The sequence below is a fragment of the Canis lupus genome, chromosome 16 (genome assembly GCF_003254725.2).
Source record: "Canis lupus dingo isolate Sandy chromosome 16, ASM325472v2, whole genome shotgun sequence".
Lineage (NCBI taxonomy): Eukaryota > Metazoa > Chordata > Mammalia > Carnivora > Canidae > Canis > Canis lupus.
Genome location: NC_064258.1, coordinates 37,018,973 through 37,130,085, shown reverse-complemented (window position 1 = coordinate 37,130,085; position 111,113 = coordinate 37,018,973). Strand labels below are relative to the sequence as shown.

Genomic DNA, 111,113 nt, shown 5'->3' with positions numbered 1-111,113 from the left:
CGCAATACAGTCAGATATTAAAAAATATTATTTCCTCTGACCTGCAAATAGAGAGTGACTTTGCTCTGCTGGTGCACGGTGACAATGAAAACATTTTCAGCTGAGCGAGGCCTGGCCAACTAGTGCTCCTCTGCCTTCCTGAACCTTCTCTGTTCCATTCCTCCATCCTCAACAGCCATTTCCAAAGCTCTCCTCTGGTTTGTAACTTCACAGCGATGCTTTTTGGAATTTTGCAGCTCTTTATGTGGCTCTATAAAGCCCTTGGAGAAAAGCTGTTCTAAAGAGAGAGAGAGGGAGAGAGATTTCTTTTCACTCCTTTTATCTTTATTACTGTCTCTCTCCTTGCCTGTTTCTCTATCTTTGCTATCTCTTTGAAATTATTAAAGCAATCAAGTCTAAATAGACAAGAAAAGCACATATTATGATTCACTGCTTAGGTCAAAGTATTTATTTATTAACCAGCTGGTGGGACTGAGAGCTACTACCCTACATATTTTTTTCCCTCTGGCCTGGAAATTTCTATCTCCATTTGGCTTACAGCACAAGGTAACGCAACGAGCACAGGAGTCAGCTTTGGAAGACCAAAGTCTGAATTCCTGTCGAGTTACTAATTCCCCACTTCATTTCTGCCGTGCAGATTAAAGATGTTTGCAGATACATGTATGCGCACATACGTAGATGATACACATATTTTTATGTGATTATATAGTCAGTATAAACTTCATTCTCTTCTTTTGCTTTATTCAGTATAAATTGACAGATGTGTTTTGGCTCCCAAATTTTCCACAACCAGTAGAGCTTTTTTTGAGGGTGAAATAATATTATTCTTCATTTTGTTTTCAAGTAAACAACCAACATTAAGAAATTGAGGTGTATCGTATGTATAAACCTGTGCTCCCTGAGCAGGAGGTGTCAGCTGCACGCTAACTCTCTGTTGTGTAAAGAGATCATCTAAATCCCTTGAGTGGCTGTTCAGCTAAAATTTAGAGTCTCTTAATCTTATATTTGATGCTAAACCAAATAGGCCCTTAGGGAAGAATTAAGAACAAGCCAGACAGTATAAAATCCTTATTTTGTTAAAGTTGAATAGTATTTGTTGCATTAGGCATAACCGGAGTGATCACTCTGAGGGTTAGTCATATATACTATGTACCCTTGAAAATAAAGTGCTCTAGGATCCAGACGGACTAGAGATTCAACACTTTCATCTCACTATTTGCTATTCAGAGTATTGCCCTTTCAGAACCCAGAATGTCATTGAGATTAATAGATAAGGTCATGCCTCCAAGACCACAATGAATCAAAATCCAGGGTGCCCAGGGGTAGGGAGGGGAGAGGTGCGCAGCAAACCTTGACCTAAATGCCATGAGCTTTCTTTCCGTACTCTGGAGTGTTGGATTTTGTTCACAGAAACACTAATATTATCCAAACAATCAGAAATAGAAAAAAGATTCATCAGTAATTAGCAAAGCTTTAAGGAAACAAAAATGAACACGGATTTCTAAGAAACTAATTTTTTAAACACTAACTCTCCTTTGTGTTGATACTGTAATAACTTAAAATATGTTTTCTTGTCTCAGAAAAAAATCTTTTTTTGTGAGCATGTTTGTCTTTTAAAATACAGATTTTTGCCTAAAGTCTAAGTTGAAATGAAAGCAACTCAAATATTTCTCTGTAAGGCTAGTTGAATTTTATTGTTAAGGTCACATGATCCCAAATATAATAATCACTTGTATTTATTGCTCTTGCCACAATTTTTCCCCAAGGGTTCTTCGCGGTTTGTTCTTACATTATATTTGTGCATAATATTATTTCTCTCTTTCTTTTCTTTCTTTCTTTTCTTCCTTCTTTTCTTTCTTTCTTTTCTTTCTTCTTTTCTTCCTTTTCTTTTCTATTCTTTTTTTCTTTTCTTTTCTTTCTTTTCTTTCACTGTTTTCCTGTTTGGATATAGCTCTAGACGCTTCAATAACCACCAGGTCCCTTCATTGCTTCTAAATTCTACAGCAGCTATTTTTGGGTACCAGGGTTCTGGTGGGGACTTGCTCTGTCTTTTGGATGCCACGCTGCATGCACTGGGTGCCAGGCTACACTCCTGCTGGGCACTGCCAGGCTGCTGGGAGCTAAATCTCTGCCCTCCTGTTGACTTTCACCCAGACACCCTGGAGCCCACACAGAAGGAACGGAGACATTGAAACCTCAGGGTTGAGTTATAGGGAGGTTTCTGAGTTATAGGCCGTTCCTTGGAAAAGTGGGAAGGAATTCTTAACTTCCTTTTAGTGCTAAACACCTATAAAGTGGTCCAGAAGATACACACCCCAGTGGTTTGTGAAACAGCTACCTATTTACTTACCATTATTCTACTCATCATCTGTTCAAAATGAGATTCAGGCATGAATGAGTCCCTGGGGCTGCAGCAGAAGATGGATCTGGAAGCTGAACACAACCATTCACTCAATCTCTAGTCTGCTAAGAAGGAGATCTGCCTGCTGTCTCTCTCTCGGGACCACTTTTCTGTACAGATAGGCTTTTCTTTTCCAGGACTCACTTTGGCTTTCATGTAAAAAGACTGCTATTTACCCAGGCCATGTCCGAGCCCCAGACGTGGACTTCAGTGGCATGATGCTCCGTGTAATGCAACCCTCTCTGGCCAGAACACGAAGAGCACGAGGCAGGAGTTCTCCCAAACCCCTCAAGGAAACTTCTTTGTGAACTTCTGTTATGACACAGGCAGGGCTACTAATTCCTATTCATGCATACTAGCCATTCTTCACTTCTTTACTTCCCTTGCCTCTCTGTGCCTCAGTCTCCCCATCTGTAAAGCGGGGACAGTAGGGTTCAACAAGTAGGGTTCCCATGAGGCTTAATATATTTTGGGCTTAGAAAAGGCTGAGATTGGAGGCACCTGGGTGGCTCAGTGGTTGAGCGTCTGCCTGTGGTTCACGCTGTGATCCTGGGGTCGTGGGATCCAGGGCTCCCTGCATGGAGCCTGCTTCTCCCTCTGCCTATGTCTCTGCCTCTCTCTGTGTCTCTCATGAATGAATAAATAAAATCTTTTTTTAAAAAAGAAGAGGCTTAGTCTGTGTTAGCTATGATTCTTTCCCTAGCTTTTTCTGATTCATTTTGTCATATCCTGTACTTCTTTAGTTTAGTGGTCTTCACAGGTGACCTCAGTTTGTTTGCTTTTCCCTTTCTCTTTTTTATTTTTGTCTCCCTACTTCCTGCGTGAGGCTTTTTCCTTTAAAACGTCCTTCCTGCTTTTGTTTAACTTGTTTGCTAGGATCCCTGATAGGGTGGCTTTCTCATTCATGTAGTTGCTGAGCTCACTCGGTTTTTCCTTCCCACCCTCAGCAAAATGGGAAGGCAGGTGGTGCTGGAGAGTCCATGCAAGGCCAAGCCAGACTGGTGCTTGGTGCTCGGTGCTCGGTGAGGCCTGGTGCCCGGTGAGGCCTCCTGAGGCCGCATCTGGGAGGGAGGGACGTGATCCCAGAGGAGGAGGTGGCTGAGGGGGAAGTGTGCAGTCCTTCCCCGAATTCAGGGGCTGCGTGAGCCTTGCACGACCTGATCGATGTAGGGTCTTCAGGTGCACGTTCCAGCCCCACACCTGGCACCTCGAGTCCCTTACCTTCAGCAGAGCCAGGTCCCCCCATCTGCGGGCTTCCTGCCAATCTGCGTGCTTCTCAGCCCCCGTGTGTTCCTTCCTTCCTCCGGGAATGAGTGCCACCTGTCTTTGGGGAAACTGAGCTCCACCTTTCAGCTGCCACCTCTCGGTCCAGAGGCCTGGCCGCCCCGGCTCCCTGGCGTGCACTGTTTGTCCTGCTGCCCTTCCCCCTGGCCACCAGTCACAGAACTTACCAGGGGTCCTCGTGATGCCACGAGCTTTTCCCCTGATGCCAATAGGAGGCCCTGGCCAGCTGGGACTCGGTGTCCCGGGGCCTCTAGAGGGGTTGGCACACAGCGCCCACTGCACCTGGTGGTGGCCTAGCAGGCCCGATGATGGAAGAGGAAGGATGATAAAAGAGACGAAAGCAAAACTCGGGTCAGTCTAGGCTAGTAGGGGTAGCCCGGGTGGCTCAGCACCTGCCTTCGGCCCAAGGTGATCCTGGAGACCTGGGATCGAGTCCCACCTCAGGCTCTCTGAATGGGGCCTGCTTCTCCCTCTGCCTGTGTCTCTGCCTCTCTCTCTCTGTGTCATAAATAAATAAATAAATAAATAAATAAATAAATAAATAAAATCTTAAAAAAAAATCTAGGCTAGTAGACTGTCTCCGTGTTGTAAGAAGCAAGTGAGAAGGGTGGGCGGGTGGAGGAGACTGTAAGGAAAAAGTCAGAGCCCTCCTCCCGGGAGACAGGCTCTTGGGGCCTCACCTGAGAGCCTACACCTACCCCGCTGCACCCAGCTGGGGCTCCCCATCTAACCTGCCTGGTGCTGGGTGGCTGAGGGCCCAGGTCAGGTTCCCAGGTCTCCTTTAACCCATCTCTCAGCCTCCAGCCCAGGCCCTGGTCCCATCTCAGGGAGGCCTGTGGCACCTCTGTGGGAACCACTGTGAAAGAACAAAAATTCAGCCGAGCCAATGTGAAGATTTGACTTGCTCCATTTAAAAAATGACTTATCAGTAGGCAGCGCCCCATGTAGCAAGTAGCGGGGAGCTCTGAGGAGCTGTGCAAAATGGAAGGTGTTTCTAGGAAGGAGATGGAGCAAGAAAGTTATTAGCTAAAGAAAACACAAGACTATCCCAGGCGAGGTCTACTTTCCTTAGAGGGAGGGGCAGAGGGGCCTATTAGGTGGGTCGCCTCATCCTCCTTCCCGGGGTGGAGGGGGGCCTACCTGACAGATCACCTCATTGATGCTCATCAGAAATTCCCAAACTAACCAGTTACGACTGCATTTCTCGGGGAGGTTGACATTGCAGTTTGGTTAGGTGTTAAGCCCCAGCTTGGTGATTTGGCCCAAGGGATGCCATTTTGGGCGTATGGTTTTCTTTACTAACTACTTTTTTTTTTTTTTTTGTCATAGGCTGTGTCCCACAATTAGGCCACTGTAGTCAGTCCCCAGCTGCCGGATCTCATCTGTGAAAGTGCTGAGCTCATCAGTGCCATTTCTTTCCTTTTTTAAAGGATTTTATTTATTCATCTGAGAGAGAGAGTGTGTGTGTGAGCATGAGTGGGAACAGCAGAGTGGGAGAGAGAAGCAGACTCCCAGATGAGCCCGACATGAGGCTTGATCCCAGGACCCTGAGATCATAACCTGAGCCAAAGGCAGACACTCAACCAACTAAGCCACCCAGGCATCCCCATCAGTGCCATTTCTGAGTCCATGCATTGTTTTGAGTTTCAGTCCATCCTGTTGAGAAAATGTGATTGCAGGGATAAGAGGGAGAGACCTAGGGAAAGTGGGGCAAGTGCAGCCCTCCCATTCCTCAGTTTAGTGAGTCTATATTTGCTGACTGCCTATCACGTGCCAGGAGCGAGGCACCCCCTGACCTTGACCTGCCACCGAGCAAACTCTCCCTTCTTCACAGAAGTTGCTGCTGGAGACAAGTGGCTTCCTCCTACTGGCTCCCAAGAAGCTTGGAAGAACAAACTCATCCAAGAAGCAAACGCAAGTTTCCATGGGTTAGAAAAAAAGATGGCGCAGACTCAATGAGTGAAACGTAGTGGAGTCCCTGCCTGGCTCCCTAGGAGAGCAAAGGGGTGACTGACCTGCTGCTCATTGTTGTGGGGGAGGGTCAGCCCAGCTTTTCCCCTTTTCGCGCTCTTGGGGTGCAGTTTTGCTCACAGCTAGGTGGGGCTGCTCTTGTACCCTCTGACTCACTGCCCTGACAAGGGAGGGTGTGTCACCTAGGAGCATTCCATCAGGCTGACCTCACAGTCAGCCCTGATCTCACCCACATCTGCAAGGGCACTGCGCTCAGGGCACTAGTTCATGACCACTGCCGCTTCCTGCCTCCCCTCACCCCCTCTCTCTGACAGTGGGCAACTTTCCTGTGAATTGGCAAGTAACACCTTCTCAGACACTTTCACACCAAGGGAGACCTGTGCAGAGCAGGGCTTGGGGGGTTCTGTCCCACAGTTGGGGTCACTTGTGGAGCAGGACATGTTCTTTGTCACAGCACCTGTGTGGCAAAAGAGGCTGCTGAGACCCTCCCCTTCATAGGCCGGGGTGTGGGGGGAAACACCAGGAAGGCAAAAAGAGGCAGAGAGGGGGTGGTGTGTGGACTTGGGGGGATTATTCCACATCTCCATGAGTCCATGCACAGAATATCAGTATAGGTATGAAAACAGAACCCTCTGAGGGGAAATGGAAAAGGTTCGACTGGTTCAAAGGGTCTAATCAGGTCTACTGATTCAGAGGAAACCTTGAAAGAAAGCTGAAAATTTAGGCCTCCCCTGGCCGCTGAGTCATTGTGTAACCAGGTGATGTGGTGACTTTGATGGAGTCCTGTTTCCATCTTTATCTAAATGGAGCTGGTGTTGTCTCCTGCCATCAACCCAAAGGAGGCAGAAGGCACATAAGCACTTAGATGGTAGTGGCATTATAGTCAAAACCCTTGTGAGTTCAGTTATGCCAAAGTGGGACTTGGCATTGACCTGGTAAATCATCAGGAAAGAACGAGTGTGGTGGAGAAATTCTTTGGTGGGTTTTAGCTGCTGGGTTAGGATTTCAGGTCTGCAGCTCTGTCTGGGAAGGTGGGCAGATTCAGGGGAAAAAATGCACAGCCTCTCTGAAGGGCTGGCCGCCTAGACAGGGTGGATGGATGGGTCAGAGGGAGAATTCCTATGGGTTGAGGAATGGTCAGGGAAGGATTTTAACCTGTAGAAATGTCTCCCTACTAATGGAAAGTGGAAATCAAGAGAAAGCCGAAGAGGGTAAGAGAGAAAGACAAGGTGAGAAGAGGAAAGAAAAAAAAAAAAAAAAAAAAAAAACAATGTCTAGTATAGGGGGATTCATCGTCAGGTGAAAGCTAATGTTAATATCTGAGGCAGCCTCTCCTACAGTAACCCATTCAGCCTACCTGGAGAGGAAGGGTGGTGACAGAGAATAGGATCGAGACTCTTAACTGCTAATAGTGGCTGGAGAGGATCTTAATCATTCAGGTATTTAAATAACTTTAACCTATATTGAAAGAATAGTTGCATCCAGCCCTTAGGCCCAGGACAAGGCCCTCAGAACACCTATGACTCAGATGTCTCCCCAGGACCTCTAACCACATGGAGGGCTCAAACAAAGGGGTAGACTCATCCATTCATGAGAAACACAGAGAGAAAGAAAGAAACATAGGCTGAGGGAGAAGTAGGCTCCCGGTGGGGAGCTCAATACCAGACTCGATCCCAGGACCCCAGATCACAAGCTGAGCCAAAGGCACATACTCATCATTGAGCCACCCAGGTGCCTCCAAAGGGGCAGATTCTAATTTTAATTCTAATCCATGTCTCTCTGATTAGGGTCCCCCTGTGAGCCAGGAAGGCTTCATCCCTTGCACATGGCCCTCAGCTGGGTCTGCCAGCGTTGAAAAAGAACCGTCATGTATACTCCCTTTTTGGCTGGAATGAGCCATTTGTCTAAGGAGATAAACTTCAAAATACTGTCACACTGTCCACTAGGAAGAATCATAGTGGGTTAAAACTTGACAGGAAAGATAAATCCCTGAATTCTCATGCTAAACATTAAGGCAAGGCACTGGGGTCGCATTAACGACAAAGTTCCCTAACATCTGTGAAAGGCAGAGACATTCACTGCTGAAAAGCAGAAGCAGTAGTGTTCTGTTTTGTTTTTTAAGGGGAAATAGTGTCCAGAGAGCCACAAAGCTGGAAAAGACATTACAGATTATCTTCTACTATAAACTCCAGGCTAAATTCTTCCCAAAAAGATTTTAGATGGACTGATTATTTAAAAATATATACTTATAAATATTACTACTAGCGAGGCAGTGCTTGAGAGGCAGAAAAATAAAAGCTATTGTCTTAATAAGGCTATAAGAATACCAACTTTTATAATTGGGCAAAAGACCAGCTTATAGTATGGAAGTCAGCCCCGGATGCTCATAACTATACCTTCCTGCTGCCACCATGGTCTGTGTTTCTGGGTCTCTACCAGACCAAATTCCTGCTACCTGGTATAGTGGAGTCCTTCCCCTGGGAGAGATATGTGATAGAGTAGGGCCACAGTGAAGGCCCATGCTAGTAATTAGGAACCCCTCAAAGACACTTTACACACCCGTCCCAGGAAGGATGGACCTGGGGACTTTCAGTACAGGAATTCTCAGAGTTATTAAGGGAGGATTTTAAAATGGGAAGGCCGGGGGGCCTGGGTGGCTCAGTTGGTTTAGGCTTTCTGACTCTTGGTTTCAGGTCAGGTCATGATCTCAGGGTCATAAGATTGAGCCACAAGTTGGGCTCTGCGTGCAACACAGAGTCTGCTTGGACTTCTCTCCCTCTCCCTCTACTCCGTCCCCCCCCCACACACATACTTTTCATGCTCTCTCTCTCTCTCTCTCTCTCTCTCAAAAAAAAAATGTGACAGTCAATAAGATTTTTTAAAAAAGAAAGTCAATAAGATAAACTCTTTGTTAGGAGGAATGAATGAAGAATTTTATGCAAAACAATTTCCCATGTGAAGCAAGAGATTTAAAATGCTTATATATTCTTCAGTGACTCTCTCCCAAGAGAATCTTCAGAAATGTTCCCTCCCACCACAAAACAAAAATGTAATTTTAAAATTAGAATTAAAAAGACTGGCCACGCCAGGTCACGTGGAAGAACTGGACCTCTCATACACTGCAGGTGAGTATGTAGAATGGCATCCCCACTCTGGAAAACCATTTGGTAGAGGTTCTAAAATGTTAAACTAACATCTGCCCTATTACCCAGTCATTCCACAACTAGGTATGTACCAAGAGAAAAGAAAGTAAGACTCGTACATGTGTGTTCTCAGCAGCAATTTGATAAAACTAGAAACAAATTCAAATGTCCATCAAAAGGTGATGAACACCTTGTGGTAAACTCATACAGTAGAAAGTTGGTCAACAATAAAAATGAATAAACTACCAATACACGTAACAACACAGGTTAGTCTCAAAACGATTAAAGTGGAATGAAAAGGGTACACGTTGTATGATTCTATGTATACACAAGTCTAGAAAAATACAAGCTAATGGAGAGTGAGAAAAAGCCTATCGATGGCTATATGGGTGGTGGGATGAGTGTAGGATGGGTAGAGCAAGGCAGGAGGGAGGGATTACGTGGGCCACTGTTCTGTGTGGGAGTGGTGACATGTTCAATATCTTGATTGTGGCATGATTTCATGGCTGTATATCCATGTCAAAACTTACAAAATTTGAGGATGCCTGAGTGGCTCAGGTGGGTTGTGCATATGACTCTTGATTTTGTCTCAGGTCATGATCTCAGGGTCCTGGGATCAAGCGCCACATGGGGCTCCTTCACGATCCAGAGTCTGCTTGAGATTCTCTCTCTCACTCTCCTTCTGCCCTTCCTACTGCTTGCACTGCTCTATAAATAAATAAATAAATAATAAATAAATAAATAAATAAATAAATAAATAAAGTCTTTGTAAAAATGACAAAATCTGAAATGTAAATATGCACAGCTTAGTTGCCTATCAAATAAATATACAAAATAGCTATTAAAAAGTCCTTTTCACCCTTGTCTGTCTTACATTGTTTTGATTTATCCTTCAAAACTCACCTCCATATGTCCTCCTCTGGGATCTTTCCTAGTTCTTCCCCTCCGTCACCTCAGAAGGCAAAATTAGATTTCCCTCTTTTGCACTCCCCTTGTACCTTAGCTCACATATCCACAATAGGTCATTTTTATGTTTATAGTTCATATTTATGGCACTTTAATAATTTCTTTATTGCCTCTTAGCTATACTGGGAACCATTCCTGTTGATTGTCTAGTCAACATAAGAATCCTTAGAAATTTTGTGATTAAAATAACATCCTAAAGATTATATGACCAGTGCCATGGGCTCCTAGGTGGAAAGATACTACAGAAACCTAGTAAATAAATCACAAATAATGCATCAAGCTGTTGTTTAACTAAAGACAAGCAACTCCTTGTGACATAAATTCATAATGCCTGGTGGAAACAGAGGGAACAATGCAGTTTACTTAGTGTAACACTGAAGGAAAAGGGGACACCTGGGTGGCTCAGTGTTGGGCGTGTCTGCCTTTGGCTCAGGTCGTGATCCTGGGATTGAGTCCCACATCCGGCTTCCTCCAGGGAGCCACCTTCTCCCTCTGCCTATGTCTCTGTCTCTCTCTGTGTGTCTCTCATGAATAAATAAATAAAATATTTTAAAAAATAGTGAAGGAAAAGCTAGGGATAGAGAACTCATCTTCGATTTGGCTTTTGCGTCATTAACTTTAAAAATATCTCTTCTTTAGACTGCCTTCAATTTCTAATCATTGTTTTCATCCATCAATTAGAAATTAAAAGTTAAAAAACATTGTATTTTTAAAATTTGAGTGCAGTCTAAAAGCTAGAAACACTGTACCAGGCTCCCAGTCACTAATCTAGGACTCTAGGACTTGGAGGAGTAAAATGATAAATTCAAGACTACAGTTTTCTTATTAAATTAAATCTTTTGGCTGAGCTTGGAAAAAACAATTAACCTACTCTTTTTTAATTATACCCTGTACCAAGACAGAGCCAGATAACTTTCCCTTCCACAAGCAAGTCAACCACTTAGACTTCTGTCTCCTTATCCTTTATGTGGGAACAGCAGCACTTGTACTCTGCTAATCACAACGTGAAAACACTTAATAACACAAAGTATGACCCAGTGATTCCACCCCGAGGTATATACCCCAAAGAGATAAAGACATATGTCCACACAAAACTTGTACAGGATGTCTACGGAAGCTTTATTTCAGATAGCCAGAGTGGAAACAATCCAAATGTCCATCCACAGTGCCCATGGACACATCAAATGTGGTATAGCCATGCAATGGCATATTATTTGCAATAAAAAGAAATGAAAGTACCAATATATGTTATGGCATGGGTGGAACCCAAAAATATTATGCTGAGTGAAAGGAGACAGTCACAAAAGAGCTTATATTGTATGGTCCCATTTGTGGGAAATCCAGAATAGGCAAGCCTAAAGGAGATTAGGAGTTGTGCAGGCCTGGGGTGGATGGGAGTTGGGATGTGGTGGCTAGCATATGGGTGGTTCTTTTGGGAGTAATACAAATGTTCTAAAATTGGTTTTGGTAAAGAAATAAAATAAAATAAAATAAAATCTAAAAGAAAAGTAAAATAAAATAAACTGTGATGATGAATACAAAACTGAATTTACTAAAAGCCATTAAATTGTAAACTATACATGGGTAATTACCATTATATGGTATGTGAATCAAAACTCAGTAAAGTATTTTTAAAAGAAAGCATTTATATGATAATAGGCTTAAAGATTGGTGATGTAGAGATATGAAAGGCACTCAGCAGCACTTCCTACACTTGAATATGCACACAAATCACCTGACGATCCTGTTAAAATGAAGATTCTGATTCAGTAGGTCCAAGGTGGGCCTGAGATTCTCAAGTTTTAGTAAGTTCTTGGGGAAGCAGAGGCCACTGCCTCATGGATCATGTTCCGAAGGATGGAAAAGATGTAGAGAATAGTCTTTTTTTCTTCAAGAATTTAACAAGAATTGGCAAGACAAGTCACCCAGAAACTATTGATTAAATAGTTCTGACTCAGTACTGACTTATTTTGGCCACTGTTTCCTGACTATCGTTATCTTAAGCCAATAATCTTTTCCTTGCATCTATCAATCTCATGTGTAGAAGTCACAGGACATGGGCATGCCTTTGACCCCCAGTTTTTTCCCCTTAGGGCCACCCTCCTCTTTTTGTCCAGGATGCTGAATAGGCAGTTCAGAGCTGAGAGTTAGAGTCTTACCTGTGTGTAAAAATGACTTAGGGAAACCTTAGATTTTCATAGCCCTTAGTAAGTGAACATTGCTACAAATTTCTATGAATCAACCAACCAATGACTGAGGAAATTGCTTGGGGCTCAGGACATCTAGGAGTGATCACATTACACAGCTCAGTGATTGACGGAGAGAAACTTCTCACCCCAGGATTGTGGAACGCCACATGTTTCACTGACTTGAATGAAAACAAATTTCCTGAGGAAGTCTATGGATGCAAGAATGAGTTAAACAGGAAGATTTGTATATTTTTCCCTCTTATGTATTATTTTAAAAATCTAGACTTAGCATCTCTCAAGGTCCCAGATTTTCCCAAGAACTGAATAGTGCCAACTCAGAAGCTTTAAAAGAGGTTTTATGAAGTCTAGGCACAGCCAGCAGCCTCTGCACACTTTGGAGATATTCAGCTCTTTTCAAGACCCTTGTATTGTCTTAGTTTCCTCCGACCTTTCTAGATGATGGGAGAGAGGCACGGCACCTGCAAATCTACCCTGCCGCAGCCAGGAAGGGTCCACTGCAGTCAGCCCCTGGCTCCGGATGCAGAGAATATAGTTGTTCTCGGCCAAAGTAAACACTTCCCCATCTGGGAGGCCCACTGAGTGACAAGCAGCTTTGATGTAGACATCACTCCCCCAGAGAGCTATTCCTTTGGAGGCTGGGGTAGGAGAGGGAAGACGTTTGTCTGCTAAGATGTCCTGCTATCATATTTTGCTTCCTGCAATGCGATCCTCATGAGTTTGGGTGGAAGCGATGACCCTGGCACTTTAAAAGGAAAGTTGCTTCTGAAACCGGATTCTTCTTGGCAGCATCCTGACATGCCTTTATTAGGGCTGATGAACTAATCTGCTGAGGATTTAGCTCACTTTCACAGACCTTTCTTACCAGAAATGGAGAGAAATCAGAGGACTGAACTCCACCCGGCTGTAGCTGTCAGAGATACTGGGATAGGTTCATGAGGTCTGTGGATCCCTTTATCCCAGGATAAAGGACATTATTTTGGAAAATTGAATTCCTGTTGCAAAAACATAATGCTGAGAAGTAGCTCAAAAACACAGCACCCTTGGGCCATGGCCAAGAAATAAGAGTGTGTCTTAAAGCTCATCCAAATCTGGGGAAACCCAGAGTGAAGGACCCTGTATAATGAAATTGTTCATTCAAACAACAGTCCTTTAAAATCACTGACAAACATTTCAATAATTCATAAGGTTATGTACATTTACAGTTTTAGGTGGTTCTCATAAAATTTCATCTTAATTTGTGCCTAAGCGTTAAAGAAAAATGTGCTTCCTGTAGAGAGAGTCCCACATATAGGGACTTCCGGTATAGGGAGTTCTCTATGGCAAGTAACTTTGTAAATGCACTGCCTATAGGTCTGAGATCACAGTGTGTTCACCATGCCATTCAGCACTGAGCCCCACTATCCAGAGTCCCGTGGAAGAGATTCTGGGGATCTCTCCTGGGAATGTTGGGACAGCCTCATTATAAACCAGAAATGTCCCACCTAGCTGGTATTATACTAACATTCAGACTGTGCTTTAAGAAAAAAAATCTCATAGTGCAGAGTGAAAAATCAGCACCTTGGAAAATTTGAAGATTCTTACTCTTTTTCTGCCCAGGTAGCCTCAGTTTGTTGCGGAAAATGAAATTTGGTATTTTATAGTGGTCTGGCAAAAAACAAACAAAAAATAAAAAAACTAAAAAAAAAAAAAAAAAAACTGCACTGCTTTCTCTGTCCAGGCTGACCAGCCTGAGGTAGGGAGGACACCTTAGGAAGGTGACCATGCAGTCACAGCTAATTCAATGTAGGCATGCTGCTTGAGGACCCAGAAGCAGAACCTGGTGCAGGGTTTGGCAGGGGCTCAACTGGGCAGTCACCTCAGACATGCCCTTGGGCCCGGCTCCATGAAGCCTCAGTGAAGTAGGGGCCAGCGTTTTGGCAGAGCCAGTGGCCTGAGGAAGAGCAGATGGTCCAAAAGAGAATGTGCTCCCTTAGGGGACGGGTACTGCAGGGGGCATCAGTAGTCTGGGAGTGCATCTAGGGTAAAGCTGAAAATAACTCTAATAAAACTTATGTGCATCTGTTACTACCCACCTCATCACTACACATTTCAGAGAGATGGATACTGTTTGCATCACATGCCTAAAAAAATATTAAAATGTTCCTTTGAATTTAACTTTTGAAATTAATAATAGAGCACTATGTAGTCACTACTGCAGTGGAAGCTGCCCAACATAGGACTGCCAGAGCAGTCCTATGGTGTAGAAGACAGAGACTGTGGGGGTCCCAGTGCAAAGGCAAGTGCATAGGCCTTCAGAAACCATGGTGCAGTTGTGTTGTGGGGGGAGAAGGCTGGGCGGACGACTGATGACCTGGTACCAGTCTGGGTCCCATCACTCACCATTCATAAGCACTCTCTGGCAAGTCACTTAGTCTCTCTGAAGCTTATTGTCATGCTCTGTGCTTGGGGAGACATTCTATGACCCTGGAGGGGTTGTGTAAGGTAAGCTGTGTGAAAGCGCTTTCTCAACTGTAGAGCCCTGTGTGGTTTGTGAGGCGCCGTCTTTCCAAAGCAGTGGCCCTAGTCCTCAACTGTAAACCACGCATCATCAAAAATGCCATTGACACAGTTATTAAGCATCTACTGTATACAACATAAGGGGCTAACGAATGGAGGAACAAAGTAGTTTCAGACATGGTCACTACCCTAAGAGGCTCATAGTCAACTTAGAAAGAATATACTACATTGCCACTCTCATCATAACAAGAAAAATATATAGTACCCATCTGCCCAAAAGTGATCAGTAGTGCATCAAGAGCACGGAGTCGGGATCCCTGGGTGGCGCAGCGGTTTGGCGCCTGCCTTTGGCCCAGGGTGCGATCCTGGAGACCCGGGATTGAATCCCACGTCGGGCTCCCGGTGCGTGGAGCCTGCTTCTCCCTCTGCCTGTCTCTGCCTCTCTCTCTCTCTCTGTGACTATCGTAAATAAATAAATTAAAAAAAAAAAAAAAGAGCACGGAGTCATGAATGATCCAAGAGTGAGTGAGCACAAAGGAGAAAGGGACACTAACTTTCATGGGCAGGGTAAGACTTGAGTTGAGCGCCTAAGGACAGCCAGGATGCTGATGAATCTCCAGGGAACACCTGACCACATGGTACAGTGGTACTTGGTGGAGAATGGAAGGCATGCAGCTGAGACACTAGTCCTGGGTTTATACTTCATCTATTAACTCATCTTTCCAGACCTCAATTTTCTCTTAAAATGTAGGTCACCTGTCTGGATTCCTACATATATCAGAGAAATGTTGTAAAAAGGTAAATATTTCAAGTACCAGGACTTTAAGTCTTTTGGAACAGAGAAGTCAGGCAAACACAAAGACTGTTATTATGTCATTCATTGTTTTCCAATGTTTTCATTAGATGCCAAGCAAAAAACTTCTGTTTATGCAATCCAGGGAGTCTATGAATGAAAGGTTGCCCATTATATCAAAAGAAAGCCAGAGTAGCAATACCTGTATCAGACAAACCAGATTTTAAACCAAAGACTGTAACAGGAGATGAAGAAGGGTACTATATCATAATAAAGGGGACTGTCCAACAAGAAGATATATAACAATTGTAGAGATTTATGTGCCCTATTTGGGAGCACCCAAATATATAAAACAATAACACACATAAAGGAACTAATCAACAGTAATGCAATAACTGTAGGTGACTTTCACACCCACTTACATCAATGAACAGATCATCTAAGCAGAAAATATACAAGGAATCAATGGCTTTGAATGATAAACTGGACCAAATGGACTTAACATATGTATTCAGGACATCCCATCCTAAAGGGGCAGAATACACATTCTTTTCAAGCACATGTAAGACATTCTCCAGAATAGATCACACACTGGGTCACAAATCAGTCCTCATCAAGTACAAAAAGACAGATCACACCATGCACATCTTTTCTGACCACAATGCTGCAAAACTTAAAGTGACCACAAGAAAAAATTTGGAAAGACCGCAAATACATGGAACTTAAAGAACATCCTACTAAAACATGAATGAGTCAACCAGGAATTTAAAGAAATTTAAAAATACATGGAAACAAATGAAAATGAAAACATCATGGTCTAAAACTTTTGGGGGGGCACCTGGATGGCTCAGTTGGTTAAACATCTGCCTTCAGCTCAGGTCATGATCTCGCAGGGCTGGGATAGAGCCCCTCATTGGGCTCCCTGCTTAGCAGAGAGTCTGCTTCTCCTTCTGACCCTTGCTCCCCACTCTATGCTCTCTAGCTCTCAAATAAATAAAATCTTTAAAAAGACAAAAAAACAAACAAACAAAACCTTTGGGATGCAGTAAAAGCCATCCTAAGAGGGAAGTCTATAGCAACACAAGCCTACCTCAGGAAGCAAGAAAAACCTCAAATAAACAACTTAACCTTATCCTAAAGGAACTAGAAAAAGAGCAACAAATAAAGCCTAAAGCCAACTGAAGAAGGGAAGTAATAAAGATTAGAGCAGAAACAACTGATAAAAAAACAAACAAACAAAAATCAGTAGAAAAGATCAATGAAAGTAGGAGCTGGTTCTTTGAAAAAATAAAATTGATAAACCCTTCGCCAGGCTTATCAAAAAGAAAACAGAAAGGACCCATAAATAAAATCACAAATGAGAGAAGTAAGAGTCAACACCACAGAAATACAAACAGTTATAGGAGAACATTATGAAAAATTATAAGCTAACAAATTGGACAATCTGGAAGAAATGGATAAATTCCTAGAAACATAGAAACCACCAAAACTAAAACAGGAAGAAATAGAAAACTTGAACAGTCCCATAACCAGCAAAGAAATTGAGTCAGTAATAAAAAAAAAAAAAATCTCCCAACAAACAAAAGTCCAGGGCCAGATGGCTTCCCAGGGAAATTCTACCAAACATTTAAGGAAGTGTTAGTACCTATTCTTCTCAAACTATTCCAAAAAAAACAGAAATGGAAGGAAAACTTCCAAACTCATTCTATGAGGCCAGCATTACCCTGATTCCAAAACTGGACAATGACTCCACTAGAAAAGAGGACTACAGGCCAATATCCCTGATGAACATGGATGCAAAAATTCCAACAAAATACTAGCAAATTGAATCCAGTAGCACTTTAAAAGAATCACTCACCACAATCAAGTGGGATTTATTCCTGGGCTACGAGGGTCATTCAAATTCACAAATCAATCAACACGATACATAATTTTAATAAAAGAAAGGATAAGAACCATATGATCTTTTCAATAGATGCAGAAAAAGCATTTGATTTGTACAACATCCATTCTTGATAAAACTCCTCAACAGAGTAGGGATAAAGTGAACATACTACACATCATAAAGGCTATCTACAGAAGACCAACATCTTTTTTTTTTTAAGGTTTTATCATTTATTCATGAGAGACACACACAGGGAGAAGCAGGCTCCATGCAGGGAGCCCGAGTGGGACTTGATCCCGGGACCCCAGGATCATGCCCTGGGCCAAAGCAGGCGCTAAACCACTGAGCCACCCAGGGATCCCGAAGACCAACATCTAATATCCTCAACAGGGAAAAACTGAGAAGTTTTCCTTTCTAGTCAGGAACAAGACAGGGATGTCACTCTCACCACTATTATTTAACATGGTGCCAGAAGTACTGGCCACGCAATCAGACAACAACAACAACAACAAAATGAAAAGCATTCAAATCAGCAAGAAATAAGTCAAACTTTCACTCTTTGCAGATGACATGATACTCTATATAGAAAACCCAACAGATTCCACCACAGAGTTGCTAGAACTGATACATTAAATCAGTAAAGTCTCAAGATACAAAATCAACATAGAGAAATCTGTTGCATTTTTATATATCCCTAATGAAGCAGCAGAAAGAGAAATCAAGGAAGCAATCCCATTTATAATTGTCCCCAAAATCATAAGATACCTAGGAATAAACCTAACCAAAGAGGTAAAGGACCTGTACTCTGAAAACTATAAAACACTGATGAAAGAAATTGAAATGACACAAAGAAATGGAAAGAATTTCATGCTTATGTATTGGAAGAACAAATATTGTTAAACATTTTTTACTACCCAAAGCAATCTACACATTTAATGCAATCTCTATCAAAATACCGCCAGCATTTTTCACAGAACTAGAACAGATAATCTTAAAATTTGTTTGGAACCACAAAAGACCCTAAACAGCCAAAGCAATCCTGAAAAAGGAAAATTATGATGACAAAGGCATCATAATTCTACACTTCAAGTTCTATTGTTAAAAAGCTGTAGTGATCAAAACAGTATGGTACTGGCACAAAAATAGACACACAGATCAATGGAACAGGATAAAAAACGTCAAAATGAACCCCCAACCATATGGTCAACTAATCTTCAACAAAGCAAGAAAGAATATCCAATTGAAAAAAGTCTCTTCAACAAATGGTGTTGGGACAACCAGACAGCAACATGCAAAAGAATGAAACTGGATCACTCTATTACACCATACACCAAAATAAGTTCAAAATGGATGAAAGACCTAAGGGTGAGACAGGAAACCATCAAAATCCTAAAGGAGAACACAGGCAGTAACCTCTGACATCAGCCATAGCAACTTCTTACTAGATATGTCTCCTGAGGGAAGGGAAACAGAAGCAAAAATAAACTATTGGGACTTCATCAAGATAAAAAGCTTCTGCACAGTGAAGGAAACAATAAAACTAAAAGGCAGCCAATGGAATGGGAGAAGATATTTGTAAATGGCACATCTGATAAAGGGTTAATATTCAAAAGAACTTATCAAACTCAACACCCAAAAAACAAATAATCCAGTTAAGAAATGGGCAGAAGATACCAATAGACATTTTTCCAAAGAACACATAGATGGCCAACAGACAGACACCTGAAAAGATGCTCAACATCACTCATCATCAGGGAAATACAAAACAAAACTACAATGAGATAGCACCTCAGCCTGTCAGAATGGCTAAAACTAACAAGGGACACAACAGTCATTAGCGAAGACTGTTGGTGGGCATGCAAAGTGGTGCAGCCACTCTGGAAAACAATGTGGAGCCTCCTCAAAAAGTTAAAACTAGAACTACCCTATGATCCAGCAATTGCGCTACTAGATGTTTACCCAAAGGATACAGAAATACTGATTTGAGGAGATACGTGCAGCATGGTCAACCATAGACAAATTATGGAAACCTCAAAGTCCATTGACTGATGAATGGATAAAGAAGATGTGGGAGATATACATATATAACAGAATACTTCTCAGCCATAAACAAGAATGAAATCTTGCCATTTTCAATGACGTGGATGGAGCTCAAGAGTATTATGCTAAGTGAAATGAGTCAGTCAGCGAAACACAAATACCATGATTTCATGCATATGTGGAACTTAAGAAACAAAACAAATGAACATAGAGGGGAAAAGAGAGAGGCAAACCAGAAAACAGACTCTTAACGATAGAGAACAAACTGAGGGGTGCTGGAGGGCGGATGGGTGGGGGCATGGGCTAGATGGGTGATGGGGATTGAGGGACCTTGTGATGAGCACCGGGTATTATATGTAAGTGCCGAATCACTAAATTCTACATCTCAAACTAAAGGTTTGCCCATTAAGGCATTCCTTTCTTGGTGCTCAGACCTCAGGGGTAGGGAGCCAAAACTAGACAAAGGACCTGGATTACACAGCCAGGTTTTGTTCTCTAACCATCGTGGTGTCCACTTACAGACACAGCAGAGCCGAGCCTAGCCATTCTCCGGGCTTGTGACATGCTCTTAATGACATCGCTCCAGGAATATTAAGTGTCTCTCTCCCACATCCTTTCTTTCCCTACAAGGTAACTTTAGAGGTACCACAAAGGAGAAATTCCAGACCTTACAAAGCTTATCCCCTGGAAGGTGATAATCCCAGCCCGGTGGCAAACTGCTCCCGTTAGCTGCTCTCAGAGGCCTGCGTGTCCACGCCCTTGTGAGAGTCCTTTTCAGGAGCACTCATGGGCTGGGTGTTGTTGAGAAATGGTCATCCTACCAGAGCTGTCATCCCCACGTAACAACGCTCTTGGTTTTCTTCATTCCAGTGCTGTCTCCGGTGGGCCGTTGCCTTTTCAGAGTTGAAACAAAGGGGGCTGTCGGGTGACGAGCCAGGGCATAGCAGCTGGCACAGACCGAGCCTGTGTGCAGGATGAGGGCTGCTATCAAATGTGTGATTCATGACTGGAGGAGCCTGCCCATTCCAGCTGCAGGGGTGCAGTTGGCACTGGCCAGGAAGGCGCCCTCTGCTCTGCACAGTGTGTGCCCTCTGCACCGGGGAGGCAGTGCAGCTTGCACCCCCACTCCCCTCCCCCAACCCTTGCCTTCACAAGAAACCTTTCCATGGGACGAAACACCCAGTAAGTTCCTTCATTCTACCCATGATTAATCAGCTACTTGAAACAGCACATGACTCATGTTGGACTCTGCCAAGACAAACAGCATCAGGCTCCTTTTGTGTAAGAGTTAACTCCAAGTTCCAGAAACGATTTCAATGAGTGGAGTCCTTGTTGCTTACATTGCAGCGCTCTGAAGTCAGGGAAAGAGATGACCACACTGGAGCCACAGAAAAGCCAAGCCACAGAGAGCCACACAATCTCTTTCTTCTTTAAACACTTTCTGGGAGATTATCCCCAAAGTATTTTCCTCGAAGACCTGGCCATATTCTCTAGGTTGAGTTTGCCATAAGGGATCAATGAAGAGTTTATCAAAGAAATGTTAGGTTCCGAGGGCAAGGACTAGCAGAGTCACTCCAGAGAGGAGTAAGCGCCTGAGGATGAATTTCATCATTTAACTCAGGAGTCTGTTGATGATGCTGACTGCAGTTTGGGACAAATTTCAGGGTTTCCATCTGGGAGGAAAAACAGTCCATATCTCCCAGAGAAAATAAGATGGGTTATCGTAAGGACAAAGGGGCGATACCAGTAAGGGATCATTCAAAGTTTGGTGAATTAATGTTCTCCAAGCAGGGAAAATGATGCTTTTACCACCTTGGTGGATGATGAAACTGTGTTAATTGTCTGAATCAAGTAAGAGGTCAAGTCGCCTCATTGCTTTAAGAAAGTTTTTGTTGACGGGTGCCTGGGTGGCTCAGTCAGCGCAGCAGCTGGCTCTTGATTTCAGCTCAGGTCATGATCTCAGGGTCCTGAGATCGAACCCCAAGTCAGGCTCCATGCTCAGTGTGGAGTCCGCTTGAGATTCTCTGACTCCCTATGCCCCTCCCCCAACTCTCTAAGATGAATCAATAAATCTTAAACAAAAAGTTTTTGTTGACACACTAAGAGAGAAAAGAAAAATGCTCCCGCATCTCTCCTGTACTAACATTTGTGTAAGAAAGAAGACATAGTCTTATAGCTGCTCATTTGTGCAAAGGAAACACAAGAAAGATAAAGAAGAAATTAGTATGTTTGGTTATTACAACGGATAGGTGGAAGCCAGGTGGAAAGGATGGAAGAATGGGACAGGGTTTGGGGGAGGGAACTTTCTCTGAATGTATCTTTTTGAGTAGCTTTGGCTTTTAGTGCTGTGCGATGTTGTACATACTCCAAATAAATACAACCAGGAAGACTGAGGGATAGAGGAGAGGAAATCTCTGTTACTACTTTAGGAAATCAGAAAATTGTCTCCATCATGATGGTGATGGGAATGGTCAATAAGGAAAGGACAGAAATAAAAGGCACAGTTCTTAAAATCTTTCTGACTTTGTAAGGAATCTGTTACCAACTGACGTTGAACTTTACACCACCTAGGGTTCTGTTGAGCCTCCACATCCCTGGAGATCTTTAAGAAAAGACTAGACATACACATGTCTGCCATGATTCCAGGAAAGGGCTGATAAGAGTGATATATTAGACTGAACGTTCGTTTCCCCAAAATTCACATGTTGAAATCTAATTCTCAAGGTGATGGCTTAGGTGGTGGGGACTTTGGGAGTTGCTTAGGTCATGAGGGTGAAAACCTCATCAGTGGGATTAGTGCCCTTAATAAAAGAGACCCCTGAGAGCTCCTTTGCCCTCTCCACCATGTGAGGACACAACAATAATCTGGCCATCTATGACTGGGAAGTGGGTCCTCACTAGAACCAAATCTATTGGCACCTTAATCTTGGCCTTTGCAGCTTCCAGACTGTGAGAAATAAATTTCTGTTGTTTATAAGCTACCCAACCTATGGTATTTTTTGGAGCAGCCTGAGCAGACTAAGACTCATGAATCTCCTTCTGGGGTTGTGGGAAGTTATCGGGGCTGGTTCCAGGCAAATAGTAAAGCAGGTGGTTTGTCTCTGAATCTTGCTTTCTCATTTTCTGTCTTCTCTTCCCTCCTTAAACCTCCATACTTACTTCCGTCAAACTGTCTCCATGCCTGATTATCCCTGATAAGGCAATGAGTCAGAAGTCCGAAGAATCATTTTTAAGAAGTCCTAATATAGAATGTAAAAGTTTTCGTGGCCTAAATGCATCTCAAGTTCTGGGCAGTGGTTTTTGTTGTTGTTGTCGATTGTTCATTTTTGAAGTAGCTATAATCATTTCTGGTAAAGGATCTATAAAGACTGGAACCCAGCATGTAGAACATACTATAAAAGTGTTATGTTCAAATTCCCACTGGTATAATTCAATACCACGCTGGTTTGTTGGTCTGCAAAAAACTCCTGAGTAAGCTTGACTTCGCTGTTCCCCCCCTCCAGAAAGCTGGAACAGATGGAGCCCTGGAAGGAAAGCTAAGGAGCAGAGAAGAGAGTAGCCAGGACTCAGTAAGGTTCCAGGTTGATCATGGAAGTTCTGGCCAAACCCAAGTTCTCCCTAAATAAATGAATGATACCATTTTGGGGCCAATTTGGACTCTTTTCTTGAACCGATCTGGCTACCTCCTAAACAACTTTCCAGAGTGCAAGTGCTTCCAGAACATCTTTAGTATGGACTAGGTGTCTTTGGCTGTCCCTAACTTGCATTAATTAGCATCGGAAAAGAGAAGAGTAATTTGTTAAGATAGTCACCCCATGGAACTTGTCTCAATCATTTTATTCTTGTCTTCTATTTTTAGCAATGACATCAGTTGGTTTAAATTTTGGTTTCTAATGAATCAATTCCTTTCACACCGCCCTCTATTAAATATGCCAAGCAGATTTTACATGACAAAGCTTCTACTTTAATGAGATTAATAAGCTTATCCTTAGATCTTCAAAGATTTATAGATACTCACCAGAGTGGGAAAGGCCTGCCTCATTTATTAGCTGTATATTTAAAGAATGGATTTCAGAAAAGTCATTAAAGTAACATGTGTCTTCCCTCTTCAAATTATAATTGTTTGTGTGCAAGTGCACATCACAAAAGAGCTTTCTCCAGCCCGGAGCTCTTGCAGACCAGGAAGTGTTACACAGAGTGGTAACTACAGCTCCCCAGAGCCCTGTCTTTTTAGATCTGAGCCATGTGTTATGATAAATAAATAATCCCCTTGAAGTGCATATCTTGCTTCTGGCAAGGATATAACAATTTAGATGTACGGCTTCATAACGCCTACAGGAAAGAACTTAGGAGAAGAAAAAAGATTCCACATCTTGGCATGTGAAAGGGAAAGGCCCTGTTAACAACCAAGATTACAAATGGGAAAAGGATATGGGGGCGACCTGACTCAGAGCTGGAGAGAAAAAAAATCTGGAGATTTCAATACTAGTAGTTGGGTCTAAAGCCAAGCAAAAGGAGATGAGTCCACAGATGCCAGGAGTATTGAAGAGCCAAGGGTTAGGAGCCCATCATCAAACAGAAGTCCCTGATGGTTTCTGAACCTCAGCTCTGTGGAACAAAATATTGTTTCTGGACTTCATCTGTTTAGTGCTTAAGCTTTCTGTGAGATAAAGCTGTGCATTGCAGCTGTATTTTGAGGTTAAAAAAAAAAAAACCACCTAACTTGAGCCCCTAAATTTAGAGTGGCTAAAGCTATTTCTCCAACCTAATCCATGTAGTCATCTGACTAACCATTTATGGAAAAGGCCAACAACTTACCAAGATGAATGGGTGGCAAGTACCCTGTAGAACCACCTTGATGGAAATAGGCTCGAATGTTATCCACTTGGATTTCACCAATAGTGAATATAAGGAATTGCTCTATCTAGGAAAATGTCTTTTAAGAAAACAATAAACACTGCTCTTGGGGATATCAACCACTGTCTTCAAGAAAAAAAAAAAAATCCTTGGGGCACCTGGGTGGCTCAGTTGGTTAGGCACCTGCCTTCAGCAAGGGTCATGATCTCAGGGTCCTGGGATCGAGTCAGGCTCCCTGCTCCACAGGGAAGTCTGCTTCTCCTTCTGCCTCTCCCTCCACTTCTCTCTCTCTCTCTCACTCTCTCTCTCTCCCTCTCTCTCTCTCTAATAAATAAATACAATCTTAAAAAAAAATAAAGGAAATCCTTGACAAATTCCCTTCAAAACCACACACTGGGAAAAGGCCTGTTCCTTACCAAGACCTGAACTGTCCCCTAAAACTCCACAAAGAATTCTGCAGGCAACTGTTTTCTACTTTTTCTAGGTTGGTGGACAGCTCAGAAGTAAGTTAGATGTTTGTAATCATTCTTCTCAATTGGACTTTACTGCTATAATTTCTTCTCACCTTTACTTTTGAATTAATTTTGGTTTTAAGACCTTTTCTACAATTTCAATTTTTTTCCCCCTGAGGTGGGTGGCATATACAAAAAGTGTCATTCATTCAGAGATTTAAAATGTGCCTCTTGAGACATGTGTTTCCAAGTGGCGCTGCATTCCCTTGGCAGAAGGTTTGTCTCCTCCCTCCCCATTGCTTTTTTTTTTTTTTTAAGATTTTATTTATTTATTCATGAGAGACATAGGCAGAGATATAGGCAGAGGGAGAAGCAGGTTCACTGCCGGGAACTGATTTGGGACTTGCTCCCAGGATCCCAAGGATCGTCCTCTCCTTACATTTTCTACTTTGCAGTCTTTTACCAGTATTCCCAAACTAGGCTGACACAGCTCCAGTCCACACCAGCATAATAGGCTTCCTCCCCAGGCAGCTTAGAGGAAGCTCCTTCCGGGCATGGTCAGGTGGTCCTTCTTCCCTCTCTCCATCCCCTTCATCCCCTGGCCTCAACTAATTGGCTGAGGGGGGGTATGGAGGGTCCTTAGGCTTCCCCTCCAGCCCCTACAACTAGCACCCATAACAGGAAGCTTGTGGAAGGCTCAGTGTCCCCACCACATCACTTCTCTCTCCTGTCTATCAGAGGGCTACTAGGGTTCCCAAGGTTGATCCTGGATCTCTAATAAAAAAATTTTTTTTTTTAAAAGGCAAAGGCAGACGCTCAATCACTGAGCCACCCAGGTGCTCCCCCACTGTTTATTTACTTGAAATGAGAAAAGAGGAGAGAGCAAAGGGCAGCAAATCGAGGGTGGAGGGTGTGTCCAGAAAATTCCCAGGAATAAACCACTGACAAAATACTGCCCCAAAACAGATAGGTCCTATGAAGAATTATGATTTCTACATTTGAAGGCTCTTTCTCTTGCACAGCTAGAGCTGGAAGCTGGCTTCTTCCGTTCTTTCCTCAATGCTCAAGCAACAATTGACATGACAAATGTGTGGCACAGGCGCTGTCTTCACAGCTGATGCAGCGAAATGGGGACGTATTTACCTGTAGTCCGAGAGGAGTGAAATTAATATGCAGAAGGGGACCTGCGAGATTTCCCTGTCCTGGTTGCTAACCGCATTCCCAGATTTCTAGGACATCCATTAAGAAGATCTTTGCATTTGTTTTACAATCGTCCATAGTTATTAACAAGGTTTTAGAAATTAATTAGCTCACACGTTGGAAGATTACCCTTTAGGTAGAAATACAAGGGTCTTGGGGCTGTCTCCCTTCAAATGAGTAATTAGTAACATTTTGTGTGTCTAGTTTGTGGAGGAAAGATCTGGTGCTTCCTAAATCTCTCCATGTGCTTTAAAGGCATAGTGACAAATATTGACTGCAGTGCATAGTAGGCGCAGTGCGCGAGTTGAATACGTGAGCTTTACAAATGGTAACTGGAAGGAGCTTAGGCCCGTAGGGAGACTACCGGTCTGGGAGCGGAACACCTGTTTTACTCTGGCGCTGCCCTTCTCTAGCATAGTGGAGGCAAAGGGCAGCATCCTTTCCCCCTCCCTGCCCTGCAAGGCTGAGCCTCCTGCCTCCATCACCCCAGTGCCCCTTGGGCTTGGCCCGCGGATGGCAGGTGGGAAACGGAGGGTGAAGAGCTGGCTCTCCCACCTCAGCCCCTGCTTTTGCCTCACCATCTTTCCTTTATGCTCTTAACCCTGCCCACACCTAAGTGGCCCCGTTAAAATCATTTCATGTGAACCATCTGGGGTGGATTCCGCTTCAGCCGGGCCTCTGACCATACATATGGCAACTGGCTTTAGCAAACTGGAAATGGATTTGGAGCAGTGGGGTTGATTCTGAAACTCTGCTGGGTTCATGGTTGAGTCTGGATTCCTCCTAAGAGACTGCTGGGTTGGGAGGAGGGCAGGGGAAGTTGAGAGGGACGAGTGGACTGCCGCTCTAGCTCAGAAGTGAGATCCGGACGCCTCAAGTGGTCTTGAAGCCACTGCTCGGAGGCTTAGATACAATTTAACCCACCAAGATATTAAGGCATCAGGCACTTTGGGGATAAGAGCTTTGCTAATGACTCAACCACCAGAGGGTAAACTGATCCCATGACAAGGTAGCAAAGCCAGAGTCCAGGCTTTGCTCTGTTGGCAGAACTGTCCCCAGCCTCGGCGCTGAGCCAGAAGGGTACATAATTGGGCAGCCCCAGTGGCCCAGTGGTTTTGTGCTGCCTTCAGCCCAGGGTGTGATTCTGGAGACCCGGGATCGAGTCCCATGTCAGGCTCCCTGCATGGAACCTGCTTCTCCCTCTGCCTGTGTCTCTGCTTCTCTCTGTGTGTGTCTGTCATGAATAAATAAAATCTTTAAAAAAAGAAAAAAAGAAGGGTACATAATTGCAGGAGGAAACTGGGGAGTCTTGGGGACCGGGGGGTGGGGGAAGCAGAGTAGGCAATGACAGCCACAGTCTTTCATATTTAGATATTTTATATATATATTACATCCAAGTATGAGAGTCGTTTGTACCATTTCCCAGGGGAGGCAGAGGTTTCCAAGGCAAGGTCGGGCATGGGGGTGGGGCCGGGGTCAGGCGGGGGAAGGGGCGGCTAGGTGCGGGGCGGGTGGGAGTGGGCTGCGCTCACAGAAGCTGCAGGAGCTTCAGGGACTGCAAGAGGGCCCCCGGCTCTGCGGCCGCCAGGTACTGGCAGCACAGCCAGTCCTCCAGCTCCACCCCGCGCCTGCGGTCCACCGCCCTCTCCGCAAACTTCATCATCATCAGGGCCCGCTTCATGTCGATCCAGTTGTGCAGGGTGCCGCACAGCACCTCCTCCGACGAGCCGGGCTGCTCCAGCAGCTCGCGCCGCGGCCCCCACAGCAGGCACTGCAGCACCCGCTTGGCCTCCCCGATGCGGATGCGCTTGATGGGGTCGGCCTCGAGCAGCAGGTGCGCGAGCTGCTGCAGGCCCGGCGAGTAGAGGGACAGGGCGGGCAGCGCGGGCAGGTCTTCCTGCCGGTAGTCCTGCTCCCGCAGCTGTGCGCGCACCTCGAACGGGTTGGGCTGGTGCAGCAGCTCGTAGATGAGGATGCCCGTTTGGAACTCATCGAACTTGCGGTACTGGGAGGCCGACACGATCTCCGGGGCCAGCCGGGCCTGGCTCTTCTTCTGCTGCAGGTTGGCGGTGCCGCCTGGCTTCTGCTTGGCCTTCAGGAAGTTGCTGATGATGAGCCGGGGCAGGTACTTCTCCCCGGGCGCTGCCTGGCAGGCGGGGGCGGCCGAGGGGCTGGGAGAGACGCCGGCTGGGAGGGTGGCAGGGGGGCAAGGAGACGGAGCGGCAGCGGGGGAAGGGGACGTGGCCGCGGCGGGTGCACTGGGGATGGCAGAGGAGACAGGGGGAGCCGGGGTGACAGAGGAGGGGCCAGGGGGGGCCTGGGGGAAGCAATGCACCAGCAGCAGGTTCTCCAGGCACAGGTCTCGATGGATGATCCCGTGCTCCTTCAGATGCTCTAGCCCGTTGCAGAGCTGCAGCAGCAGGAAGCACACGCGCCGCTCATAAACCTCAGGTTCAGACTGGTGGCTGGCGGCTGAGTCCCGCACAAAGTCTGAGGCGGTCTGGTGGGGCACCTCCGGGGTGATGACCACCACGCAGTCCTGCTCCTGGGCAGGGGGCTGTGAGGGCGGTGCAGGGAGAGGGTCCTTGGGTGCGTCAGGAGAGGTGAGCATGCTGGAGGGCACGGAGGCCACAAAGTGGCCGCAGTCCTGCTGGATGTTGAAGTGCACCGGCACAGAGGGGCTGCAGTACGAGGCTGCTCTGGGCTCAGGGGTCTTGCAGATCTGTGGGGAGAGGGCAAAGTCAGGCCAAAAGTGGAATCCATCATCCTGGGCAGCAAATAGTGTTGGGACATTTGGGTATCCGTTTGCAAAAAAGGTGAACGTAAACCCTTACACCCACCATACTCACAAATCACCTCAAAATGCATCACACAGACTTAGGCGTATGAGCCAAAAATGCGCATCTTAAAAGACAACGCAGGAATCTTTGAGACCGTGGGTCGGGCAAAGAGTTGTCAGATGCCACACCAAAGGCACGGTCCAGAGAAGAAAAAAGTAGATAATGATCAAAGTTCCAAACTTTTGTGCTTCCAAAGATATCACGAAGGAAGGGAACAGATAAGTCATAGGCTGGAGAAAATATTTACAAAACACACACCTGACAAGTGGATTTTTTAAACACAACTGAACAAAAAACTCTTACAACTCAATACTTTGGTGATAAACTACCCAATCAAAAGTGAGCAAAATATATTAATAGGCATTTCACCAAAAGAAAAAAAAAAGCAAATGGCCACAGACACCTGAAGAGAGCCCCACTATCAGGAGTCTTTAGGGAGATACAAATCCAGACCACGGTGGGGTTCTAGTTGCCACTTGCTAGAATTCTATAATAAGAATGACAGACAATAACAGGTGTCTGTAAAGATGTAGAGAATTGGGAACCCTTACAGTTGCTGGTGGAGTGTAAAATGGTGCCATCATCTGGAACACAGTTTGGCAATTTCTTTAAAAGTTAAACATAGGGGCACCTGGGTGACTCAATCGGTTAAGTGGCCGACTCTTGATTTTGGCTCAGGACATGATCTCAGGATCCTGGGACAGAGCCCTGGGTTGGGCTCCCTGCTTAGCTGGGAGTCTGCTTGAGAGTCTTTCTCTCCCTCTGCCCCCTACTCCCCTGGCTCGCTCACTTGCTCTAAAATAAATAATAAATCTTAAAAAAAAAAGTTACACATAAAATTACACAATCCAGACAGAAGGAGTGGGGTCCCTGCAGAAAAACGTGCAGGGTGGCACCCTGGTATCAGTAGGAAGACATCATCAGCCCAAGGTGTGGCCTGGACAAACTCTGAGGAGGCCAGACAGGAGTTCACACAGGCAGCCAGCCTGACTCCCCAACCCTTGCACCCGACGGTCACTACCTGACAGCAGATATGTTTGACCACTGGGGAACTCCCTTCTTGGGGAGTCTCAGGGACAGAAGCAGGCCCCCCTAGGATGTGGCCACGTCCCCTCAGGCTGCCGCAGTTTCTAGATCCAGGGAAAAATGCGATGCCTGCTAGCTGGCATGGCCTGCAGGGCCAGCCAATTTTATTGGCGCTGCTAGATGGCCACACACTATCCTCCGAGGGTGAGTCATGGAGCTGAAAGGAAACAGAAAGCTCTCCAGGGCTGGGGATGCCCAAGTGCCCAAGGCACTCTCCGAACTGGAGGCAGGAATAAACAAGCAGGTGATCTCAAGCTCTGCTGGGGAATCCCCGCAACCATCTCTCTCCTGCCTCTTCAACATCTTCTTGTTCTAATGACAGCGCCAGCCGCCTGAGGATCCTCAGCAGCGCTAATCCTCCTCTGGCTGCCACACAACTGGAGTCTCGAGCCAGAGATCGTGGCCTTCTGGCAGGCCTCAATTTCCCCGTAATTCCACTGAAAGGGACAGAAGACAGTCTGTGGTCTCTTCTCCCAAAAGGATACAGCGCAGCCTCAGCCATGCTCTACGGAAAGGTAGGGACTGGTACCCGACCCTGCGGAGAAAGGCCCCTCGCATCTACCTGTCACATCGTCCTGCACACAGCCCACGATCACCCCTCAGGCTGCTGCGCTGCCGCACACGAGGGGTCACGGCAGTGCTTATGAAGCGCCACGTGCTAACAGGGGACATTTTCAGGAGTTCTGTTGCAAGCACCTTTCCAAAGAGATTTATTTAGATTGCAGCTATACAAACCTCCTCAGCATAAATGCCCAGCCTCCGAGGAAATATTTAAAAATAACTTGGGGGGCGTGCAGGAGGGCATGGGGAGGGAGGTAACACATTTAGTAATTTCTCTATTATAGAAGTAAAACAGAAATAAAATGGCAGCACATCTTCTTCCAGACATTGCTTCCTATTACACTAAGAGAAATGATTCGGGAACACTTATCTGAGGGACGTTGTTGCAGACTGCATTCCAGCCCACCCAACTATATTTGGTTTTTATTTTTTCAAAGATCTTATTTATTTATTCATGATACACACACAGAGAGAGAGAGAGAGGGGCAGAGACACAGGCAGAGGGAGAAGCAGGCTCCATGCAGGGAGCCTGATGTGGGACTCAGTCCCGGGACTCCAGGATCACACCCTGGGCCAAAGGCAGGTGCTAAACTGCTGAGCCACCCAGGGATCCTTATATTTGGTTTTTAAAGGCAGTCTTCAGAAACACTATTAAATGAAAGCGGGGTGAGCCTGGGTGGCTCGGTTGGTTGAGCATCTGCCTTTGGCTCAGGTTATGATCCCAGGGTCCTCGGATAGAGCCTGGAGTTGGGCTCCCTGCTCGGTGGGGAGTCTGCTTCTCCCTCTCCTTCTGCTCCTCCCCATTGTATGCTTTCTCTGTCTCTCAAATAAATAAATAAAATTAAAAAACAAACCCCAAAAATGAAAGGGAATTTGCAGTCTTCCAAAAGTGGCCTCACATATAGATCCCAACCACCGTGTACAGACTCATCTGCCGTGCCATCTGTGGATATGTGGGCAAAGTGCTGCTGAGGTTGGGGTCATTCTCCTCCTGTGAGAGCCTCTCGGCCACCAGACACCAGCCCACCTCTTCCATGTGTGAGGCACTGGCCTACTAAGCATTTTTTACAGTCTCACTAAATCCCAGACAACCTAACAAGGTAGGAGGAGGTAGATGCTGCTACAAAAAAGGAGACAGAGGCTCCAAGGGGATAAATTATTTGTCCAAGATTGTCTAAGTGAGATGTGTTCCAGGGATCAAAAATATGGGCTTGGGAGTGAAAAGGACCTTGGCTTAACTACGAACTCCGCAAACACTGGCAAGTTACAGTGGATTCTTGCTATCTGCAGGATCTGTGTGCCACAGACATGAATGAGTGAATACTGACCCATTGCTCCTTAAGGGAAATCGAAGGCAAAGCTCTTACGAGCGTCTGGTCACAAAATTTTTACCAAGTGGCCAGCACAGAGCCTTGTTTTGTGTGTGCTTCTGTCTAAAACTGCCTTAGCAGTAGCTACTGTTGATTCGTTAACCCAGAACTCACGGCAGACAGCGCCGGAACTCGTGCCTGAACGAAGCCTACCTGACATTCTCCCAGAGGCACATCACAACCTTTTTGAACTCGGGAACACTAGGCAGGACTTCAGTGCTCACTTTGGTCCTTCTCGACAGTGAAATCATCACCACAAAGCATGAAAATGTGAAGAACGAGGCAATAAATAGACCACAACAAGACACCTGTTTATAGATGAGTGCTGAAACAAGGAGCCAGAGCCTTGCCGGGTTCCACCTGGGCTGGGGATTCCCACATCGGGTGATTCACGTTTTCCCCAACTCTGTGCATGTGGGGAAAAAATGATCTGGGGTTACACATAAATTTTAATGAGTGAATTCAAAATTACGGAATCCACAAATGATGAGGATCAAGCTTATTGGTCTCGGACTGTTTTCTCCTCTGCAGTGGGGGCAGCAATAGGTCCCTTCTCCCGGGCCATGGTGAGCAGTCAATGACACAGGGCAGGTGCGGCTCTCAGCACTGTGACTACCCCAGGGTGAGCTCTCACTGGAAAAGGTTGCTATGGTGATTGCGCCGCAGGTCTGGCTGGAGCCACGTGGTGAGGCAATCCAGAGCTGGCTTGCAGGTTATTGTACAAACCTGGGAAGTGCAGCTGTCCAGGGCCTGGGAACTGTTTCCAAGGGTCCCATTTCTCAAGGGTTATCAAACACCACTGACAGTCTGCCCAGAGAGCAAATGAAGGAGCAGAGTGAAATGGCAACTGATCTGGATGCATTTCAAAATCAGTGACTAGTCCTTAGCCAGGACCCCCAGCTTCCTCATTGTCCCGCATCTGAGAAGTCAGCACAGTGCACAGGCTGGGGAGTGGGGGGATCCCAGGCAGGTGCCCCTGAGACCTATTTTTTTTTTTTTTTTTTTTTACAGTGCTGGATGGTTGGGGTGGGTAGAGGAAGGGGAGTGGGGGTGGGGAGGCTTCTTTACCCTCACCCCCTCTTCATCTTCAGGGAGTCTGTGCTTGGGTTTTGGTGCAAGACCACACAAACCTTTGGTTCAGCTCACATTTCAAACATTTTGCTGAGCCAAGTCCTTACTTGAAACTTTGGAGTTACAGCCTCATTCGTGGCTAAAAATCTGGGCTAAGTCACGTTTGTTAAATAAAGAAGGCCCAGCTGGCTTAACACAGGTCCCTAATTACCGAACTGGAGTTCTGGTTGAGGAATAAAGCAGCTCTGAAAACTCACACACAGCTGACGAGCCCCCCCAGCCCCCCACCCGCCCCCCCATATTCACGGAGCAGGGCTACAAGAGCTGACTTTAATCTCCCGGCTGCTGCAGGGCGCTGAGCCCACGAACGGAGGGCCCGGCGTTTAGTGGGAGCAGGTGTGAGCTGCTTTGGTTACAGGGGACTTGCATGCAAGCCCCTGCCTGGCACCAGGCACAGATGAGGTGGGCTCTGCGACAGAGCGGCGGCGCAGGGCGGGCGGGGGGAACCGCTGGGTCCCGCGGCTTCCAGATGACTGCGTTCGTCTAGACTGCAGCGCTAATGAAGTGGAACAGCTGCACGTGGGAAATGATGTTCCAAAAGCCCCCACCCCACAATCACCAGGCTGGGCACGCTTGCAAATTGGTACCGGTGTTCTCTAGACTCTAGATATTTGAGGCTCTTCTCCAAATTTCCATTTCCTGCGTCGCAGAGATGGTCTTTGAGCTGCCACGTCTCTGGCAAAGTCAGATAGGACACCCCGGGACTCTCTCCCTTAGAGGGCTATCCTCTCCTTTCCTTATGGTTTACATTTCTGATGAAATGAGGAGGAACGCTTGTTTTCAACCTCCTCGGGGAAAGCTGGATTTTCTGCATTGTTCTTCAGAGAACGTGACTGATTCTGCGTGATTGTAGGAGGTCCTGGATCCAAGCTGCACCTGACAAGCACTTAGAACTATAAAAACCAGACCCCTTTGCCCCGAGATTCTGATCGGGGCAGAAGTTGTGACAGGCAGCGCCTTAGGTCTTGCGGCAGGGTCACGTCACTTTCTACCCCATGGCAAGAGGGAGGAAGACTCTTCCACCGGGTTCTCTCCTCCTCCAAATGGAGAGGCCCTGCATGAGCCTAGGTCCAGCCTCAGGAGCGGGGTGGCTGCGGCTGATGTCCTTGACCCCAGGGAAGGGGAGGAGGGCTGGTGCACAGATCACCTCCTCAGGTTCCCTGGGGCTAGCAGGAACCCCAGGCACCTCCTGGCCTCAGTCTTCCAGCAGCTCATATTTGCATCCCTTTCACGGGCTGGGGTCTGAGCCCACCCTGATAATCGGGCTCCTTTTCAGCTCACTGGCAAGTCCACTACTTCCCCTCTACAGAATCCAGCGCCATCCTAATAGGAAGGGAAACACTGGGATTGTTTCTTTTTTGCTTTTAACTGTGGCTGGAGAGTGGAAGGGTGTAATCACTTACCAAGAAAGTTTAGATACAAAGAGGCCATGAGATTCAAGAAATCCACAGACTCTCACACAGGTCTCCTTAATGTTTTCCTCCATCTGGTGCCTGTCATCTTAGCCATACCTGCCTTGATTTCTGGACCCTCAGCTGGATCCTCCCTGGAGCCATACTGCTCCCACCACCCTGTTTTTTTTTTTCCTAGTAAGGTTGCAAATAATTATATGTAGCCCCCCAGAACATACAAATCGGGGTTTACCCGTCTATCTTTTATCTTTTTACCCGTCTATCTAAAACTAGATATCAAGTTTTATCTAACTTGGTATCACCAAGTTCTTCAGAAAAAAAGCTCACAGTAAAAGTCACTACCATTTTCCTTGGCCAATAATCGTAATAGCTTTAAAAACCCCACTAGTAAGCAGGAAGCTACCCTCCCTCCCGAGACCATTTCATGTTCATTCACTATTTGTATTTCTTTCTAACTGGAAATAAAAGAATATCTGGGGACAGGTGATCGCAGGAAAAAGAGCTCCTTTCTCGCTCTCCACAAAAGCTTGCATTTATAGGAGAACTACAGAACTACCAGGTAACCAAGGGACAGCAAAGAAGATGAGAAAGGGGGCCACATGGAAGGACCAGCATGTGTGGCACAGACCACAGTGGCCACATGGGTGCCAACAGTTTGGCCCACTTGCTGAGAGCTGCACCCTGAGAGAGAAATGGAGCGGGGGGAAGGAGGGGGGGTGGTTTGCAACAGCCCTGATCTGGTGGCAAAGATTAAAGAGCTGTGTTACCTTGGGCTAGTCACTTAACTTCTCTGAACTTCGTTTCTTAACTGACAGGATGGTAGCAGAAGTGTTGAGGGTAAGACAAAGCAGCACTCCCATCCATCTCAGCTACCAGCTAGCTGTAGGCAGATTACTTAATCATGTTGAGCCTCAGATCCCCCATCTGAAAAACCTCTGTGTCCTGTGACGATACGAGGTCATGGAGTGAATCCACCTGAGACACTTGTTGCATAGTGAATGCTTTATCAATGCAATTACTCTTAGTGCTCAAGATGATGCCTAGGTCTGGCTCTCTCCAGCTCTAATATTTGAAGAACAATTATCTTCATTGGTTATCTCCCATCTTAGGTTACAAGCTCCATAGGAGACTTAAGTTCACCTCTATCTACTCAGATCTTTACAAAATGTCTGGTATGTAGTAGGCACTCTGTAAAAATCTGCCGAATAAATGAACAAACTCTCTGCTGCCTTCAAAGACAACTTGTTTCCCTAATCCAACTAGATCACACAGGTTCACTCCTGGAAGCAGAGGATGAATGTGGCATTGACACTACAAATCTCACTGCACCGTGTCCTGGGCCGGGCTGAGAGTGCTGAGTGTTAGTGGGAAGCTCAGGCATCAGGCCTGCACCTGCAGCCCAGACAGTAAGAGGACCTGCTGGAGCTGTGGCCTCGTCACAGCCGGGGCCAGCTGTCTGCGGTGCAGAATGGAAGCAGGGGACAGGGTGGTACCTACTTTCACAGCATAGGTGCTGCCGGGGTCCTCGGAGCAGGTGGCGCAGTAATAAATGGCATCCCCCGAGTCACAGCAAGGCTTGTTACAGGTCAGTTTGAAGAGCGACCAGTTATTCTCATTGAAGCGCAGCTCCTTTTTCTGGCCGCCCATGAAGAGGTCCTCACACTTGGCCGAGAGGCGGACCAGGGACTGGGCATAGAGCCCCCCGAGCTTGGTGTAGGTGCCCTCCTTGCTGCTGATGCTGCTCAGGAGGCTGTGGAGATGGAGCTGGGTGCTGCCGGTGGACGCCTGGCTGGACACGCTCAGTTGGGAGGCCGAGGCCGAGGGGACCCCTTTGCATTGGAGACCGGGGCTCCCACAGCCGCTCTTGCTGCCCACCAGCCCTGGGGCTGGCACCCAGTGGCCGCTGCCTTTGAAAGTTTTCTCCAGGGGCTCGGAAGAGGAGAAGATGTGATGGTGGCGGCTCCCCGGGCTCGAGGAGTAGCTGAAGTGGGACTCTTCGTGGGCACACACATTGCTTTCTGAGTGGCTGAGGTTCAGCTTGGGACTCGCCGTTCTTGGCTTAGGAGAGCCTTGGGTCCAGAAGAAGCCGTCGGGTGAGGAGGCTGCCCGGCTCACTAACTTCTTCTGGGGGAGTGGTGGGGGCTGGAGGGGGCCACCGGGGGACACATCCTCAGTGAAGCCCGAAGGGAATGGAACAGGAGCAAAGAGCTTCTTCCCACTGTTGGTGGGGGAGTGCGCTGGCTCGGACGAAGGCCCTGAAATTGAGAAGCAGCGACAATCAGGCTAGAGGCCAATGCCATTCAGTTCTGGGGTCCTGTGGTCAAAGGAATTTATTTTATTTGTATCTACCTCTTAGGGACAGCAAATGCACAAGGAACAAAATTCGAAATGCAAAAAAAAGGTATAACGGTGTCCATGAAGTCTTCCTCCAACCCTATCCTTCCACACCCAGTCGCCCTTATGGAGGGAACCACTGCTGGCAATTTCCAGGGATCCTACCAGAGATGTGCCAAACCAGTCAATTACACAAAGGAGATATTTCACATCAGATGTACGGATCTATTCACTTCTTTTTAACAGCAATCCCATATCATCATAGGCAAGTATCATCATTTATTTAACTGATCCCCTTGTGATGGACACTTAGGTTGTTTCTAACATCTTGCAAGCCATGCCTTCAACGGCAACAGCAAACCTGAATGTGTGCTTTGAATGGATCTTTTAAAAAGTTTACAGAGGGTACAATTTACCTATAGTAAAACTCCCCTTCTTTTTTAGTGTGTACTTCTTTGAGTTTTGACAAACACCCTGGTGCCTTTTGGGGGGCAGGGATGACCCAGAAATATCTCAGAAGGCAGAAGTACATGACTATAAATGAGGAAATAAATCTCAAGGGACCCCCAATTCCCAGAGTGGGGCATGTAGATGCTGACCTGTCAGAGGGGGGAGGCTCCATTGCAGCCTCAGCTGTCCCCTCACCCCCACCTCGCCCCCACCCCGAGAACATGGGTTCAGAATGTTCAGAAGCGTCACAGTGAGCTACAGGGCCAGTCTAGACAGGATGAAGAGAGGACTTCACTCTTTCTATCAGCATAGAAAATGGAGGTTTCACAATGAAACAAGCTCAGGTAAAACTATGCGGCAGAGGGGCGGGGGGGGGGGTGCCTGGGTGGCTCAGTGGTTGATTGTCTGCCTTCCGCTCAGGGCGTGATCCTAAAATCCTGGGATCGAGTCCCGTGTCTGGCTCCCTGCTCATTGGAGAGCCTGCTTCTCCCTCTCCCTCTGCCTCTCTCCCTGCTCATGCTCTCTCTCAAATAAATACAATCTTTAAAAAAAAAAAATGTGGTGGGGTGGGGGGTAGGAAGAAGCATGGCCACTGGGCACAGAAAAGGGCAAAGTGAAATAGCCCTCATTTCTTTCTGACGGGAGGATGTCCCCACTATTTTGACAGCAGCTTTTAGGGCGGTAACAGAAGCACTAAATGTAGTTGTAGGTCGTAAAATGCATCCTAGTACCCTAAAGGTGAAAATGTGAGAGAAATGCGGGTCTCCGACTCAAGGGCACAGTGACATGCGCCCCTTGTGGAGTGCCCCAAGCTGTGTCATCTTAAGGGCAGGCCATGGGTGTCTCTGTGCCTCTCCCCACCTTGGCAGGATGCCCGGATGCATGAGGTGCCACAAACACCGGGGGCCCAAGCACATACCGAAAAGCCCCAAAGGAAGCAAACTGTTCATTTTGTGTCGATGCACGTGATCTTTCTCAGGCTGCTCCTGAAGAGTTAACAACTTTCTCTGCTCACACTGAGTCCCCCCTCTGCTTTCTCCAACCAAAGTTGGGACATATTCTGGGGACAGAATGACCCCTCCAAGGAACAAGCACTGACTCCAGGCCTCCCCGAGGTCAACCCTGGGTCTCCTTACTCAGGATACTCCGTGAGGAGGGGGGGGGTCCCCTCGCCCTGGGCAGAGTGGGCACTGACCTCTGTGCCACAGCTTGAATGACGCAAGCTGTGTCAGTGAGGTGACAGCAGGGGCCTCCCGTCCAGGACAAGCCCAAATGCAAAGCTTACAGCAGGACAATCCCAAGTGCAAAGCATGCATGCAGCCTGCAGGACGCAGGAGCTGGGAACCCAGCCCCACAGTCTGGTGCAGCACAGAGAGGCTGTCGGGCCCACACCAGCACCTTCCCTGGCTCTGCTGTCTCTCTTCCCAGACCCCAGAGAAAGCCCAAGGCCTCTCACACTCCCACATCTGCAGCAGGCAAGCGCTCTTGCTGCCCAGTAGCTTATCAAGATCACAGTTACGTTTTCCTTCCCACCTCACCCTGCGTTGCTAATGACAGGCAGGGCGCCTGCCAGCAAGGCTGAATGAGTGATTTATACCCACCCAGGGAGGCCAGGGTGATTATAAACTAAGCAGCAGTGGCACAGTCAGGCCAGGCAACCTTACACACCCTTGTATTGTCCTCATCGGGGGGGGGGGGGGGGGGCAAGCGATAGCCAGCCATCCAGCCAGCCAGAGAATGGAGACTCTGATTGCAGCTGATCTTGGCAGGTTCTGGAACCCTGCGGTCTGTGGGACCCCTGGCCCACACTCTCCAGGAAGAGACTTTTCCCCTCTCAAGGGTGCAGGCAGCAATGGGAGCAGATGCAGGCTAGGGCCGTATAGTCACTTCCTCTCTGTCCTCCCTCTAGCAGAGGCTGAGAGAGCAGAGGGGGGATCACTCACTGGCCCCTGGGCTGAAAATGGAAAAGCAAAACCCTTATGTGTGGGGTTCTCACAGGATACTCAGCTTCAGCCACCAAGTACCCAGGTGATGAGCAAGAGGGCAGCCAGATGGAAACAGGTCCGTTTCCCGGCCTTTCTGCATTCTGGACAGCAGAACGTGTCGCAAGAGTCTGATCTCCATTTATTATCAACAGACAGAAGTGGGGGACAAGGAGGGGCAGGGGAGTGTGAGCAGAGTCTGGTCAATGCTTTAATCTGTGTCTCCAGTGACAGGGACAGCCTGGGTATGGTGAGGACTCCTTCTGGTCCCCAGTCCCGCTGGCCAGGGTGTTTCTGACAAATCAGTTTCTGGACTAGTTGCCTCTTTAAGCCTTGTGCTAGTTCCTCATCCTTAGTGGTTTGCCTTCCTTGCCCTCCCTGGACAGGTCTCCGGAACACCCCCATCACAGCCTTTTCTGCCTCGTCTGTGGTCTGAGGACAGACAGCAGGACCAGCCCCGAGCTCGTGCTATCCTCACCCAGCTGAGTTCCCTCATTTAAAAACTGACTGAATCACAGCACAGCCAAGGCCCCTTCCAGCATGAATAGTCTATAATTTTAGCCACTCTCTCCATTTTCAATCTCTCCCAATGTGCATTTTGTCTCAAAGCTGTCCCCAAAATAAAACACCTCTAAGGCAGAGGGCTCTCTTGCTTCCACGGATTCTCTACCCTAGTTCCCTCAGCTGCCTCTGGGGTCAACTTTTCAAACTGTAAGGATAGCAGGAATCTTAAAAAAAAAAAAAAAAAAAAAAAAAAATCTGTAACACTTCTTATTCCCTAGATTACCAAAGAGAATCAAGAGGTTCTGCTTTCACACCAAAAATAACTTGTGTGTTCAGGCAGTTGGAAGGAAGTGATTTTTCTCCCTTGCCCTATGGGTGTTCTCTCGATTTCCTGTGGGAACTGTGTTAGTCAGCGGCTTTGATCAGATCTACAGGTAAATCTGGCAAGGAGTACTGGGTATTAGGGGGAAAATGGTTCATTTTCCTTTATTTCTGAGATGCTAGGTGTTGGTCACCCAACAAAGCCCGTACTGATCAGAGGAGGTCACTGCCTAAGAGTGCTCCCCAACCACACACGTCCCCAGCAGGGCAGGGCTGTAGTTACCGGAACCTCATCCAGGGAAGTGAGGCTCACCCGAAATGTGCACGTTACCCGTATCATTAGGAGTTATGTACACATACTGTGATTTTGAAGTTAAAAAAAACATTGCTTAGTTCTGTAACAGGCATGACCATCTTCTGACCTGAGGCATTCTTCTTAACTTATGGTTTCTCCCTCTCTCCTCTCTCTCTCTCTTTCTTTCTTTCTTTCTTTCTTTCTCTTACAGTTTCTTAAAGTTTTTCTCCAGATTTGGAACCATAGCTAGTGAGAAGAACACACTTCACTCTGAGATCCCCTGGGGCACCTCAGGACCACATAACAGCTCAGCTGGTAGTATTCCCAGGGCTACTTGGAAAGAGATGTCAACATGTGGCCCTTCTCGATGAAACTGATTTCTCTACCATGAAAAAAGCAGTACCTATTTGCTATGGGACCAGAGGGCTCCCGTGAAGACCCACTCTGATTCTTCTAGTTGCTTCACTCTTACATGGGGAGCCTCCTCATGAACACGGCCATAGGCAACACAGCAGCTTGATTCCTACTACAGTTGACTCTTGAACGAATGGGGTCAGAATGAATGAGTCCACTTACACGTGGTTTTTTTTTTTCTTTTAAATAAATACAGTACAGTACTGCAAATACATTTTCTCTTCCTTATGATTTTCCTTTCTCTAGCTTACTTTATTATAAGAACATAGTATAGGGCAGCCTGGGTGGCTCAGCGGTTTAGTGCCACCTTTGGCCCAGGGCCTGATCCTGGAGACCCAGGATCAAGTCCCACATCGGGCTCCCTGCATGGAGCCTGCTTCTCCCTCTGCCTGTGTCCCTGCCTCTCTCTCTCTCTCTCTCTCTCTCTCTGGGTGTGTGTGTGTCTCTCATGAATGAATAAATAAAATCTTAAAAAAGAACATAGTATATAATACATACAACGTACAAAATATGTGTTGTTTATGTTATGAGGCTTCTGGTCAATAGTAGGCTATTAGTAGTTATATTTCTGGGGAGTCAAAAAGTTATATTTGGATTTTTGACTGTGCGGGGGGTTGGTGCTGCAACCCCTATGTTTTGTCAGGGTCAAATGTATTTGCAACAGCTGACACACTCTGCATTTAGAAAAGCCAGAAAGAAGAGGGGACGAATATGCCTTGACACCTAAAATAGTTGCAAAAGTCACAGGCAAACCACTGGTTCAGGAAAATGTGCCTAAAAAAGTCCTGAAAAATGTTGGCCAACAGCCTGTATTCTCAGGACTCAGATTCAACAGCAATGAGAAGAATTCAAATATGTCCTGGTTTTATGCTGGTGTTAGATCACCCCGTTTCCAAATTCTGGCTTATAGCTAAGAGTATAAAAAAGGTGAGAAGAATGGAAAATACTTTTCTGGGAAGTTTGCCTCCATTACAGTTACATCATTGGTAGGTTTTTAAATGGCTTTTTTAGACTAATTGGGCCAGAGAACTCCAAACCCCAGCTCCTACATTTTTCTTCCAATTTCCTATTCTGCATATAAAGCCAGTAGCCAACCACAGAGTAGAACACCTCTGCATCTCTACAGTGCGTGTGTTTCAGAGAAGAAAAAGTGTTTCTAGTGGGGAAGTGACACATCACATATGGTGTGCTGGCTGGGATCTTACAAAGACCAAGGGGAAGGTACACTAGCTTGGGACCATTATATTTAGAAAGCAGAGAAGAAATCAGGATTTCAGTGGCTGGGATAAAACAGCTTAAAGCCAAGCAGAAAAACAGGCCAGAAGTTCAAACGTAGTACTGTGATGTTTTCTTTATTATAGAGTCCTCTCCTTTGCTGGGTTTTAATAGCTACTTTCATTGTTCTCTTCAGCCAAAATGAGAGGTAAGCTTATGCAGGAAGTGGTCAGTCCAGTTTTGAGCTGTGTGAATGAGCCTGTCTGGCTCCCTTGGTGCACAGCTCTGCCTTCTGACAGCAGCTGGCTAGAGCAAACAGAGGCCAAGGGTAGAGTCATGGTAAGGGGTACCTAAGCTCCAAATCCTTAGCTTTTGGGTCTAGCTATTCTCCAACTGCAGGTAACATGAAAGCAAATTGACTTTTCTTTTGTTTGAAAAACTTGGAGTGTTCTATGGACCATTTTTCAAAATGAGAATACAGATTGTATAGCTGGAAATGGCTATATAGATTTATCTATTCATTCATCTACTGTTTCCTGAGCACCTACTAAATGCAAGGCCTAAGGAAAAAAGCAGATGGATAAAAACTCTCCTATGGCCTGTGGCCTCACTCAGTGAAAGCCACCTAGGTGGGCACCTTGCCAATGGTGCACACAAGTGGCACTCTTGCGGGTTTCTGCCAAAACCCTCTTCCCACCCCAATGAGACGTGAAGCGGGTGGCAGAGGGAATGTTCTACCCTCCTATGTAGCTTTTTCCTCCAAAGAAAAATAGTGCAAACTCTTGTTTGGTCACACAATCAGAAAGGCTCAACAATTTTCAAAAGCTAAAAAAATAAAAGGCAGCCAAGTATCCCTTCAAAAGGATCCCTTGCTTTCTCAAGAAGGTAAATGCGGCCTGAAAATGGAAGCATATTATTAACATTTTACAACTGGAAGGAAAATGTGGCATTTGCGAGGAGTCTCTCTGGAACACTTAATCATCCCAAGAGACAACAATCAAGATGTGAATGCAATTTACATGCAAAAGAGGAGAAGCCCTGGCTCAGGAAAACTGGCTCATGGAAAGCAGTCCATGCCCACTGCCTCAGTGTGGCTCCAGAACCCTGCACTTTCAGTCTCCTGTGAGAGCACAATCATTTACAGTCTTCTCCCAAATTAACAGCAAAATTAAAAGTTAGTTCAAAGTATTTTCACATGCTGTTGATGGAAGCGTACAGTGACATTTTGCAGGATAATTTGGGAACTTCTATTTAAAATGCCTATACGTTTTGACATATCGGTTCCACTTCTCTTAAGAACTTATCTTACAGATATGTCCACCAAATTATCTCAAAGTGTGCCACAGGGCCTTACTGGAGACTGATAATGAAAATCACCTAAACATGCATTGTTAAGATAGGGGTTTACCAATTTGCACCATGACAAAATATGCAGCATTAAAAAAAATGAGATAAATTTAGAGGTTCTGATTTGAAAGACTTCATGATAAACTAAGTATAAAAATGTGTCAAATTGAGGTTTATGATATTTTAAATATGGATAAAAATTTCTGAGAAAATACAGAAAAGTATGCTCAAATATGTCAAAAGTGGGAGTTGGCTTAGAGGGTATCTAATGACTTTGATTTTTCAACTCATGTCTTTCCCCATCATGTGAATTGTTATCATGTACTGACCCTACTGAAGTAAAAATAGGTATTTTAAAAATTCAGTTTAAAGGGAATTGTTTAAACTAAGGTAAAGCTTCACTTTTGTGATTCTGTAAGGGTTCAGGCCACAGACAATATTAAAAATGAGTATCTTCTCCTTGGGATAGCTTCTTCATCCTTCACTAATAAATCACTAATAATGGGGCACCTGGGTGGCTCAGTGGTTGAGCGTCTGCCTTTGGCTCAGGGCATGATCCCAGGGTCCTGGGATTGAGTCCTGCATTGGGATCTCCGTGAGGAGACCGCTTCTCCCTCTGCCTATGTCTCTGCCTCTCTCTCTCTGCATCTCTCATGAATAAATAAATAAAATCTTTTAAAAATAAATAAATCAGGGGATCCCTGGGTGGCGCAGCGGTTTGGCGCCTGCCTTTGGCCCAGGGCGCGATCCTGAGACCTGGGATCGAATCCCACGTCGGGCTCCCGGTGCATGGAGCCTGCTTCTCCCTCTGCCTATGTCGCTGCCTCTCTCTCTCTCTCTCTGTGACTATCATAAATAAATTAAAAAAAAACAAAATTAAAATAAATAAATAAATAAATAAATCACTAATAAATCTAATAAATCTCCCAGAACAGGACTCACGACTCAGCCTCTCTCCATAGGGGTGGGGGATGAGGGAGGGCCTAACCATCCACATTAGAGCAAAACACCAAATGTAATGTGTTAGACCAAACCTGCCAATTTGGGATCCAGTGCTCTGATGGCCCATTTGATAGAATACACTAATTTCAGCTGGCGGGTTTTAGATGCCTTTTTCAGGGCCGTTTTTTTCTTCCTACAGTGTCCCAGGTAACAGCCTGAGCAGAGGAGCAAATGCTCATAAGGTCAGGCTGTCACTGCTCACTGATGTCTGATCTTTATGGACTTCTGGTCTCTCCTCCTCACAGCACCCTCCACCCCTCCCTGCCCACTTCCTGGCTTGATTTTGTTCCCCTTGGCACTTACTGCTGTCTGACATGCTAGCTTTATCGTTTTCCTTGTTCCATCTCCATCCACTGCAATGTGAAAGAAGAGACTGGGCATTTTTTTGTCATTGTTGTATGTTCAACATCTAAAACTGTACCCAGCACAAGGATTCAACAAATCTCTATCGAATCAATGACTGCATTAATGCATATATTTAAAACAATCCTCTGGGCCTTAATACTGAAAAGGAAGTTGGCTACTGTTAAGATATTTCATTAACTCGGTTGTATCCCTGGTTTGTTAGCTATAAAAATACTAACACTGACCTGGTACATACCTTCATGTGAATTCATACCTATATTCACTGTGTGGTTAGATCTCTTATCTATTGCTTGTGCCAACAGTTTCAGTTCAACAGAGCACTTTCTAATCCTCCTGTACTGTGGGAACCTGGCATCTGTGATGTTTGTTAAACTGTGGAACTGAAGTTTAACATTACCCTAAATCAAAAAAGGAAAATGATCCTAATGTGACATTAGGTTTACCTATTTAAAAGGAACCATTTAAAGCATGAGAGTCTTCTGATGACCATTTGTTTCTTGCTTTGTTTTCTGATGAGCATTTGGGATGGCCATTTAGCTGACCACTTTGCCTCACATCCATTCACTACAGATAACTTCTTGGCAGCATTTGTGGATCTGTCCTGACACATGCAGTTTGTCCCTCCCAAACCAAGCATAAACCAAACAACTGCTTAGGCAGATTTTTCCTTCCACTGAGTTGATACACTGTTCAATGGAATTGCCCGCACAGACAAATGGGAAAACAGATGTGCTCTGAGGAGTAGGACATGCATACAAGCATAAAGCAGTGAAATTAATATTGATATAAAATGATACTTTGTAAACAGAAAATTTAGACACCCTAGTTTTTTAAATGCAACAAAGTTATAGATTTCAATTCTGTTTGTTTTTTTCATAAAATTTTTTTAAGGATTTATTTATTTATTTGAGTGAGAGAGAAAAAGAGTGCATGTGCATGCACACATGGAGGAGATGGGCAGCAGAGGGAGAAAGAAACATTAGCAGACTGCACTGAATGTGGAGCCTGATGCGGAGCTCAATCTCACCGAGATCAGGATCTGAGCCAAAACCAAGAGTTGGCTGCTTAACCGATTGCACCACCCAGGCGCCCCATTTCTTATAAAATTTAAAACTTTTGGGGGGGTTTGCCACAAAACCCAAATAGTAGAAAACTAACTTTAACCACTAACCCTGATAAGCTTCCAAGAAGTTTACACAAACTATTATTATGATATACTCTGGAATGACTTTGGCCTCAACTCACTCAGGTCAGCCTTTACCATAGATACAAAAACTCTGCGAAATGCATCTCTTTTCATTACTGGATTCTTACCAACAAAGCAAATAGTCTAATAGTATCCTTTGACTTAATATTTATTAGAGAAGTAGATACTACATTCTGGTCTCCAGGAACTTCAGCGTGAACCAACTCTACCTCTCTTATTCAGATCCATTCTCTCAGCTTCGGTATTAGATATCAAATAGTCACAAAAGGCGTGATAGATAAATATTTCAATATTATTTTTATGAGGTAAAAAGCAAGTAAGAATTCATGGGATTGAAAGATAATTGTTCAGGACTAGATCTAAAGCAAGCCGCCTTGGTTAACGTTGAGAAGCAGACTGAAGGGTTTCTCACATTCATGACCAGTGGTTCTGGATAGTCTCCAGATTAATGTTTAACAGATGTTACAAAAGGAGGGTGGAGAAAGAAAGCATGGTCCGGGTTACAGAGCCATAAGCAGGAGCAGCAGCTAGAAATGGTTCACTCTAAGGACCCAGAGTCTGGTAACAAGGTAGATATTTTTTGTTGATCTAGCAATCTAAATTTGGAAGTGCATTTCCATTGAATGACAGGCTCATGATAAAAGGAGAACCATAAAATAGATTTTTTAAAATTAGAAAACATCTGAGTAAGCCATCACCATTGTATCTATAAATCCCCAGTGGCTCCGTATTTCCCACTTCCACACATTGGTTTTCAGAGCTTTGTATAATCATCTAGCCTCTATCTTATACCAACTTCTAGTCCCATCTTCCCCCTGCCTGCTTCCACAAAAGTGCGTCAAGTGGTCCTACCTTTCCCCCAGAATGTACTGCTAACCCTGTGCCTTTGTTCCTCCTTTGTCATTTCTGTAACCTGCAAAGCCCTTTCCTCCCTCGAACTCCTTAATTCTAACCACACTTGCGAAGAGCTGAAGTGCCATCTTCTGTAAACGTCTTCCCTCTACCTTTCCACAGCCCTCATTGGCTCCTCTCTCTTCCGGAAGCCTTGATAAACACTCATGTTCTGGGAAGCCCAATCTCCTAGATTAGACCAGCCACCCAGAGGGCACGTGTTTCAGTCCTATCTTCCTAGCTAGACCTGAAGAGTCCTGAGAGCAAACATCATTATTTGCTGGTACTGACTAGTCAAGTGCCCAGACAATTAAGTAGAGTTCCCATTGACATGAGCTAGCTGGTGGCCATGGGACTCCACTCTACACTGCTCCCTCAGCATTGGTCATAATCCCCAAGATAGCAGGTCAGGGCATAGGGTCCAACGGTTTATGCACCTAGCCCAACCCCCTGTGGAATAATCCACCTCACAGAATTTTTGCACAATTGGATGGCAAAAGAAGGAAGCCCAAAGATGTAGCCTCTTTGGCTACATCCCCCCCCCGCCAAATCAAGACTAAGAGATTTCCTGTTTTTAAGTCTGAGCTATCAGAAATTTCCCATAAGAACAGACCACAGACTCACAGAACATATGCTCTAGACTTAGCAGTACTCATATTTCCAATGGAAATATGTCAGTGATTGTGATTTTATGATGGAAGCCTCGATGCCAAAACTACCTACTGGGAAGAAATATTTCCACAGGAGTGAGAAAGGGCGTCACGTTAGCACATGTTGAAACCTAACATGCTAAAGCGAGTATAAGAGACACACAGGAGAGGACACACAAGCACACAAAGAATGTTGAAATGGTGAGAGGTTTTAATACTACCCATTACAACTGCAGAAACACAAGAGCGTGCTCAGAAATGTGCTCTGTCAAGACGTACCCACCTATAACGCCTTAGAGCTTCATCCAGGGAGTGGGATGGATGGTAACCTAATGAAAACTCCATGCTTTAATCCAACAAACATTTATGTAAGCACCTGCTGTGTCTAAGGAAGTGTGTACGTGTACGCACATGTATGTGCACTCATGCACACGAAGGAGCGAAGGAGATGAGGGAGAAGCAGAGAGAAAGAAACACGGAGGCTGAGAACTTGTGGTTGGCATGCACCTAATCCCCCAAGAACCAATCCCGAGGACAGAAATGCAGACCAGACCTACACATAAATGGCTCATCAGCCCAGGAATCAGTGAATGCATGGTGTGTAAGTGGAAAGAGCAGCACAGCATGAGGTACCTTGTCACCTATCCAACAGGGAATTAACGCCAACTGCTCCTGGGTGGAGTCTACCTTATGGGGAAAGCAGAACCAAGATAGTAGGTCTAGCTCGGCCATTCCAAATCTGGGCAGTGTGGCCAGGACTGGCCTTCCAGACTCAGGAGAATCTAAGCCTCCCCGTCAAGGTCAAGTCTGTTACCTCCATCACTGCAGGTCCTGGAGTCTGAGGCCAGACTGTCCGTGGAACCCGTGGTGAAGTTGACGTGGACGCCCCTGCAGGGAGGGCTGAGGCTCTCTGCAGAGCCCTGGCTCACTTTTTCCAAATCAGAGCTGCTCTTGTTCATCTTCAAAAGGTGCCTGGGAAAGATAAGAACAAACAATAAAAGCAATTAATTTGGTTTCTATTCAAAAACCAGGTGATGGGTCATGAATCCACTATGCTCCTGCAGCTGAACAGTGCCAGGAAGTTTTGAAAAAAAAGGATTTTGGGACGAGAGAACGGGCACTCCTTTGAAACCTTATGCACATGAATAGTGGGAGATTTCTCAAATGTGGTTAGGAGGAGTGAGTCTTCGTAAATGTAGACAAATGTCAAAATCCGGATTTGGGATGAACTGCCTTCATATTCTGACCCTGTTGGCCAAAACATTTATGTCGCCTATTATATTATCTCTACAAAGAAAAACTCGAACATTATCATACAAGTCAATGCAGAGAGATATACAGAGCTTGGGTAGCTTTTTTAAGATCACAGGACACAGGAAGTGCAAATTAGGACTAAAAAGGTGGGATTTCTTTTTGTCTGGTACTCTCTTGACAGAGCTTCAAAGGGTATAGGTTGTTCCTTGGAATTAAGGAAAACTTTATATCAATTTAACCAGATTTTAGTGCAATACTCAGAAACATGTTAACATAACTCTTCTTCCTCAAGTACAGAATCTGCCCTTAGGCTTTCTATGAAACCTTTTGTTGCATCTCTGAGACACCATTCCCAACATATCAGGGACCGGAATACCAAGTTCAAGAGAAAAATAACTTGCCTTGGCGAAAACAATGCCATTATCAGATAGAGCGGTTAGCTTATTGATTTCTCCTTCCCTTTTTCCAAGGACTACATGAATATTCACTCTGACCTGACATTTTCACCACACAGTGAGGCAGACCACAATCAATCTAGCTCTCTCCCTGCTGGTGGTAACCCAGATTTGTCTGAACTGATGCTTCCTTGATGACATTCCTGTTCCCACTACAGCAGATCTATACCTCAATATCTGTTGTAGGAAATACACAATGCAGTATTGATTTGGCATCAGAACCGCCTTATTTAATGCACATGACCTTACAGTCAAGAATTTATCGATTGTTCTTTGTGTTCAATATTGCCAGGTCCCGTATCGGTCTTCAGTCATGGGGATCCCTTGCTTATTGCCAGAAAAGTTTCCAGAAAGTTTGTTAGCTACCATGAAGACACTCTTCAGGAACACGTACTTCTCCTCACCCCCAATTCTTAGAACCACATTAAAGACTATGTTACAGCTGCCAAATGGAAGTTGTGACAGTGATGGCAAGGTTACGATTAATACTCTTCCTCACTTTTTAATGTCACTGTAGAGCTCTGGGAAACATCAGATCCGTAGGAAGTGCCATGGTAGTAGATTATCTTTATTTTACCCTCGGGCAAAGTAAAATCATAGAAAGTTTTGTAAAACTATTTTTAGTCTCATCAGATCCATCAATCATGGCTTTCACAGGTGAAGCCTAGATATACAGTTGTGAGTAATGGACAACTCCTTGGTCCAGAGAGAAGCCAGCTCTGTGGCAGTGCAACTCCCCAAACCCCTCCAAAGTGGCCTCCGGTGTCTCTTGGTCCTCAGACCTGGAAAACTGCCATGGGAGAAATTCCAGCACCCGAGCTGCTAAGCTGGCAAAGCTCCCACTCTACAACCTAGAAAAACACTGAAAGAAGTGTATACAAATATATTAAACTAAAAAATACATAAATATGTATATGTGTCAGTATACACACGCGTGCGCGCGCACACACACACACACACACACAGACACCTTGGATACATGTCCTTGAGCAATATTCAAATCACTAGTAGTGAATGAATGGCTAAGTCAATTTAGTGAGGCACGGCAGTTTACCAGTAGTTTATTTTAACAAAACATAGTGCTAGGTGACCAGAAAATATGCAAATATTATAGTAAGGATTTTTGAAACATTATTTTGTGAAACTTTTGTTTCAGCTGTGTGCTTGTTGGATCAGGATAGTAAATATATTCCTTATTGTGGATCATTGTTTAAAAACAAGGCTAAAAATCATTGCTCAAGAATAGAGGTCAGCAAACATTTCCTTAAAGGGGTCAGATGGGTAGATATTTTCAATTTTAGGCTTGTGGATCACATGGTCTCTTTACAGTTATTCAACTCTGCTGTTGGAGCAGGAAAGCAGTAACAGACTACATGTAAATGAATGGGCATGTTTTCTAACAAAACTGTACTTACAAAGATGACCACACTGCATAGATGGTAGATTACTGACCCCTGATCTAAATCAGCTTTGTCCAATAAAAGTCACATATGAATGCATAGTTTAAACTTTTGTAGCCAAATTATAGGTGAAATTATTGTAATATATTTTATTTAACAAAATATATAAAAATATTGTCATCTCAATAGGCAATGAGTATAAAAATCATTAATGAGATCTTTTACATTTTTTTTCATTCTAAGTCTTTAAAGTCTGGTGTGTATTTTACACTTACAGCACAATGCAATTTAGACTAGCCACATTTTAAGCTACTGGCTACTCTACTATACAGTGAAGATCTAAAAAAACTCATACATGTACAAGGCTCTTCATGATGTTACTAATAGCAAAAACAGAATCAGAAACAGTCCGGTGTCCATCAATAAAATAATGGATACATTGTAGTATAGTCTTATAATGGAATGATATAGAATTAAAAAATAAATGAACTTGATTTTAATGTACCAATATTGAAATGATTCTTAAATGTTGAATGTTAAAAGTAACTTGCTGCAAATTAAAAATTGCAATGAGCTCCCACCAGTCAGGATAAAAAAGATAAGAAATAATAAATGTTAGAGAGGATATGGAGAAAAAGGAACCCTCATGCACTGCTGGTGGAAACTAGTGCAGCCATTGTGGAAAAGAGTATGGAGGTTCCTCAAAAAATTAAAAATAGAAATACCATATGATCCAGTAATTCTACTTCTGGGTATTTACCTGAAAACAAAAACAGCAACAACAACAACACTCTGAAAAGATACATGCACCCCTATGTTTATTGCAGTATTATTTACAATGGCCAAGATAAGGAAGCAACCAAAGTGTCCACAGGAGGATAAACAGATAAAGGAGAGGTGGTACATATATTCAATGGAATATTACTCAATCTTAAAAAAGAATGAGAACTTGCCTTTTGTAACAACATAGATGTACTCAGAGGGCATCAGGCTAAATGAAATTAGAGAAAGACAAAAATACATGATGATCCCACTTATATGTGGAATCTAAAAAAAAAAAAAATGAACAAACAAAAACCAGGGAAAAATGGACTCGTAAAAACAAAGAACAAAAAGAACAAACTAGTGGTTGTCAGAGGGGAAGAAAGCAAGGGGACAGATGAAATAGGTGAAGGGGATTAAGACGTACAAATTTCCAGTTATAAAATAAATAAATCACAGGGATGAAAAGTACAGTAGAGGGAATACAGTCAATCATATTGTAATAACTTTGTATGGTGACAGATGGTAACTACACCTCATGGTGAGCATTCATAATGTATGTAATTGCCAAATCACTATATTGGTACACCTGAAACTAATATAATATTGTATGGCACCTATACTTCAATTTAAGAAAAAGGAACGGGATCCCTGGGTGGGTCAGTAGTTTAGCACCTGCCTTCGGCCCAGGGCCTGATCCTGGAGTCCCAGAATCAAGTTCCGCATCGGGCTCCCTGCATGGAGCCTGCTTCTCCCTCTGCCTGTGTCTCTGCCTCTCTCTCTCTCTCTCTGTGTCTCTCATGAATAAATAAATAAAATCTTTAAAAAGATAAAAATAAAATAAAATAAAAGGAACATGCAAAAGTCTCAAGTGCAGTGTGATACCATTTAAATAATATTTAAAAATATATAACGATGCTATAATTTTTTGTTTATCATGTATATGTAGTAAAATAGGAATAAGACTCATCAACTTCAAGATAGTGAATACTCTGGGTAGCAATGGGAAACTGAAACACAAACTAGATAAGATGTGATCTGCCACAGTACCTATAATGTTTTCTTTTTAAAAATCTAAAAGGGCAAAATGTGAATAATACTTGAAAAATCTTTGTGGAGGACACGTGATTTAAATTATCCTTTGAACTTCACTGTATGCTTGAAATATATGATACATTGAAAATGAACATTTCTAGAAGGAAAGAAAATCACTAGGGCCTACATGATCTCAGAGATGGACACAGTCGTTGACCTGCCGCCAAGCCTCTGAAAGGCAAGGGATGGGATGACCCAGCAGGATTTCCAGCAGGCCCCACAGCAGGACAGGCAGATACATTCAGTGAAGGTTAGTAATACCAGAGACTAGCCTTATATATGGAAAAAGTTATTTCTCAGACCTAACGTCTCTTCTGAGACTTCAGAAATTGGTTCTTCCAAATCTAGTCACTATGAGGGAGAAGTCACAAGTTTTGAACTCACCAAGTGAATGCAGACAAAATTAGATTATTCTTGTGGTTGCAGGATAAGCTTTCTATAGCGAGCATGTGCGTGTGTTATGTATAGGGGAGTGGGGAGCCTCCAAAAGTAGACCTCGGTAAATCTCAGTATTCAAGTACAGGTAGAATTTTTATGTTTTCCTGACTTCTGGGAATATTACTGTTTCTCTACTAAAAAGGCTCAAGAAGCCCAGGCTCCCACCAGGTAACAAAAGCCTGATAGGCATTTGGAATGTTCTGGTGTAAATGGGAGGGAAGGGGTAACCCTTTCTGGTAACAGTGAAATCTTGGGCGTGATGACTCCTTTATATGAATTGCATCAAAGATGCAATTGAAAAGCCTGTGTAACGCGCACTCTTAGAGAATTGCCATTTTAAGTAAGGAATGAGCAAAACTACCTCAGATTTCAAAATGAAAGGGGAAGCCTGCCATCAAAGCAGAGACTGACAATCAAGTTGTTTTTGTGGGCTCCATCTAGACATGTGATAGATTTCTTAAGCAACCCCAGAAAAGGCTCAGGATTCCAAAGGTGACTTTTCTGAGCCCTGTTGGGATTGTTTTGTCAGACCTGGCCAAATGACCATCCAAGTGCACCCCAACGATGCACAGCAAGACGCTACTGATTGTTTTTCAAGGCACTTTCCCCTCATTAAGGATAGTTTGCTCTGTCTCTTTCATAAAACTGGAGCAAACCATCTAGAAGATGCAATCTGATGTCCTGTAATTTAAGGAAGTGGCTTCAACAGGCCGAAACCACACACTCCCCTCTTTCCTCTCTGGGTGGTGAATATTCTTATCAGCTGCAGGGAGAGCATGGCCTGCACAGATGTCTTTGCTCATGCAGCGTGATAAACGACTTGTTCTTCCTCAGACTTCCTTCCCTGCCTCCCCTTGATTAGACATAGTCACAGGAGAGGAGGATGAAATACATGGCCAGTGGCTCCTCTCTTTTGAGACTGGGCCCTGCAGCTGCCGCCCGGTGTTTTGCAGAATGGCTTTTCCCCCTATTGTCCCGAGAGAAAGCAGCCCTGCCAGAGTTTATTCCACACTGTATTGGTAGAAAGCTGGAAAAAATAATCCAGGCGGAAGAACCATCTGCCAGACTTCCTCATTCATAGGAACAAGACTCATCTAAAAATACCCCCGAGCTCTCAGAATGTCCGAAATTCTTAACGGATGCCCAGCCCCAGCGTGCGGCCCGAGCCTCACGGGGCTGCCAGCAGCCTCCTGGGACCACACAGCTTGGACAGGGTGACGGAGGCAAAGGCTCATTGCCACTGCCCTCACTGGTGTCTAGTTCACAATGCATTTGGCCGAGAGCTTTGCACCTCCGGAGCAGAAGCTAGGAAAACCCAAAGCAACACCAGTGCGCAATTTCAGACGCGGACTCACGACCCTAGTATGCAGGCGTGCCAGACCTTCGGGTCGGCCAAGTTCACCGCTAAGCTGGGTGATGACTTGGAGAAGACCTCCCAGCTAGTGCTGAAAGCACAAACAGGTTAGAAGAGCCTATGCACTTTTTTTTTTTTTTTTTTAGATTGCCCAGAAGAGAAAACAGACTAGTTTGGGATGCAAATAAGTCAAGTCATGCCTAAATCAAAGAATGAGAACCTCTTACCATCCTAGACTCTGGCCGGGCTGCCGTCCTCATGGGCATGGCCTCCCAGAGCCTGGGGACCCGCTGGGCCCGTGGCTGCGGGGTCCCATGGAGCAGCCCTGAGGAGGGTGGCCAGCTTCGGTGGCGGTGGCGGTGGCGGTGGCAGGAGTGCCTTGTCAGCCAGCTGTGAATTCACCGCTCAGAGCTCTCCCCTCAGTTCCTCTCTGACTTTTCTATAAAATGCACTTCCTGCAAAAGCGCACGAAAACAGGGACGGCTCTGCCTCTGACCTGTAGCCTTCAGTCTCCAATTGTCTTGGGCTCCAAGGTTAGCAGCGATTCAAACACACTCTAGGACACAGTCGGTCTCACCCCACTCATTCTCTACTGTGTAGCCACGTTCTAAGGTCAAAATCATTAAATGATTCAAACTGAAATACTGAACTTGCTGGGTGCATAAAACCACCTCATTTTTTTTTTCTTAATCTTATGCTTCTTTACCTGCAGTGTGTCCCCTGTCCTGTCTATCCTCGATACCATTCCCAGGTTTTTCAAGAAATAAATCTGGACTGCCTACTCTGTGGCGAGCACTGTGTTAGGTGTTGGGGACACAAAAGAGTGAGGAGAGATGATGCCATCCTTGCTTCAACAAACCTACAACCCAGGAGACAAACACTTATCAAGCTCCTCCAAGAAAGTAGATAGAGGGTTCAATCTATACCTTCAGAATAGATTGGCAGCCTTGGGATCGAGCATCCTGACTCCAGATCTTTCTAAAATAGTGATCTCATTATGATGGTTGACCCTGACAAGCCCTATACAGAACTCTTGTTAAGTATTCTGAACCTCGGCCACCATATCGAATCCTGGGTCCTCCATGGGGACACAAACACACACCTCAGATATTCTTTTGCCAATCTCAATTTCAAACATTTTCCCCCACTGTTTGCATATTAGAACACATGGCTAGACTTCTTGTTTGGGAGAAATAAATTATCACCATTTTGGTTAATAGACTTCTCCTCATAAATCCTTTGCTCCAATTGGGCTCATCTCTCATTGTCCCCAAAAGATTCTGCATTATTGTCCCCTCCTCGTTCTGGCTCTGAGGAAACAACAATCTCTCCCTTTCAAACCTTTATATCCTCAAGACCCAGGGTCAGTATCACTTACCTACAAATCCCTCCCAAACTACTGCAGTCTTTTCTGACTGGCCTGTCTCCTCTAGGACGCACACCGAACCGAGTCTGATTCACATCACTGGGCATTAGGTTATAATCCTGGTTAGATTATTCTAATTGTTTCATGTGAAATAGGCTTGTTACCACGCCCCAATTATAAACTGTTTGAGGAGCTGTGTCATACTCAGAATATACTGGAACACATAGTAATTATTAAATACTTCTTGATTAAGTTTATCTGCTTCTGTTTCAATAATTCAGTGGCATCTGGGAGGATAAATGTTTCCTTTCAGTAAAGAATTACATTCGCCTGGCAAAACTTGCAAAAGACAGGAACACTGAGCAAACACTCCTCAATAAAGCTGGATTCAAAAGCTGAACCTTTATCATATTTACAAAATACAATGGCCCCAAAATATCCTAAATTTGCATAAATCTTGTAGTTAATAAAAAATATTTTAAGAGATGGGTAGAGAAAGGCAGATAACTATGCTGGAAAGGTTTTTATTGTTTTTATCTTTGCTTCTCTTTGATGAAAATGCTAAGGGAGTTACTTTCCGAGTATCTTAGGCTAATAAGTCCAGTCTACTCTGGGGGCATGTTTCCCCACTGATTTATTAGCATGTATAAAGATAGGAAATCAGTTTCATTTTCGGTCAGATGACCACAATGTTCCCCACGGTGCAGGCTTATTAATTTGCATTTGCAGTTAATGCACTAGTGACTTTCACAGCTCTACAAGCTGAAAAACCCTTTGGTTCAACCTGATGATGAATGCAGTCTGCATTCAGTGGAAACCATTTAAAAATAGGAATAAAGCCATACTTACTTTTAAAGATAGGGACGTGCACATGCATGCATTCAGGTCAGTTGTGAGTTTTAGGGAAGGTAAAAATGCTTGAATTGGTCAAATGGAAATTTAAAGGCATTTGCCCGGACTATATACAGATATACTTTGGCACTGAGAGAAACACATGTTTTGACAGGATCGCCTTTCAGGTCTCAAAAATTAATGTTCCTTAATCTGTGGTTCCAGTTGGCATGGTACTTTTTTGTGTACTTTCCTAGAGAAGCTCTGGGCTGCCTGGTGCTGGAGGAAGGCAGACAGAGGTTTGGAGTTACCTGGAGTGAGGAGCTTTGAGCTGAGGCTGAGGACAGGCCAGGAGTTGTTAAGGAGCAGGTAAGAGAGACTCCATCACCAGTGTGCTACACTTTCATATCCAAAATGCTCACCTAAGAACGGAGGCCCCAAGTCCTGGCCTGGAAAGTCAAGGAGGAAGCTCTTTCAGGTGTTCACACGCAGGCAGAAAGTAAGATGAAAAGGAGATGAGGAACAAGTGGACGACCAAGCAACTGCAATCAGCAGAGGGGCACCCCACCACCAGCCCACCCACAGGCCAGCACAGTGCAGGAGGACTTGCAGGAGCCTTTGGGAAGAACAGCCACACAAGCATTTGCAGAACTTCCCAGATGGATTTCAGAGTCCTCTAGGAAGCTTCTTGATGGGGTGGTTAAGGCCATGAACACAGGGGCTCTGCTGCCTGGTTCGGAGCCTGGCTCCACTGCCTATTGGTTGTGTGCCTTGGAAAAGGTACTTCATCTCTGTGCTTCAGCTGCCCATCCAGCTCTTTCCTTTCCTTTCCTTTCCCTTTTTCCTTTCCTTTCTTTCCTTTCCTTTCCTTTCCTTTCCTTTCCTTTCCTTTCCTTTCCTTTCTTTTTTTAAATTTATTTATTCATGAGAGACACAGAGAGAGGCAGAGACATAGGCAGAGGGAGAAGCAAGCTCCCTGTGGGGAGCCCAATGCTGGACTCAATCCCAGGACCTGGGGACCATGACCTGAGCCAAAGGCAGACGCTTGACCACTGAGCCACCCACGTGCCCCTAGCCCATTTCTCCTAATGGGGATACCAACAATACTTTTCTCATGGGGCTATTGGCAAGGTTCATTGAGTTAAAATTTGCTACGTACCAAAAAATGCATCAGGTGTACAGAAAGTGTTACTTATACAGAAAGATGGATGGATGGATGGATGAATGGTGGATGGGTGGATGGATGGATGGAGAGAAGAGACAGAGGGAGGACTTCAGGAGCCTCCAGTAAACTGAGTAATTCTACTACCAGGACAGAAACAGAAAACACTACATGGGTTACAGATTCCACTCTGACACCTCTACTTTTATAATAGAACTTAAAAGAGACTCAAAGGGGCATCTGGGTGGTTCAGTCGGTTGGGTGTCTGACTTCTGCTCAGGTTATGTTCCTGGGGTCCTGGGCTTGGGCTCTGCACTCAAGGAGTAGTCTACTTCTCCCTCCCCGTCTCCCTTTGCCCCACCTTCTGCTTGTGCACTCTCATGTACACTCTCTCTAATAAATAAAATATTTAACAAAAAAAAAGAGAGAGAGAGAGACTCAAAGAAGAAAGTTCATCTGGATAATGCTTTGAAGAAACGTATTATAATAACTAGAACTGATCTGTCCATCAACCAGACCTCAGTGTGAATCTATGATTTGAAACATTGCTAATGTGTAGCATCGCCCCACACTCAGGGCTCACATACTCCACAGCTGACCAGGTTGCTTAGCTCCATCATACACAAATTAAAACACAAAAGAACCTCTTTTATTATATTAGCCTGCCTCCCCCTGTAAGAAAGAACCTCCCACAATTCCTTCCCCCTTCATACCACCTCTCCACCCCCAGTGGAGGACTCTGGTGATTGAGGAAACCAAAGCAATAGCAAATTCGTACTCACCAACTTGGGAATTACTCTCTTCAACTCCTGACCTAGCCTTCTTGGAACTCGTCCACCAATACAATCTGTGCCTGACCAGAATCTTTCTGTTTCTAGACTACTGGTTTTGGCAACGACACTTGCAGAATTATCTTTCCCTCTTTCTCTTGATTCAGCAAATGCTCCCAGTCCACTTTGTGACCCAGTTTCTCAGCCCAACTATTGGCTTAAGAAATCTGTGTGTAATTTATATTAGACGTTGTTCCTATCCTCCTGGCTTGGGAGAGTTGGGATATTTGTAACAAAACCATTAGAAGATCTCTTTCTCCACTCTCTACTCTGGCCCAGTCTGTTGCCTAAAATGGATGTTTTTTTTTTCCCACTCCCAGGTCACCTCGTCAGCCCTCCATTAACTGCTCCTTGACAGCTCCATTTCCCTGGACTCAGCCCCGGCTGAAACCTCCCCCAACCTAGGTAAGGGTTCTTTTCACCCAACTCCAATGTGGCAAAGGTGGGGGGAGGGGTGCTTCCCTACACCACTCATTTCCATCAGCTGGGTGTCCTACCATTCAACTCAGTTCTGATCCTAGTACCCGGAGACAGCATCAGATCCTGCAGGTTAAGGGCTCGGAACCACTAAACTGCCTGCCCTCTGTTGCAGATGACAACTGCAGGTCCACGTCATCACCTGTGCTCCTGACCAACAGGCTATATAGATCCGAGGTTCCAATGACCTCTTCCTCGGGTCTGATTCATTCGTTAGAGCAGTTCAAAGAACCCAGAGAAACACTGCATTAGCAGAATATAACCCAGGAGCAGCCAGATGATAGAGATGCATCGTGCAAGGTGCAGGGAAAGGGTGCCGAGCCTCCATGATCTTGGCAGGGGCACCACTCTGCCCGCATCTCCACAGGTTCACCAACCTCGTAGCTCTCCAAACGCCATCCTTCGGGGTTTTATGGACGCTTCCTGACTGAGGCACAGTTGATTAAATCATTGGCCACTGAAGACTGATTCAACCTCCAACCCCTCACTCCTCCCCAGAGGCTGGGGGGGTGGGGCTGAAAGTTCCAACCCTCTAATCACAGGGTTGATTTCCTGGCAACCAGCCCCCATCCTTAGGTAGGTCCAAAAGTCACCTCATTAACATAATAAAACACACCTTTATGGCTCCTAGGAAATTCTTCACTCAGGAAGCTCCATGGGTTTTAGGAGCTCTGTGCCAGAAACAGGGAGGAAGATCAAACGTTGATTTCTTATTATAAATCACACTGTATCGTACTAGTTAATTCCAAACATTTTCCATCTCCACTCCTGCACCAGGTAGCTCACTGCTTCTTTAGGAAAGTGCATAACCATGCAGCCTGGGGCCACTATTAATTCATGCTTCCTGCCTTCAGCTAGCTTTTTGGGGCTCCCTGGCAATCCTTGCACTTGATCTCCCATCTCAAAGCAGCTATTCCAAACATTCCTCATTCTTCTTGATATTTTTAGTTGCCATCCTTATTTCTTGCACATAAGTCCTCTTTCTCCACGATTCAGTCTTTATGTTCATAGTTACTTCAAGTGCAAGAGGTGAGATCACCTTATGCCTCAATCAATGAAACACCTTCACACTGATCTTCATTATTTTAGCTTTTCCTACATCCCCATCTCTACACTAATTCTCTACTTTCCCGATTGATTTCCCATTTTGGGGTACTCCCTGTATTTCCTTTGATATTTATCTTTGGATTTATCTTTTAAAAAGATAAGGTGTTACTTTATGTGTTTTCAATTTATATCATTACATTGTGTTATAGATCTTGTTCTGTTTCTTAATTATTTGCCTCAATACTAGTTTAAGGTTCATCCATGTTTCTGTATATCCAGCCTATGTCTGACTACTATTAAGTATTTCATTTGATCCTCATGACTTTTTACTTTTCTGTTTTCCTAGACACGAATAGCTGGGCTTGCGCCAACTACCTGCTACTGTGAACAACGTTGTGATGATTTTCGTTGTATATGTTCTCTTACTGAATTCTGTGTTTCTCTGAGGCACACACTGAGGAATGGAGATTGCAGGGGCAAAATGTATTCTTATATTTAATTTTACCCAATAACTCATATTAGCTCCACCTACACCAAGTCCTCAGGATTTAGTGATTAAACAACTGTCAAGACCAAGAAACTTCAGCCTCTGAAATGCAAGAAGAGTCTCTTTCATTACATTTCTCTGTTTTTATAGGAAACATGGACAGGCATTGAAAGTAGAATAAGGAGCAGGATCAAGGGGCTAGATTTAGGATTCGCTGGTCTCTGAATCAGAGACTATTTCTGATTCAAGTTTTGGAGAGGACATGAATATAGAGAAGGCATTTTGAGAAATTTGAAGGGAGGTCACGAAGTAAATGTAACAGATCAGTGAATATTTCTTGTTCTAGTTTTCTTAAACTTGCTCCTTGGGAAACACGCTCTTTCCCCAACTTGCACATCTCTGAAACAGACAGCCTAACTAACTCATCGCCAGTCAGGAAGACTCAGAAAAATTTTGTGTTCTATGTATCATGAAAACAATAGTTTAATTTTTATCTCCTAAATTTAAATTAATAATATTGAATTTTCATTTTTCATTTTCATTTTCAAACTACCTCTCTAAAAAGATTAAGACATACTTCCTGCCCTGACTCCCTCTCTCTCTCCCCCATCGGGGGCATAGAAAACAAATGATATATATCAAAGAGAGTAGGGCTAAGTGAACATACATTATTTAATGGGTAATAGACTTACTGGTAACTCCTACTTATTCAAATACGTATCTCCAAAAAGGTTAGAATTCATAGAATATTCATAATCACTCATTAAGAGAAAATAAAACATGTTGGCATTACAGTCTGAACTTTGAGCCTATAATCAAAGAGAGAACCATAGTCTGCCGAAGATTGCTTAGGACGGCCCGGGCTGTACAGAACGCAGATCCTCTCCCAGTGTACGGAATAGTTCTTGATCATCAATGATTTTGCATTATAGGTGGTAAAGTTTAGATTCCAAACCTGGATTGACAGATAGCTGGCACACGTGCCTACACTCTCCGCTGGCATAACCTGTGGACAGCATTAACTAATCATGGTGAACTTCCCTACAGGAAGGGCACATGGTCTCCCAGTTTTCTACATAGAGCTCCAGGCTGCTACTCCAGCTGATTAGAACTGGTGTGGAGGATGCAACCGAATTGCCCTCATGGTTCAAGACTATGCTGTCACAGGATCTTCCTTTTGGGCTACGCATATTAATAAGAATTATTTTAAGTGACATCCCCATTATGACTAGTTTTAAAATTCCAAGGAATTCTCCCCTTTTTTTCCCTGATCTTCAAGGTCATATTACTTATTAATATATCAATTTATCCCAACTCTTCTTGTATTTATCCAACGTAGTTGTATTTTTTTCATTCACTTTGACTGCCATATGGAGCTCCTCAAAAAGCAGGAGCCATTCTGAAGGGCTTTCTATACTTCAGGAACATACTCCAGGGGTAACACTGCCAATTATTTGCCTAGGTTTTAGACTTCAGATAAGTTTTTATAGCACATGCATAAATGAGCACAAAGTGGCCGAAAACCAAACTCCCAGGAAGTCAGGGGATCATCTGACAGTGATAGGTACTGGACATTAAAATGAGTAAAAAGGGAAGGGTTTTTTAAAGCAGGCTTCAATCTGGAGGTTCCTCTTTTCCCCCAGTGAAGAACAGTTGTTTCTGTGAGTCAGCCTGTTAGAGAAGCACAGAGAGTAACCTAAGGCATTAAGCAAAAGCTCATCGAAGCAGGGAGTTTTACAAACCTGTATGGAAATAGTGTGAACACCCTTCACAACCAACAGTTTTAGGACTGTGCCCAAGAGTCCACATAAAGAAACAGCCTGCACTTCTAGTACAGATGAAGACGGATCTTAAACTCTGAAAGTTACCAGCTGCAGAAAGGGCCACTGACTATTTCTCTGCAGTTGGTCTATCAACCCTGATAAAAGGAAGTCCTTCCCTGAGCACACTGACGATCCTGACATAGTAACAAATTACTTGTACCACAAATAGAGATAATTTTTCACCAGATGGTGAGTTCCACACCCAAAAAGTAGGCTGGCCATTTTAGGAAAAAGTCCCTCTGATTGCTTGATGGGCAGAGAGGGGGCTCGATCATGTGGCCCGCCCTTGTGTTTTCCAACCCACCTGAGAAAGCACGAAAAATCCATTCCCAAGAGAAGTGAAACCACAGCTGGAATTCCTTGTGACTCACTGGTGGGGAGAAAAGTCCTTAGGTGATGACTACCTGAAAGGAGCATTCTTGTGACAAGAGAGGGCTGGCTCCACACTCCTGCTCAGCTTGAAAAATAAAAAAGGGCCAAGTATGAACCTAGTTGCAGAACTTGAAATGTACAATCATTGGAGAGAAATTAATCCATGAAAGGATGCATTGTGTCTATATGCTGTTTGCCCACCTTGAAACATTAGTAATGATTAACTTCAGCTTCTTTTCCTGAAGGTGACAACGTTCTGTTGAGCAAGGCACAGAATTATAATGGGATGTCCAGTGAAAAATCAGGCCAGTATCTGTAGTTCCCCTCTGGGCTTTTCTCCCTCCTAATTCAATAATCCTTTATTGAATACTTACTATGTCCCAGGTACCATGCTAAGGCATCCTGTGGGAAAGTCAAAAAAATATATGAAATGTGGTTCCTGTACTCCTAGGAATTTACAATTTCCTGAGGAGAAACAAATATGGATCCAATTTAACGCAGTGCAAGACATACTGTGTAAACTGCCAAAACAGAGTACGGGGGCGATCCAGAAACCTGGGCTTCAGAAAGATACTGGAAACAAGAATTTAAAACGACTTGTTCCTTTCTCCATGTTTCCTGATGTGCAAAGCATAGTGCTTTTTGGAGGAAGTGAAATAAGCAGGGCATGGTCTCTACCTACAACTTAAACAAGTATTTCTTGAGCATCTATTATGTACCAAATAGGCACCAAACAGGATACTATGCTATTACAGATGACTAAGCTTGCTCCTGACCTTCAAGGAGCACCTGCCTCCCTCCCACCCATCCTGCCTTTTGAAAAATAAATGGTTATCTATATACCTGTATTAAGCTTGATCGTGGATCGGGTCAAAAGACACTTAACGGAAGGACTATTCTTTCACTCCTCCTGGATGCCAAGCTGAACTTACCTCTGTGTTACCCAACAGAATGAGAATGTGCTGAGAATCCTGTTGCTATGATAACCAGTCTCATCAAAAGGAATCAAAACAAGGGGAGAGCCCTTGGTGGTCATATTACACACCTGCTGATTTAATTTATATCCACTCTACCCTCTACCCTTGGAGGCCTTAAGGGGCCTTAAGGGGCCTTAGTCACTGACTTTTTAGCACCTTCTACAGAGCATAATGGAAAGCAGGCAGTTAGTAGACATCTGATGAATTAAAGAAAGTGTCTCTAATCCCTAGCCTTAGCCATGGATGTATGCTCAAAAATGGAGAGAAGTTCCAAAATTGTGGTATAGAATACTGTTCAACTCAGTGATTTTTTTTAAATTACAGAATAGAAATAGAGGAATCAATTTTAATTCTCCCTGGTCCAGACAGCATCATTAGATGTCCAGTGTTTTCAAGTTCTATCCACAAACTCATGAGAAGAGCCAACTATAAATTTGCCCCTGGCAGGGAGCAGAACATAAACTTGCATTGCTGATGTGCTTTGTTTTGTTTGCCAAACTCCTGTGTGTCTATGCGGGAGTGATTTCTCTCCCTGAAGTATCCCCAATATTCATTCTTCCATGGATCAATTCGACCTCTGGCCAACTTATTTCAGCTTTGTCAAAAAGGTTAAACATGGTCAAAGAAGATTCTCGAAGCACACATAGTGCTTTCTAATACAAACTGTGATTTTCAAAATGCCACACAGAAAAGCCCATTATGTGTCAGAACTATGGGATTTCCCAGTAAATTGTTGCCATTGTGCCATAATCCACTGTTGCAGAAATCACCTCAAGAATAAAGCATCTGGAGATTTACTCAGATTGGATATGGAGGCTGGAGATAAATACCAATCTCAATTGCTCTTTTCCCATCCTTGGGGCTCACGCTGAGAGACCATGTTACCAAGAGACCACACAATGAAGTCATTTTGAGTCCTCTGGTTCGCCAAGTGGCCACTTCTGTGGACACAAAAGTGCTCCATCTGTGACTCTGCCACCACCTGTCTGCCGAGAAGCAGTGTGGGAGGGGGAGCAGGAAATCAAGAATGAGCAAAAGCCCAAGGATAGACTCAGCCTCTGCTCCTCAGAATCCCCACAGAAGAGAGGGAGAATTAGTTAAGTAGTGGGTTAAAATTACAATCAGCATGAGTGACAACTTCAAAAGTAAAACATCTCTCACTATCTTGGGGGAAACTCTTTTCTTTTGATAAGTCTCCCCTGAGGCCAGACCTTTGGACACTAAAATCATATAAACCTGTCTTAGTTCTTATTCACCTGCCGTGCTCTAACTCCTCCTCTGAGTGCAGGCCTCTCATTCTAATTTGGGGTTTCTCTGTGAAATTCCTGTCTGCACTAATCAGAGGATTCTCCCTCAACTGACCTTGTCACTCAAAAGCCATAAGTCTTTTAAAACCAGGTTTGCATCTGCAAAGAAATAAAAGGCAGAAATAAATTTGATTCTTCTGCATCTTAATTATTTCCCCAGGCACTGCCGCTCTCATTAAACTGCCTTAAGTCTTGAACGTGACATTTAAACTAAGAAGTCCATGCTCATTCCCCCATAGTTTGAGTCTCCTAGCTAGTGGGACCTGTCAACCCTCACCTTCGAAGTCTGCTCTCATTTGGGGCACTAAATTGACCCAAGGAGTCGGTGAGGTCCATCAAATCAGAGAGCCGGAACGTGCAGGTGGCTGCCTTGGCAGAAGAAGGTGCCAAGAGACCCAGACTGTGCCTCATCTGCTGGGAGCCACAGTGGGTGCACTTAAACACCTCTGAAGGGTACAAAATGGGCATTGAGAACCTCTCTCCTACATGGCATTAAAGCAAGAATTTTTCCCTAATGGCAGCTTACAGAGGGCAGTATCTCAAATGGATAGAGAAGCTACTGCCAAACATCCAAAACAAGATCACAGGAAAGTCAAGTCATTCTCAACATCTTAAAAAAAAAAAAAAAACTCTGAGCCACAGTCAGTTTTTTTAAAGCAGGACCACAGGCAAATCAGAAAATGATTCTTTGTTCTTCCATGATAGTCCAAGAAAGCAGAAGGATCTAAGCAAATGTAAGTGAAAAGTAACATTGTCCTGCATGAAACCACCCCTTTCTTGAGAGTATTAAGTGTATGTAATATACGTCATGAGATTCATTATTTTGGTTTGTAGGTGAGGTTGATTCTTAGGAATAGGACCCATTAACAGATGGGCCATGCAAAGAAATTTAGTTTTGAATATCATTCAAAGACTCCAACATTCTCCATCTTGGAAAATGGACATCAGTTTGCCATAGTTATAGTGTGGTACTGGTATTGGTCCTGGATCAACTGTGGGCTGTATTCTCATTAAGAGTCCAATGTGCCATCACCCTGACCTGACAGATTTGAAGACCGTGGGTTTCTGGCATTCTCTTCAGAGGGATTCGGTAAGTACTATGTTCCAGAATTAAAGTCAGCTCATAGTCCCAAGCCTGCCCTCTTATCTCTTCATGAGGGAGATGTGATGATGCAAGAGATGTCAGTAATGCTTAAAAAATCTTCCTCAAATGAAAATATATATGTTTTATTTTAAGTAGTACCAGGTGCTCCTTCCTCTTTTCTGAGTTCCCTTAAGCTAATTTTATTTCCCAGATTTTTTCCCCAAAAGTCCTGAAAATAAGAACTTTGTTTTTTGTTTTTAAGAGCTGGAACCCAGAAATTCTGAGATTCCCACCTGGTTTGAGCTTTATACAATCCAATGGTTTTATCATAACAAACTGGCCCCCAAAAATTCTGATCTCAACCCAGATGCTAATGCAAACCCTACCTGAGTCATGTTGCTGTGGTGACTGGGGTTTCTCGAAGCCCTTAACTCTTAAAGGAGAAGGGGATAGTCTCTTCTCCAAGGAACCAGGTGGTATTCAGGTGGCATGCCTAGGATTGGGCCAGGAGGTTCCGATAGGGTGTGGGTGTCCCTGCCAAAGCCAATAGCTCCAGGTGGCTCTTGCCTACATTATAACTAACCTCTCTACTGGATTCTGTTCATCTCATTTGACTCTTTCAACAACAGGGTGTTATAAAAGTATTGTTACTACCATCCAGTTGTAGGGAGGCTCAGTCACGGCAAGTGGCTTGCTCAAGATCACTCAGCCCACAGATAAGACAGATGTAGTATAAACTTGATTTTCTGATCAAGTTCAAAGTCTGTGCTTCCCACCAACCTACCCAGGCCTGAGGCAGCCAGATCCAATACCCATCTTTCCTCTCACATCCTATGCCTGCTAAAGTGCCCTATGAGTTTAGGAGCAGAGCTGGCCAGTACAACTGTGTAACCTTGGGAGGTGACTTCAGCTCCCTTCATCTCTTTGGCCATCTGTAAATTGGGGATGGTAATTCCTACCTCCTGTGGTTGTTCTGAGGATGAAATGAATTAATAGGTCCAATTCCCTTAGATCCGTGCCCGGCCCATAGTAAGCGCCATATAAATGGGAGCTATTCTTAGCTGCTGGATCCCTCATTCACTTGGGAAGTTGAAACTGTAGCCAAAAGGAGTCTGCAATCACCTGAGGATCTGGAGGATGTCTATGCCGCATGGCAGGTGGCCAATGCAATACCAGAACAAAGCAGTGGTCACAGAAAAAGCCCATGTTAAAGAGAATCACAGCCTGAGACGCCTTGATGTTCAAAGTCAAGTGTCACAGCTGCATCTCTGTGGTCAGTTCCCTGCTTCCAACATCAACCCGGAGGTGAATGAGCTGAAACAGAATCACTGGAAATGACACCACTAGAAAAAGTCTGTTTGGAAAGGCTGTCACTTAAACACATACACACACACACACACACACACACACACACAAACCCAGTAGGTTTCTCCTTTCCCTGATAGAAAATCAGTTTTGCTCGAATAAGGGGGAAATTTTTTTTCCAGAATTTAAATTCCATGCACAATGCAATAATACCTTTAAAAAAGGTATTTATTTTCCTTGGGCCTTTGAAAGGTCCTTTAAACTGGCAGGAGATAGCAGTGAAGCAAGGAGAAAGCTGTGAGTTTCGGCATGCTAAAACGAACCACCTTTTTCTCCCCCCTGTAAAAACCCACATCTGAAGGTTACTGACCACGTGCAGAGCCTCCTACTATTCTGTTCTTGGCTCCAGGGCCTAACTGTTTCTGGAGCACACATTTGGCAGTGCCCATGAGCCTCCCCATCTCTTTGCCTTTCCAAATTGTGCAGCACAGCCTCCTTTGGCCTTCTTTTGCGTGTTTAAATAAATGGAGAATCTGAGTGTTTCCCTGAAAAAGCCTGCTAGAGATACTTGAGAGAGCTGGGGAGGAAAAGAGGACCAGTTTATAAAACTATGAGCACCAGGAAGGGAGGAAGGGCTTGGCAGTGCTTCTTGGAAAGATGCATTTCAAAAAGCCAATCCCAGGCAGGGCACCGCTTGTAGGGCTTGTATGTTTGTTTGCTCAGCACAAACACCAGCAACTCAGAAGCGCATATAAAAGGCACAAGGGCCTTTGGGCAGATGCTGGTGCCCCAAGTGCAGGACTCAGAGCTTGGGCCTGAGGGCTTTCAGTAAAGGGGCACCAGCAAAGGTTTCTGGAAGAGCCCCTGGTCCTCCTGGACAAGCCCCGAGTTACACACAATCACACTCACCTCGACTTTGGAGGCGGTGGAGGAGGTGAGAACACCTCAATCCCACTTCTGTCCTTGGGGAACTCAAAGGCAAAAGAGGCCGACTTGCTCATCCCAGTCCCGACTTTGCTGCTCTGCCCAGAGGAGCCGTCCGTGGGGCGGAGCCGGTGCCAGGTGGAGGAGGTGGAGGGGTCTGTGGTGCCATTCTCTAGCTCTCTCCCCCAGCTTTGACTCAGCAACTCTTGCTCCACCTCCTCCTCTTCCTCTATCCGGCACTGACGACTCCAGGCCCCAGTCTGGTAGCGGGGCCTCCTCTGGTCCAAGGCCGAGGAGGTGGCAGCAGGCAGGTGGCACCGGACAGAGTCACTGGCGGCAATGCCGTTGGCCCGGCAGGAAGAAGCAGAGTCGGTGGGGCCCCTGGACGAAGCCTGGGGCCCAGTGCCACCAGAGGAGCTCCCCTCGCTGAGGTCAGACAGTGGGGAGGCCGACGGTGACACTGGGGACCCTCCGGGGCTACTCTTGGACAGCTTGGGCGGAATGGCAGGCTTCCCCTTGAGGCTGTTCTCACTCGCGTCGGGGCGGTGGCTTTCTCTGGAGCTCAGCGCCTGCCCGGCCGACACCTCCTCTTCGCCTGCCTCAGAGTCCTGGCTCACAGGCCTGCGTGGCCACTGTACCCCCACCGCAGAGTCGGGGCTGCTCAGGTAGATTGTCCGGTGGTCCTCCTCTGGATGGGCTGCCATGACTGTGATGGTGGCTGCCACCTGGGGAGCCATATCTGGGCCTTCCCTGTCCCGGCCCCAGCCAGACGCCGCTTTCTGAGCCCAGGTGGTAGCTGTCCGTACCTGGCCCTGACCTTGGCCCTGGCCCCGAGCAGCCGCTGCCTGTTCCGCTGTGGCCTGTGGCTTGGAAGGTGCTGGAACCGCCTTCTTCCTCTTGGTGCTCTCGGCATAGATGGGTTCAGGCTGTGCAGCCTCGCTGGGGTGGGCTGCAGGCTGGGGCTCCCCAGGCAGTCCGAGGCACCTGCTGGAGGTCACCGCGTGGCAGCCGGAGTCCTGCTGCTTCCCTGGCACGGGCTCCTTCATGAGGGAGCAGTAATCGCTGTCAAGATGGGGGGCGAAGGGGCTGCTGGCCCCGCTGCTGGCACTCCCGCAGGAGAGGCCGTCCGAGGAACTGGCAGCCTCGGAGGTGAGGGACAGCTTCTTGGGGCCCAGGCGGGGAGGCTTCTCCGCTGGGCCCTGGCTGCAGCACTCCCTGGGGAAGCTCAAGCCCCGCGTCTCCTCGTCGGGGGGCCCCGCACACAGTCCCTGCTCCCAGCACAGCGGCGGGCAGTCCCCTCTGCCGGGCCCGCACCCAGAGCCCTCAGCCTGCGGGGTGTCCGCCGCCACGGGGCTCGCGGGGCAACAGTCCAGGATGGAGCAATATTCTCCCCCTTCGCTGTCCCCTGAGGGTGAGCACCGCTGATCGCTGTCGTCCAACGAGGGCAGGGACTCCCGCAGGGGCTGCGCCGCCGGGCAGGGCCCGGGGCCCTTGTGGCAGCCGGACGTCGTCCCAGCAAAGGCGGCCACTTTCTGGCGGAAGCTCTCCTGGGTGGAGGTCAGCTCTTGGTAGGAAAACATGGGTTTATCTTCTCGCCCGACCTTGTCACTGGAGAAGCTCACGGGGTGGAAGGCAGTGCTCCGCTCGCCTCGGGCCTCCAGGCTGTGCAGGCCGAGCATGGCATAGGCGGGGGGGCCGCGGGAGTGGCCCTCGCTGGAGGCGGCGGGCCCGGGAGCCTTCTGGACGCCGCGGAAGCTGCCCAGGTAAACTATCGGCACGTCGTCCTGCTTCGGGAGGGGCAGCTTGCCGGGGGCTCGTCTCCAGATGACCTACACAGCCCCAAGGTGAAAAGACTTACATTAGACCTTGTCAGAGAAAAAAGGAAGAGAGAGAAAGTGAGAGGGAAGTGCCATGACATTGTCAACGGTCTTCTGTGCTGCCGCGAGGAAGCTCTGCAGCACGCCTACCTTCTGATCTCCCCACAGACTCTCTTCATTCGGGGGCACCCCTGCAGCCAGTGGGCTTCCCAGACACTGAGCTGCGCTTCCCACCCGGGGGCTGTGATTCTTTTGGCTTAAATCTGAGAGGTGGGGGCAGGGGGAAACAGAACTCTAAAAAAGAACATTCGGCATCTCCCTCAAAATTGCCCGATGAGATAGATTTTCCTAAGAGCTCTGAAAATGGAGTTTTGAGTGTGGTTGGATTTTTGTTTTACGTTTGTTAGTTTTTGGACAACGGAGTCGCGGTACAGTCCTAAAGAAACCAAAGTCACGGGGCTTTTTAAGACAGCTTGGGTGGGTGTTGGGGTGGGAGAGTGAGGGGCGGTTTCTGAGCTGGGTCCCAGCTCCCTTGTTGGTCTCTGGGCCACGCCAAAGAGCTACTCCCCCTCCCAGTTACAGCCAGTGACCTCAGCCTGAGCCTGCTTAAGTGGCTGGACTAGTTGAGCCATGAGACAAAGATGTGGACTGGCCATGGGGCGCCTGGGTAGCTGGCTCAGTCGGTTAAGCATCTGACTCTTGATTTCAGCTCAGGTCATGGTCTCAGGATCCTAAGCCCGCATCAGGATCCATGCTGAGCACCAAGTCTGCTTGAGATTCCCCTCTCTCTCTCTCCCTCTCCCTCTGCCCCTCCCCTCATTGCGCACATGTGGGCACTTGCTATCTCTCAAAGAAAGAAATCTTAAAAAAAAAAAAAAAAAAAAAGATGTGGACTGGTCCTTCCTATCCCTAAAGTCATAGTCTCCTTGTCCTTCCTTTCTCAAGTCTTCCCCTACCCCAAAACTTTTAGAAGCAGCCTCGAAGTAGGGCTGGCATCTGCTTCCTGTCAAAGATGACTCCAAACTGAAGGAGTCCCTGGCTTATGTCTGTGAAGACTAACAGTAGTGAGCACAGCCTAGTGAATGGGTGTAACCAGCTGGTGACAAACAGAGCAGTTCTGAAGGGACATGGAACTAAGTGCAACCACAGGAAATGCCTCTCTCCACTTAAGCCTCCTCCAAATTAAAACTGACCTCTGATTTCACATAGGCTCAAACACCCTTCCTGATCCACACAGCATGATGGTTTAGGAAAACCAGAATAGGCAAAAGGGTCAAACAAGTCCCAAGCAGTTCTTGGATGTCCTAGACTTACAGCTTCCTAGACCCTTCTAGAGGCAGCAGGCTCTACATGCCCTCTAAGTAATCATACCTTTGGAAGGGTGACCTGTGGGATGAGCAGAATGGTCTAATCTCTAAGGGATACAATTGTCTCTAGTGATCCCAGGTCAAAGCTGCTAATATCCAACTGGAAATATGAACCCTGGCTGGGAACTGGATATGGAGGAGTTACTGCTAACATTTTAAGTGTGATCATGGTCTTGTGGTTACATGTCTTAGGAAGACTTTATTTTTTTAAAGACGTGCACAAATGATGTGATGTCTGGGGTCCGCTTTAAAATCACAGGGAGGGGGGACGCCTGGGTGACTCAGCAGCTGAGTGCCTGCCTTCGGCCCAGGGCATGATCCTGGAGTCCTGAGATCGAGTCCCATATCGGGCTCCCTGCATGGAGCCTGTTTCTCCCTCTGCCTATGTCTCTGTCCCTCTGTGTGTGTGTGTGTGTGTGTGTGTGTGTGTGTGTGTCTCATGAATAAATAAATAAAATCTTTAAAAAATAAATAAATAAAATCACAGTGAGGGGAAGGTGGGGCTGGGGGCAGAGAGGAAGCAAGACCAGGTCATGAGTTGATTGGTTGACCCTCATAGTGGAAGGCAGCGGATGCAGGCCGTTTGTTAAGCAATCGCTGCTACTGCTGTATGTATTCTAAATTATCAATGAAAAAAGCTTTAAAAACTTGTTTTTTTTTAAAGCTACATTTTTGTGTGCCTCTGCATAAATAATTAATGCACTCTCCAGTTACACTTGAGGGACTGGTGAGGGGTCTTAGCCTGAAGGGACAGATGGAAAGGAGGGCAGATATGAAAGGAGGGCAAGAGTCAAAAAGGCGCGGTGGTGGGGCCAGCTGACGGGAGCCCAGTGGGAGTCCTGCCCTAACAGCCCTCCCTGGCTGCCCGCCAGCCCTCAAACGCTACAAGAGCAGCCCCTGTACCAGTGCCACAGGGGTTAGTCAGCCTCACCTGCGAGACGTCGGCGGTGCTCAGGTTCGCCTCTGTCCACACATCAGAGGCATCTGAGCTCATCATGGTGGGCTTCACAGCGATCGTGGGCTTGGAGTAGGGCGAGCTGTTCACCCCTTCATCGTCCGGGCGGCAGTTCTCGGGCCTGGGGGGCAGGCGAGGCGGAGGGGGCGGGTTGCCTGCTCTGGGCTGGGGATGGCCGGCCGCCAGCTGGTGGTCACTCCTCAGGCAGAAGCAGTTCTTGCAGGACCCAGGCTTCCAGATGTGCTCCACAAAGTCGCTGCACGCGGACATTTTGGGGCTCTCGGGGTTCAGTCGGAGGGCCTGGTGCATCTTGAGGCGACAGTGTGCTGGTTCATCTTGCACTCAGCTCTCGGCCGTGGTCGTGGGGGAGGCAGATGTGGGTCACAGAGCGGCTGCCTGGAACAGCAGAACACTGACCTGATCAGAGATCTCCCGGACCCGAGGCTGGCTGCATCACCAGCTAGAGTCTAATCATTGTAATGGGGAGTAGAACCAGGGTGGGGGGGGGGGAGGAGAGAAAAAGGTAAAGGTTAGCATATTCGATGTATTCTGAGGCCTTCACCTATTTGTCATAGGGCTCTTAGTCACTCTCGGGTGGTGGTGTGGCCTTATCAGAACCTATAAAAAACTAAACACAACTCTATTACATTTCAGGCCCGAGAGCTGAGGTTTGGGGGCTGTGACAGGAAGAAATCACACAGGGTTTTAGATGAGAAACCTGCACAGGGTTTTAGATGAGGATCCATGGTACTGCAGAGTGGTGCACCAAATAAAAACGATGGCTTCCGGAGGCTAAGCCACGACTTTTCACCAAGGGCTGTGTGAGTGGGCAGGGAGGCCTGGACCCTGAGACCAGCACTGGAATCCATACTTCTGGCCAGGTGGCCACTCAATGGATGAGAAAGGGGAGAGGTGTGGTGCGGGCCTGCCCCCAGGGGAACTGTGTCAGGAGGTTTGGCATCTTGGGAATCTGCCCTCCTCCTCTTACTTAATGTACGTTATTTAGCCCAGCGCTCAGTGAGGTCAACAGAGCTGGGGCTGCAGGCCAAGGGGGAAAACAGAAAGAGAAATGCCTGATTACCACAGCCCTGTGATCTATAGCAGAGGGAAGAGATTATCACACAATTATTTTTTCCCTACAATAGCCCTAGGGGTAAGGCAGTCTGCTTGTTGCAAGAGTTGTCTCTGACAGTCCAGCCAGGAGCAGAGTTTGCCCAAAGAAACTAATAAATCCAGCTGTTGGAGATGAGCTCAAAGGGTTGCAGGTATTAACCAATTAGCCTGAGTAACACCCCGGCAGCTGGCCATTATCCCCATTTTACAGATGGAGAAACAGTGGCAATGACATAAATGAAGACTTGTGCACAGACACAGGGAGTTTGCTGGTGCTGGAAGGCGAGGCCAAATGTGCTGGCAGCCTTGACTCCTCACGTCATCATCCGTTATGCAGAGTGGCTGGCCATCACCTGTTTGCTGCTCATTGTTCTTTCCTCATTTAAGTGAACCGACCTCCCCATAAGGAAACTGCTCTTGAGAAAATCATCTTTACAAACCTCAAGCGATCAGATTCTCATCAAAAAGGGAATTCTGCCCTGGGGCTTGCTGTCCACTTTCCTCCAGCAAGAACTTGCTCTGAGGCTGATGCTGTCTAAACACTCAACAGGGCTAAGCAGGTGGAATGAGCCAGGAGCCCATTCCAGCATCTTTGTGGGGAGTGCTCTCTTTCCAGTGTCACACACAGAGACAGAGGTGCTTGTTCACCGAGCACCAGGAATAAATTTGTCTCTTTTCCCTCCGAAGTTCGCCAGGAAGCCACTGCATGGTGAAGCTAACCGAGCACTCTGAAATCAAGTCAAGTGTTTGCCCTTCGGCAGCCATCCGTAGGGTCTTATGCATCCCTGCCCTTAAGAGGACTGTGGGTTGGGTTCTTCTTCTCCCTGAAACACACCCAAGTAGTAGGTTCATGGCTCACCAAGTTCCCCAGAAGAGGTCACTAAGCCTCAACAAGCAGAGGAGGAGAGCATGGATTTTTCTTCCTTCCCACAGCCTTGAGCCACAGACAGCTTGAGGCTCTGCTGCTAAATTTTGGAAGGGGGTTGGGGGGAATGGAGGAAGCTCACTGGTATTCAGAGAGCAAGTGTCCACATCCCTGCCCCAAGGTAGGGAGTTGGTCCTTCCTCAGAATGCTGTTGGCTTCCTGACCACAGGGAAAGAGAGGCTCCCCTTTACTGCAGGCAAAGGCTCTGGAGCCCCCTTGATGGGATGGGGAAAGAAAGCTTAAAACCCCCATACTGTGTGGGCCTTTCAGGTTCCTGCATCTCCTTATAAGGCTGAGCTATCCATAGGGGTGGGCGTCCAACCACTTCCTCAAGGCTACCACAGATTCACAAAGAAGCAGTCTGGGGTGGCCACAGTTCATTTCCTCCCTAGCCGGCACGGAGAGCGCAAACTTGTCATATTTGCTTGCTACCAGAGGTCCCCATCCTTTGTCGCACGTGGCCCACAACAGCCCTGGGACTTTTGAAGTGGGCTCCGGGTTACAGAGCTGTGGGAAGCTTCCCTGCAGAACCCTCACCAGCTTGTGTACACTCTCAGCGCTCCCGTGCCCAGCTCTGAAATTCTCTGACGTGGGCACAACTCTCGGTACGACTGACTGCTCAGAGGTGCAAAGGTTTTTAGGGGAAGTCTTTGAATAAGACAACAGAATGAAGCGCTAGCCTTCCACCATCATTGACTCACTGCATCCTGTTCAAACTGGTTTCTCAGTCACAGCAAACAGAATTTGCCATCATGTCAAGCCAGAAAAGATTCATTTCCAGTTCTGTCTAGAGAGCTCTAGGCCTGGAATTATCTCCTATTTGTTTTCAGTGAAAGATGGTGAAAAACTCAAGTGGCGCTCACAGAGAGCAGCGCTGTGCTTCGCCTACCAGTGCCAACTCTCCACAGCCTGGGAATGGTACCTTCCTGCCCACATTCCTTACCTCGGAGGGGAGGCAGCCCTCAGATTTATGCAAATTCCCCCATTTCAGTGGGAGGCAGCAGGGTAAGATTAGACAAAGATCCTGGCATTCTTTATGATCCAAGTCCTGATAAAATATCTTTGCCTCTGCAAACTTCTGCACTAGATTTGTGGCCACAATTTGCAAGACTGAAGTTGTCAGACACACTCCCATCCCATTTCAAAAACAATCTGAAGACTGATGGCCAGGTCCGTAAAATTAAATCTTTTTGGCTCAAAATTCCCCCTCACACTTGCGTCAAAGGTTGTTCATGCCTTGCCCAGAAGTGACCGAATTCCAGAAAATACTCATCCAATAAATATATACGCATATTAATTTAATTGTTTTATATATAAATATACATTGTACACACAATATGTAATACAGAAATTAATACATATAAAAATTAAAGTAATGCAACACTGGAAAAGAAAAGTACGTATGGGAAGTGTCTGGATTTCAATACTCCACTGGCAGGGGTTGCCCAGGAGAAAGAACAAAGTGACAGCCTTAACACACCTCCCCAACACTCCCCTCCTCCTCACACACACAGACGATGTCATGATATTCGCCCAACTTTTCATTTTTTCCTTCTCCAATGCTGTGCAATCCAATCTCAGCGGTAGGAATGTGTTTCCAAGGGTGAGACCTACTACAGTCTAAAGGAGCAAGGAGAGTAGCCGAATTCCACGGGAGCCCATGATAGCAAAGCAGAAGCAGGATTTCCCAGGGCTTCCTGTCAACTCTCCCTCTCCAAAAAGGGAAAAGCTTGCTACCATAGCCCAGGCCAGGGATCCAGGAGGTCCGCGCAACCCGACTCTGCCCTGATCCCATTGCAAAACTCCCGGCCCCTAAGTGCTTAGGGCTTTCCCATCCAGCTCTGCAAAGCCATGCCCTCCGCGGCTGAGATTTACCTGGGAAAAATAAACACAGTAAGCCGGGCCTGCCTCCATCCCCATTTACGGGACCTGAGAGTGGGGAGAGGTGCAGGGGCTCTATTTTCCCAGCGCGTGTGCGTGTGTGTGTGTGTGTGTGTCCGGCTGGGGACACAAGCAGCACCGGCAAAGGCGAAGAACGTGCCCCCAGTACGCCTTCCAGGGGGCTCAGCCCGGGCTCCGAGGCCGGCCTCTCACCGGGGCAGCCCAGGGGCGCCCACCGCACCCCGGGACCCGGGTCCGAGCAGCCCGGGCGCCCCGCCGCCCGCCCCGCGGCTCCCGCGACCGTCCTCCCGCCGCGGCAGCGGAGCCGTCCCCGTGAGCGACCCGCGGGGCGCTGCAGCCTCGCGCCCCAAACGCACGAGCCAGACCAAGGGGACCGGCTGAACCCGCGGCTCTCCCTCCCCGAACGCGAGGCGTCAAGTTTCCCCGTCTTAAGAAGCGCGACCCCGAGTGAATCGAAAGCACCCGCGGGCGCCCGCTGCACCCCCGAGCCCGCCCCGGGGCGCACGCGGTCCGGACGCTCCACCCTCCGCGGGCGGGCGCCTGTCACCCCGGGGGGCGCCGCCAGGGGGTCGCCCTCCCCGCGCCGCCGCGCTCGCCTCCCCGGGCGCCCCTCTGCGGCCACGTCTGCCAGACAAAAAGGGACGGGGTCTGGCGGCAGCGTGGCGGGCTCACCTCGGGGCCGCGCTCCCCCGGCCTCGCCGTCGGTCGCCGAGCCGCCAGCCGCCAGCCGCCCCGCCGGGCGCCTCGGAGCATTGTTTGCAGAGGGAGCGCGCGCGGTGCGTGCCCGGCCGCGGGCGGGTGTCCTCTGCCGGGCCCGGAGGCCGCCAGGCCGGCCGGCAGCTGCGAGCGCGGCTCCGCCCCCTCCGCCTCCGGTTACGCCGCCCGCCCCGCGCCCGCCCCTGCCCCGCGCCCGCCCCGCGCCCGCCGCACCTCCGCAGCGCCCGCCCCCGCCCCGGCCCCGGCCCGCGCGCCCCGGCTCCCGCCGCCCCGCCCCGCCCGCTCGCTCCGGCCGCCAGGCCCCGCCCCCGCCCCGCCCCCGCCCCCGGCCCCGGTCCCGAGGGCCGTTAGAGGGGTCCTGCCTCCCCTCGCCCCCGCGCCCCGGCGAGACCCCGGCGCGGGAACCCGCAAGCGCGGGGCGGGGCGGGGCAGCCCCGCGGGGCAATCCCGACCCCTCGGTCCCGGGACGGAGCCTCAGGCAGGTTCCTGAAGCCCCGCGAACTTTACTTTTCTGTTTGTGGAATGACGGGCTGGGCCGGAGGGAGCAGCAATTCAGGGCTTCGTCCGCCGGCCGGGATTACGGACACCTGCGTCTGCAGTGTCCCGGCTCCACCGAGATACCCCGAACGCGACGTAGGCCCGGGGCTAAAGGAATCTTCTAACAGGGCAGCCTACCGCGGACTCAGCCCCCCCCCCCCCCCAGCACCCCGACCTGGGCGCCTGCCTGGGTGGCGGCGATGCGGTGACACGGAATAGGAAGGAGAGCCCAGGAGGACACCCGGGGCCCCCCTCTCTGCCCCTCCGGCTCCCCGGAGACGTAGTGTATTGTAGCCCCAGCCAGGTCCTCCGGCCTTCATGCTCAGGGATGAGCCTGCGGGCCTCCACCCCGCTAGACCACGAACACTGGGCCCCCCTGGAGATTCTTGTGCTTTCCCTGAGACCCGGCAGTGACCGCTGAACTGAGAGGATGGGGAGGCGGGTGGAGGGGAGACAGGGAGAAGACCTGCTTTTGAGGTTTGGCGTGGGTGGGAGGAAAGGAGGAAGGTAAAGAGATAGAAGGAACGCTTCCTCGTGCCCCGACGTCCGGATTTCTCCTTAGTATAATCGAATTGAGGGGAGACAGTATAGAGGGATGGAAGGGGAACTAATATTGGTTAAGTACCTAGGCTGCACCAAGCCACCCCATGAGAGGGAAGGCATCCCCATTTTAATTTTTTTTATTATTATTTATTTATGATAGTCAGAGAGAGAGAGAGAGAGAGAGAGAGAGGCAGAGACACAGGCAGAGGGAGAAGCAGGCTCCGTGCACCGGGAGCCCGACGTGGGATTCGATCCCGGGGCTCCAGGATCGCGCCCTGGGCCAAAGGCAGGCGCCAAACCGCTGCGCCACCCAGGGATCCCCGGCATCCCCATTTTATAGGGAAGAAGAAACCTGACGCTCAGGGGACCACAGAACTTGCCGGGCGCCCATCAGCGCCACCGCGCTAGTGCTGGGATGGGAAGCCACAGCTGCGCGGCGCCACTGAGGGACAGTTCCACCTCTGCGTGTGCCCTCTCCACCTAGAGGCAGTCCGGCCCTATTTTTCTTTCTTCTCAACGTGAGAGGAAACCACGTGAACAAATATGGAAGGAAAACTCCGGTCAGCCTCCCTGAGCGTCAAAACCAAAGTGGCAGGCCTTTCTTTACTAAGACCCAGCAGGGAGGGGGATGCTGATGAGCAAATAGGTATGAAGTGGTCGGCGCTGGAGAAAGACAAAAATGACATAAGAACATGCATGCCATTCAGTCACAGTGGGAGATGGCCTACAGTGGGAGATGGCCTGGGGTTCGAGAAGTTCCTGGTTCCCATGACTAGGGCTAGATGTGTCAGTCCTTCCTCTGTAAGGGCTGGGTGCCGACACCCACCTCACAGGATGGAGCGTACAGAAGCCATCCACTTTCCCACTTGATTTTCCTTTCTCTACGTAATTTATCCGTGATCCATAAACAGGCCGAAGAACGTAATTATAAGAAGCAAAGGCACCAGCGTGACAAGATTGGCAGTTTGGTGGCATGGGACAGCAATTGAAGGGTTAATTTAGTCTTTCTGCAAAATAAACTGTGTTCCCAAGTGTTTTGCTGCGCTCACACAAAATAAATGCATTATACTGTAGCTGCTGACATACAACGTGCATCTTTTTATGCCAGCGACATGGCCTTAAAGATGGCTTCATCTTGCCTAACGAAAAGAATCAAAAAATACTTCAAAAGACCCACTTAGAGCCACATAAAATACCCATTCTCTTAGGCGGTGCTCCACCAGTGACTGTTAAGCATGTTATCTCCTCAGTAAAGCTGCACTAAGCTCATGCATTTTAATAAACAATTCTTGCTCGAACTTCCAAACTGCATCCTGCAATGCAGTGCCATTTGTGTGTGCACAGCATTCTGCTTCTAGCTACTTATCAGTCCATTTCATGACACTTTTAACTGCAGGGCTTGGGTTCCCTGATAGAGATCAGACCTCTACGAAGGACAGCGATTCCCTTCGGGGTTTAGTCTCTGAGCACCAGTCTGTATAAGAGAGCCGTTAAATTGGGGGAAATTAGGACAAAGGCCGGGACGGGTTGTGCTTTGGGGTAGGTAAGCTGGAGTCATCTGAAATTAGAAAGGCAAAAGGCAGAGTGAGGAAGAGTATACATTAAAATATACTGAGAAGATGTGAACTGGGGTGTTTGAGGGGTTAGACGGTGGGAAGATTGGACCAAAGTAATCCCACAGAGAGGCGTCTCTCCCCTTAAAGGGAGAAAGGCGTTCAGTTCTAGTCAACAAACGTTTATTGAGCTCTTTCTACTTAGGAAGTGCTGGATGAGGTCCCATGGGGAAGATATAAGGTCTGTGAGCGGGAGATAATGCCGGGGCAGTGGGGGCTCAAAGAAGGAAGAGAATAAACACAAAAAGTGGCTAGGGGCTTAGGAGGATGAGAAGGATTTCAATGTGTGGACAGTGGAAACTTTCCAGACTGAGAGAATGGTATCCACAAGGGAATGGTCATGGGAGAGGGGGGAGACTTTGCAGAGATTTCCCGTCCAGTCTGGCTGGAGCGTGGTTATAGAAGATGAGGCTGGCACTGTGGTGTGGGACTGGCAGGAAGGGCCTGGCTGCCCAGGGAGCCAACGGGCCAGCATGGACTTTTCTGAGCCAGAATGACGTCATCCAAGTTAGCTTTGCATTAGCCCTACCTGGATCTTCTATCCCAGATAGATTAGGAAGTGGAAGAAGAGGTGGGAGACAGGAGACTGGCTTGGAGTTTCCATCTCTGGTCCAGAAGGGAGGCAAAGCCTCCCCAGGGGCTTTGATGAAGGAGGCAGCAGTGGGAATGGAAGGCAGGGATGTGCGATGGAGGGTTTTGAAAGATGTGAACAGGTACATCTGGAGACTAGGGACTTATTAATTCACTGAGGGTAATAAGATACTTACAAATAATAGCCTACATTGTGGAGCATTCACTCTCAAGCCCTGTGTGCCAGAGGATTTGCATGCCTTCTCTCACATAAACCTCACCGAAATGCCCAGGTAGGTGCTGCCATGAGGCAGAGGAAGGAAGCAAAGATACGCACCAGCATTTGAGCCTCTAGGGACCAGTAGTCTAATGGTACCACTAGTACAAGTAGGGAAATCAGGGCGTTTAATTTGTGGTCTCTGGAGTCTGGTGTGTATGGTCAACTGGTGAAGGAAGTCATCCTGACAGCTGTGGTATGTGGAGCCATAGAAAAAAAAAAATGAAGGAGGTTGGAGAAGAGATGAGATGAAGAGGTCGAGGGTTGGCCAACACAGCAATCTAAAAGAGGCCGTGGAGACAAGGAGCATGGAGCCTCTCTTTGAGACCTTCTTTAACCCGGAGTGGTGTAAAGAGGGAGAATAACCAGGGAGGAGGTGATAGGAAGGGAATCCCGGTGGCAGTTAATTGAGTGAGGTGGAGAGTGTCTGAGACCAGCTTAAACTCTTAGTTACTCTCTTTAGAGCAGCAAGAATTTCCAGTGGACCCCATGGAAAAAGGAAATCAGGGGAGAGGAAAATGAGATGGGAAACACGGTCAGGGCTGTCATTTGGGAAAGGGGCATTTAACAGGGGAAGGTGGATGGGCCACAGATGAAGTAGGATGGAATCCTGGGAAGCCATGGGCAGGTGCCCAAAACCACCATGAAGAGGATGGGGCAGGGAAGAAGGGAAGGAAGAGGGTCTTCCGAAAATTTGCCATGGGGAGCTCATCTGAGTTCTGTGCTGCGGGAATCTGGTAGTGTCAGCGAGGCAGCCAGAGGTCGGTCTAGTGAGCACACACAGCCCTACTCCCCGCCTTATTTCTCCCCGAGTGATAATCAGCTCTTTGGGTTGCCAACCCAACTTATGTCTTTCTCCTCTGAGCTGTGGAAATCTAAGTAACCTTATCGGTTAACCCCTGTCCTGTGATTATGGCACCACATCCTGGGAGCCCATCTTTTAAAAAAACCTTTTTTCAACCTCCCATCCTCCCCCCTGCTTTAGTCCCAGGCAATTCTCCACAGGATAAAGCATTCACAATAATTTACAGTATCATATTCCAAGCACTGAATAGATTTTTCCCCCAAAACTGAAAGCTATTATTTAAATAACTGCTGGATGTCAGAATCTCAAACCGCATGGGACTAAGAGCCAAGGGTTCAAGATTGTTATGATCTTCCTTTGTGCCCAAGTGCCACAGAGCTCAGATGTCAAGTGTTGAAGAAGGAAAACACTTTCTTTTTTCCCTTTTATAGCATAAACACAGTTGGATGTGCATTCGGTGATGGATATCTTATTACAAACCTCATTTTTATCAAAATGCTACTGTGATAGGTTGAATTATGTTCTCTCACACCCCCTCCCAAAGATATATTGAAGTCCTGACCCCAGTTTCTCAGAATGTGACCTTATTTGGAAGGAGCGTATATAAAGAGGTAACCAGGTTAAAATAAGGTCATTAGGGTAGTCCCTAACCCAGTGTTATTATAAGAAGGAGAAAAGAGACAGGACCCCCCAAAAAGGAAGAGGGTGTGAAAACAGAATGGGAGAAGAGGCCATGTGACTATATCGATGCATCTAGGAGCCCAGAAGGTCAAGAATTGCCAGCAAACACCAGAAGCTAGAAGAAACAAGGGGTTTTACCCCAGAGCTGTAAGAGAGAACGTGGCTCTTGCCTCCACCTTGATCGCAGACATCTAGCTTCCAGAACCTTGAGACAATAAATTTCTGTTGGTTTAAACTGCTGACTTTTTGGAGTATTTTGTCATAGCAGCCCTAGGAAAATAATACAGTTACTAAAATGAAAACGTGCCAAAGAGTGATATACCTACTGCTTCTAGACAGAAGATAAAGGTTTTCAAAAATCAACATGACATCCAGGAGACATGTTAATTAATGTCCAGTAAGGATATAAGGCCAGACAGTTTTCCGTAATGAGGTCAGCGTGCCCCTTTGTTTAACTTGCCCGAGGAAGAAAATAGTCATTCTTTCACTGAGAGCTTCCTCCTTCTTCAGTTTCAGGGCCCACGGTTAGGGGATAGTCTTGGTTCCTTACTCGTGTTGGCATTTGCATGGTTGAGAGACTCTACCTCCGCAGCCAGGCAGTATGAATAAAGATGTACCTCAAAACCCATCAGTGAATTGTTCTGATACCACACAAACTTCCAAAGATGTTGTTCGTGGACAGGATAGATCATCCAGGTCTGATACTTCAGGAACCAATGGAGATACTGAGGTCCTCAATCACTGACATGACTTGCCCAAGGTCTCCTGAGACATTTCATAACCTTGTTCTTCTGAGCTTTCAAGCTGTTTGGTTTTAACGTGGCCTCACGGTGAGTTAAGGGTGTGAAAATGAGAACTATTTGAGGAATTAATCATGACTCCCACTGCTTGGCTTTCTGACTAAGCTGGAGCCAGGGCTGGAAAGAAGCAAAGTATTTTACGTTAGGAAGAGTCACAAAGAAACAAACAAACCCATTTGAAAGATCTGCTTGGTACCCTAAGGAAAACCTCCGAATGGTACAGCCACTTTGGAAAAACAGTTTAACAATTTCCTAAAAAGTTAACCATAAATGTGTCTTATGACCTAACAATTCCACTCCTAGAAGCCCACCAAAGAGGAATGAAACTCGGCACATGCAAAAGCCGGCACACAAATGTTCACACAGCATTATTCATAAGAGCTAAAGAGAACCAACAACCCAAAGGTCCCTCAACTGGAATGGACAAGTAACATGGTCTGTCCATACAGTGAAATACAGGATCCAGTAATGAAACAATAAAAGCCTGATACACGTGACAACACACATGAACCTCAAGAAGGATATGCCAACTGAAAGAAGCCAGACGCAAAAGATTACCTAGCGTATGATTCCATTTATATGAAATATCCAGAAGAAATAACTGGATAGAGATAGCAGAGGAGTGGCTGCCTGGGGTAGGGAGGAGGAACAGGGTATGGGAGTGGGGAGTAACTGTCAATGGGAACGGGGGATCTTACTCCAATGATGAAAGTGCCCCACAGCTGCATTGCGCATCATGATCGTACAACTTGAAAAACGGAGTAAAATTTGTTGAATCAGGATGCCAGGGTGGCCCAGTGGTTGAGCATCTGCCTTTGACTCAGGGCGAGATCCTGAGGTCCTGGGATTGAGTTCCGCATCAGGCTCCCTGTGGGGAGCCTGCTCCTCCCTCTGCCTGTGTCTCTGCCTGTCATGAATAAATAAATAAATAATAATAAAAATAAAAATTATTGAATTGTATAGTTAAAAGAGTTGAACTTTATGGTATGCAAATTATACCTCAATGAAGTTGTTTATGAATAACAGAAAGAGTGGAATATGGCTCAGCCTTAAAAAGGATGGAAACGAACACCTGGGGATGCCTGGGTGGCTCAGCGGTTTGGTGCCTGCCTTTGGCCCAGGGTATGATCCTGGAGTCCCGGGATCGAGTCCCGTGTTGGGTTCCCGGCATGGAGCCTGCTTCTCCCTCTGCCTGTGTCTCTGCCTATCTCTCTCTGTGTCTATCACGAATAAATAAATAATCTTAAAAAAAAAAAAAGAAACAAACACCTGCTACACATACATGCATGAACCTCACAGACATTAAGCCAAGTGGAATAAGCCAGTCACAAAAGGAAAATTGCTGTATGATTTCACTTTATTTGAGGTCCCTAGAGTACTCAAGTTCATGGACACAGCAAACAGAATGGTGGTTACTGGGGGCAGGGGAGGAGTGTGAGTGGGAAATCATTGTTTAATGAGTACAGTTTCTGGTTGGGAAGATGAAAAAGTTCTGGAGATGGATGGGAATGATGGATGGACAGCAATGTCAGTGTGCTTCATGCCAGAGACTTGAACATTTAAAAAAGTTAAAATGGCATATTTTATGTCATGTATACTAGATAATTGGGAGAGAGATTGAGAGAAATACCTGTTTCTGTGAGCAGCCTATTTCTGAAAGATGACACAGGTCTAAGAAATCTCATCTTTTTTTTCTCTTCTGTTTTCTTTTCTTTTCCTTCCCTTCCCTTCCCTTCCCTTCCCTTCCCTTCCCTTTCCTTTCCTCTCCTTTCCTTTCCCTTCTTTTTTTTTTTAAGTAAGCTCCATGCCCAGCACAGAGCCCAATGCAGGGCTTGAACTCATGACCCTGAGATCAACCCAGGAGCTGAGATCAAGAGCTTGATGCCTAATCAACTGGGTCACCAAGCACCCCAAATCTCATCTTTAAGTCAATAAGCCTTAGTCATTCAAAAAAACAGTTTTTAAACTCCAGTAGGAAATAGATCGATCCGCAATTCTATAAAGTTGCAGAAACTCCAGGCCTATTGCTACCTGATAAATCATGGATGAGAAGACATCACATCCTTTACAGTTCAACCATTCCACTGCTGAACGTCCTTCTCCCCTCGTCACCCCTCAAGGCAGCTTCAGTTTTGCATCTTACTAGGCCAGTAGGCTTCTGAGTGTCCTGACCTCTGCGTTGTTTTTGTTGACTTCTACTGGAAGGCTTCTGTGTAACATTATTACCTCTGAGACCTAGTTATCATTTGCCAAAACCCAGCCACATGAATGTCATTACATGGACTGTATCTTAGGGGCTTTTACTTAACAAAGGTAAGCCAGTGTTCTGAATCGAGTTTGTCTGAGAAATGTTCGATGGTGGAAGAAAAGAAAGGTTTTTATTTTATTTATCTGAAAAGAACTCATCATTTACTATCTGCTGTAAAGTTTTGTAAGCCGGCTGAGAAACAAACTGTTTCCTTTGTTAAAGTGAGGTGGTCTCTTCTCTTTTCCTTCTTTTATTCTTATGGTTCTCATAGGAGATATCCCACAAAAGGATTGAAAGACAATCTTTTGGACACTTAGAGCATTTTACTAATAACCAGCATTGGCCCTTCCTAGGAGTAAAATCCCATTTTGGTACAGCACAAGTAACTCTGGGGACATCTCCTTTCTCTCCATGGTCCACACATGGTGAAACCAAAGAGAATCTTACCCGCTTCCTCCTTTCACGTTTCTTGAGAGCGTGGAGTGAAGGGACAGATGGGGCCTGGTTTCTGTGCTGGATGGGGTAAGGTGACAGCCTAGCAAATAAACCTTCCTATCTAGGACCTGTAGGTACCTGCAACCTTCTTTCAATTTCAGGCCTATGTAATTGCCATAGATTATCTATAACCTGACAATCCAACCCCAGAGCCTTCTCCAGACACTGACCCTTACTAGCAATTATTTCTCCTCAAGTCATAATGTTCTAGAACTAGAATTCTCGTGTGGGGAGGGCTTGCATAGTCAGAACAGTCAATCATCAAGTAGAGAAGACTAGGAGGCAGAAGCAAGTGGTTTACTTATTTGCCAGATCCTCTGTTTCAACTCCCAGACAGCACTGCCCACCCTTATCACCCGTGCTGTACTTGGAATCTCAGGATAATCTGCTTGTGGATTTACATCCCTAACTGGTTCTGACCTATGCAGAGGGTAGCTGAGAGGCTTCAGGAGGGCCCCTCTATAGAATGCCCAGTGGTCACAGAAGGTAGCAGAGTCACTAACCTTTGCATGTGACCAATGAATGGGGGAAGGGGACCACCATGTCTAGAAAGGGGGAGGGGATGAAAACCTTCAACTAATTTACTGGAAAGCCCCAGGCCTTGTTAAGGAGGCTTTAGGATAATAGCTCTTTTGACTGACTGTTCAGTTTTTTCCCCTTTTAGAAGTGGCAGTGGTGGCTGGCAGGGAGACACATGTAGAGAGCAGGGCAAGAAAGGGGTCAAAAGACACGTGATGGGGCTGATTAACAAGTAGGCTTTTTAAGCAGTGGCCAGGGGACACCTGCAGCTCTTCCAGACTTGCTGGCCCAGTAGGGGTTGTTTGAATGAGAAAACAGCTTCCAAAAAGATGTAACACAAGAGCATAAAAGGAAAAAGAAAAATGTGCATTTGTGAGATGAGGGAATTGTAGAGTTTTATCTCTGATTCTTCTCAAAAGAAACCTTTTATTATCTAATATTCCCATCCGTAGGTCAAGGCTCACAAGATGAGGAGAGGACTCATCACCAGGGCACGTTGCTGGTGTTTTGCTCAAAAAGGAATTTGCTTTCAAACAGACATGCATTCACTAATCTCTTTTCTTAAAAAAAAAAAAAAGAAAAAAAAAGAAAAAGAAAGAAAGAAAGAGAGAAAAGAAAAAGAAAACCACAAACATAAAATCTCTTCCAACTCAGCTGACTGAGTCCAAGCGGGGATGACAGCAACGTTCACTTGCATGATCCCATAGAGCTAGTATCCAGAATGAAAATAAATGTGACTTTTCAAATCCGGGCATAGTGTTGCTTTGTTTGTAATCCAATTAAAGAATAAGCACTACAATGTTATTGTAGGACAGAGGAGATAATACAGAGTTCCACATTTTGGGGGCTGTAATACAGCAAAACTTGTGCTTGACAGATTGGCACCAGTATTTTGAGAAGCCAGAAGGGGACAGTTCCTGATTTCCAAGGGGCTGCACTGAGTGTGGTGGCAGGTGGCAGGGAGCAAAAGGACAAAATCCCCATACCTTCCATAGTTAACTAGCCCAGATCTATACCAGATGCTTATGTCTCATATTTACTGATATTTCCTATAGCTAGTAGAGTCTTCCTTAATAAATATCAATTGTGTGATCATATACATAAGATACCTATCTGCCTATCTATCTGTCTCTCCCTATTGGGATGCTAACTTGCTGAAGAAGGCCAGCCACTTAAATTTGGTTTTAGCCAGACCTGGAAGTAATTAAATTATCATTGGCTTTATCATTGCCACTTTGGGAAGCTTTTGCTGACTCTGGAAGCAGAGTTGGATGTTCCTTCCTGGGGCTTACACGGGCCTCAATTTCCTTGTCTGTAAAACACAGTGATACCTTCCTCAAGAGGTTGTTTTGAAAATTAAGTAAGCTATGTGAAATACCTACTGCAGAACCTCGTGTCTTAGTACATTTGGGCCACTATAAGAAAGTGCCATAAACAACAAACATTTATTTCTCACAGTTCTGGAGGCTAGGAAGTCTAAGATCAAGGCACCAACAGATTCAATGTCTGGCAAGAGTCTACTTCCTGGTTCACAAAAGACTTCTTTTTGCTGTGTCCGCATATGGTGGAAAGGGTGAAGGAAGTCTCTGGGGTCTACTTTATAAAGACACTAATCCCATTCAGGAGTGTTCCACTCTCATGACCCAGTCACCTCCCAAAGACCCCACCTCCAAATACGATCACCTTGGGGGGTAGGTTTCAATATATAAATTTTGGGGTGAACCAAACAATTAGTTTAGAGTATCTGGACTATATTACACTCAATAAATGATGGGTGTTGTTAGAACATCCATCAGAAAATTGAATCCATTCATTCAGCATATTTTTATTGAGGACATACCCTATGCCAGGCTTTAAGCAAGACCCTGATGATACAGTGATGAGCTAAACAGATGCTTCCTGATTTTCTGAACTGGGCAGTATAGTAGGGAGTGGGGGGAGTGGGAAGATGGGCAATGACTTGGCCAAACAGGACCATGCGTTCCTTTTATATTATATTCCCCCTTTAAATTTTTTTTATGGAAGTATAATTAACTAAGTATAACTAACTGTATTAGTTTCAAATGTAGGGATCATGCATTTTTGAGGGCAAATTGTGATAGATGTTTTGAAGGGACAATTCTCTATAAGATCACAGAGCAGGGGAGCTCTGCTGCCCAGAGATTTAAAGAGGTCTTCCCTGTGATTGATGTTGTGGTTGAGGTTGCAAGGATGGCAAGTGACCACTTGGAGGGTGAAGCATGACATGGAAGCAGGATGTGGGAAAGAGTATCTGTTCTGTTGTGGTTCAATTTCATACTCTTAAAAGATTATGGTATTTATTGGAATGAATTTGGAAGAACTAAATTCCAGCATCTTTTCTGGCATATGAGTTGTTATCCTGCAGCATCGCAGGAAATGCAGGCAAAGCAAAGGACAGTAGTTAAGGAGTCTGCAGGGAAGACACCTGCGGGAGGATTATGGAAGCAAATAGAAGGCACCAGTAGGATCCTGAGGTAAACCCATGGAGCATTGGGCTGAGGGGCAGGAGAGCTGAATCCTGTCCCTGACTACAAGCTCTGGTTTACAAATAAGAAAATTGGGATTCAAAAAGACTGTACTCACCAGGATATACACCTAGTAGGTGGTGAAACTTTGACCACAATCCCGGCTTTTTTATTCCAGGTCTTTTGAGTACACCACAAATGGAAGATTTGAGGAAATAATTGCTAAGATTCCTTAGTAAAGGAATCTTTTATGAGAGGAATATTATGAGAGATCCCCATGGTGCTTCCTTAACACTGTAACAAAAAAGAAGAGAAAGAAGAAGGAGGAGGAGAGGAGGGGGAGGAAGTAAGATAAGGTAAGCAAGGAGAGGAAAGGAGGAAAAAGAGAAAGAAAGAAAAAAAGAGAAACAAGGGATAAATGAAAGGAAAAAATCATAGATTTTATTTATGACTTTTCAACTTTGGAATATGTCCAATTTAATCATTTATAGAACCATTAAAATCCACATCAGAGCGATCACCAATTGAGGGTTTTGTCTCCATCTCGTCATGAGGGCAATCAGTAGGAAAGACACGGGACTTCTCCACCATATTATCATAATGGTTATTTCAGCCAAAGCTTGGTTATCTGTGCCAAATGCAGGGCAAGCTGTGGAGACATGAACCCCGCGGAGAGTTCAAAACCGTTCTGAGTCATTAGCTCCAATAAACTCACAGCTCCCAAAGCAGCCAAGCTGGAGGTCTCTGCTGAGCTTCGTTCCCTTAACCTTTTCCATGCCCTTGTTCTGAGCCTATAGGTTAAAAAATTGAGGACAGCACACCCAGCAAAGGAATGGTTTGCTTTGTTCTCAGGGTAGACAGCAAGTTAAATCACCACACTGACATTGGCATCTGGAGTCTAGGCAATTCCGTGTCCTTTCATTGCTTGCACCAAACCTTCTTTTGGCTGCTCCCAGTGTAAGGCAAATATGCTTCTCCCAAAGGCCTTTTTGGCATTCCCTGTTCCCTTAGCCACAGTGACTGAAGACACTGTTCTTTGTGCCAGGGTCTGCTTCAACCACCTTCCCATGCCAGGCACACTGTTTTTCTGTTTACACTTTAGGAAAAATATAAATGTGTTGTCATTTAAACATAATATCGAAGCCTCCAGAATGTTTGCTTCTTGTTTCTCTATTAGAAGAAAGGAATCATGATAAAAATTGTGCTTTGTGTTTCTCATGGAATTTAAATATTTTAAAAATATAATATTGGTAAGAGACTCATAGCTCCTGCTCACCAAAAAACATTCATTTGATAAAATGAATGTTTAGAAAAGTAGAATCTGGGGCTTCTGGTGGTTTGACTCTTGATCTTGGGGTTGTAAGTTTGAGCCCCACATTGGGTGTAGAGATTACTTAAACAAACAAACAAACTTAAAAAAATTAAAAAGCAGAATTTGCTTTTGTGTGTGGAGTAGGGACTCAGGAATGACTTTGGAACTTGTTATTAGTATTATGTAGCAACAGTTCTTGGGCTTTCTGTGGTGTAGAAAAAGAAAGTAACGAAAACTGAGATACTCTGAGGTGACACTACATACAAAAATAAATCATCTATAAAAACAGCATATTAATAGTACACTTATTTTTAACCAGTGTTACAGTAAAGCAGAAAGATCTTCTCAATATTTATCCCCAATTCCAATATTTAAGACTTTTCAAGAGGAATATCTAGAAATGTACAGACCAGAAAGTGCAATGGCTTTCCAAGACCATGGAAAAAGACAGTAAGTCCAGTTCCTGTGAGTATACAAACCATTTAAAAGAAAACCAGACCCCCCCCTATAAATAAATTTAAAATTTTTTAAATTAAAAAAGAAAAAAAAAGAAAACCAGACCCCTTTTAAGCACCAAATGATCCTATTTTGGGGATGAGGTCACCAGGAAATGTTTGTGTTCAGAAATGCCATCTGTGTGTCATGGGATCCCCAGTATAAAAGACGGGCCCCACTGGGTTTTATCATTAGAGAGAAATCTCATGTAATTCAGAAAAGAAAAGATATTGTTACCCTCTGTAATGCTAACATCAGATTAGGATACAGACACATCCCTAGTTTCTCTTAAAAACCTATTGAGTGTGTATAAACTATGAGGTTATATTCACACTTTTGAAATAAATATATATATTTAGTCTGTATCTCCTAAGGTTAACAAGTTCTAGAAGATTTCCAATTACTTTGCAAAGTGATGCTTATTTTACTTCCTCCAAATGCTGTCATTTCCTACCTTCAAAGGGTGATTTGACTTCCCCCATGGGCTCCAGGGAAGCAGTTCATATTCTTTCATCACTTTGATTCCCTCAAATCTCTCTGGGTCTTCTCAGCTTCCATACCTAGTTCACCGTCGACATGCCTCTTTAAATCTGTCCTCAGTGACAGGTGCATTCACCCTACTGATAAATTTTTCTTCCATATTATGTTACTTCTATGCCTCCTCTCATTGTTCTTAACCATTTTACAGGTTTCTTTTTTGCTCTTGCCTTGACAGTCACAGCCCAAGTCAGAAACTTTGATTTACACTCATTTTACATCCATCGTAACCTCTAGGAGTGAGCTTTGTGTAGACGAGCCATATGTGTGTTTTAGAGTCTTTGATGGTTTCCCTGCCAATTTTTGTTGTGAAAATATTTAGTCCGGGTCTGTCCTCTTTCCAAGTTTGCTCCCCACCTGGATTGTTACGTTGCTGTGTCTGCACACAGGATATCTGTGTGAGAGAACGGCAGAAACTCATTATTTCAATATGAAAAAGCAGAAAAGGGTTATCAGTGGATTATCATGCTGTAGATGAAGCCCACACAGTATATAGAGCATCTGTACACCTCAAGGAGGCATTCAACGAAGAATTCCATGATACCTCTGTGTGAAAGAAGGGAAAATAAATCGTGTTGAGTCCAAGTCATTTCGGGATCCTTACACAGTTTATCATTCATTCTAAATGAATCCACTGGCCTTCTGGATTTTATATAGCATGTCAGCCAGCCCCAATCATATGTCCTGCATATTTTTGAAAGATAGAAGGCAATGTTGAGAGATGCTCCTTACTTCTGAGAGGAACGGCCTGGCTTTACAAGGATAGAGCAGTCTTTGCTTAGTGGGTAGGAACTCAGGCTTTGGCACTGGTGTGGGTTTGACTATCAGCTCTACCCTCTAAATAGCTGAGTGCCCTTCAGCAAGTTCATTAATTTCTCTCAGTCTCTGCATCCTTGTTTGAAAAATGGGAGTGCTCATAGTATCTTCCTCATAGGGCTGTTTTTAGTAGTAAATAAAATAATACACTGAGGGCACCTGGGTGGCGCAGTCAAGTAAGCATCTGCCTTCATCTCAGGTCGTGAACCTAGAGTCCCTAGATGGAGCTACTCATCCGGTTCCCTGCTCAGAGGTGGAATCCACTTCTCCCTCTCCCCTTACTCATGCTCTCTCTCTCTGAAATAAAAAAAGAAATCGAGACCCCTGGGTGGCTCAGCAGTTAAGAGCCTGATTCTCCCTCTGCCTGTCTCTCTGCCTCTCTCTGTAAGTCTCTAATGAATAAATAAATAAAATCTTTAAAAATAAAAAAATAAAAATTAAATCTTAAAAGGGGGGGGAGGATAACACACAGAAAGCACTGAGCCCAGTGTGAACACAGAAAGTAAGTCCCAGACATTGTAAGCGACATATATTCTTCTTTACCTTATATGTCCCTACTCAGAAGGGAGCTGGTGGGGGTCAAAAAGACATCAGTGAGGAGCTAGGTCTTAGGGAAACACCACAGAGCAGAGAGACAGCACAAGCAGATTGTTCCTTAGAAGTTAGATTGACTGGAACACCTGGGTGGCTCAGTTGGTTAAGCGTCTGCCTTTGGCTTGAGTCATGATCCTAGAGTCCTGAGATGGAGCCCCGCATGGGGGGGGGGGTCCCTGCTCAGCGGGGTGTCTTTCTTTCTCTCTCTTTCTCATAAATAAATAAATAAATAAATAAATAAATAAATAAATAAATAAAATCTTAAAAAAAAAAAAAAAGTTAGCCTACCAACAGTAGTGCTCTTACTGGCCCTAATGGATTCCTTTGTAAAAGGTGGTCTTTTGCCCATGGTTCATAGGCTTCGCACCTTCCCCTGCAGAGCCTGGCACCTGCTCGCAGGTGCACTGCCTGACTCTCCCCGAGAATGGTCTTGTGGGAAGAAAAGAGCCATTTGGCAGAGAAGAAAGCAGATACTAAACCCCAGCAAACGGGGGGGCACGCTCGGCCCCGGGAAAGGAAATCTTTAAATTATGTTCTGGAGGGAGTTCAGTGGCTGGAGCAATTTGAGGCGATCCTTCCCATTTTAAAAGACCTAGATGCTCCCATCTCTCCATCGACTCCCCATTCCCACCCCTGTCAAGCCTCTTACTTCACCTCCCCTCCCGGGCCCTACAGCAACGGGGATTTAATCATAGTGTCACTGCAACAGTATCTGCCTTTGAATCCAGTCGCAGCTCTGGCTGGCACTGAAGCTGCTTTGCTAACTTCTTCTGGCAGCGGCCCCCACTTTTGTAGCCCTTCGAGGCAAATGAAAAACATGTCTTTTTTTTTTTTTTTTCCTCCTTGCTATGTCTTCCTGGGGTGCAGTCCAGACACAGAAAGAGGGGAACTGGACTCACCGGACTGGTGTCCTTTTCCTGTCCTTAGGAAGGCAGAGTGGGTAGGAGGCCCGTCTTGGGGGGGCTCATGCCTGCCGTCTCTTTATACACCAAGGAGGTTAATGCTGACTTGATGTTTTCAACTTTCAAATAGATAGTGAGAGTGTTTGATAAATAAACCAAAGCACTGGCAAATCTTGGCAGAAGCACGTAGAATTGCGCGGAGAGGAGGCTTTGCCTTCTGCTGTCTCTCTCCCTCCTGCGCTCCCTGCTCACCCGACGTCTGGGCCAGCATGAAGGGTTAGTAAAAGGCTTTCCCAGGCGCCCTTCTGCATTTGCCAGGAAGCCTGGCCTTTCCCTCTCCCCAGACGTGTGCATTATCCTACATCCTCTTCTTCGACCTCACGTTTATGGAGGCATAATTTATATATAGTAAATTCGCCCTTTTGAGGTGTTGCGGCTCTATGAATTTTGACAAACTAACGCAGTCCTGTGACCACCATGACAATCAAGATACAGAATAGTTTCATCAACCCAAATAGTTCACTCATGCCCCTTTGGGGGTCAACCCCATCCTCCCATCTTTGCCCCTGGCAATGACTCATTTGATTTCTGTCCCTGCGATTTTGCCTTTTCCAGGAGAGTCATACACTATGTGGTATTTGGTATCTGGCTTCTTTCACTTAGAGTAAAGCTTTGGAGAGTTATCCATGCTGCCCCATCCATTACATGGATATACTACAATTTCTTTATCCATTCTCCAGTGGGTAGACATTTGATTTATTAGTGCGTTTTGGTGGCTTTGAATAAAAATTTATTTTATATTTAAAGATTTTATTTATTTATTCATGAGAGACACAGAGAGAGAGGCAGAGACACAAGCGGAGGGAGAAGCAGGCTCTGTGCAGGAGCGCGGGGCTCAATCCCGGGTCTCCAGGATCACGCCCTGGGCCGAAGGCAGCGCTAAACTGCTGAGCCACCCGGGCTGCCCTAAAAATTTATTTTAAAAGGGGTGGGGGTTTTTGTAAGTTAAGTCAATACTGTTTTTTCAGTAACTTACCATAACTCACTCATATAGCAAGTAGCAACCATACTTTTAATCTGAGTTGATATTAAGAAATTATCTTTTGCTTCTTTAGCTGAAGCATTTGTTCTGGAACAAGATGAGAACCAGGGCAGGCTGGCCACGGGAACTTGTCACAGACGTTCCAATAAGCAGCCTTCTTTCTATACTTGTCATTCCAGGCCCTCGACTCTCCACAGGGAGAGCACACGGCTTCTTCTCCACAGGCAAATGTACTGCTGGCTGAAGGGGCTGAGAAGGTGGTGGCTGTGGCTGCCTGAGATCCCCTAGTCCCTTTTGCAGTAAAGCAATGAGGTCAATAATCGTATGTGAGTGGGTTTTCACCGTCACCCAGAGAAAACTAGGGGCTCAACTTTAATGCTTCAAACTCTGCTACATATTGACAATTGCATACCTGAGAAAGAAGAGAAAAGTACCTATAAAGACATCAAAGTAGCAAGAAACTTTAGGTGCTGAATTATGTATGTATGCACTTAAAATGGAATTTGTCTTTTGGATACATTTGCCTCAGGCATCATAATGTTGCAACATGCTGTGGTATCCTGTTGCAAAACTCTCCCTGTTGAAACTTCTCTCTCCAACCTCCTTCTTTTCCCAGAAGAAGGGGAGAGAAAGAGAGAAAAGGGGGTAGGGAGTGGAGAAGGAAGTAGAAAACTTCAGTAATTTTACAACACTTTTATTGTAGAATCTTAAAAGTTGTTTTCAGAATGAACTCACTTGCTATATTACCTGATCTCCAGGACATGGAAAACTGGAGAGGAACTAGAGTGGATTTTTGTGGAGAACCACAATGTGGTGGTTAATTTTATGTGTCAACTTGGTGGGACCGTGGGTTGCCCAGATAATTGGTCAAACATTATTCTGGATATTTCTGTGAAAATATTTTTTGGATGAGATTAACAGTTAAATCTGTGGACTTTTGAGTACAGTTGGATTACATCTGTAATGTGGGTGGGCCTTGTCTAGTCAGTTGAAGGCCTGAAGGTTGCAAAAACTTGACCTTGGAAACAAGGAGAAATCTGTCAGCCGACCACCTTTAGACTGAACTGCAACCTTTCCCTGGGTTTCCAGCTCGTCCTGAGATTTTGAATTTACCCCACCTTCACAATCACATGAGCCAATTCCTTAAAATCTCTCTCTTCCCCCCACCCCTCTCTCCTCGAACACACACACACATGCACACAAACACACATATTCATGTGTTCTGTTGGTTCTCTGGAGAACCTTGACTAATACACACCACAAATCAGTGGCAGATGGAGTGCAGTGGTACTGTAGCCAATTATCTGACTTCAAATGAAGGCCCTGCCAAATCATCCGCTGTGTGTTCAGTCTCCGTGTCTGGGTGACAGTTCTGTCCACCTTATGGGAATGTGAAGGAGCAAGGGCTCTGGGAACCTTGCTGCAATTACCAGTATAATTAATAGCTGAGTCCAAGTGACACATCTCTAAAAATTGGCTCACATTATCAAAGAAGTATGCTGCTTCTAGAAACCCTGAAAATAGCGGTATTCAAAAGTTTTGGGAGGACTAAAGAGTTCTATCTAGGTAAGCATTTCTATCAAGATTTATCTGCTTGTGATCAAGTATTCAAAATGCATTGATCACCCTGCAAAGAGTTTTACCTAATTTAATCCTCCAAACGAATACACAAGAAGTATTGTTATCCCAATTTGATAGGTGAGGAAATAAGCAGAGGGGTGAAGGACCTTATCTGAGGTCACACAACAAGATAACAGTACGCCTCTTAGGGATTTGTCACTACAGTATCAAATCAAAAGCAGACACACACACATACACCTGTACACATGCACACACATTCACATAAAGAATCACAAAACTTCCATAGTTGGGAAAATGTTAAAGACAATTTATTCCAAATCTCCCCAAGCTGTGAATATCTTATCTACTATCCTTTTGAACTTAAAGCATTGAGCTTCTGCTAAATATTTACTATCCAGGAACCCAATGGCTGTATTTGTGGATTGTTCTAAATGCACGTTTTGTTGCTTTGTTTATTTTCTATACAAGCCAATCTATTTACAAATGCCTTCCCTGCTTTGTCCCAATCCTGTACCTGGGAGCCAGGCAGGCTCTTTGCACACGGGTATGTATTCCCCTTGTCCAATTCATCTTAATTTGAACAATCTATGTGGCAGAGTAATTTCGAAATATTAACTAGTTTTGATGGTGTGTTTGGTTCCACCACATTTCTATGTACCTGCCTCGTCTTTCCTTCATAAATCACCAAGGACATTCCTGCCTACTGCCTTGAGGAAGGAAAACAGCAGAACACTGAGGAAAGAGTCAATTCTGGGACACAGCATAAAGAGCGCTGTGTTGGAAGGAACTGCCCCTGGAGCAATGAGGGATGGGACAGCAGTGCCTGAAGACCAGGGCCAGCCAGGACAACAGTCCTCTTGGGGATGCCTTCCTGGATGGGCAGTGTCCAAGCACTAGATGAATCCCAGACTCCACCATGCCCTAGACTCAATGATGGGGCAGGAAAGGGCAACTGGAATTGACTGGGTTTAAGTTCCTACCACTGATTAAAGATATAAAATAACATTTTAGTTGGGTTATAGAAAAACCCAGTTACATTCCTTGCTCAAATGAGTGTACAGAATGAGATCGACATCGGCTTTTATCTGTCACTGAAAAAAAACTAGAGAAAATGATGCTTCACTTTGAGACTAGTTCTGTGCCTGGAATGGTCTTAGAAATAAGGATGGGAAATCATGGTCCCAAGGAAATATCCCAAAAGTCATGGGCATGTACTTTTATCTTCTGTTGATTCCTCAACTCATTCTATCTGGTTGTCAATATTCCTTCAAAAAACGTTTAGTAAGTGCTTGATATGTATGCTAGCCAATGTGCTAATCACTGGAAAATTAAAGACAAGGGACCCCTTGTTACCAGGATGAAAACTAAAATGTGAGCTAGTACAATTCAATGACAATATTAAATTGGTATAAAACACGTAAGAAGGTCTGTTTCCCTTTCTCTGCAGACCTGCTTATAGGCAATTACCTGAATTTTTATCCTTCAAGGTGATGATTAGGTAACTGAGGCGCTACTGAATCTATCTCTTGAAGCTTCTGAGATCCTGAGAGTCAGTCAGTAGGATAGAAATTTTAAAAAGCTGAACTTTATAGTTGTTGGGCTCACCCTGTGGAGTAAATCTACTCATGGTTCGCAGGAAGGCAGGCAGGCAGGTGAGGCAGTGTTGGGCTTTTTGTTGATGATGATTGTGACCTTTTCCAGGACAACATAAATGCATGAGATAGATAACATTATTAACCAGTAGTACTTGAAGGTTGACACATATTATTTGATTTAATCCTCACAAACAATGAAATAAGTATCATTGTTGACTTGTATAATGGATAAGGAAATAAAGGCTTACGAGGTAAAGTAACATGCCTAGTGGCACACAGGTAATTAGGGGCAGAGCAAAAATTCAAATCCAGGCCTGCCCCAGCACAAAATCATTAACGTGCTATATATTATTGCACCTTTAAAAAAATTTTAGAACAGGCATTTTAAAAGCCAAAGAGTTATAAATCTTTTCTTATATTTCTGCTATATCATCAACTATAGTACGAATCAGCAAACCCTTCACCTGTTTTTGTAAATAAAGTTTTATTGTAACACAGCCATGAGCATGAACACATGCCCATTTGTTTACATATGTCCTATGACTGTTTTCATGCTACAATGGCAGGGTTGAGTAGTTGTGCCAGAAACAGGATAGCCTGTAGTCCTGAAAATATTTATCATCTGGCTCATTCTAGAAAATGTTTGCTGATCTCTAAACTATGATATGAAGAACTATGACTGTAATATCACTTGTAATTTGACCAGATCATGTTATCTATAATCAGGAAGCCCTATCTTCCATATCTATCTTGAAATTAGTCTCCTTGTATTAGATTTAAAGGATTTGGGGGACATCAGACAATCTTGCTAGGTCTCTCTGACCCAACTTATATGTTTGAGCAGAAGTTAGTCTCCCTGTATAGTATCCTTCTGGATCTATTACGAGTGCCATTATTGTGAGTAACAGACTTCTCAAGAATCTCATTTTTTATTAGTTTGGGAATTGGTAATATGGCCCAACCACCTTTGAGAGAAGGACAAAAATAATTACTTTAAAACTTGGAACACTATCTGGGTTTGGGAGTGACAAAGTAAGTGATTCTTCTGGGATTATCTCTTTTGAATTAGCACAAGTCATGGCATGCCAAGAAAATTACTCTCAAAAGCAAAGGAAACGTGTCTAGGGTGGCTGTTACCCTTGTTTACAAAACAGTGTTTATGCCATATGCACAGATATGTCTCCACACATATGCATACACACACACACACACACACACACACACACACACACACTTCAAGCACACGAGTTGAGATTTATTTATTTATTATTTCATTCCTGTGTTGCTTCCAAGAGACCCAAGTTAGCCCTGTCTTCATTCTATGGCTCTTCTGTTCTAATTCAAGGCTGACTATATTTGCCTTGGCCTTTCCCTCTTGTGCTGAATCCATGCTGATGATCTCAGAGCGGGATGCATTCAGCCTTGTGACTGATTCTCCTCCCCAATAATTTCTTGTCACTCTTCATCATCAACGTTCTCACTGCTCTTTAGATTTGTTTCCTGGACACAGGTCCAGGCAGTGACTGGGATAGTCACGCACTGCTGGAGTAATGACACCATAAAGAAGATCCAGGGGGTGCCCATCTGCCCAGAGGGTGGTGCCAGCTGGAGGGTGTGATAGGAACATGGGGGATGGGGATGGGAACAGCTAGTGATCCTGGCATAAGGGATATTTCCTGGCAGATGTGGTGTCTGATTAGGATCTTAAAGAATGAGTAATAGCTGTTCCCAAGAAAGTGAAGAGAAGCGATATAGAAGGGCAGGGAAGGGTTTGGGCAGAGGGATGTGAGGGGTCACTTGTTTGCAAGAGCCTTACCTTGGATTGAACTCCTGGCTCCGCCCTACTGCCTGCTGCCACAGGTGCGGCCACTGCCAGGGGAAGATCAAGGAAGCCATCCCTGAGATTGAGCAAGTGCCTTCTGACCTCCGACTTCTGTTAAGTTCCAACTTCTATCTGTGTCTTCTTCCGATAACAATGTCTTATGGTGGGAAACACACAGTCAGCTTTTTCCTCCATGTAGCTTGCAGGTGGGGCTCACCCTGGGTGGTGCAGATTGTCCCTAAACCCATAGAATTCCCTTTATCTGGACTAGATGAGAGGCAAGATCCACCAGTGGAACATTTAATCAAAGAACTGCCCTCCAGACGTTCCTCATTTAGTGAAACCATTGTTGACAAACCAAAACTGAGTGCAGGCTCACACCCACAGTTTATTCAAGCCAGGTAATATACTAAGCGCATTGTATAAGCAATAGCTTCTTTCTTTCCAGAAATCTTTGGCTCCGGAAAAAAGAGTACAGATGTCAGTCTGGTGGTTTCATAAACATCTTCGATTAAGACTCATGTGGGCAAAGTTTCTGTGGGTTCTGATGTAAACGTGAGACAGCGCCCAGTGGGGCATGTATAATTCACGTGTAAATACTGTTTCCCTCTCATATCCACAAGCTTAGAAATGTCTCTCTCCTGAATATTTAATAAAACACTTCCTGAATAGAAACTTTAGAAAGTTGACTGCTAAGTTTCATCTTTGGAAGAGGGAGCTGGTTAATAGTTTCAGAGCTCACATGTCAGTGTTAATATTTGCTGGTGGCCCTTGTCAGGCCTACATAATATGGTTTTGTGTGGTGACATGGGCGCTGCCTTACACAGCAATGTGACATGAGTCCATGATATTCAGCACATTTTGGAGCAAAAGCATGACATTGAGACCCTTCTGACAGGCTCCCATTTTGCCCCTTGTGGCATTACAATGGGGACGTTGTTTTTCCAAGACTGTCATGAGACCAACACTATCAGATTATGGCTTGATAGCTATTTATCACTTTGGGTTGATGTAAAAACCAGGCATTTCTAATCACTCACAGCTTAAAAAGACCACAGTGTTATCAGAGAAGAAAGTTTTAAAAGAAATATTTAAAAAAATTATTTCACAAACTTTTTAAATCGTTAAGAAATCTGGCTTTCCACTCAAATACTTGGCTAAATAATACACAAAGCAGTTAAATGTGATCACCTTTCTAAACCCCTTCGGTTTTACATATTTAATGTGGGGAGGGCCAGAGGACAGAAAGAATTTCACTGTTCCTTCACTGTTCCCTCCAGGATTAATCATGAACACCTTGTTTTTTTGTTTTTTTACCTCTAGGAGAGTTTACAAAGAAAAGTCTGGAGAGGATAAGAAGGAAGGCTTGGCTGATTCTATTACATCTGATGCATTTGTAAATTAATTGAAATGATCAGATTTCAGATGTACCTCAGGGGAAAGGAAGCAGCCAAGTGTTGGGTGAGGGAGGGGATGGCTCCCCTGCCCGATCCTATGAGGACTTCCCCACCCTGATTAATAGCCTTCGGTTCTGTGTTGCCCTCACAAGCATCTCTTGCACAACTCTAGCCTAATATTCATACAATGAGGATTAATTATCTGCCTGTCATCGGCTTCTCCTACTGGACTGTGAATTCCTTGATACCAAGTATATGTTATTTAAAATGTTCTCCCCAGAGGACCCAGGTGGCTCAGTAGATTAAGCATCTGCCTTCAGTTCAGGTCATGACCTCAGGGTGCTGGGACTGAGCCCCATGTCCAGCTCCCTGCTCAGCAGAGTCTGCTTCTCCCTCTGCCCCTCCCCCTGCTTGTTCTCTCTCTCAAATAAATTTTTAAAATCTTTTAAAAATAAAGAAATAAAATAAAATGTTTTCCCAAATCTTGGCCAGAGTAGATGCTCGGCAGGCATTATGGAAGAAGGAAGGAAGAGAGAGGCAAAAGTCCACTTACAGTGTCTAAAAGAGTATTGGACAAAGTAGAACATGTGTTTAGTTTGAGAAGCCATTTTATTAAGAACCAGTTATGATTTACTCAGGATTAAAACAGAAGTTAAAATTTAACAGGTACGATGAGCTTTATGTAATGAATAGTAAACACAATACATTTTGAAAGGCTTTCAAGTACTAAATATAAACTAAACTGATGAGATTTTTCATCCTCACGAATTACCCGGGATACGAACTTTGCAAAGAGTAAAAGGTAAAAAGAGGGAGATTGCTGAAATGTGGCCAAGTAGATTATTTGCATAAACATTAGTCACTACACATTCCAAAGGATTTTAAAAGTGAACAAAAAAATATTTCTAAAATAAAGCACCTTCACTTCTCATCCTTATATATTATGAAAACAAAATATTTTACTAAGTCTTACTGATGAGTGGTTGATTTCATTCATTGTCAATGAAGTTCTTTTTGTTTTTCAACATGGATAATGTAAATATGTTGGTTAATCATTAAAGACTCCCAGTCTTTGTCTTTGTTCTACTCCTTAACCAAGAAGATTGTAAATCCTTGAAGTTTCCTTGGAGCTATCTTAGGTAAAGTCCAAAGTTTAATGTAGTGTTCTACACACCATAAACCGTGTACCAAAGTAGCACTAGGCCCTAACGGCACCTTGACATTCTGGAAGACTTTACTCAGCCTGCCTTCAACCTATTTCTTTAAAGATTCCTTATACTTGGCCTTTTTTATCCTTTGATCTATCTAGATTTAAATATATATATATATTTATATACATATATATATATACATATAATTTATTTCAGAACATTTTTAGATTAGAACACTTACAACTATGGTACAGAGAGTTCCCACACACCCTGTACCCAGTTTCCCCTATTAATAGCACCTTGCATTAGTAAGTTCATTTGTTATAATTAATAAACCAATATTGATACATTATTATTAACTAAAGTCCTAGTTTATGCAGATTCCTTAATTTTTACCTACTATTCTTTTCTGTTCTAGGATTTTGTCCAAGATGCCACATGACATTTAGTTGTCCAATTTTCTTAGGCTCCTGCTGGCTGTAACAGTTCCTCAGATTTTCCTTTGAAGATTTTGATAACTTTTGAGCACTAGCAGTCAGATATTTTACAGAACTTCCCTCAAATGGGATCTGTCTGATGTTTTTCTCATGATTAGACAGAGGTTATGGGTTTTTAGCAGTAGACCCCAAATAAAAGGCACCTCCCATTACATCATATCCAGAGAACATACTGATCAATCATCTGACATCACTGTTACTATTGACCTTGACCTACTGGCTGAGCTGGTGTTTATCTGTTTTCTACACTTTGAAGTGACTCTACTCCCCTCCTTTCCATACTTTGTACTCTCTGGAAGGAAGTTACTAAGCACAACCTGTATTTATGAAGTGAACAGACAAGCTCCACCAGAGTACAGAAATTTTTGGAATTATTGAGATTTATCTGTTTTTTGAGATTTATTTATTATTTATTTATTCAACCAATTAGTTATCCAATCACTTATTTACAGTAGCATATGCTTATGGACATTTATTTTCTCCTTTAGATTACAATCCAGTTCTACTTTATTTCGCTACTTAAATTGTTCCAGTTTTGGCTTTAATTAGGAGCTCTTTCAGTTGATTCATGTGTCCCTTTGGCATACTCCTATCATTATGGAGTTTAGTTTGGGGTTTCTTTTTCTTCTAGCATTTTTTAACTTTCTGGCACTATTAGATACTTTGGGCTCATCTTGTGTGTTTCCTGTCCTGGTCTTAGAATCAGCCATTTCTCCAAGGAGTCCCGGTTCCTTTTACTGGAGAACACTACAAGAAACCAAGATTCTAGGTGTGCTGGCTTCTGGGTCCTCTCAGCTGGCACAGCAAGGAAATAAATGTGCATGTACTAACCCCTATATACATGTCTATAAATATTTGTGCATCTCTATGTACTCCAAGTGCATAGAGATACACATATACCTATATTCAGGTCATTGTAAGTTCACACAGTGTTTCCGGTATGAATCCATGAACAGATGGGTCATTCTAGCCTTCTTCCTTTGCTTCTCTGTCAACTCTCATTCCAAAAGTGAGGAAGCTGGTTCCCATTTTTGGTTACCCTTTGACTAATTTGTTCATTCCCAGTGTGACAGGTATGACAGTAACTATTGTTAACCTGCACCCTTGTGGAAAACAACTTTATCAACTAGGGCACAAAGTTTATGTACAGTTTCTTTTGCGTTTGGTCTTACAGACTCCACTCATTCCAAAAGTTACTAAGGTCAGTACCAACCTCCATCCTCCCCACCTCACTCCCAGCACACAGACCCTCAGTGAAGTCATCTCATAATTTACATTCTGCTTTCCATCCCTGAGTTCTCTGATCTCCTACATGATTTTTTAAAAATTTTCATACTTTCAGGTTCATGCTTAGTATAGATTTATTTTAATAGTAAAATGATGTTTCCTGTGCCTGGATGGCTCAGTCGGTTAAGCCGCTGACTCTTGATTTCAGCTCACGTTTTGATCTCAGGTTGTGAGTTCAAGCCCCACATTGGGCTCCATGCCCAGCCTGGAGCCTACCTAAAGAAAATAATGAAATAACATAAAATAATGTTTTAAATTACTTAACAAGCAGGAAAGCTGATAAAGCTCAGAGATTTATTAATTTAACAAATATTATCTCATAGTTCCCTTGGAGCACGCCTACAGTATCCCTGTATAACCAGGACATACGCATGCCAGTTCAGGAAGCACAGACTAAGGAAACTGGATTGTGATATTTATGGCCACATCTCTAAAATTCTAGGATTCTTTAGATTTGTGTAACCATGTCTCCCTCAGTGGTTCCAGAATTTGCAAAAATAATCTATTAGGAGAATTACATTTACATAAGGTTAAAATTGTTTTGTTTCTTTTTCCCCTTATTGCTCTTTTGCTCCTAGTAAGAAAGTAATTTAAACTGCAGGGGAGAATAATAAGTACTGAAATCAACTACTAGCTTTTGTCTAACACAAATGCCAGCAGCACAACTTAAATTATAATCCCCTTTGTCATTCTGGGTTTGCTGAAAACAACAATTAAGTTGCTCTACACTTGCAAGTGATCTACTCTATTGTTGTTTTATGGGCTTTATTTGTTGCGCCTGCCACATTATCTAAACAGCTAATGAAATTGCAAGTGTAAAATTATGCCAATAAAGAAAGGAAAGGCAATCTTTGTTTGTTGCTTTTATCTTTGGGGATGGGGAAGAGGACTTGCTGGCATTAGCAAACTCACCAATAGATTAGCTTTCTTAAGAACGTCGTTAATGATTTGTAAAGCTTTCCAGTGTCAACTTGCCCTGCTCCTAGGGTGACTCTACCTTGTGGTTGGTTGTAAGGTTGTCCCCAGTGGGAAATGCTTATTTCTAACAGTGCTACAACAGGTTGAAGACTTAGTAGGAGCAATGCCCTAGAGTTGTATGATTGAGTGAAAAAGTAGGAAAGATGGAAATCTTAACATTTACATAAGACATAAGATGTCTTTTGATGTGCAAAACTCTGCCACACTGAGGAATACCAGCACTCTTTTGGGGCAGAGCCTCCCCTGTGGTAGGACTGTTGGTAGGATCTTTCAGCACGTTAGTTAGGAAACATATGACTGCCTCCGTGCAAAAGGAAACGGGAACCCAGAAAAGGATCCAGGAGCTGATGCTGCAGGTTGAGATGCTGCTAGGTGCTTCACAATGTTGAGTAGGTATGACAATGGAACTCTATTTTGAAAAGATAGAAAAATGTCTTCCCCCTGACTTTCCAGAATATTACTGTCATTCACGAGAGGTAGGTTGACTTTGTTGTCCACACATTTGTTTTTAAAAAATGAGAACCAGCTTCGTCAGTAAAAACATGCGTACTTGATATTCTGTTCACTTTGGGCTGGAAGGAAGGAAGAAGAAAAGGATGACTGGGCCGGGCTCCTGCAGCCTGGTCTGTGTCATCACCTGGAAGAGCCATTATTTCAGGTGACCTGTGCCAGGCACTGGGAGTGTTCTCATGGCTCCAGCGATTGCCGTGCCAACTCTCCGAGAGACGAAAGATGTCTGCTTAGAAGAAGGGTGGGATTTCCCCCAAAGAGAAGAAACAATGATCACCCATCCTGGTGGAGGAGAAGAATGGGTTTTGGACTGGCAAGGTAAGGTTCTTCTTTTCTTCTGGGAACTGAGTGGGCCCTGGACTTTGAGGTCTGGGGAGGCCTATGGAACCTAAGCCCGGGTGCAGAGTTTGGGTCTGAGCCTAAAATGGCAAAAGTGTACAATTCTAGAAGCAGTGGTGAATTTCACTTAGCTTATGACCAGGTCTTCTGGTAAGTCTTACAAAAACCTGATCTCCAGTGTACCGTGTACCATGTGTAGGTGTACTGTAGGGAGTTAAGGAGAACCATGGGCTTCCTGTAGCCTGCAGAAAGATGCTTAGGATGACAGAGATGACTAGCCTAGAAGACTTGCACTCTTTTTCTTTTTGGGGGGCAGAGGGTCACAGGGGATCTTTATTGGGAGGAAATATAGTCATACATAACAGGCATGCTTTCCCTCTCATTCTTGGTCTTGCACACACATACACACTCATATCCAGCTTCTGCCTAACACATAGGCATAGTCCAGTTCTCAGCCACAAGGATGGGACTGTCCTCAATTCCTAAGATCCAGAGACAACAGGGGCAGGAGAGGGTCAAGAAGGTGAACAGTGACCTGGTTCATGAGGGGGCGTGTCTCAGGAACAAGGTGCAGAGAGCCGTGATGGGGCCTGCCACCCCATACTGGTCCTCTCTGAGGGAGCGGGGGCCTGCAGGGAAGGTGGCAGGAGCAGCTCAGTTCTGGGGCTCCTCAGGAGCCTCACCCCTTCTTCCCTGGTGTTGTAGGCCGTCCCCAACATCAGGTTGTCTTGCAGCCACTGCATGATGAAGGTGCAATCTTCGGAGGAGTCCTTGGTGAGCACGTGCAGGTCAGCCATGGCATCATTGAAGTTGGTCTTGGCCAGTGAGACCACCTCTTCTGGGCTGTTGGTGATCTCACAGAAGACCAACAAAGCTTGGGCCAGGCCCAGCAGGTGGGGTTGGTGGGCAGCATTGCCTTGCTGATGTCTATGGCCTCCTGGTTGGCTGACAGGGCAGAGTCGATGATACGCTTTTGGTCCTTACTGGTGGCCACCTCAGCCGACTCGTGGTGTGGTCACCCCTCAAGTTCAGGTGGAAGACCCAGCTTTTAGCATTACTGGTGTCCTTGATGTGGTGGTGTCCAGCAGCCCCACCACCACATCCCACACCTTCTCCGTCTTCTCCCAGGACTCTTGCACCTCCAGGCCCTTCTCTTCCTAGCCCTCTTCACTGCTTTTCTGCTCAGCCTTGAGCTGGCGCTTCCAGGCAATGCTCCAGCTGCCAACTGCATCCTCCTGGGTCACTGAGAGAAGGTTTCAGTATTCATGGGGCAGCTCCTCCTCATTTCCTGAGCGCTCCTTGTGAAGGCTGCTATGTCCCCACAGCCTTGGCCTGCTCTCCCCATGAGGCCTTCTGGATCACAGTGGCTCCCTCCATGGCTCTGGGGACAGCCAGACAGGCAGTGGGCCAACTGGCTGCCTGGACACCAGTGTCAGACTCTGTCAGAGTTGCACTCTTATGGGGCAGCAGCAGGAGAAGCTGCAGGCCAAGACACAAGGAATCAGCAAAACCAAAAATGTGTTCCTGAGAACATACATTTTGGCACCTTGGGAAACCTCAGGCTGGCTGGGAGGCAGGGGATGAGGATGTAGGTGGGTGCCAAGGAGTGGGGACCGCCTCCAAGCAACTAAACCTGGTGGGGCTCATGCATTAATGTCTTGGGCATTCAAGGATAATAACCCATTTTCATTTCAAGGTCATAGTTTGGGATGCCAGGGGCACAGTGGTCACACTTGATCTTTATCAGCTTCTTAGCATTTTCCTATAAAATTTCTACCATGAAAGGAGTGCTATTGCTCATCAAAACAACGTCCATATTTAATCTGAAAAAACTAGCATTTACAAATAGAACAATATTTTAAGATAATGGCAGTCTGGGGCATCTGGGTGGCTCAGTGGTTGAGCATCTACCTTTGGCTCTCATCGTGATCCTGGGATCCTCAGATCAAATCTCACATTAGGCTCCCGGCAGGGAGCCTGCTTCTCCCTCTGCCTATGTCTCTGCCTCTATCTCTGTGTCTTTCATGAATAAATAAATAAAATCTTAAAAAAAAAAAAAAGATAGCAGCAGTCTGTGGGAGCCACACATCCCCTTTCTCCACATAGCCCCTAACGCATGTGTGTTCATGAGCATACACAGTCACTGTTCTCTCTCAAACATCCTCAGTGCAGGTGGAGGACTTATGTTCTTACAACCTTAAAACCTTCGATTATAACTCAAGCTACAATAACAAAGGTAATAAAATGTGTAGGTGGAAGCTTGCCAAACATTTATATAGAACCGTACCATTCATAAAGCGCTTTGAAAATATTTGATCCCATTTGAATAATACTTTTCTGTCCATGTACCGGTAAAGGCTTGCTTCCTTCCTTCCTTCCTTCCTTCCTTCCTTCCTTCCTTCCTTCCTTCCTCTTTCTTTCTTTCTTTCTTTCTTTCTTTCTTTCTTTCTTTCTTTCTTTCTTTCTTTCTTTCTTTCTCTATTTTATCTTTATTTTATTTTTATTTTTTTTTCTATTTTATCTTTAACCTAAGGTATGTACAGCTCATTTTAAAGGACGAGGCAGATGTTAGCTCCAACCAACATTCTAGATTTAGCACACAGGAGAACTATGTTCAATTTCCTTTTTTGGTATCATGGGCCTCAATCTCTAAACAAATACATGAAGTGGATCTCTAGACTCTGAGTGGAAGTAAGCTAATCATTGACATTTGAGACACTCAGCTACTTGACACACTTACACAATAAATATCCAGCCACTCTATGAACTAAGTTTCTACTCTGGAGAAGAATTATCCCCAGAAGGGGCTCACACAGCTCTGTTGAGTTGTTTTGTGGACTGCAACCTGCTTTTCGGTACCCCTGAGTGCCCAGCTCTATGATTGGCACAAAGGGAGTAACCACTATGCCTTTGGCGAACAGGGAAAATAAGGTAATTGTCACCAAAGGGGAACTTTGTTAGTCCCAGATGTTTGCTAACAAGTGACGGATTGAATCCTCTTAACTACTATGCGGTGTATTAATCATAACCCTACCCACAGCAGAAGAAACTAAGGCTGTGCTATAATGAGAAATATATATTTGGTCTTTGTCTTCTGTTCCTGGCACAGAACTCTAAAACTCTTGTAATTTCCCGAGCGAGAGGGGTGATAAGGGCATCTTTTGTTACAATATTTAGTCTTGGTCGCTGACTCCTGGTACAAGAGTTTTAAGCTGTTGGGATCTCTGGAGTGATAAAAATGGGTTTTGTACACTGATGAGATGGTGGTTGGGGACTCCTAGATAGCTCCAGCATGGGGGCTGGTCACCAGAAAGACCAAGACATGATCAGAAGGTTGGAACTTTCATCCTTACCCCCTGATTTCCGGTGGGGAGGGGAGAGGCTAGAGGTTGAGGTCATCCCCAGGGGCTATGCTGTAATCCATCACGCCTATGTAATGAAACCTCCATAAAGATCCTGAGAGAGCCTCCTGGTTGGTGAATACATCAAGGTGCTGGGAGGGTGGTGTACCTGGAAAGGGCGTAGGAAGAAGTTCCAGGCTCCGTCCCATATACCTTGCCCTCTGCATCTCTTCAAGTTGGCTGTTCCTGAATTGTATGCTTTATAATAAACCAGTAATGGTAAGTGATATGCCTTCCTGAGTGCTGTGAACCACTCTAGCAAATTACAGAACCCAAGGAGAGGGTTGTGGAAATCCTCAGTTTATAGCCAATCAGTTAGAAGTATGGGAGGCCCCTGCGACTTAACTTGCCTCTAAAGCAGGGGCCAGTTTTGTGGGACTGGACTCTTAATCTGGGGGGTTTGATGCTACCGCTGGGTAGCTAGTGACAGAGGTGAACTGAATTGTAGGGCACTCACTTGGTATCTGGAAAGTTGGAGAATTGCTGGGTGTGGAAAACTCACATTTAGTGTCGTAAGAATTATGAGTAAAAATGGTTTATAGAGACTCAGAGTAGTTAACTCATTTAACTTCACACAACATGAGAGTGGAAGAGCTGGGATTTGAACCAAATACCATGTTGTCTCCTGTTTTATCTGTTTAACTACTGGAGGATATTGTATTAATGCTAGTGTTGATAAAAAATGTATTTTGCAAGGAACCCACACAGTAGCACCTCAAAATGAACATTTTTGTAACCTTGACCCAAGAAAAAACAGCCTACATATACCCCTGTGTGTCACATTGAGTTTATATGACTGGAATGCTGAATCTGGAAATTAAGGCCTGGCCCCTGGTTCCCTATGGAATAACAATATTACTTTTCATAAGATACATGGTCTCTCACTTTGGCTCATTTTCTTCTACCCTCTCAAAACAGAAGCAACTCAGTATCTGTGTTTTTGTTTCTGAGATAACAGGAAGTTTCAGGAAATCACATTATTTGCTTCAGTGGAAGCAGCTGGGAGAAAGGTATGAGAAGTAGTCGAAGGATCACTCCCACTAACAAAACTTCCACCACCACAACCACCACCAGCATCATTGGTGTTATTACCACCATCACCCGGTTCTCTTAGGCTGAGATGGATGTGGTAGGTTTCTCTTCCATAAGGGAATATCACACCTATGATTTTCCTTTCACTTAAAAGTCGGATCCCATAATCACCCATGCCCTTCTAACTTCAAATATTTCCAACATGACTGTGGCAGGACACAGACTTTTGGTAAATAAAAGAAAATGTCCAAGCTGCATTAATGGCAGAGGTAGTTTACAAACCTCTCTCTTTGATCAAATTCTTCTCATTGTTTATTTGGAAGTGGTCAGCTTCAAAAATGTCTTTGAAGTAAATTTGAATATATCTTTTCCCCCCACTCATCTCCTTCTCACTGCTCAAAACACGCACAACATTTAGGTCTTGCTTATGGATTTATGTTATACACATACGAATGTCTCTCTCTGTCTTTTTTCAAGATTTTATGTATTTATTCATTTGAGGCAGAGAGAGAGAGAACAAGCTTGGGGGAGGAGCACAGGGGGAGAAGCAGGCTCCTCATTGAGCAGGAAGCCGACACGGGGCTCCATCCCAGAACCCCTAGATCATAACCTGAGCCAAAGGCAGATGCTTAACCAACTGAGCCACCCAGGTGCCCTGAATGTCCTCTCAATGACTAGTTTTCAAGGTTCATGATTAATATACTGTATGTCTAAGAAACCAGTGCTCAGCCTGGCTTTCTACATCGTAGCTTCTCATCTATAGTGACCTATATTATAAAACAATCGCTATGCTTAAAAACTGTAACTAATCGATAATAACTATTAAGATTAATCTCTTAACCTATTAGATTTTGAGCACCCAAACAGATATTGTCTTTTCTGAATATCAATATGAAAAGTCTCTAAGAATGCATCTGAAACTGCCTTCAGAATATGTGACATCTCTTATTTTAGGGTGGCAAATTCTTTCTATTCAAATGGATTTGATTTTTGAATAAGGCCTCATTCAGAGCCAAGCTGTTGAGTAAAGGGAATAATCAAGCTGAGTCTGGGTTAGAAATAAGCTTTTACTAAAATGTAATGCAGTGATTCTCAGTGGGAAATAAAAATTCTGGGCATGGTGTGTTGGTGATGTATTTTGAAAATGCATTCACAGATGGAAAATAGGAAAGTAAATCCTGATTTCATTAAAAAAAACAATAAAAAATAAATTTTGACTTTAAATTTCAACTTTCTTGGGTAATATGATCCATGATATGTGCTTTAAGATGGAGAGTAGTTGATGGTCTTTTTTTTTTTTAACATTTCAAAAGATATGTACATTTAAAAAGGTTAAAAAATATTGTAATAAGATTGTGTTTTCTATATGGCTCCTATCCTGCCTTTAAAGGCAATTTACAAAATAGGAGCCTAGAGATATTTTGAGGAATGGCAGCTTCATTGAAATCAGCTAGAGTCTTCTAGAGTAACAATTTTTAAGGTTAATGCTCTTTTTAATTTTTTGGAAGATTATTTATTTATTTATTATTTATTTATTTATTTATTTATTTTGAGAGAGAGAAAGAGAGCATGAGGGTGGGTAGGGGCAGAAGGAGAGGGAGAGAGAAGTAGACTCTCTCCTAAGTGCAA

At 45.3% G+C, this 111,113-nt stretch overlaps 1 protein-coding gene and 1 long non-coding RNA gene across 4 annotated transcripts; one reads left to right on the top strand and one right to left on the bottom strand.

Moving 5' to 3' along the window:
• Nucleotides 1–27,057: 27,057 nt before the first annotated feature.
• PRAG1 (PEAK1 related, kinase-activating pseudokinase 1) lies at nucleotides 27,058–85,373 on the bottom strand. 3 transcript variants are annotated; one of them, XM_035700249.2, is made up of 7 exons: nucleotides 85,144–85,373; nucleotides 83,147–83,355; nucleotides 71,942–72,361; nucleotides 67,812–69,655; nucleotides 47,891–48,048; nucleotides 35,596–36,353; nucleotides 27,058–28,420 (listed from the first exon to the last, which is right to left on the bottom strand). In XM_035700249.2, the coding sequence occupies exons 3-7, from the start codon at nucleotides 72,272–72,274 to the stop codon at nucleotides 27,227–27,229; spliced, it is 4,287 nt and encodes a 1,428-aa protein (XP_035556142.2). In that variant the 5' UTR covers nucleotides 72,275–72,361; nucleotides 83,147–83,355; nucleotides 85,144–85,373; the 3' UTR covers nucleotides 27,058–27,226. The 3 variants fall into 3 exon arrangements, with proteins under 3 accessions (XP_035556142.2, XP_035556143.2, XP_025333574.3); XM_035700250.2 differs by lacking the exons at nucleotides 83,147–83,355; nucleotides 85,144–85,373 and adding an exon at nucleotides 76,578–76,764 and having other exon boundaries at nucleotides 71,942–72,432; XM_025477789.3 differs by lacking the exons at nucleotides 83,147–83,355; nucleotides 85,144–85,373 and adding an exon at nucleotides 76,578–76,764.
• On the top strand, nucleotides 85,324–86,338 carry LOC112678560 (uncharacterized). The gene is made up of 2 exons (XR_003147679.3): nucleotides 85,324–85,677; nucleotides 86,163–86,338. It is a non-coding gene; the product is annotated as an uncharacterized LOC112678560 (long non-coding RNA).
• Nucleotides 86,339–111,113: the final 24,775 nt, after the last annotated feature.

What these genes read in the sequence shown, in the direction of transcription:
- PRAG1 (XM_035700249.2), bottom strand. Translation starts at nt 72,274, where the DNA reads ATGCACCAGGCCCTCCGACTGAACCCCGAGAGCCCCAAAATGTCCGCG. An exon ending in CAGGACCTGCAGTGATGGAG is followed by an intron (nt 36,354 to 47,890) that starts GTAACAGACTTG and finishes TCTCAATTTCAG; the next exon opens with GGCCTTCGTCCGAGCCAGCG. An exon ending in GCAGCACCTATGCTGTGAAA is followed by an intron (nt 28,421 to 35,595) that starts GTAGGTACCACC and finishes CTCTCCCCACAG; the next exon opens with ATCTGCAAGACCCCTGAGCC.